The sequence below is a fragment of the Saccopteryx bilineata genome, chromosome 3 (genome assembly GCF_036850765.1).
Source record: "Saccopteryx bilineata isolate mSacBil1 chromosome 3, mSacBil1_pri_phased_curated, whole genome shotgun sequence".
In the NCBI taxonomy this organism is placed as follows: Eukaryota; Metazoa; Chordata; class Mammalia; order Chiroptera; family Emballonuridae; genus Saccopteryx; species Saccopteryx bilineata.
Window position 1 is genome coordinate 147,525,442 of NC_089492.1, and position 143,738 is coordinate 147,669,179.

Consider the following 143,738-nt stretch of genomic DNA (forward strand, 5'->3'; position numbering starts at 1 on the left):
AAAGAATGTAAAAGACCTATATTCTGAAAACTACAAAGCATTATTAAAGGAAATCCAAAAAGACACAATGAAATGAAAAAATATTCCTTGTTCTTGGATAAATATAGTTAAAATGGCCATATTACTCAAAGCAATATACAAATTTAATGCAATTCCCATCAAAATTCTAATGTCATTTTTTAAAGAAATGAAACAAAAAATCATCAGGTTTATATGGAACCATAAAAAATCTTGAATAACCAAAGTAATCCTAAGGAAAAAAAAGTCTTTAAAAAATCTCATAGGGATTTTGATGGGAATTGCATTAAATTTGTATATTGCTTTGGGTAATATGGCCATTTTGATTATATTTATTCTTCCTATCCAAGAACAAGGAATATTTTTCCATCTCATTGTATCTTTTTCGATTTCCCTTAACAATGCTTTGTAATTTTCATTATATAGGTCCTTTACGTTCTTTGTTATGTTTATTCCTAGGTATTTTATTTTTTTTGTTGCAATCGTGAAGGGGATTATTTTTTTGAGTTCGTTTTCTAATATTTCATTGTTGGCATATAGAAAGGCTATGGACTTTTGTATGTTAATTTTGTATCCTGCGACCTTACTGTATTGGTTTATTGTTTCTAATAATATTTTTGTGGAGTCCTTCGGGTTTTCGATGTATAGGATCATATCATCAGCAAAAAGTGATAGCTTTACTTCTTCTTTTCCGATATGGATGCCTTTTATTTCTTTGTCTTGTCTGATTGCTCTGGCCAGAACTTCTAGCACCACGTTGAATAAGAGTGGAGAGAGTGGACAACCCTGTCTTGTTCCTGATTTAAGGTAGAAAGTCCTCAGTTTTATGCCGTTTAATAGGATGTTGGCTGATGGTTTATCATATATGGCCTTTATCATGTTGAGATATTTTCCTTCTATACCCATTTTGTTGAGAGTCTTAAACATAAAATTGTGTTGTATTTTATCAAAAGCCTTTTCTGCACCTATTGATAAGATCATGTGGTTTTTGTTCTTTGTTTTGTTGATATGGTGTATTACGTTAACCGTTTTGCGAATGTTGAACCATCCTTGAGATTCTGGGATGAATCCCACTTGATCATGATGTATTATTTTTTTAATATGTTGTTGTATTCGGTTTGCCAGTATTTTGTTTAGTATTTTAGCATCTGTATTCATTAGAGATATTGGCCTGTAGTTTTCTTTCTTTGTGCCATCCTTGCCAGGTTTTGGTATGAGGGTTATGTTGGCCTCATAAAATGTGTTTGGAAGTATTGCTTCTTCTTCAATTTTTTGGAAGACTTTGAGTAGAATAGGAACCAAGTCTTCTTTGAATGTTTGATAGAATTCACTAGTATAACCGTCTGGGCCTGGACTTTTATTTTTGGGGAGATTTTTAATAGTTTTTTCTATTTCCTCCCTGCTGATTGGTCTGTTTAGGCTTTCTGCTTCTTCATGACTCAGTCTAGGAAGGTTGTATTGTTCTAGGAATTTATCCATTTCTTCTAGGTTGTTGTATTTGGTGGCATATAATTTTTCATAGTATTCTACAATAATTCTTTGTATTTCTATGATGTCTGTGGTGATCTCTCCTCTTTCATTTTGGATTTTATTTATTTGAGTCCTGTGTCTTTTTTCCTTGGTGAGTCTTGCCAAGGGTTTGTCAATTTTGTTGATCTTTTCAAAGAACCAGCTCCTTGTTTTATTGATTTTTTCTATAGTTTTTCTGTTCTCTATTTCATTTATTTCTGCTCTGATTTTTATTATCTCCTTTCTTCGGCTGGTTTTGGGTTGTTTTTGTTCTTCTTTTTCTAGTTCCTTAAGGTGTGAAGTTAAGTGGTTTACTTCGGCTCTCTCTTGTTTGTTCATATAGGCCTGAAGTGATATGAACTTTCCTCTTATTACTGCTTTTGCTGCATCCCAGAGATTCTGATATGTCGTATTTTCATTTTCATTTGTCTGTATATATCTTTTGATTTCTGCACTTATTTCTTCTTTGACCCATTCATTTTTTAGAAGTATGTTGTTTAGTTTCCACATTTTTGTGGGTTTTTCCCCCTCTTTTTTGCAGTTGAATTCTAGTTTCAAGGCTTTATGATCAGAAAATATGCTTGGTACAATTTCAATTTTTCTAAATTTGCTGATATTGTCTTTGTGGCCCAACATATGGTCAATTCTTGAGAATGTTCCATGTACACTAGAGAAAAATGTATACTCTGTCGCTTTGGGATGAAGTGTCCTGTAGATGTCCATCATATCCAGGTGTTCTAGTATTTCGTTTAAGGCCACTATATCTTTATTGATTCTCTGTTTGGATGACCGATCTAGAGCCGTCAGCGGTGTATTGAGGTCTCCAAGTATGATTGTATTTTTGTTAGTTTTTGTTTTAAGGTCAATAAGTAGCTGTCTTATATATTTTGGTGCTCCTTGGTTTGGTGCATATATATTAAGGATTGTTATGTCTTCTTGATTCAACTTCCCCTTAATCATTATGAAATGACCATTTTTGTCTCTGAGTACTTTTTCTGTCTTGTAGTCAGCATTATTAGATATGAGTATTGCTACACCTGCTTTTTTTGGGGTGTTGTTTGCTTGGAGTATTGTTTTCCAGCCTTTCACTTTGAATTTGTTTTTATCCTTGTTGCTTAGATGTGTTTCTTGTAGGCAGCATATAGTTGGATTTTCTTTTTTAATCCATTCTGCTACTCTGTGTCTTTTTATTGGTAAGTTTAATCCATTTACATTTAGTGTAATTATTGACACTTGTGGGTTCCCTACTGCCATTTTATAAATTGCTTTCTGTTAGTTTTGTATCTAGTTTGATTCTTCTCTTTTGTTTTTCTATCATTTGTTTTTGTTTGTTTGTGTTCCATACTTCTTTCCTCTGTTGCTACCTTTTTTAAGTCAAGTGTTTTTGTGGTGGTTTTTTTAAGGGTGGTTACCATTAAGTAATGAAAAGGGTACCTACCATATTCATTGTAGTACCCTATCTTATAAGTATTTCTGCACTTCATCATCCTTTGCTACTGTTAATCTCCATCCTCTCCCCCCTTTTTTTCCTTTGTTGTCACAGTTTAAGTTTGGTTTTATTGTGTTCTTGGTGGAGCTGTTACTTGTGGTGTTGTTTTCTTTTGTTCTTTGAATCTGGTTGGAAAACCCCCCTTAGTATTTCCTGGAGTGGGGGCTTTCTGTTGATAAATTCTCTCATCTTTTCTGTATTTGTGAATGTTTTTATATCTCCTTCATACTTGAAGGATAGCTTTGATGGGTATAGTATTCTTGGCTGAAAGTTCCTCTCTTTCAGGGCTTTAAATATTGGGGTCCACTCTCTTCTAGCTTGTAGAGTTTCTGCTGAGAAATCTGATGATAATCTAATAGGCCTTCCTTTATATGTTGTACTCTTCTTTTCCCTGGCTGCCTTGAGAATTTTTTCTTTGTCATTGGTTTGTGTCATCTTTATTATGATGTGCCTTGGAGTGAAATGGAACAAAAAATCATCAGATTTATATGGAACTATAAAAAACCCCGAATAGCCAAAACAATCCTAAGGAAAAAGAATGAAGCTGGGGGCATTACAATACCTGACTTTAAACTATATTATAGGGCCACGATAATCAAAACAGCATGGTATTGGCAGAAAAATAGACACTCAGACCAATGGAACAGAATAGAAAGCCCAGAAATAAAACCACATATATATGGTCAAATAATCTTTGATAAAGGGGCCAACAACACACAATGGAGAAAAGAAAGCCTCTTCAACAAATGGTGTTGGGAAAACTGGAAAGCCACATGCAAAAGAATGAAACTCGACTACAGCCTGTCCCCGTGTACTAAAATTAATTCAAAATGGATCAAAGACCTAAATATAAGACCTGAAACAATAAAGTACATAGAAGAAGACATAGGTACTAAAATCATGGACCTGGGTTTTAAAGAACATTTTATGAACTTGACTCCAATGGCAAGAGAAGTGAAGGCAAAGATAAATGAATGGGACTACATCAGAATTAAAAGTTTTTGCTCAGCAAGAGAAACTGATATCAAAATAAACAGACAGCCAACTATATGGGAACTGATATTTTCAAACGACAGCTCAGATAAGGGCCTAATATCCAAAATTTACAAAGAACTCATAAAACTCAACAACAAACAAACAAGCAATCCAATAAAAAAATGGGAAGAGGACATGAACAGACACTTCTCCCAGGAAGAGATACAAATGGCCAACAGATATATGAAAAGATGCTCAGCTTCATTAGTTATTAGAGAAATGCAAATCAAAACTACAATGAGATACCACCTCACCCCTGTTAGATTAGCTATTATCAACAAGACGTGTAATAGCAAATGTTGGAGAAGCTGTGGAGAAAAAGGAACCCTCATTCACTGTTGGTGGGACTGTAAAGTAGTACAACCATTATGGAGGAAAGTATGGTGGTTCCTCAAAAACTACAAATAGAACTACCTTATGACCCAGCAATCCCTCTACTGGGTATATACCCCAAAACCTCAGAAACATTGATACGTGAAGACACATGTAGCCCCATGTTCATTGCAGCACTGTTCACAGTGGCCAAGACATGGAAACAACCAAAAAGCCCTTCAATAGAAGACTGGATAAAGAAGATGTGGCACATATACACTATGGAATACTACTCAGCCATAAGAAATGATGACATCAGATCATTTACAGCAAAATGGTGGGATCTTGATAACATTATAAGGAGTGAAATAAGCAAATCAGAAAAAAACAAGAACTACATGATTCCATACATTGGTGGAACATAAAAATGAGACTAAGAGACATGGACAAGAGTGTGGTGGTTACCAAGGGTGGGGGGGGAGGGAGGACATGGGAGGGAGGGAGGGAGAGAGTTAGGGGGAGGGGGAGGGGCACAGAGAACTAGATAGAGGGTGACGGAGGACAATCTGACTTTGGGCGAGGGGTTTGCAACATAATTTGATGACAAAATAACCTAGACATGTTTTCTTTGAATATATGTACCCTGATTTATTAGTGTCATCCCATTACCATTAATAAAAATTTATTAAAAAAAAAAAAAAAAAGGAAAAAAAACGAAGCTGGAGGCATTGCAATACCTGACTTCAAATTATACTACAGAGCCACAATAATTAAAACAGCATTATACTGGCAGAAAAATAGACACACAGACCAATGGAACAGAATTGAGAGCCCAGAAATAAAACCACATATATATGGTCAAATCATATTTGATAAAGGAGTCAACAATACACAATGGAGAAAAAAAGCCTCTTTAATAAATGGTACTGGGAAAATTGGAAAGCCACATGCAAAAGAATGAAACTTGACTGTAGTTTGTCTCCTTGCACAAAAATTAATTCAAAATGGCCCTGGCCGGTTGGCTCAGTGGTAGAGCGTCGGCCTGGCGTGCAGGAGTCCCGGGTTTGTTTCCCAGCCAGGCCACACAGGAGAAGCGTCAACCTGCTTCTCCACCCCTGCCCCTCTCCTTCCTCTCTGTCTCTCTCTTCCCCTCCCACAGCCGAGGCTCCATTGGAGCAAAGTTAGCCCGGGCACTGAGGATGGTTCCATGGCCTCTGCCTCAGGCGCTAGAATGGCTCTGGTTGCAACAGAGCAATGCCCCAGATGGGCAGGGCATCGCCCCCTGGTGGGCATGCCGGGTGGATCCTGGTCGGGTGCATGCGGGAGTCTGTCTGAGTGCCTCCCCATTTCCAACTTCAGAAAAATACAAAAAAAAATTAATTCAAAATGGATCAAAGACCTAAATATAAGATCTGAAACAAAAAAATTACATAAAAAGAAACATAGGCACTAACCTCATGGACCTTGGCAGTAGAGAATATTTTATGAATTTGACCCCAAAGACAAGGGAAGTAAAGGCAAAGATAAATGAATGGGACTGCATCAAACTAAGAAGCTCTGCACAGCAAAGGAAACTGACAACAAAGCAGACAGCCAACTAAATGGGAGATGATATTTTCAAACAACAGCTCAGTTAAGGGGTTAATATGCAAAATATATAAAGAACTCACAAAACTCAGCAACAAACAAGCAAACAATCCAATAAAAAAAATGAGAAAAGGACATGGGAAGACATTTCTCCCAAGAAGAAATACAAATGGCCAATAGATATATGAAAAGATGCTCATCGTCATTAGCTATTAAAGAAATGTGAATCAAAACTACAATGAGAGACTACCTCATACCTGTTAGAGTAGCTATCATCAACAAGACAGGTAATAACAAATGTTGGAGAGGCTGCAGAGAAAAAGGAACCCTCATTCACTGTTGGGACTGTAAATTAGTACAACCACTATTGAAGAAAGTATGGTGTTTCCTCAAAAAATTAATAGAACTACCATACGACCCAGCAATCCCTCTACTGGGTATATACCCCCAAAACTTGAAAACATTGGTACGTAAAGACACATGCACCCCCATGTTCTTCACAGCATTGTTCACAGTGGCCAAGACATGGAAACAATCAAAATGCCCTCCAATAGAAGATTGGATAAAGAAGATGTGGAACATATACACTATGGAATACTACTCAGCCATAGGAAATGATGACATCGGATCATTTACGACAACATGAATGGACCTTGATAACATTATACTGAGTGAAATAAGTAAATCAGAAAAAGCTAAAAACTATATGATTGCATACATAGGTGGGACACAAAACTGAGACTCATGGACATAGATAAGAGTGCAGTGGTTACCAGGAGGAGGGGAAGGGAGGAGAGGAAAGAGGTAGGGGAGGGGGAGGGGCATTAAGAGAAACATATAAGGTGATGGAGGATGATTTGACTTTGGATGATGGGTATACAACATAATCGACTGTCCAAATGATGTGGAGATGTTTTCTCTAAATCTACGTACAGCTAGTTGCTTGACTTACGACCACGATTGGTTCTGACAGACCGGTCGTAACATGATTTGGTCACGTTATATGTACAGTACTGTGAAATGATGCTATAAAAATCTTTAAGTCATATTTTATCATAATTTTCTTTCATTATTGTTATATATTTATATCATAATTTTCTCTGTTCATTTTATGCCATTTGTATCATTTCTACACCATTTTGTTTCTTATTTTTACATTCGTCAGGTTTAAGTAAAACACTGCATTACCAGTATAACTGGTTTAATACTTGCAAAGACAATTTCTCCTTGGAAGACATCTTGGGAGAGGTTTGATGAAAAATATCCAAGACACAAAACACAAATTGCTGAACCGAGTCTGGGATAACAGTTGAAATGGTGCACGCAGAGATGGTAGTGCTGCCGGAAGCTGGTCCGCACTGTTGTATGCCCAGCTGGGCAATGCTTGCGCTGCCAGACGCGGAGCAGTCGTGGCTAGCAATTGTGGTCATAAAGTCGAATGATCGTAAGTTGCATAGGTCGTAAGTTGATCATTATTTGTACTCTGGTTGATCAATGTCACCCTGATAAATTTAATTGTCTAAATAAAAATAAATACATTTTTTTAATGGGGAAATGACCTAAATAGACATTTCTCCAAAAAAGACATACAAATAACCAATAGATATATGAAAAGATGCTCAACATCACTAATCATCAGAGAAATGCAAGTTAAAACTACAGTGAGATAACACTGACACCTGTCAGAATGACTATCATCAATAAATCCACAAACAAGTGCTGGTGAGGGTGTGGAGAAAAGGGAACCCTCATGCATTGTTGTTGGGAATGCAGATTGGTGCAGCCATTTTGGAAAGCAGTATGGAGTTATCAAAAATTAAAAATGAAACTGCTTTATGATCCAGACAGTCATCTTCCGGGCATATATTCAAAGAAATCCAAAACAGTAATTTATAAGAATATACACACCCCTATGTTTATTGGAGCATTATTCATAATAGCCAAGATTTGAAAGCAGCCCAAGTGTCTATCAGCAGGTGAGTGAATTAAAAAGCTGTGGGACATTTATATAATGGAATACCACTTAGCCACAAAAAAAGAAAATTTTACCTTTTTTGATAGTATGGATGGAACCAGGAGAGCATTATGCAAAGTGAACTAAGCCAGTCAGAGAAAGACAAATATCATATGATTTCACTCATATGTGGAATCAAATGAACAAAATGAACTAACAAGCAAAATAGACATTCTCATACAGAGAGAGCAGGCTGACAGCTGTCAGAGGAGAGATGGAGGTGGAGGGATTGAGAAAAAAAAGAGAAAAAACTCACTGACATGAACAACAGTGTGGTGATTGCCAGGGAGGTGAGAGGTGGAGGAGTGTATGGTGGGAAAATGGTGATGGATGGTGACTTGACTTGGGGTGGTGAACCCACAATACAGTGTACAGAGATGTGTTGAAAAATTGTGTATCTGAAATCTGTATATTTTGTTAACCAGCTTCACCCCAATAAATTTAACTTTAAAAATCTGTGAGATAATGAATTTATGTTGCTTCAGGTTCCTAATTTTGTGATAACTTGTTACAATAGCACTAAATATTTGGCTTTCCCCTGCCAATATAGTTATGTTTTCTTCTGTTTCTCCTTTGCTCCTGAGGACAGGGACTGTGAATGTCCTAGTCACTGCTGTATTTCAGCACCGAGAACAGTGCGAACATCTAGTAGGTGGTCAGTACATACTGCTGCATGAAAGAGAGGAATATTTAATGAGACTCTTTCTACTTTAAAGATATGTCTGAAGCAATTATTCACTGCTATCATGCTCCAGGTACTGTGACAGGTGTGGACTATTTTTTTAAAGTTTTTATTTAGAGAGAAAGGGAGGGGGAGAGAGAGAGAAACATCGATTTGTTATTCTATTTATAAATGCATTCATTGATTCTTTTTTTCTTTTTCTTTTTTTTTCTAGGTAAGAAGAGAGAAGATAGTGAGGTAGACTCCCGCATGTGCTCCAACTGGGATCCACCTGACCGCGGCACCTGGGGCCAAGGCCGAAGTACTGAGCTATTTTTAGCACCTGAAGTTGATGTGCTGGTGCCAACCAAGCTATCCTCAGCGCCAGAGGCCACGCTCCAACCAACAGAGCCACTGGCTGTGGAAGGGGAAGAGAGAGAAGGGAAAGAGGGCAAGGGGAGGGGAAATAAGCTGATGGTTGCTTTTCCTGTGTGCCCTGACCGGGAATCAAACCCAGAATGTACATACACCACCAGACCAATGCCCTATCCACTGAGCCACTGGCCAGGGAGCCACTGGTTGTTTCTTGTATGTGCCCAACCAGGGGTCAAACCAGCAACCTTGGCATATCTGGACGACACTCGAACCAACCAGCCACCTGGTCAGGACTTGTGTGGATTATTTCTCATGCCCTGATAGCAGTTCTGTGAGGGAGATTTGGTTAGTACATCTACCTTGAGAGATGACGCACAGGCAGGTTTCAGAATTTAGCCAGACAACTGGTAAGTGGTGGGGTGGGACTCAGATACAGGAAATCTAGCTCTAGTATCTACACTAAGTTTTGGACCGTAAAAATGTAACACTTTTGTTACATGTAAATTGTATTTAACTTTCATTTATAGAGTTCAGTTTTGTTGTTATAACTAGGCCCTTTTCTATTAACCCTGAGATTGAAATTTAATATGGAAATAATTTGCATGCAGGTTTACTAAAAGAACCAGGTGTGATGCACTGAATGGCAGACATGAAAATGGTGTTTAGACAACTTTGAAAATTCTTCTCTCTACAATAGAAACAATCTGTGAAACAGAAATGAATCTAGAAACCTTTTGATGGAACATATAACTGCTTCTTAGTGGGAAACCCAGTCAAATAATTCTGAAATATATGCATATTGAAATTATACCCCGACTAACAGCATATTAGGTAAGTTTGATTTAGGTTTTATCAGTTTATTTTTTACACCTCATTTGACTCCAATAAGGTTCCAGTGACTCTTCTTCTGCAACCGTGTCAGTGTAAAGGGTTCAGTTTCTCTGAGATCATTACCTGTTAGCAATTTGCACAAACTGTTCACTCGCCTGAGCCAGTTCCACTGCGGTCTTCTCCAAAGAGGCAAAGACCTCACTCCCCATGTTGTTCCTCTCCATGGCAATGATCAGATGGCAAAGCTGGACTGTCATTGGTGAGATGAGTCCCTTGATGGCCTCGTTCTGAATCATGGAGCCGATGTCATCGAAGACAAAATGCTCCATCTCTTCCTGTCTGTGAACAGAAGTGTGACAGGGTCACAGTCCATGCTGACTGACACACAAGAGTGTTTCTTTCTGACTTGATGTTCATCTAACTTTACTTCTACAATGGGGAAGAAATCTATGAAATATTAAAAAGGATAAATATGGGTAATTATCAGGACCTTACAAATATAGAGTAGGTTGTGGCTTAGCAGCAACATGTGAAAAGTGTGACTAAGACAATGAGATCAGTTCAGAGAAACAGAATGGAAAATGGACCTACAAACTGAAAATAATTAATTATGAAACCTGACTGAGGTCTCCATTATTTGTAGCACTGCATATGTTGAAGGAATATATTCTGCCCAGCTTTCACTCTGGGAAGCTCCTCAGAATGAGGGATGAAAGCCATGTGGCATCTCACAGCAAAATTCTCAAAGATCCTAGGAGCACTATTAGTGGGATTAATAAACTTCCTTCCCCAGGTGGCTTGCAAAGCTGGGGACAACTCAAGGATATAATATAAAAATCTGAAGCACTGTGTGAGTAGACAGACAGATTTCCAATGCTGATATTCTGTGATGTGTTCAGTGGTATTCTCCCGTTCAAAACTTCCCTCAAATGAGATGAAAACAGGAACCTCAAACCTGCCCTTCTTGTTAGGATAAAATAGATTACAACAGGTCAAATATCCTGCCATCACATCTGGAAAAGTCAGATAAATTATATACATCGTATTCCAGAACAAATGAGATCGCTGTAGAAGCAAGAATCCTGAGATGGACTGAAATTTCAGAGGGGAGACATGAGTCAGTATCAATGACTATTTATCATCTTAGGGGCATTTGTTAATCCTGGGCACAGGTTGAGGAATAGGGCCTGGACTAGTAAGAAGCATTGTGTTGGGGGAAACAACTTTTGAAAACCTTTTATAATAAAATAATCCTACACCTAGAAACACTCATAGTCCAACTGCTGAAAATTGAACACAAAGAGAAAAATCTTAAAGCATCCAGAGAAAAAAAGGTATGCTATCTTTAAAGAAGCTCTATTAAATTATCCACACATTTCTGTGTCAGTACAATCTTATGTCAAAACCTCAGCACAAGCAAAGGGCGAGAGTCTTATCCAGTCACACAAAAATCCCTTTAAAGCAATGTAGGGTGTCCCTCTCAGATCCTTTCAATGAAACAGTAAGTGCTCTGGGAAGCTTAAGAGCTTGTTCCTCAGTCTCTCAGCAGGAATCCAGGATATTTCTTACTCTGAAGGTCCACAGCTCCTAGAATTAGGTCCTGTGCCCAGTCTTCATCTCTGTGGACCCCAGCTTCAGAAGAGAGGGGTCTTCACATCACACAGGAGGCCCTCAGACTCTTACACTTAGCTTTAATTGGGATTTTATTGCTCTGAGACCGTCATTTTTCTCTCTTCAAAGAATCAATGATATTTAATAGCACAAAGAAGTCTACGACCCATTACTTCCCATTTCTCCTGCATCTCTAAAAACCAGGGGTATTGCATGAGGAAGTGCCTCTCCTCTGACTGTATCTTGTTTCAATTCATCACAACTGTAAGTTTTAGAAATCGTTCTGCTAAATTATGACATTTACATTTTTTTATGGTGTTAGTTAGTACTAGACTTGTCAAGGTGATCATTGCGTAAGTTTTATAAATGTCTAATCACTATGTTGTGTACCTGAAATGGACATAATGTTGTATATTGACTGTGATTGAAAAATTAAAACAAATAATCTAAATTATGACACTTTTATCAATACTCCACTTAGAGTGAGGATAGAGTACTCATTGCCAGTGGGCTGGTGAGTGACCCAGGTTCCGAGTCCTGGTCCTGTCCTCAGATCTGTTTCCCAAGACCTTTCTTGGTGATACTTTCTCAAGTTGGACTCCCTGAAAGAGTGTGTCATGATACAGGGGGCTCTGTGACACGATCGCCGAGGGAGTGAAGGAGGGAGTGTTGTGGTCTGCATGTTATGTTCCCTAAAATTCATATGCTGACACCTATCTCTCATGGAATAGTAATTAAAGGTGGGGCATTTGGGAAGTGACTAGGTCATGAGGTTAGGAGCCTTAGTGAATGGGATTTGTCCTTATAAAAGACTCCAGAGAGTTCTCTTGCTTCTTCTTCCCTGTGAGGACATAAGGAGAAAACAGCCTCCTGTGATCCAGGAATTGGGCATTCACCAGACACCAAATCTGCCAATGTCTTGATCTGGGACTTCCAGCCTCTAGAACTGTGAGAAATAAAGCTCTGTTGGTTATCAGCTACCTTGTCTATTGCATTCTGTTAGAGCAGCCTGAAGGGACTAAGACAATAGGGAATGGGGTGGGGATGAGCAGTGTCTTGGCCTGATATATGAGGAGCATGAAACACATTGCAGACTTGCTCCCTCTAAGACAAGGTGCCGGCATTTTGTGCCCCGTCTTCGTTCAAGCTACTATAACAAAATATTGCTGCCTGGGTGCTTAAACAAGACACATGTATTTCTCTTTTTTCCAGAGGCAAGAAATCTGAGGCCAAGGTGGCAGCAGATTTAGTATCTGGTGAGGACTCTCTTCCTGGTTTGCAGATGACTGCCTTCTTGTGTCCTCACGTGGTGGAGAGAGGGGTAGCGTGTCTCTTCTTCCTTTTATAAGGCACTGCCCATCATGAGGGTTCTACCTTCATGACTTAATCTAACCTTAATTATCTCCTAAACTCCCCACCTCCAATACCATTACCCTGGAGACTGAGGCTTCAACATATGGATTTGGTGGGAGACACTCACATTTAAGCCACAGTATTCAGTAGTTAGCCGTTAGCCGTGGGCTGCCTCCCAGTTCCCCTCCCCATGCCCAGGCACAGGCTAGAGGGCATGTCTACACTGTGAACCAGGTGAAGGGATTCCTGTGTTGAGGGAAATTCTTTAGAAAAGGGGTGCACTTGAGATTGGTCTCGCAGCAGCTGGAGGTGGGTGCACTGACTTGATGAAGGGAGCCAGGTAGGGAAGCAGAACCAACCTAGGGCATGGATGTACTGACAGATGAGGTATAACTCATGTGCCTACCATATACCCAGTGCTGGGATTGGCCCCCCCCAACGACACAGACTAAAAGTGGGGGAGGATGATTCTATATAGAAAATCAGGTCCCTGTGGAAGGATACCAAGCAGAAAAAACAACAGATAGCACTACCAAGGAATTGAATACAGTACACATACATATCTGAGGTGATACACAAAAACAAAGTGCTTAACCTACTATCTAAAGTAATTTTACTAAATTTATAACTCTGTAATTATATTAGGCAGAAAAAAATTGATTTAAAAAATTCCTTAATTAAGCAATGTCATCAATGACTTCATGTCTCAGAAGCATCACAAAACAAGGAACCTGTTCTCCAAAAAGGAGGGGAAAACCAGTCTCAGACAGCCCTGGCTGAGGTGAGCACAGACTTAGGGCCACACTTTGATTAAATCTGCACCAAACTGCCAAACGAAGAGCAACCCTCGCAAGGTGAGCTTCCAACCCTACAACTGCAGTCACATCCTCAGCCCAGGGCAATCCCACTTCATGTGGACCATCAACACTCACACATAAGCCCTCTCCTAGGCCATTAATGAGCCACTGTGACAGCACGCTTTTCCATCCTGGTCTGATAACGTGCTAATCAACTGACTCATTTGGCCTTCTTCCACTGGTTAGCCCTGATTTTATATACATGTGATAGAAAATAAATAATTAGCCTGACCAGGCGGTGGCGTAGTGGATAGAACGTCGGACTGGGATGTGGAGGACCCAGGTTCGAGACCCCAAGGTTGCCAGCTTGAGCGCAGGCTCATCTGGCTTGAGCAAAGCTCACCAGCTTGAGCCCAAGGTTGCTGGCTCGAGCAAGGGGACACTCGGTCTGTTGTAGTCCCCTGGTCAAGGTACATATGAGAAATCAATCAATGAACAACTAAGAAGCTGCAATGAAGAATTGATGTTTCTCATCTCTCTCCCTTCCTGTCTGTCTGTTCCTATCTGTCCCTCTCTCTGTCTCTCTCTGTCTCTGCTACAAAAAAGGAAATCATTATGTACTTTATGTATATATATGAACATGTATATGTATAAAATACATAAACTTATACATATATGAAGCAGAGGAATGGCTTCTTAAAAATGCAACCGAAAAAAAATGCAACCGAGATGCCAATCTGGACATAACACCCTACAAATATGAGATACTCTTATTCAAGATGTGGTGCACTCCTTAAATGAATGGCCATTGATTGGTGCTGTTCCACAGGGTAGACTACATTGATAAGAGAATCCCTAGTGGTGGAGGCAGGAGTGGCCTTTCTCACTGTCCCATTGGGTGGATTTGTGCTTCTGTTCCTTGTCAACTCTAGACTCTGAGTCTGGAAGCCTGGTACCCAAAGCAGGGATGCAGCTTTGGACACACAGGAAGGGTCTCACCAAACGGAAGGTAGTGGGTGCTGTGGGACCCAGGCAGACTCCTTCACCAGCCAGTGTACCTGATGCTCTGACTGTGCCCCCTCCCAGGGATTGCTCTGAGTTGGCAGACCTATTTACCTGGTGAGTAATTCCTTCCTCTTGGGTTACGGTAGCCAATGACTGAATAATAGGGGGTATAAACGGCCAGGCCTCGTCTTCAGGGTCATATCCTGTGGGTCAGACCAGGTCAGATTTGATCACATTCTTGCCTCCCTCCCTCTCCAGAGGCTTTTCCTGAAGGGAGAGTCATCCCTCATGTGCCTCCAAGCCATGGAACCAGTTACCACTTCTAGAGGACCTGTACTTAGACTCTTCCCCAGTCTGTCCAGTTAGGCGGAGCCCCAGGCTCTGTGCTTAGAGCTGCTGACAGCTGTCTGCCCCCATGATGAGGGCCTGCCTATGCATATAGCCATCTCAGGGATGGAGACGGTGTGACCAAGTCCTAAAGGTGTTGCTTAAACCCTTGGCTTCAGGCAAAAAGTTATGCTCCAACACACTCATCTTTGTTTTGCTAAAATAATTTTGATTGGGTTTCAGAGGCACAGAGGTACACCTGGGAACCCCCGGAGGGATGGGTCCTTTTAGTCTGTACTACAGGTGGTTGACAATAGTGCTTACAGCTTAACAGAGACAGAGGGAGGAGTTATATAATACTGGCCCACTGTCTAAATTAGCAAAAAAAAAGAAGATAGAAGGAAAGAAAGAAAGAAAGAAAGAAAGAAAGAAAGAAAGAAAGGAAAAGAAAAAAAATGGTTGTTATATCTAGTAATTTTTTTTACTTTAGTGGATCTTCTCATTTTTAAATGGATAACTTACACTATGTATTTAGTGTGAACTCTGTTAACGAAGATGCATTATATTGTGTTATCAAATGAGCCATTTCAGATAAAAAAAAAAGTTTGACACATAAGGAGAAGGGGATGTGATTATCTCGGCTTCTGAATGCGCCAAAAATCAGCCAACACCATCTTAGCTCAAGAGCGTGAATAAATTGACAATCATGAGAGGAGAGCCACCCACGGGAAACCAATAAAGGGGAATGTGACATTTTTGCTTACCTTGATGGGATGACACTTCCACACTTGAAGCCAAAGAGCAGGTGACAGGATTTACTCCTACTGTAAGAAATCCAGTTTGCTTTTTCTAACTAGCAACAGGAGTCTATTTACATCCACACTGTTGGTTAAGACAGTGGCATCCTAAACACCTGTCAGCCGATGCTGCTGCTGACGTCACAGGTGGTGTTGGTAACAAGCGAACTTCATAACTTATGCATGGACCTACCGAAGGTCTGCGGTTTCTGCATCACTGAAAGTCCTTCTTATTTACAGGAATAAGGACTAATTTAGAACGTGAGAAAGAAGCTAAATATTTTAATCCATCAAGTCATAAAAAAACAAAACAAGAGAGAGACTCAACCATGGGTCTTCAAAAAGTTCTGTTGTGGGGAATTGAAAGGAAATTAGGCACTGGGGCTAATGAAGACCAGATGATGATTAACTAAGCAGTTTAATTACCTTAGTTATTCATTCTTTTTAGTCCCTTGTGTGGATTTTCCCAAGAATTTGGTTTGAGTAACTATTTAGGCTGCTATCTTTTGGGAACAATAAAAGAAATGGGTCCTTAAACTGGGTGGAAAACAGACTTTAAGATGGATCAGGAATGAGCTGTGTGCCAGGTTTTCTCCCTACATCATCTCCCTTACTCCATAGAACAATTTAATTAGAAATGAATAGCTTCTCATTACAGTTGAGGAACCAAAGATGCGGTGTTTGAATGGCACCAAAGCTCTGAGAATTATTTCCTCTTCAAATTACAATCCATTCCTTAACTTGTCATAACTTGAGTTGTGTCTGGTCAGGAAGATGGAAGCCACTGAAAGTATTAAAAGCAAAGCAAATTTGATTCAAAGAATTAATGATAAAAGTGTTGGGAGGGCTTGTAATTCAGGCAAGATTGAGTTGAATTGTAGGAGACCCAACTGGTGTCACAAAGAATTGCTCAGTGTCATAAAGAATTTCAGGGGAAAACCTCAACACTTGGTGTCAAAGTGAAGTTTTCTGTGTGAGTAGTAAAGGAGACAGACTCACAAGAGAAAGAAACACAGGGAGGGAAACTGGTTTTTCAACTCAGACCCAAATCCACTTTTGTGGAAGAATGAGCAGCACTAGATGTACAAACTGGGTGGAAAGAGACCGTGGAGAATCCGCATATAAAAAAGACCTGTATTGTTCATAAACATTTATACAGCAGGATATGCAAGAAGAAACTGCTGAAATTGATCTGTCAGAGAAAGGTGGCTGGAGCACTGTCAATTAAGTTCTTCTGCATGAGAACTTTTAACTTCATTTTTTAACTTCATGGTTGTAAAAAAAAACTATCACTGTTCACAATTAGGAACTTATTTTCTAATGTTTCTTGTTAATTTTTTTTTCTTCAGAAAGTTTTACCTATCACGGGACAGGCCTTATGTGAGAGACTGAGCTGACGAAGTCCTTGACCTTGAGCATCAGGAGAAGAGCCATGCAGGCTCTCTGGAGCTAGACGGTATGAGTGGGCACTCTTCCTCAGGGAGGGGCTCAAAGGCTCCATCCATTAAAGGAAGAGGCAGCTCCACCTCCGAAGTGCCAAAGAGCAACCAAAACCTCAGGCTAAAGAAAGAATAAATCTTATTTTATTTGGCATGATTGTGAGACAGAAATTGCTGGCTAACAAAAGGTTTTGATTACTAAGGACTTTATGATTCATCTGGGACATGGTTCATCAGTTTTGGAAGGTTAAAAAAAATTAGCATTAAAACTACACCCGACCGACTTTCATTTGGCCTTGATGATGACCAGGACACTTCTAAGACTTTGGATGGAAGATATGGTCAGTGTGGCAGGAGAGACACAGTGGGAAGAAGACTCAAAAGAAGTCTGTGAATTTGAAACCGAGAACTCTGCTTCAGTGACCATGGCCATTTTGATGTATAGGTAGATGTAATCAATGCTGTGTTTTGAAAAGATTAATTTGGTCATGATATTCATGAAACTAGAGATGTAAAGAGGCTAGAGCAAGAACAACTAGGAGGCATGAATGAGGTGATTGTGATGATGTCAAGGACCATGAGGAAAAGACAGTTTGGGGTTGTTTTGTGTCCAAGCGCAGAACACAAAGACCAGAGAGAGGGGAAACGGGAGTTGAGGATTCTCAAACTAGTTTCTTAGGAGCATGATCCTTAGGCCATGTGAGAGAGGTCCTGGCTTTAGAGGCTTTCAGTCTGGTCTTCCCCTAGCCATGATCCTTCCTATGGATGAGATGTTTGTGATGTCCAGGACATAGGCACCCCTTTCTAGACAGGTATCTGAAAACCAGAACTCACCATCTAAATAGCCCAGCCCATGTCCTGGACCTGTGTACCTGAAACAAACAGAACGAAATATGTCAAGTATATCTCAATTTTAAAAAGTGTATTACTGTATTACTTAAATTTCCAAACAGCTTAATTCCAGTGAGGTCAGAGAAAGTTTGTTTCGATCCTTTGACATTTGCTCAAGTTTGCTTTGTGACCCAGCATATAATGGGTATTGGTAAATTTCTTACATCTTTTGGTTCCACTATTGTTATTGATTGTGTGTCCTGCCTCCAGGAGAGGGAGAAGGCATGCTCAGATTCTAAGGTTCAGACTAGAAAGAGATGCACATCATTTTGTTAGGTTTTGTTATCAAGAACATATATTTCCACATGGCCGGACCTAATGCAAAGGGGATGGTAAGGTGAATTTTTATAGGGTCCTCCCTCTGTAAGATTTCAAGAGAGCTGCAGGGTGTCTCACACGATCCTCCAGGTAGAAAATCAGATTGGCCAGATTTGGATCACTTTTCTATGTTAAACCAATCACAATGGCAAAGAGATGGAGTAGTCCTAATGGGCCTAGCCTGGTTCCCACAGATCCACCCAAGAGCTGAGGAAGCTAGACACTGTCGCCCAACTAATCCCTGCTGGACAGAGGGTTGTGGGACTGGAAGCACGTGAGCCCAGCACTTCTGGGTCGTCCCCATTTCTTCTCCAGCTCGCTTCCCACAGCCAGTGAAGGCTTTGGTGGAGCTGGAGGCCCCTGTGTAAAACCGACACCTTCCCCTAGACACCCCTCTATCTCCGGAACGTAGGTAGAAATGGGAGAGAAGGGTGCCTTCACAATATTCGAGCTCAGGGAATGTGATCAGGAAATGTGACACATGACCAGGGAGCTCAGGACGATGCGGAGAGGTCCCGGTTCTTGCTGTAAAGAAGAACAAATATGTGAGGCGCGTGGCTGATACGGATAATTTATGAGGGAGGGTAGGAAGTTTCTTTGTCCCACAAATGCACCAAAAATTCGAAGGGACTTTAAAGAACCACTTTCCCACTTAGAGGGGAAGTCAAGGTCCGGAGAAGGGAAAGCGATTTCTCAACGCCTGTCAATGGCGAGGTGGGCAACGGTGCCGGGCTCCTGGGGCTTGTAAGCGATCGAGTACTCCAGAGAGACCTAAAGTCACACCCGCCGAGCTCCACCCAGGGGGTCTCAGCAGGTGAAACGAGCCTCGACCCCCACAACTACAGCCGCCGAAACGCTCCGGATTCTCTGTGGACCTAAAGCAGGGGGAAAAAAGGAAGCGTATCTTGGACACAGCTTGGGGCCTCAGAACTTTTGTTTTTATCTTTAAAACGTTCCGTTTAAAATAGTAGATAGAAAAATCCCTCTTCTGCTTGCAGCGCCCTCCGGATTGTGACCCTGAGCTCTGGAGGACGCGCCCCAATCCTCGGTACCTGTCTAGTGTCCCTCCCTACGCCCCTTGCAGCCCCTGCGGCGGACGCACAGCGCCCTACCCTCCCTCCGCAGCGCGGGACGGGTCTCCCTCGGCTACGACCCTGGGCACGTGAGGGGCGGGACGGGATGCGGGGCGGGGACTCTGGGGGCGGGGACGAGCAGAGGCGGGGCACTGTCCGGGCGCGGAGGCCTGTGCTCCAGGCGGGGACGCGGACACTGGCCTGTGCGTCCGGGTCTGGGGAATCGGGCACGCGCGGGCCAGGGAAGCAGGGACGCGCGGAGGCGGGGCGGGGTTGGAGTTCCGTGTCCTGTGGCTGGACGGGGACGCAGGGACCCGGGCCTAGGCACTTCCCTAGCGGGTTCCAAGCGGAGCTGCAGGTCCCCGCGCCCTGCGCTGGCGGCCTCGCCATGTTCACCTTTGTAGTTCGCGACGAGAACAGCAGCGTCTACGCCGAGGTCTCCCGGCTGCTGATCGCCTCCGGCCACTGGAAGAGGCTGCGGCGCGACAACCCCAGGTTCAACCTGATGCTGGGAGAGCGGAACCGGCTGCCCTTCGGGAGACTGGGTGAGCGTCCTGGTTCCCGCCTGCGCCCCCTTCCTTCCGCCCCCCCCCCCCCCCCCCCCCCCCCCCCGCTGCAGCTGGCGCTTTTGTGTTACGGCTGCAGATCTTTCTCCCGTCGCTCCTCGGGCAGATAAGACACGGACCCCTAAAGGTTAAAACCATCGTTCTTAATGTTTCTCGTCTTCGGAATCGGATTCAGACCCTAGTCACCGAGAGGCCACCTGACAATGGACCGTCCTGCAGCCCCCGGGACGTCGGCTGACCGCCCCCACATCCTCCCGGCCTATGTCCCTATGCTTGGGCCGGACGTCCCCCCAAACCCCCGGCCGCGCTTACTTCCATCCCAGGTCCGACGTCCCCAGTCCCGGGGCCGCGCGCCCGTCTCTCCATCTCCGGGCCGACGCCCCCCATTCCCGGCCCGACGCCCTCACCCGGCAGGTCCGCGGGCCGAGCTCGGGGCGGGGAGGCTTCACGGAGCCGGGTCACATCTGGCTGGAGGATTGCTCCCGGCCTGCTGTGGGTGCGGGAGGGGCACTTGTGAGCGGTGGAAAGCCCATGGATTCAGCTCCCTCAAGGCTCAGATAAACTGCCAGGGATTTGGAAAAGACCTGGATTCCAAAAGCAGAAGCTTCAGAAGGGAGCCCACGGAAGGGCGGGGTACGTGTGGTTTCAGACCCTGCTTTGGCTTCATCAAAGAACGTGTGTTCTCGTGGGTTCACAATGGGGCACTGCATGCAGATTTTACACGACGCTGGGTTCAGCCTCTTCCCTGCTTCATTCACATGGTTGGAGCTGGCTTGGTACCACCAAGTGCACGCGGACTTCTATGGGAGGGGGAGGAGGAGCGGACCACTGCACTCCTCTTCTGATGATGTAATCCAGAAGTCGTGCAGGGGCTTCTACTCACATCCCCCTGACCTGTCCAGGCCTCTCCCTGCTGCACAGTTACCAGGAAGTGCAGCCCCTGTCCTGGTAGCCAAGCTGCCTGCCAGAATTCCCTGGGATGGGGCCAAATCATAGGCCAAAGAAAGACCCAAACAGAATAAACAGTGAAGAAAAGCCATCTCTGCCTTGGAGGACAAACAGAGCAGTGTTCTGTGTCCAGGAGAGGAAATGGTTTTAGAAATAGGTGTGGTTAGGGTTAGGGAGGTTAAAAGGGTAGAGACTGAAGACAGGCCATTTGGAACCAACTGCTACTGTGAGCTTAGAGCCTTTGACTGGGGCCATGTGCAATCGTGATGGTTTGGGGAAGGAAGGGTGTGGCAGCACAGCCTGACTGAAATTTTTTCTTTGAAATGTTACCATGAACTGCTTTTTATGGTTATTACAAGTTTATGATGCATGGTGGGTTTGGCTCCAACCCCCAGAAATCTTGGAATGTGGGGAATTTGCCTGGAGATCCCCTTTTGTCAACTGTCTCCTCGGGAAGCCCTCTGCACAGAGAACACCTTCCCTCCAAGAAGAAAACCAGCTTAAAATTGGAAATGTTATTTTCCTCCTTTCTCCATCCACTTCCCAGCTTGCCTGACTTCCTCTCTGCAGAGCTTGGCTATACAAGCTTAGCTGCAATCCTAGCTTTAAAAACAGGGAAATGGTTCTGCCAGGCTGAAGCAGAGAGATGGCATTGCCATGGAGCTCAGGCCTGGGAAGAGGGAGCAGAACCACCCAGCAGGTCCAAATCCTAAACAGGCCCCACAGAGTCAGCAGAGGAATAGTAAACATTTGGTGTTTGCAGGAAAGAAATCAGCATCTCACAACCAAAATGGTTTTATGCCCTCACTGTAGGCGTATTTTCCTTTTGCTTACAGTTCACTGCGTATTTTCCTTTTGCTTACAGTTCACTGCCCAAACCACAAGGAGAAGTCAGGTAAAGGTTCAGGATGCCGGGATCATGGGGTAGAAGGTAGGCAGCCCAGGTGTGAGCCAGGGAGCTGGTGACAACCAGGTAGTGCCTGACACTTTTTATTCAATTATCTACTGTGCTTAGATCAAGTATTCTTACCTCTTGCAACTTCAACTCAAATTCATTTTCTTTGACTTTACTTTGTTTTTGTTGCTGGAAATTCAATGCATTTTGTTAGGATTTTAAGCAAAAATTGAGGCTTTTGTTTCTATTTGTATCCTTTCTGTTCTGATTTTATGAAAGAAGGGGCTTGCCATAAAATCTATTGAACATGACCTCTTCACTGTCTTCCTTCACCTTCTGGTGGCTTTCGTAGAAGCCTGCAGAGGCAGACATTCTGGAGAGCAAGGGGCATCCATTCTGCTGCCTTCCCTGGTGGCTATGGGGAACAAGGCTAGGGAGGTTAGGAGCGTGATGCCGCTGAAGTCTTACTGTATAGAGATAACTCATAAATCAGTATATTAAAGTTTGGGAGAGATGCGGAGGGGATCCGGGAGAAGGGAAATAGGAAGTAAGTACCCCTCTACTCTAAGAACAGCGAAGGCTACGTGGTCTCAGGCAGGTCCATGAGGTTATTATAATATTCACTATGCGGAGACTGAGTGTGCCAGTGGGATGCTGGAGCAAGGGGCAGTACAGGTGCAGGGTAGCAGAATTGTTCCTTTTCTTTCTTTTATTTTTTTATTCAGTGTGAGGAGGAGAGACAGAGACAGATTCCCACCTGCAGCCCGACCAGGATCCACCCATGGAGGAAAATGGCCAGGAATTAGACTGTTGTCCTGAGACAAGTCTTTGGTGCAGACTTTGGAACACCAAGTCCTGCAGGAGCAGAATGCTGCCCTGGCAAGCACTGATGAGATTGTTTTAGGAAACAGCTGATCCCTATAGCCATTTTCCTGCGTACCTGAAAGGTATTAGTTCTGTACCGGAATCCATTCTAGACTAATTTGACCCAGGCTTTGCTAATTTGCTTTATAAGCAAAGACATGAATAAATACAATGAGGCTACAGAGATCTGGGCTCTCAGTCCTAGAGGCTGGGAGTCCCCTGTACCCACCTTTTCTTTATGTTGTGTCTTGTGTGTGTTTTTTTCTTAAGTCCTGCAGCGCCTTCTTTTCGTTCACATCCATTGCTGAGCTGGTCTTGGTACACCCATCGAGCTCACTAGGGGGCGATGTTCTGCCCATCTGGGGCATTGCTCTGTTGCTCAGCAACCAAGCTCTTCTTAGTGCCTGAGGTGGAGGCCATGGACCCATCCTCATCACTGAGGGCCAACTTGCTCCAATCAAGCCATGGCTGCAAGAGAGGAAGAGAGACAGAGAAGAGGAGGGGGAGGGGTGGAGAAGCTGATGGGCGCTTCTCCTGTGTTTCCTGACATGGAATGGAAGAGAGAGACAGAGAAGAGAGAGGGGGATGGGTAGAGAAGCTAATGGCTGCTTCTCCTGTGTTCCCTGACCTGGAATGGAACCCAGGACATCCACATTCTGGGCGGATGCTCTGCCATTGAGCCAACCAGCCAGAGCCAAATTGTTCCTTCTCTAACCACCAGTCTGGAAAGGGAGAGAAAAAGCTGGGTGTGCCATGGCTGTTCACCATTTCTTGCACCTGTCCTGGCCCTTTTCTGACCTCCTTTTCCTCCACAGGTCACGAGCCTGGCCTGGTGCAGCTGGTGAATTACTACAGGGGGGCTGACAAACTGTGCCGCAAAGCATCGTTAGTGAAGTAAGTATTCTCTACAATCTGGTCTTGATTTTGTACATAAATGGTGTTAGCTTTGATCACGAAGCACTTAAGGGAAAATGGGTTATTTTTAAAAGGCAACAATACTTTCATTTTAAAAGCCAACACATATTGGTTCTGGAGCTTCTACTAAGCTACTTTGATTGCTATCCAGAACTCTACCATCTAGCACTCGATGAGGCCTCTCTGTCTCAGAGGTGAGGAGGCTACTAAAAGCAGAGCCGCGGTGGGCTTCTAGTCTAAGTGAGGCACAGGGGATGTATTTTGCACTCTAGCATTTGTCAGATGGGGGGGACATTTCTGGGTCTGGCTGGTCCCTGGAGAAGGGGGTGCACAGGCTCTTGGCTGCCACTCTCACATCAGTGAGGGTTCCCTCAGAAAGGACACTTGGCCAGGCATAATTACATCTGCTACACTGCCCCCCTCTGCAAAGTTGGGTTATGGCAGGTGTCATAAGAACAGTATCCTATGGTAAAGGAAGCAACATTATCTGCTGATCTTGTAATCCCACATCTTCCTCCTGTTAGTTTATTTTTAAAATTAATTTTAATGGGGTAACATTGATAAATTAGGGTACATATGTTCAGAGAAAACATCTCTAGGTTATTTTGACATTTGATTATGCTGCATTCCCATCACCCAAAGTCCAATTGTCTTCCGTCACCTTCTAACTGGTTTTCTTTGTGCCCCTCCCCTCCCCCAACCCTCTCCCTCTCCTCCCCCCAACCCTGTAACCCCCACACTCTTGTCTATGTCTCTGAGTCTCATTTTTATGTCCCACCTATGTATGGAATCATATAGTTCTTAGTTTTTTCTGATTTACTTATTTCACTCAGTATAATATTATCAAGGTCTATCCATGTTGTTGTAAATGATCCGATGTCATCGTTTCTTATGGCTGAGTAGTATTCCATAGTATATATGTACCAAAGCCTTTTAATCCACTTGTCCACTGACGGACACTTGGGCTGTTTCCAGGTCTTTGCTATTGTGAACAATGCTGCCATAAACATGGGGGTGCATTTCTCCTTTTGAAACAGTGCTATGGTGTTCTTGGGGTATATTCCTAAAAGTGGGATAGCTGGGTCAAAAGGCAGTTCGATTTTCAGTTTTTTGAGGAATCTCCATACTGTTTTCCACAGAGGTTGCACCAGTCTGCATTCCCACCAGCAGTGCAGGAGGGTTCCCTTTTCTCCACATCCTCACCAGCACTTATTCTGTGTTGTTTTGTTGATGAGCGCCATACTGACTGGTGTGAGGTGATATCTCATTGTGGTTTTAATTTGCATTTCTCTAATGATTAGTGATGTTGAGCATTTTTTCATATGCCTATTGGCCATCTGTATGTCCTCTTTGGAGAAGTGTCTAGTCATTTCTTTCGCCCATTTTTGATTGGATTGTTTGTCTTCCTGGTATTGAGTTTTACAAGTTCATTATAAATTTTGGTTATTAACCCCTTATCAAACGTATTGTCAAATATATTCTCCCATTGTGTAGTTTGTCTTTTTCTGTTCTTATTGTCTTTAGCTATGCAAAAGTTTTTTAGTTTGATATAGTCCCATTTGTTTATCCTGTCTTTTATTTCACTTATCTGTGGAGATAAATTGGCAAATATATTGCTGCGAGAGATGTCAGAGAGCTTACTGCCTATGTTTTCTTCTAAGATGCTTATAGTTTTACGGCTTACATTTAAGTCTTTTATCCCTTTTGAGTTTATTTTTGTGAATGGTGTAAGTTGGTGGTCTAGTTTCACTTTTTTGCAGGTAGCTGTTCAATTTTCCCAACACCATTTGTTGAAGAGACTGTCTTTACTCCAATGTATGCTCTTACCTCCTTTGTCAAATATCAGTTGTCCATAAAAGTGTGGGTTTATTTCTGGGTTCTCAGTTCTGTTCCATTGATCTATATGCCTGTTCTTATGCCAGTACCAGGCTGTTTTGAGTACAATGGCCTTGTAGTATATAACTTGATATCCAGAAGTGTGATACCTCCCGCTTTATTCTTCCTTTTGAAGATTGCTGATGCTTTTCGTGTTCTCTTTTGGTTCCATATAAATTTTTGGAATATGTGTTCTATATCTTTGAAGTAAGTCATTGGTATTTTAATTGGTATTGCATTGAATTTATAAATTGCTTTGGGTAATATAGACATTTTAATAATGTTTATTCTTCCTAACCATGAGCACGGTATATGTATCTTCCCTGATTTCTTTTATCAATGTTTTATAATTTTCCGAGTATAAATCTTTAATCTCCCTGGTTAAATTTATTCCTAGGTACTTTATTTTTTTGGTTGCAATGGTGAAGGGCCTCCTGTTAGTTTAGACCAGGGGTCTCAAACTCGCGGCCCGCAGACTAATCCACGAAGTTCAAAATATTTTGGATAAAATTAAGTAAGCCTAGGGGCCTACTGGTATTTTTCATTTCTCTAGCATCCTAGCTAGATATTAGCTTAGTTAACAGCAGTTGTGATGCAAACTACAGTTTCTGGTCGTTTTGTGACACTGAGTAAACTGCATGTATGATTGTGCTTGTTGTACTGATTTTTTTTTTTGTTTTCAACTGCAGTGAGAAAAGTGTTGCGTAACAGTTGCCTTTTGTAGACCTAGCGCGGCCCGCCGAACTGCTGTGATCTTGCTCTGCAGCCCACATGTTGAATTGAGTTTGAGACCCCTGGTTTAGACAAATATCCTCATCCCTCTAAGCTCCACGAGATTCCACATAGATGGTTGTAAGAATGGAATAGGTGGTGTGTATAAAGTGTGGGGCACAGGGGTACACAGGGACCATGTGATTCTGTGATTCAGTTTTCTTCTCTATAAAATGTGGATAATAATAGTAACTACCTCCGGGTTGTTGTCAGGTGTAAGGTAATTTATGTAAAGGCTTTGACTAATATCTGCCTCCTAGTTCACAGTGTATAAGTCAAAGATCTTATAGTTATTAAGTATTATGATCATCACTGCTGGTGTTATCATTTCAATAGGAAAGGTAGATATGACCCCTAAAATCAGGGTAATAGCAGGTCTCTGGTCACTTCCATGATGACTAGTGAACATGTATGTGCAGCCAAACAAATCATTTAGGTGAAAAGACATGATTCAGTGCACCTGCTCTTTCCTCACTCACATTTCTTTCTAGACTCTAGACATTTACAAGATGAGTATTCATAGGAATATATCCCCCTTTTTGTTCAGAATCACTGGCACCAGTAACTCTGTATCACTCCTCTCAGTAATGGGTTTTCCTGATTTGCTAGCTGCTTCTAAAGGAGACCAAGGCTTTCCGAAGTCTTCTGCTTACATTTTTATTACATATTAGATGCAAAAGATTCTTTCACTAGAACTGAAAGTGAAACATGATTGCTTATCCAGTTTATTCATTTAGAAATTACTGTAAAATGTTTATTCAATCTTTTTTTTTCTATGATTGTTTCTATAAAGATAGATTTTGATTTTATAAGTAGGAGCAGAGGATACTGTAAAACATTTTCTACATATTTGCATGTTTAGCAGCTAGACTGAGGTGGAGTGAGACGTACAGGACTGGAGTCATGAGTAGGTATCTGATCACCAGAATGCCGGACAGTGCCACACTGATTTCCAGTGTCCCATCTGTGAAATGGGGATGGTGGTGATCATACTGCTCTTTGCCCCTCAGTGACATGTGACACAGTCTGTGATGTCTTGACTTATGCAGGCTGGGCTTGTCCTCATCTTCATAAGTATCCTTTATTCTCTCAGGTATCCTCTGAGGAACTGTAGTAGTTCCAGGAGGTGATGGTTCCCTTTGTCATTTTGTCTCCCATAATTTTGCCTGGCTCAAAAGGGCTTAGGGAGCTTAAAAATGTCATCTTAAATGGCAGCTCACAGAGGACAGCTGGAGTGCCCAGGGCCACAGCAGTTAGTGTAGAGCCAGAATGGTTCTCGTCTGTACACAGGAGACCATGAACAGTGACTATACATCCCCCAGAGGGTTCTAATGGGATCCTCCACTGGACCCTGTGCAGTAGACACCTTCCTGCTATTGCTTCAGAGTGTCAGAAAACCATTGAGGCTCCAAGGCCAGAGGCTCAGAGCCCTGAGGGCTTTCTTCTGGCTCAGGTTGGGGACTCTTTTCCTCTTGTGAGCATTTCTCCCTTGTAGGTTATTTGTAGAAATAAACCTCCACTCACGAATTCTTTCCAAATTGTCTTATGAGGAAATGGGACAAATGCAAGGAGCTTCCTATAGAAACTGGTCTTGTTTTTATACAAGAAATGGCTTCCAAATGCAGGTTACCCTGCAGGCCAGCACTGTCCAGCAGAAATAGAATGCCAACCTCATGTATGATTTAAAATTTCCTAGCAGCCACATTAAAAGCAGTACAAAGAGCGGAGGACCCAGGTTTGAGACCTCGAGGTTGCCAGCTTGAGCGCGGGCTCATCTGGTTTGAGCAAAGCTCACCAGCTTGGACCCAAGGTCGCTGGCTCGAGCAAGGGATCAGTCGGTCTGCTGTATCCCTCCCCCCCCATCAAGGCACATATGAGAAACCAATCAATGAACAACTAAGGTGTCACAATGAAAAACTGATGATTGATGCTTCTCATCTTTCTCCGTTCCTGTCTGTCTGTCCCTATCTATCCTTCTCTCTGACTCTCTCTCTGTCTCTGTAAAAAACAAAACAAAACAAAAAAACAAAAGCAGTACAAAGAAACAAGTGCAATTTATTTTAATAATATATTTTAATCAGATAATTCAATTTATTATTTTGACATGTAATTAATATGAAAAACAATGAATGATATATTTCAGTTTTTTTTTTTCATTCTGAGTCTTCAAAGTCTCATGTATTTTACATTTATAGCACATTTTAATTCAGACGCTAAATTTTCATTGCAGACCCCTCATTCTGTATTTAGATTTTATAAAAATTTATGCTTGGAAAATAGTTACATACCCAATTTGTTCTCATCTATGTAAAAATTTTTCAGTAACTGAATTGAATACCAAAAAACATTTTCCTTTAATAATCACATGCACATTGACAAAATGGGTTCATTTTATTAGAAGAATTGACTTGGCTTTAAAGCAAAAGCAGTCTAACCTTTGGTGGCACAGTGGATAAAGCTTCAACCTGAAATGCTGAGATTGCGAGTTCAAAACTCGTGGGCTTGCCCAGTCAAGGCACATAGAGGAGGCAACTACTATGAGTTGATGCTTTCTTCTCCTCCCCCTTCTTTCTCTCCCTCTCTCCTCTCTCTAAAAATCAGTAAATAAAATTTAAAAAATAAAGCAAAAGCATATCATGTTCAAAACTACATCCAAGTTAAGTAACTTTACCAACTCTTGTGTTAACTCAGTAGAAGTACCCTCAAATTTAAGAGTATTAAATAAAGTAAAAAGAAACTGAATATATTAATATCAAACAAGTGTTCTTCAAATTTTTCCTAACTTTTTATAGCCAATTTTCTGTTATAATTAAAATCTGCATATTAATTGTTAATCTAATAAATTCATGTTATAAAATATGTAAAATTATTATTATTGACTTACATTATAAAGTTGGAACATAAATTCTCATACCTGTCTGGCTAGGTCATAAATAAGGTTTTCTTTTCCCTTCCTCAGAGCTTTAAAATTAGCTTGTTTATAGCAGTGTGAGAATTATGCTACCATTTTTAACCTTTGATTATTGAGTGAAATAATGAATTGTTGAAAATAATGATTTGAAAAGCATTCCTTTAATTGCAAGAAAACATTAATTGAATTAACTATACACTAAATCTTTGCAAAACTCTTCCCTCTGACTATCCTCGGCAAAGAGCACAGCATCATTAAACACTGTCTTCTGTTTCTTGCAACAGTTCTTGCCTGGTGAATCACTGTAGCATTCCCAAGTACTGTATATACTAAACCATCTTTGCCACTGTATCCATGATACTGTCTGTGGCGTGGGCTTCAGAACACTGAATGCAGGTGTTTCCAGGATGTCTCAGACAGTAGAGTGAAGCAATAAAGGAAACAGCTGTCTTTTAAAATCCCACTAAATCTAAATTTTAACCCAACCTAGCTAGAGTACTCTCTGTTGTATTAGAAACTGATTTTTTCACATGTAAGTGAAACTCTTCTTTGACAGATGTAAAAGATTAAAAACTAGCTACACGAGTTTGATATTTTTTAGGCTGCAATTGACAATTTTTTTGCATATATTTGTAAATCCTTTGAGGGAAACATACCCAAAGTATTAATTGCACAATGTTTCTGATGTCACACCATTCATCTAAAGATTAATAAGATGTTCTAAAGTTTCAAGTTTTGAATCAATCTTTAATTTTGTTAGAAACATTTTGTACTCTATAGGCAATTACTTAACTGGCTTCACTAAAAATTGTTCACTTTTTGTAAAAAAATTTTTTAGTCTTTTTCTTAAAATAATTTATTTTACCACATTTCCATCTAAAATTATCTCCCTCCCTCCCTCCCCCCCTCTCTCTTTCTTTCTTTTTCTTTCTTTCTTCCTTTTTTTTGGAGGGGGGAATCCAAATCAGTTTATAGCTGACTAAAGTTACAAGCACAGATCCTATTAAAAATTTGTTTAAATATTTTGGTGAATATTTAATTTGGATTTCAGTCACTTATTTCATTGATTCTTTTTTGATTGTTGAGAAAAAGATGCTTATCGAAATCATTTTGTATTTGCTGAAAATGTCTTCTGTACAAGCAATGCTCATTTTACTCTGCCACAACAAACTACAGTTGTCATTCATTATAAAATTCATGGCATACCTTCTTCTAGGGCTTTCCCCCCCCTAACTGTTCTGGTTGTAGTTCTAGCATCTGCATCCCTATTGAATTTGGCTGCATCTGTAGTATGCCTTTATTTTAAATTTAAAGCTTATCCATACTTTTTTTTAACTAGAAAAATAATTATATTTCACTTTAGTTACCAATTGTGATTTACCTAGTGATCACTGTAAATCATGTTGTCTGCATAATAAACACATTATATTGTTTCATAAGTGCATGAAAAAATCCACACGGACTGAATCAATCCAGTGTCCCTGAGTGGAACAGTGATGTGTTTCTGTGTAATACTAGTAACAACAAATGCAGTTGATGTGCATGCTGCGATACAGCAAATGTTGCAGATCACGCAGTGGTTAGAGCAAAATGTCCTCCTACCAACGCAATGATGTTGTACTTAATGGACAAATAGTTCACAATGCTTTGGCTTTTAAATGAAAACTAAACTAAATTTAAGATTCTGTTCCTGAGTCACACTGGCCACATTTTAAGTGCTCAGAAGTCACATGTGACTGGTGGCCACCCTGTTGAACGATGTGGGTAGAATTGAACATTCAGTGAATTAGAAATATGGGTTTCTTTTAGCTCAAGGAACTCAAATCCTGTCATATAACTTTAAAATAACTTTATTTTAAATTTTAATTTTTCCTCATTATTTTTGCCATTTGCTCATAGACTGGTTTTGCAGGTGAATTTTTCTAAAGGTTTTATTTATTGATTTATTAGAGAGAGGAGACAGAGAGAAAAAGAGGGGAGGGCGGAGCAGGAAGCATCAACTTGTAGTTGCTTCCTATATGTGCCTTGATGGGGCAAGTCTGGGGTTTCAAACCATCCACCTCAGCATTCCAGGTTGACAATTTATCCACTGTGCCGCCACAGGTCAGGCTGCAGGTGAATTTTAACATAAGCTTAACATTAACAGTTTTGTAGAAGAGGGGCCTGGCTTAGGGAAAGCCTGTGCATGTGTTTGGTTGCTCCCCAGCTCTGATTACTGGGGAGCGAGGTCAGTGTAGGGTTAGGACTTGAGGGCTAGGGGACTTGTATTCTGCTGTGTCTTACAACTTGTGTGATGTGGGAAATGTACTTACTTCTCTGTGACCGAAAGCCTGGCCTATGAAATATGATGCTGGTGCCTCCCCCGCAGGGGACCAAGTGGAGAGTAGATGAGGTGGGAAGCCCTTCATGAGCCCTGCTGTTTATTAAGTGCCTTGTCCAGAGCATGACTTTATCTTCTGTTGTGTCATGTTATTTGGGGGGCAAGAGGTATGTGTAGTTATGACCACTGGAGTCTTTTGTGTCCCATTAAAAATGTTCTTCCTTTATTCAGTCTCCAAAGCCAGGAAGGTATTGGCTCAGGATTATTTCAAGTTAAGTTTCCTTAGAGATGCATTTTAAAAGGAGCTGAGGTTCTGGACATTAGGTCCCTTTTGAATCAGCTGACACATGCCTTTGAGGTTGCATGTGTAGCTGTGTGCACCTGATAGTGCATTACAGGTTGGCCCAAGGAGGCCAAGAGCAAAGACTGGGTAGGATAAGGAGAGCAGCCTCTGGCTCCCAGTTACACTCTGCCTCCCTGATGAGCTATAGAGGTAGCACTGGCTTTTCTGAAGAGTGACAGAGTGCTAAAAAGGGAGATTGACTTTCTGTCATCTGCCAGGCTAATCAAGACAAGCCCAGAACTGGTCGAGTCCTGCACATGGTTCCCCGAGTCCTATGTGATTTATCCCACTAATCTCAAGACTCCAGCTGCTCCCACACAGAATGGAATCGACCCACCGATCCATAGCTCAAGGACAGATGAAAGGGAATTCTTCCTGGCTTCTTATAACAAAAAGAAGGAAGATGGAGAGGGCAATGTTTGGATTGCCAAGTCATCTGCCGGTGCCAAAGGTGAGTTGGCATTGCTGGCTCTTCCACCCATTCCTGTAGGCCTCCCATTCCTGTAGGTTCACATTTCTTTGTGAAAATTGTGTGCTAGATTTTAATGATACATTGAGATGAGCGACCCTTCTACTCTGAATCCTTGAGGGTAGATAGGACATCTAGTTACATAGTCTTAAATATTTATCTACATTCTGATGACTTCTACATATACAGCGAGGTCTCTCCCTGTAAGCTCCAGGTCCTTTTGCACACTCTTGGGCATTTGTGCCGTATAAATGAAAACATGTCCACACAAAACTGTATGTGATTGTTCACAGCAGTTTTATTCATAATAGCCCCAAATTGGAAACAACTCAAATTCCTTCAAAAGATGAACGATAAAGGAAACTTTGGTAAATTGATAGCACAGAATACTAGTCCTCAACAGAAGGGAATGAACTGATGCTAAATGCAGCAACTTGGGTGAATCTCCAGGGAATTAGGCTGTGTGAAAAAACCATCCCAAAGATCACATACTATATAATTTTATTTATATAATGTTCTTGAAATGGCAAAACTATAAAAATGGAGACCAAATTAGTGGTTGTCAGGAGGGTGGCATGGGTGGGTGGTGGTGGGGAGATAGGGAGGCATTTGTAGATTTAAAAGAGTAACATGAGGGGTCCATGCAATAATGGAACTGTTTGGGAAATCATATCTCTTATAAGTCACCTGCATCCAGAATGTATAAAGAGCTCTTATAACTCAATAATAAAAAGACAAATAACCCAATTAAGAAGTGAGCAAAGAATCTGAATAGGAATTTCTCCAAAGAAGGCATACAAATAAGACAGCCCATAAGCACACGAAAACGTACTCAACATTATTAGTCATTAGGAAAATGCAAACCAAAACTGCAACAAGATCCCACTTTACACCCACTAAGACAGCCATAATCACGAAGATGGGTAACAGTAAGTGTTGGCAAGAATGTGAAAAAATTGGAACTCTCACATATCAAAGGAATGTAAAATGACGCATCAGTTTTGGAAAGCAGTAAAAAAGTTAAACATAAAGTTACTGTTATTATTCCACTCCCATGTATATTCCCCAAAGAATTGAAAACATATGTCCATATAACACTTCTATGGAAATTTACATACAGCATTTTTTATAAGAGCCAAACAACAGTGGAAACAACCCAGATGTCCATCAACTGGTGCATTGATGAACAAAATGTAATATATACATACAGTGGAATACTATTCCGTCATAGAGAGGAAGGAAGCACGAACACATGCTACAACCTGGGTGGACCTTGAAAATGTGACACTCAATGAAAGAAGGCAGACAAAGCGGCCACATACTGGATGATTCTGTTTGTAGGAAACATCTGGAACAGGCAAATCCATAGTGCATTACTCTTTGTCAGTGGCTAGCATGAGGAAGGAGTGGGGAGTGACTGCTAATGGATACAGTGATTTAGTGGTTTTGAGGGGGGCGAGGTGATGAAAATGTTCTAAAATGATATTGTAGTGATGATTGCTGGAATATACTAAAAAGCATTGAATTGTACTCTTTAAAAAGATGGATTTTATGGCATATAAACTATATCTTGGTGAAACTGCTAAAAAGGATACAGTATCATTTATTTAATGTTGACAGACACTTTGAATGTAGCCAATTTTTTTTTCTGTTACAAAGCAGCAGGGAATTCACTTGTATATTTGTATCTATGCTCTATTCTTCCTGATATTTCCAGAAGATAACAATGTTAGACATGGTCAGTCTTTATCATGGTAGCCAGTGATCAACAGGAGAGCAGCATTTATTCAGGGTGCTTAGATATTTAGAGTGTCTTTTGAAATGAAATTTAGTGGTCAGAGCTCACCAAGACAGTGTTTACAACCCTGTGTAGACAAAACGTTGAATGACCTGGTGCTTCACGGGGTGGAGGGAGAGCCTGAAAGATCAGAAGAGGGAAGAATTGAGGAACAAGAGTGGGCAGGTCAAGAAGAGCCTCCTATCTGTGTTTTCTTGCTGTCAATGTTTCCTTTCTGGCTGTGCAGAAGTGACTCCTCTTGGGGTGAACTACACTAATTTCTGTTTTGATTTTGCCCTGATAGGTGAAGGCATCCTCATCTCCTCCAATGCTGCAGAACTTCTGGATTTCATAGACAACCAGGGCCAGGTACACGTGATCCAGAAATACCTCGAGCGCCCTCTGCTCCTGGAACCAGGTCATCGCAAGTTTGACATTCGGTAATGCACTCCTGTCTGTTTATTTCACTGATCCGAAAAAAAAATGCAGGATCTGTGATGAGGAGGATAACATGGAATGTGAGGGAGTCTTTGACTGTGTTTATATGTTAACAAAATTGAGCACAGCCAAATGGAAATGAGCTTCAGTGCCTAGTCCTCTATTTTTCTTTCAATATTTTTTGTTTCTAGAATATGTTACTAAGATTATGAGTTTTTTCTTTTTCTTTCTTTCTTTACTGGAAATGACTTGTGGATCCCAAGAGAAGGGATAAATGTATGGGCCTCACTTGTGGAAGAAGCAGAGCACATAATTCAGACACAACAGGTCCCGTGATCCTGACAGCTAATATGTCTTGACCTTTTTAGTGACCCACTTTTTAAGGATTTCATGAACACACCTCAGATCTTGGGTCTTGATCTTTCTGGGTGAAGGGCCTGGCAAGGAAAAGAGGGGAGGTGCTTTCTACACCTCGATGGCCCTCAGCACAGCTTGCTCTTGGCCCTGCTGTTGACCTCTCAGAAAGGACTTGGTTTCTGCTGCCTGATGTCAGGTCAGCTCTCCTATGTAGGGTCCACTTCAGGATAAACAATCTTCCTCTTAAAATTACTTAAACTTAACAAACATGGCAGATAGAGGTTTCATAGATTAACCTTTAAAACTGTTGGAATCCATGGGAGTCCGAAAAGACCAGAGTAACAGGCTTTATTGAAAGGAAGAAAAGAACCCTGCCGGGCACTTCTCCGGGGAGAAGGGCACCTGTACAAGCTAGGGGGATGAATTTAATAGGGTAAAAGGAGAGTCTCGAACAAATAGGTGTTGAATCAAAAGTCCTGGTATGTCCAGAATGCTCCTCCTTGGGGCGGCTGACCAGCTTCTTGGAATTCCTCTGCTTCAGGGGCAATAGTCCAGTGAGTAAGGGTGAGGTCTGACAGATAAGCAGAACATCAAGAGGGCAGTTTGGAATTCCTGGTAAATTCATGTATCTATCATTTCTCCACTCTGTGGTATGATAAAAAGGAAAAGAGGTGAGGGGAAGGAAAGGGTATGGGGTTCAGGAAGGAGGTTTGTCTCAGACTGGCTATCTTCTGGAGCTACTTCCTGCTATTATCCCTATTAGGGGCCTCTTTTGTGGACCTCCCCCTGCAGTTGGAGTAGGGGTTGTAAAAGAATTTGATTGTAGGTAATCCTGGAGATTTCTCTCATTCAAGCCTGCAGGAACTTGATAAAGAAAGAGGTAAGCATTAAAATTAGGTACAAAATTAGGATTGGTCCTATAATTGATGCTAGTATCGAGAATAAGGGGTTTTCCCACCATTGTTTGGAATAGGGGTGTTTTTATACAGTTCCAGATTTTTCTGTTTCATGAAGGCAGGTTTCAGGGTTGGTGTGCAGGGTCAGGTAGATTTTCTGATTGGCGAAGGTCTGCATGTGGTTCTGTAAGAAACTAGTGAACAAACGTAAGAGGCAGGGTTCAAAAGTTAGAAAAATAAATAGGAGAGTGTGTGGACCAATGAAAGGCAATAGTCAAGACACCCAGTTTGTGCAAAACCACTGATTCCATGTTTACAAATTTGCTGGGCTTCAGAGAGAGAGAGAGAGAATAAGATAGGGAAGTGGCCAGTCCCCCTGCTCCTAGACCTACTTCTGTAGAGATTCCTAAAGCAACAAGAACAGGGATTACCTGTACAGCTCGTTTGGTCCTTAGATTGACGGCTAGTATACTAGGAATTGGAAGAGGCTCATGGGGTGGGATTAGGTTGATATTTGGGGTGAGATAGATTAGGGTACAGGTTTCTATCCAGTTAGTAGGGAGACATATATAGATGTTGGTCCCACACAAGTAGGAAGCCCCTGATTGGGTGATATAGGATGAGAGTTGGATAGAGAATTGATGGACAAGGGGTCGGTTTTATTTCTCTGTTTCTGAGCTCCAGATGGTCAGGGTGGAGGAAAGAGCTGCCCTAATAAGTGGGGAGAGTAGAGGATTGTTAGCTAGGCGAGTGATTAAACATTCTTTGAAAACCAGTTTTCTGACTGTACAAATTATTTCTTCTCAGTTCAAACTTCTTACAACCTGCACAAACCTTCTACAACTTACATAAACCTTCAACTTTCATAAACTTTCTTATTCAAAAATAACTGGCCTTCATAACAACTTGCTTTTCCTTTTTCTTTAAAAGGTATTTCCATACCTTATACCTTCTATTTTCAAAACCATACAATTCCTTTCTAGTCAGGACTCTTGATTTTAAAAATCTTAACCATTAGTGATAATTAAGTTGGCTTTTGTTTTACCCTAGTTTCCCTTTCCCCAAAGTCTGATTAAAAGAAGTCCTTAGTGAGTTTTTCATACATTCGCCATATGTAGACCAACCAGCTTCAGGTTTGTGGTTGGAGTAAGGCATGCTGTTTTTCTACCTTAGCAACAGTGGGAGTTGTCAGGATCACAGTGTGTGGACCTGTCCACATGAAAGTCTGTCCTTGGGTGATGTAATGCTGGATCTTCTGGACAGTCTTTGAACAATCTGTTGAGTAACCTGTAAATTCTGTAAGTACTTAGGGAAGGTTGATTACATTTCTACACTTTGTAGCTAGAGTTTAAGTCCTAGTGGCCACTGCTTCTAGCTGGAATTAGCAGCAGGTCCCAGCCTATAATAGGTATGGGGCATTGAGACAAGAGGAATAAAGGAGATGCTATACATTAAATAAAGTAACAAAATCAGACTGTCAATACCCACAGTAGAGATCTTTGAGGGATAAATAAAATTCAAATATTCAGGCAAGGCATAGCAGATGGCCCTTGTGTTTATAAGAAATGAGATCAGTTTATCTGCTACTTGGAAGAAATACCTTAGGCTCATGAACGATGTCCTTGGGCCTTCAGTGGCAATTCTCAGCATGCTGGGCAAGGTCAGGTCACAGGTAGTTGGAGCAGGGCTAGAACAGACTGAACCCTCCCTCCATGGAGCAAGGGGGCAGCTTACCTTCTCGTTTCCCTCTTTCCACAACCAAGGTGTGTCCCTTGATGGGGCTGGGAAGCCTGGCAGGCTTCAGTTCAATGACCTTTCTTTCCACTCTGGAGCAGGGCCCTGATGGAATCCTATGAAGCCCTTTAGGGTGTGGGAACCTTTAAGAGCATATGCCAAAAGCTGGCATTTCTTGACTTCTTTTGGGCCTTATTTGCCTTTTTCTGTTACTTCCTTGGCCATTATAGACCTTAAAAGCCATGCTCAGAAGATCTCACTGAGGGGCTTGACTAAGAGAGCAAAATTGGAAATCCAGTGTCTAAAGAAGCCTATTAGACCAAGGAAAGAAAGGATTTGATTTGCAGTGGTAGGTGGTTGGAGACTGTGGAGGGGCTGAGTTTGATCTAGGGTGAGACCTCAGGTGGTGGGGGTTAAGACGATGCCTAGATAGACTATGGACTAAGAGTGAAGTTGAGCTTTAGTAGAGAAGACATGATATCCCTTCATGGTGAGGAAGTTAAGAAGGGTGGACGTGTGTCTCCTTGAGGCAGATAGGGAGGGGCTGCAGAGAAGTAGGCCTTCTACATATTGTAAGAGAGTACTAGTTTTGAGATTGCATGCTGCTAAATCCTGAGTTAGTGCCTGCCCAAATAGGTGTGGGCTGTTTTTGATCCCCTGGGGTAAGACAGTCCACGTAAGTTCCTGGGCTGCATTAGTGTCCAGGTCAGTTTAAATAAAGGTAAACAGAAAGTAAGAGTCAGAGTGTAGAGGAATGGTAAAGAAGGCATTGTTGAGGTCTAGGACCCTGAAGTGAGTGGTGTTTGAGGGAATGTGTGACAATAACTTGTAGAGATTAGGGACTACTAGATGGAGGGGAATTACTGCCTCATTGATCAGGTGTAAGGCTTGTACGAGGCGATAAGCCCCTGAAAGTTTTCAAGCAGGAAGGGTGGGGGTATTGCAGGGAGAGTCCATGGGGATGAGTAAGCCTGGTTTAAGAGGTGGGTAATTATTGATTTAAGACCTTAGAAACAGACACAGTTACACATTAAACAAAGATTTTACATATAAATTATAAATTAAGAAATTTAAATGAGCGCACTTGTTTCAATTAAAATTATACTAGAGGTATTTTCTGACAAAGAGACAGAACAAATTATTTACTCACATAGCTTAATAGACAACTCTGCTATTTTAAGCTTTTCGAGATGGCAAGGAGTTGTCAGCATAGAGGGGAGGAAGAGAGAAAGCAGACGGATGGACAGTGTAAACAGCTGGATGGAAAGAAGGAGGGTCAGAATCTGCAGGAGGAGGAGGAGGTTAAGGTGTTAGTGGTGTCGCCATGAAGAAGGGAGAGGATGAGGGGAGAAGGGCATAGCTGTAGTCTGTGAGGAGGGGGGTTGGGGTGAGGAGAAGAAAGGTAGAGCCTGCATTTTGTAAGGAGGGAGGAGGGGTTTAAGAACACAGTGGAGAAGGGAGGGGCCCCTGGCCAGCAGGGGAGGAGAAAGAGAGACTGGTATTTGCAGGTGAATGAGAAACAGGATCCTGCTAAGGTAGGGGGTTTTCTGGAGGGAAGAGACTCAAATGAAAGAGATTTGCAGAGGGACTAGAAAGGAGTCCTAAGAGAGGGGTGCCCCTGGGGGTCAGGCAGGAGGGGGAGAGAGTTGGGAGTCTGTGGAGAAGGAAAGATTAGGAGCGGAGGTTTTAGGTGAGGTTTCTTTGGCCAAAAACAGCCTGCGTGTAGAATAAGTGGCACAGAAATTAAGGACAGGAGCGAAAGTAGAAGGAAGCCTGCACGTAAGGAATCTCTGAGACCTTCCCAGTCTGGTGGCAGAAATTATCTAGGTCCCTCAGAATATCGTAATTGAATGTCCCGTTTTCAGGCCAATGGGAGTCATTGTCTAATTTGTATTGGGGCCATGCCGTGTGACAGAAGAAAATGAGTTTTTTTGGCTTAAGGTCAGAGAGGCCCAACTTAGTGAGGTTTTTTATGAGACATCTTAGAGGGGTCTGGTCGGAAGGCTTAGACTCTGAAGAGCCGTGGAGACAGGTGAGCAAGAGGGGGCGTCCCCACCTTTTGTCACTGTCCCAAGAGGAGAAAATCTCCGTGTGGGGGAGTCATCCCTGATAGAGGTCGTTACCACCTGTCAGGGAGCTCTGAGAGAGAAAGAGTGGAGAGATTTGGCTAGGCGCCTAGTCTTCCGTGCAGTCTACTGAGAGTCAAACCCCTCAAAAGCTGAGGCGTGTCAGAGAAAACTGTCTGACCAGAGAAAATTTTTATGAAAAAGAGAAGCCAACGGGGAAGGGGAAGGGAGAAAACTTCTTACCTCCTGATCCAGCAGGGGTTCAGGACAGGGACAGATCTCTGGCCAATCAACCTACAATTACATGTCCAAACAGAATCAGGGAGTAAGCCCAGGACGAGCTGCCACTGCCCATTGCTTCCCTGGTTGTAAGTTTGGACGGCAAAGAGGGATCGTCTAGGCAGTTAGTACCCTGTCTCAGGTTTCAGCACCAAATGTTGGAATCCGTGGGAGTCCGAAAAGACCAGAGTAACAGGCTTTATTGAAAGGAAGAAAAGAACCCTGCCGGGCATTTCTCCAGGGAGAAGGGCACCCGTACAAGCTAGGGGGATGAATTTAATAGGGTAAAAGGAGAGTTGAATCAAAAGTCCTGGTATGTCCGGAATGCTCCTCCTTGGAGCGGCTGACCAGCTTCTTGGAATTCCTCTGCTTCAGGGGCGATAGTCCAGTGAGTAAGGGTGAGTTCTGACAGATAAGCAGAACATCAAGAGGGCAGTTTGGAATTCCTGGTAAATTCACATAGCTATCAAAAACAAACCCATCAAATCTCTTCAAAATGCTGTATCTTTTGAATGGATTCAAGTCTCCCTGTGTCCTGAAGTACCGCACCCCAGATTCTGAAAGGCACTGTACCTCATTTCGAGTTCACATAGAGACGCCCAGTCCAGATAAATTTTGAAGAGTTTTATTAGAGGAGATTTATTAAATATGCCGGCCGCATATGGCTGACACGGGGCATCAGACCCAAATCATGCAGTTCCAAAAATAGTTCAGGGGCTGCTTATATACCCTTGATCACACACGGGCGGGGGAGCGCATGACATCATGGCATGGACTGACAACATTTGTTTAGGGGATACACAGAAACATTAAGACTTTCAAGGTAACACAATCAAAGATGTTTACAAATTTTCCAGGGTTCATCTTCCCTCACTAGCCTAGAGGTATTTTACTCTCAAGATTCCAGGGAGGGGGAGGAACTATAGTCAATGCAAGGTGGTATGTAAATTCTGCCTCCTGTTGAAAGAGAAGAAGTTTCTAGGTTAACCTTTATTTTAGATTTAAAACTGAATGACCCATTGTTCTTGCAAGCCAGAAACTTCTACATTCTTCTCCCTCCCCTCCCTAAAGGAGGGACAGGACAGGAAAGCCTGACAAGAAAGCCTGACCTTTCCTCCCAGAATATCAATATCAATTTTCAGCTTTTTGGTACCTTAGAACACCTGTCACTGGTGGTGAAATGTTGTCTTTGATCATTACAGTCATGGTAGTGTACTACTTTTAATTTTCATGCTCTGCCTTGTATAATTTTAGAACCTACCTTCTTCCTCTACTTCCTGCCAAGAACATCAAGGTGTGGGGATGATGTGTATATCTGATATGAAGGAATGTTGGAGGACTTGAGTGAGACTGTTTGTGTTGACTTGCAGAAGCTGGGTCTTGGTGGATCACCAGTACAATATCTACCTCTATCGAGAGGGCGTGCTGCGGACTGCATCAGAACCCTATCATGTCGATAATTTCCAAGACAAAACTTGCCATTTGACCAATCACTGCATTCAAAAAGAATTTTCAAAGAACTATGGGAAATATGAAGAAGGGAATGAAATGTTCTTTGAGGAGTTCAATCAGTACCTGACAAGTGCTTTGAACATTACCCTGGAGAACACTATCTTACTACAAATCAAACATATCATAAGGTAATTTAGTCATATCTTTTTGATCATATGTGTCTCAAGAAGCTTTGGGAGTTTGAGCCTTTCAAGGAATTATTCCATTCACGTTGTCTAATTTAAAGACAAAACTTATTTGTAATATTCCTTTATTATCCTTTTAATATTTGTAGTATCTCTAACGATATCACTGCTGTTATTCCTTACATTGATAATTTATTAATTTTTAGAGAGGAGAGAGAATGAGAGAGAGAGAGAGAGAGAGAGAGAGAGAGAGAGAAGGGGGAGGGAGGAGCAGGAAGCATCAACTCCCATATGTGCCTTGGCCAGGCAAGCCCAGGGTTTTGAACCGGCGACCTCAGCATTCCAGGTCAACGCTTTATCCACTGCGCCACCACAGGTCAGGCACATTGATAATTTATATCTTTTGTTTTTCTTGGATAGATTGGCTAAAAGTTTATCAGTTTCATTAATCTTTTCAAAAAGTCAGCTTTTGGCTTGAATTATTTTCTCTGTTGTTTTTTATTTTTTTGATTTATGCTATTTATTATTTCCTTCCTTCTGCTTTTTTGGGGTGTTTAATTTGTTCTTTTTCTAGTTTCCTTGTGAAAATTAGATCATGGATTTGAGAGATTTCACTTTTTAAAAATCTAAGCATTTAATGCTATCAGTTTTCCCCTAAGTACTCATTGGCTATACCTCCAGATTGTGTTATGTTGTGCTTTTATTTTCATTTTATTAAAACACTTTTTAGTTTCTCTTGTGATTCCATATTTGACTCATGTATTATTAGAAATTTTTGCTTAATTTCCAAATATTAGGGGGCTTTTCCAAATATTTTTCTGTTACTGATTTCTATTTTAATTCCAGAGTACATAGTTTGTATGGTTTTGTGCCTTTAAAATTTGTTATTTTCTTTCATGATCCAGAATGTGGTCCATTTCAGCGAATGTTCCATGTGCACTATACATAACATTTACTCTGCTCTACTGAGGCATAGTGTCCTTTGAATGTGAATTCGGTGAAAGTGGTTGCTATCGTCTTTTATATCCTTGCTGATTTTCTGTTCTACTTGTTTGTTATTGAGAGAAAAAAATACTGAAGTCTTCAAGTATAATTTGGATTTCTCTGTCTCTTTTTAGTTTTATCAGTGTTTGTTTCATATATTTTGCAAATCTGTTGTTAGGTGCATATACATTTAAAATTGTCTTTTTTTTGAGAAATTGACCACTTTATCGTTATGTAATATCTGTCTTTATCTCTGGTAATATTTCTTATTTTGAAGTTTATATGTTTATGTTAATATAGCCACTCCAGCTTTCTTCTGATTAGTGGTATTTTCTTTCCATCCCTTTACTTCTATTCTATTCTATTCCATTCTATTCTATTCCATTCCACTCCACTCCATTCTATTCTAGTGGGCTCTTGTAGACAGCATAGAGTTGGGTTTTGTTTGTTTTGAATCCAATACAATAATCTTTGTCATTTAATTGGTATACTGATACCATTTAAGTTTAATGTAATTATTTGTTTGGTTGGATTTATATCTACCATTTTATTATTATTTGAAAATTTTTAGAGTTCCATTTTAATTTTCTTTTTGAGTGGCAATATCTGTATCATCTATCTATCTATCTATCTATCTATATTTTAGTGAGAATTTTAGGGATTAAAAATATGTACCTAATATTTTAGTCTTCTTACAGTTAATAATTCACTACTTTAAATAAAATGCACTATATTTCACTTGACTCTCCCTTTCTATGTTATAGTTGTCACATGTATTACAGCCACATACATTGAAATCTCTACCACATAATTTTTTAGTATCAACCATTATGTAAATTTTTATGTAGATAGGTTGTATTTTTTTAAATACAATGCCAAACTGTATTCTGTCTACAAGAAATGCATTTAAATATAAAATAAGAAAAATATTTTTTTATTTACCAAGTTTTTTGTTTGTTTGTTTTGCTTTGTTTTTTGCTCCTCCTTTAGTCCTGCAGGTCTAAATTTCTAGATTTCTCTCTGATATCATTTCCCTTCAGATTCTGTCATTTCTTTTAAAGCACTTACTTCTGCTGGTAATAAGTCTCTAAGTTTTTCCATCATCTGAAAATGTCTTTATTTCACCTTATTCCTGAAGGGTGCTTTCCCTGGAGTTGTACAAATATAATATCAAGCAAAAAAAAATAAAATAAAAGCTGCATACAAGATGCATACAAATTGATTCTATTCATATAAGTTGAAAAACAAGCAAACTTAGTGATACATTATTTTGAGGAAGGTACATAAGTAAAAATACTACACTTGATCTTAGCCAAAAGGCCGAGAAGCGATAGGTACATAGGTAAAAATAAAGAGGGAAGCAAAGGAGTGATAAACACAAAATTCAAAGTAGTGGTTATCTCTGGACAGGAAGCAGGCAGGACCCCAGGAGCAGGTCAGAAGACCCTGGGTGTGGATACATGAATGTCATTAATGCTCTATCTTTTTTTTTTTTTTTTTACAGAGACAGAGAGAGAGTCAGAGAGAGGAATAGACGGGGACAGACAGACAGAAACGGAGAGATGAGAAGCATCAATCATTAGTTTTTCATTGCGCGTTGCAACACCTTAATTGTTCATTGATTGCTCTCTCACATGTGCCTTGACTGTGGGCCTTCAGCAGACCGAGCAACGCCTTGCTCAAGCCAGTGACCTTGGGTTCAAGCTAGCGAGCTTTGCTCAAACCAGATGAGCCCTCGCTCAAGCTGGAGACCTTGGGGTCTCAAACCTGGGTCCTCTGCATCCCAGTCTGATGCTCCATCCACTGCGCCACCACCTGGTCAGGCTGCTCCATGTATTTTAAACTCACAGGACATTTTTTTAGTATGTGCAGTTAATATTTGTATTTCCCCATACATTTTAACCTCTCTTGTTGCCTCTGCTTCTGTTTAGGATCATTTTTCTTATTCTAAAAAACTCATTTCTAGTATTTTTTTTAAAGTAGAGTCTAATGATGAGTTATCTCGGTTTTTATTTATCTGATTTTATTTTGTCTTCATTTTTAAAAAGAACACTTGCTCTGGAAACTTTTCTAGATCAGTCATTAATATATTTTTAGCACTTTGAAGGTGATGTACCATTATCCTCTGGCTTCCATCTTTGCTGTGGAAATGTCAGCTGAAATCTTAGTATTGCTCTTAATGATTCTTTTCTTGGTTTTTAAGATTCATTTTTTAAAACTTTATATATTTTACTAGGAGATGTGTGTAGTTTTCTTTGTACACAGTCCTGTATGGTGCTTCTTAAATCTGTGGCTCAATATCTTTTATCTGTTTTAGAATACAGTATTCATGGTTTTTATCTTTTTAATTATAGCTATTATCCCATTTTCCTTTCCTTTTGCATCTCTAATTACAAGGATATTTATCGTTTTCACTGTATCTCATATTTCTCCTATTTTCTTTTGTATCATTTTACCTGTCCATAAACCTGTTTTAAAAGTTTAAAAAGTAAAAAGTTAAAAGCTGCCTGGCCCGTGGTAGCACAGTCGATAAAGCGTCGACCTGGAACACTGAGGTCACCGTTTTGGAACCCCAGGCTTGCCTGGTCAAGGCACATATGGGAGTTGATGCTTCCTGCTCCTTCCCCCTTCTCTCTCTGTCTTTCTCTTTTTCTCTTCCCTCACTAAAATGAACAAATAAAATCTTTTTTAAAAAATATTTTTAAAAAAGTTAAAAGCTGTTAAAACTGCTATCTAACTTAGAATAGATATTGAGTTCTTGATTTGAATTATACTTTCAGCTCTAAAATTTTCCCTTAGCCCTGGCCGGTTGGCTCAGTGGTAGAGCATCGGCCTGACGTGCAGGAGTCCTGGGTTTGATTCCTGGCCAGGGCACACAGGAGAAGCACCCATCTGCTTCTCCACCCCTCCCCCTCTCCTTCCTCTCTGTCTCTCTCTTCCTCTCCCGCAGCTAAGGCTCCATTGGAGCAAAGTTGGCCCAGGCACTGAGGATAGCTCTGTGGCCTCTGCCTCAGGTGCTAGAATGGCTCTGGTTGCAGCAGAGCAACACCCCAGATGGTCAGAGCATTGCCCCCTGGTGGGCATGCTGGGTGGATCCCAGGCGGGCGCATGCGGGAGTCTGTCTGACTGCCTCCCCGTTTCCAACTTCAGAAAAATACGAAAAAAAAAAATTCCCCTTGTCTCTTATTTTTAGATGACAGTTCTCTTTTGAAATTGTCCCACTTTCCTCATATATTTTCTTGAATACACTAATGACAATTATTTAACATCGTTGTCTGACAACTCCAGAATCTGGATTATACCTATGGGCCAAATCTAGCCTGTAGCCTATTTTATATGACTATAAACTAAAAATAGTTTTTAACATTTTAAAAGATTGTAAAATAAAAATAAAAGAATATGCAACAAACTGTATATGTCTTACAAAACCGAAAGTAGTTACTGTCTGGCCTTATGTAAGAAAATTTTGCTAACCCTTGATTAGTAGGTTTGTTACCTATTGTTTGTTTTATCTCTTGGTCGTGTTTCTTAATATGCCTGGAAATATTTTTTTAATGTTATTATTTATTTAGTGCAGCTTGCTAAATCCAATAGGGTTTTTTTTTTAATTGAAGTATGACATGCATACAGTAAAGTTCACAAGTCTTAAATGTACAGCATAATGAAACTTTAATGATGCATATACTCACCTAATCATAACACAAACAGAATATAAAACACTCAGAGCACCTCAGAAGACTCCCTTGAACTGCTTCAAAATATGTACTCCCTGGCAAAGATAGCTACTCCTCTGACTTTTATCACGATAAATTCCTTTGCTTGTTCTTAAACTATATGAAATGGAATAATCCTGTATACTCTGTTTCCTGTTCAGCCTTTTCAATATTGTGTTTATGGGACTCATCCATATTGTTGCACATTGCAGCAGTTTGTCCTTTTGATTGCTGTATAATATTTCATTGTGTGAATATTCTAGTTTTTTCCTTCTGCAGTTAGGGACCTCTGGCTTTTACCTCTTATATTTTATATTTTACCTCTTATATATTTATATCTGTAATGCACCTGCATTGGTATGTGTCAAGTTTCATGTTTTTCATAAGGATTTCTTGTTGACAAGGGGCCACTTGTGCATAAGGCTGTCCTTTCTCCACTACATTTTGGGTGCCTTTGTTACACATCAGGTGACCATTGGTGTGAGGCTGTGATACTGGGCTCTCCCTCTGTTCTGTGGCTCTGTTTATTTGCCTGGCCACTACTACCCTGTTGTGACAGGGCCTTTTCCCTTCCATATTCTTACCCAGAGGCCAGCAGACTAATTACAAGGCTGAGTTCCCTTTCTTCAGGGATTATAAGTGGTTAGGATTCTGATACCAAGTAAATCAAGTATGTTGAAGAAAGAATTCCTGCTTTATGCAAAACACTTGATGATTATTTGATATACGCCCCCCCCTCCGCCCCAGCCTGTTCGGTGCAGTTCAGAGAGCTGCACCACTTAGGTGCTGGGACTGCTCTTTGGCCTCACATGGTACTGTCGCTAGCCACCCACACTGCCCACTCCTGCTGGACCAAGATAGCTGTACAAACTCTCTGATGGGAAAAACCTTCTTTAAAGTCAAACTTGAGCTTCCAGCAGATAAAAAATAATATTTAGCTGTGATTTGGTTCTGGCTCTCAGTTTTTCCTTTACGTGCTGGAATGTAATGTTCCTTTCTCTTTTTTATCCTTCAGTATTATTGGCTCCCTCCCTCCCTCTCTCCCTCCCTTCCTTTCTCCCTTCCTTCCTTCCTTCCTTCCTTCCTTCCTTCCTTCCTTCCTTCCTTCCTTCCTTTTTCTCCCTCCCTTCCTCTCTCCCTTCCCTTCCCTTCCCTTCCCTTCCCTTCCCTTCCCTTCCCTTCCCTTCCCTTCCCTTCCCTTCCCTTCCCTTCCCTTCCCTTCCCTCCCCTCCCCTCCCCTCCCCTCCCCTCTTCCCTCTCTCTCTCTCTCTCTTTCTTTCTTTTTTTCTTTCTTTCTTTCTTTCTTTCTTTCTTTCTTTCTTTCTTTCCTATGAGCATCTATTAAATTAAATGTTTTTTCTTAATTATAATGTTTTAATTAAAACAAAAGTTAAGGGTATTCTCTGTAACACAGAGATAGGGTATAGAAAAGCATGTGATCACTGGCATGCCTGTGCATCTTAAACATGAACGGAAAGAGAAATTCTTATTCCAGTTGGTTCTTAAATGGCTAAGCATCCATTATTTTTAATGGTTTAAGCATATGTATAGAGATAATCTTCTTTTGGGGAAAAAACTAAAAGGAGTTGATACCGGGAGTGACAGAGGAAGCTTGGGAGAGCAGGACAGTAGCCCTGCATTCCCAGAGGCCACAGGTCTTTAAATTCGTGAATTAAAACCAGCTGTGGGGACACATCTTAGAGGTAGTCATATGGAAGCCTGCATGATTTTCCTTCTAACTGTATAGCTGAGTATGACAGCTATCTGGTGATCTTAGAGTTATTGTACCCTATTTTATTACTAAGATAGGTATTTGCCTCAACATTCAGTTAGGGAAAAATCAATGAAGATCTTTATAAAACAGAAATAGCCTAAGTATTCTGGGATGGCTCTACTAGACAACAGTGACTTATTCAAACAAGTTCCTTGTTTGCTTTCTTCGTTGAGCCATCTTGGCACCAGAAGTAGGTATTATTTTATTCCCGACTTTATGGAAATCAAACCTTGGCTCCAGGAGGCTAAAATACTGACCAAGATTCTGGCCTTGACAGCCTTACCTCTGACTTCATTACTTAGTCACCATGTTTCTGAGATTCATTTTCCTTTTTAAAAAAATTAATTTGAGAGAGAGAGAGAGAGAGAGAGAGAGAGGAACATTGAGCTGTTCCTGTATGTGCCTTGACAGGGGATCGAACTTGCAAACCGCCATGCTTTGGGACAATGCCAACTGACCTATCCAGCCAGGGCAAGATTCACTTTCAACTGTTATATTTTGTTTTTTTAATTTTTTATGTTTTAGATGACATTTTCAATTTTTCAGTATTTTTACAATTTTTTCTAACAGTAGTTGATGTTGATAATTATTCTATTTCAATATTTAGTTTTAATATATGTAGCTCTTCAATATTTTAATCTGTAACAATTTGGCAGTAGTACCGGAACAAGCAAAAGAAATGATTATGGCCAATAGTCTTTGTACAAATTCTGCTCCTCACTGAATGGTGGTTCATGGAAGTGTTTTGTCACAAACAAAATGTGGCAGCAGCTGTCCCGTGGGAGGGGCCCACCTCTGCAGGGGGCCACGGTGGCCGCGCTGAGCTAGGAGAGCATGGTTGCAGTCTTCCAACAGGTTGCTTGATACGTAGCATTGTCTTGAAGAATTTATTGGTAATAACTTTAAGAGAGAATTCAGTCAAGCTGATTTGCATCAGCACGTGTGAGGCACACCCATCCAGGCCCATCTCCCTTGCTTCTTCCCCCTGGAACCGCTCTCAGCGAGCTCGCCCCTCTGCCCTGCAGGAGCTGCCTCATGAGCGTGGAGCCCGCCATCAGCACCCGGCACCTCCCTTACCAGAGCTTCCAGCTGTTCGGCTTCGACTTCATGGTGGACGAGGAGCTGAAGGTCTGGCTCATTGAGGTCAACGGTGCCCCTGCCTGTGCTCAGTAAGCCTAACCCCACTGGGTTGTAACAAGTGAAGTTGGTTCTGCAGTTAGAATGACCTGTCTCACAAAGGCAATATACTGCTAAGACCGTTGACCACTTTCATGGAGGAAGTGACATGACAGGAGTCCCTGGGGAGGACCCCATTGGCAGGGGCTTTGTGAGGCATTTCCTTTCCCGTTTCTCCCAGGTGTGCTGAGCAGTTAGACTGCTCAGGTGGGTGGTCTTTGCTGTGAGAGTTTCAAACAAGCCAGGAACTGCTAGTGGAGACCCTCTTGCATGACACAAGTGAGCAGGGTCCTGGAGCGGGGGAGATAGTGATGACCGGGAATGTCGGGGCTCCTGGGGCAGGAAGGGGTGTGAGGAGCATCGGAGCCGCAGTGGAGCTGCAGCTGGGACGTGAGAGGACTATGACATGTGCCCAGAGGAGGAGGGAGAGCCTTCAGAAAGGAGACCTTGCTCATTGCCAGGCTCTGTGAGGAGCACAAATGAGCAGAATTTGCCCTCCCTGGGGGAGCTTGTTCCTCTAGGAGAAATCTGGCTGCAGCTTGGTGTCAGTGTCAGGGAATAAGGGATGATGAAGGGGAATGATGCGTCAGGACTGCACCGCGGAAGGCCTTACCTGTAAGGGAAAGTCGTTTGGACTTGAACCTTAAAGGCTGCTGATTCTTCTGAGATCCACTTTCACCTTTTATCCTTGCCCACATCTTGGAGAAACTGAGGTGACCTTCCAAAGGGTGAGGAGGAGATCACATAAAGATGAGTGTCCTCAAAGAGGCCCCCTGAAGGAGAGAGACAGACACTGCCTGATTAATTACTGTATGAGTCATATTGTTACAAGTCTGTCATAGAAAAAAAATAGATTCTGCTTTTAGGTGATGATTTTGAGAGGGGAGGACTTCTGGACTGGGGTATGGGCACTTACAGTGAGATGGCCTGGAAACTGACAGGGGCCATGGGCCACATGGAGGCGAGAGGCAGGTGATGTGCTAAGTCCCAATTTTAGTAGCCACCTCACTGCCTCACAGGCTTCCTGTCACTGTTCCTTATTAGTGGGAGGTTGAGTGGTTTGGAATATAGAAGCACCAGCCACAGGCTAGTAAAAAAGGATAGGAGAGGTGGGGAGGAGGCGGGGGAGAAGATCCTGTGACGGGGAGAGTGACAGCAGGGATCTGCCATTGCATTGGGAGGGAAGGAACCAGGTTGTGAGGATTTTCTGCCTGGTGGAGACTGGAAAGCAGGACAATAAAGACCTCTGTTTTTCTAGGTCAGGGTGGGCTGGGCACTTGCCCTTGGGTCCAGCCGCCTGAATTCCAAATGTCTCTTGAGCACATCGAGTAGGTGTCTCAGAGCATAATCTCAGATGTGGGATTTCCCTCCGGACCATACATTTCTGGTTTTACCCTACATTAGAGTCAGTCCTGAGGGAGCAGTTCTTGGGTCTCGTGAGCTGCCACATGAAAGGGGCAGAAATCCTACAGGGAATAGTGGCTGTGAGAGATGGAGGGCCTCCCTGCTATTCTGAAGGCACTGAAAGGAAGTTTTCTTCCTTAGTTTTTCTGCTTTGACGCTTCCATTGTCTGGATTAAGCCCAGACTCCTGGATGTAGTGTCAGGGTCCCACGTGGCTGGGCCAGCACCCTGCCCACAGCCTCAGCCTGCATGGATCCACTTTCCTCCACGCTTGTCCTTTCCTGTGCTGCTCTCTTCTCCGCACACAGACTCGCTCCCTCCTTCATTGTCTTAGCTCTCCCTCACCCTCTTTTCTACCCTGCCCGCCATTCCCTGTCTGACTTCATTCATTCCCCTAGTCTTAGCTTAGCTGTCACTCATGGGGAGTCTTTCCTAAAGTTCCCTCAGCCACATGGAGTGGGTGCCTTCCATGAGGAGGGCTGTTACACATCAGAGCAGGAGTTCTCTGTCTTCACCTGTGAGGTCTTCCAGGACGTGTGCTAAGGGGATGCTTTGTCTTCCCACAACGCCTCCTGCAGTGTTTGCACAGACAGTGGAAGCCAGTTGTATAAATGTGGTCATGGGATGGAATTTCTGGGGCAGAGCCTGGTGAAAAAAACTTTGGTTTCTCCCTTGCACTTCGATGAACTTCTTCAATAATATATTTTTAAATATGTTTCAGGAAGCTCTACCCAGAGTTGTGCCAAGGCATCGTGGACATAGCCATATCCAGCATCTTCCCACCTCCTGACACTGAGCAGCAGCAGAACCAGCCTTCTGCGTTCATCAGGCTGTGACAAGGGAGACACATGGGGTCCTGCTCTAGGGGAAGGAGAGACATCAGATTGGTCTACATTAAGCCAAAATGAAAAAGAGCCAGCTCGGAAAGACGTGATGGAGGAGAGAGAGTGAGAGCGAAGGTGACTCCCCAGAGGGCTCCCAGGTGGAGCTCTGTGCACTACTGTTGAGATCTGGAAACTGCAGCAAAGTACCCTGCGGGGAGAGCAAAATAGTCTTTTAAGGGGAAAACTGAGGGATGATTGTTTTCCATTTTTATCCTTTAAAGAATCAGATTTCTCTCCTAAGGCAGTGTTGTAAGCAGTGCCTTTTCTCCCCAGGGACCACTGGACCTTTGCTTGGTGTCTCCATGTGCTGCAGCCTTCGTGCCTTAGTGCTGTGCCCAGCTGCAACCTGTTTGCGGGGACTGGATGCTAGAGCAATTGGGAGGTTGCCCTGTGTCCCTGCTCATCCTCCCGCCCCCGTGACACTCTGCCTGTGAAAATCTGGACAGGCATGCACCTGCAACCCTCGGTGTCCTGCTGTGTGCTGCCTCCAGGGCAGGGCGTTGTCCTCAGCCTGCCCCGATGGCACTGGATCTGTCACTTGTCAGGGTTGGTGTGGGCTGGGCACTAATACAGCAAATGCTGCTATCAGTCTGCTCTGTGCATGTTTAGAAACCGAGCAGCAAGTTTGCCACAAACGCATAAGCATCAAATAAGCATGAGAGAGAAAAAAGTTCATAGTTGGGTGTCTTTGAAATATGATGAATTTGTTATTTTTGTTTTAACCGGCATTCTTCATGCACTTTGGCAAAGTTCCCTGCTGTTCACTATTTTTGTTTGTTTTTACTTGTGAAAACCCCTCTGATGGTCAGGGGAAGGCAGAATTGCCTTTCCATTGGATGGCACTGCTCCTGACACAGGAAGCTCCCGCCATGCCATCTTCACACTTGATCCAGGCACCTTCTGTGGGAGCGGGAGGACAGGCTTTATTCCGGCAAGGAGTCTCTGTCTTGGTGGAAGGCTCTCAATGAATTATGTGTCATCTGAATGGGAGAATCTCTGGAAATAAGAAAGATGCAGTTTTAGAACTTTACACAGCATCTTGTTTGTGGGTCACCAGATGTGTCCTGTTATGTGTGGTTTTCGCTTACTGGATCAACAAGGATTCTGCAGACTTTTCAGGAGACCATGTCACAAGCAGTAGGAAGGACAAGATGCCATTTGTGTTAACTGAGCTGAGTGGACAGGTCCTTCTTAGAAAGTGCTGGGGTCACAGCACACTCATTCACAAGGCTCCTCCTCCTCAGAACATGGTGTGTGCTTCTATCATGTATATGTGTGCTCCATTATTCTACTTGTACAAAAAAACCCAGTTCTGTAGTTGGGGAGATGTTTTTAAAAAGAGAAGAAAAAGCAACAGTCCCAAAATATGATGAGATGTGGGAGTTTACATGTGGGGTATAGGAGAAGGTGTGATGTCCAGTGAAGTGAAAAAAGTCAGCTGGGTTGGCTTGCATGGGGATTTGGAATTATAAAATAAATTCCTGGTGGTTATCCAGAGTACAGACCATGAAGTTTGCATGCAGAGCACAACGAAACTGTCAGTGGTGAACGTTTCTCCCGGACACCCAGCGTAGCTGCTGCGTTGGTGTTTGGGGACTTAGCAGATCATGGCCAAGTACACGCGTATTTAGAAAGTGTAGGGTGCTGAGTCCTTGGGATGTCTATGTGGGCTGGTAATAGGGGAAGCTTAGAGGTTTGTAGGGCTATCCCATGTGAGCTCAGATGGGTAATGATATTCGGACCTAAATTACAGGAACGTTTGTGAGTGTTCCAGCTGCTACAGTGACAGAACTAAGAATTCAGATGTCAGGAAGTCTGTGGATCTTGGGTTTTCTAAAAAGCCTGAATCAATACCATACAAGGTGGAACAGAAGTAGGTTTACAGTTATTCAAATGGAAAATGCTACAATAACAATAATCAAACATCTCTGTGTTTCGCATGATCACAACTGTAGATCAACTTTTGCCCCACTCTGTATAATGAGGGAAGTGAGACCTCATTCCTAACATGTTTTCAAATAAATATCTATTTTATGCATTTATTTGTGATCAGAGGGTTAGTTGGCTCAGAACTGTTCCGTGTCCTTCCGTGCTGTCCCAGCACAGATGGTCCTGTGTTGCTGCCTAATCAGTCTTCCTATGTGTGTCCATGTTCGTGTCGCTAGTTGCTGGAGAGGAGATGTTATTCATTGGAGATGTCGACTCCAGTCTTGGCTCAGTCATTGGCTCAGTGTCAGATGAGTCCTAACCTCTCTGTGCCTTAGTTTCCCGTCTCATGGAAAAGATTGTTGCCTGCCCCGGGACTACCTCACATGCTCAGCGAGGACAAGTGAGATTAGGAAGACTCAAGAACCTTCAGCACCAAGGTTCTCAGTGCTGGCTGTGTGCTGGGGCCACCTGGGGAGCTTCTAACAGTGTCGGTGCCCACACTGTTCCCTTCCCCATCTCTGACGATGGCATCAGAACCTCAGGCCCAGTGTGCTACATGATGCCTTGACCCACTGCTTGAGAAGAAAGGACAAACACATTGTTATTACCTTGGAAGAATCAAAAAAGGGCAAGGACTTTTTAAAAATGCCTTTTGGAAGAACTGGCATTTCTTTAAGAATGACCAAGTATTGATATGTCTATTTATACTACAAACAAGTACTGTCAAAGCAGGTTCTCTCTCTGCTTCTGTCAAACATACCTTCATCTACTTAAAGAATTTGTGAAGCCTTGGCAACAAATGTAACACTCTGCTAAATCTGCATTAAGGTTATCAATTAGTTATTAGAGAAAAGTCCCTTTCCTCACACTTAATTCCTGTGCTATTTAGAAACTCAAATTTACCCAGAACATTCAAGTGCCTCTGTGTCTATATCAGGGGTCCCCAAACTTTTTTCACAGGGGGCCAGTTCACTGTCCCTCAGACCGTTGGAGGGCCAGACTATAAAAAAAACAAAACTATGAACAAATCCCTATGCACACTGCACATATCTTATTTTAAAGTAAAAAAACAAAACGGGAACAAATACAATATTTAAAATAAAGAACAAGTAAATTTAAATCAACAAACTGACCAGTATTTCAATGGGAACTATGCTCCTCTCGCTGACCACCAATGAAAGAGGTTGTGGTGGGGGCCGGATAAATGGTCTCAGGGGGCCGCATGTGGCCCGTGGGCCGTAGTTTGGGGACCCCTGGTCTATATGATAGGGTGGAGCAGGCACTGGCATACTTGCCAGCTGACACGATGTTTCTCTAGCACATTGGATGTTTATCACAGACTTGGAATATGTGGTAGTGCTGGAAGGTATGGGATCCACAGAACTTGCTGGGCAGTGAAGCTACAAAGTGTGTTTAGAAGTTGGGGTTGTGTCAGACAGGGTAGGTCCAGCCCTGCTGTGTGTGTGGTGGGGACTTGCCTAGAAAAGACAAGGCACCAGAGTGCTCCCCACTGCATGTGGGTGCTCTGAAGAAAATTCAGTGGTATTCCTGTCTCTGATCCCAGACACAGTCTCTGTACCTAAAACAAATGACTTATGAAATAAGGTGATTTTATGAATGTTTAAAATGCCTGGAGCATTAAAGTAATAATATTTCAAGTATTTTTGTACCCTTTGGTTTTATCATCTTATTGTTGGTGTTGATTGTCATAGGGTATCACTGGTTGTTTGAATCCCTGATTCTGTTATCCAGGGGTAAGCAGACTTTCTGTACAGTGCCAAGTAGTAAATATTCTAGGCTCTACAAACCCTATAGGGTCTCTGATGTGTTTGCTCTTTGTCTTCTCCCCAACTCTTAGGAAATATACAAAACATTCTTAGCTCAAAGGCCATACAAAAATAAGCCAGATGTGGCTGTCGTTGGCTGACCCAGCATGTTATCCAATACACAGGACAATAGATTGTCCCTTGTAATTCAGATGCACATAGGTTTTGAAAACCTTCAACATAATTCTAAGAATATACACTGCTCACAAAAATTAGGGGATCAGGAAACATGCAGATACTCCAGTACTTTCAGCCTTTTGTACATTTTCACCAATGAAATAAAAGCTGGTTTTGCATCTCATTTGCATAATTGAACAACTTTTTTTTTTTTTTTTTTTTTCATTTTCTCGAAGCTGGAAACGGGGAGGCACTCAGACAGACTCCCGCATGCGCCTGACCGGGATCCACCCGGCTTGCCTACCAGGGGGCGATGCTCTGCCCCTCTGGGGCATCGCTCTGTTGCATCCAGAGCCATTCCAGCACCTGAGGCAGAGGCCACAGAGCCATCCCCAGTGCCCGGGCCATCTTTGCTCCAATAGAGCCTTGGCTGCAGGAGGGGAAGAGAGAGACAGAGGAAGTAGAGGGGGAGGGGTGGAGAAGCAGATGGGCGCTTCTCCTGTGTGCCCTGGCCGGGAATCGAACCCGGGACTCCTGCACGCCAGGCCGACGCTCTATTGCTGAGCCAACCGGCCAGGGCCCGAACAACTTTCTTTGACTTGTTTGCTTTTCTGATGGTTCTTGTTTAATAAAAAACAACAACAAATGCTTCTTTTTTTTATTGTTTCATATTCATTTTGCCATATCCCTTAATTTTTGTGAGCAGTATAGAAAGCCATACACATGTGTGCAGCTGTGTATGTGCCCAGGGTAGATGTGAATTCTCTCAGCTTTCACTTCTGTCTCCACAAGCAAGAAGTGAAGACTAAGGCAGTGCTGTAACACACACACACACACACACACACACACACACACACCCCATCCCTTCACAAAGACTAGGAGAATTACTGGTTCCAGGCATTTAAGGAAATATCTATTCAAACAATTGACCCCTAAGTTAACTGAGCACAGACTTCAGTGACCACACACAACAGAGAATACAGGTTTTACAGGATAGTTCAGGAAAGTCACTAAATAAAGAGCTACTACAATGGAGAAGAGAGAGTGTGTGGTTTCCAAAGTTGCCCATTATATCATTAAAATTTTGCAATTTTAAGCACAAATTATGAGGTATGCAAAGAAAAAAGAAAGTATGGCTCAGCAGTCAATAATAAGTGTAATAAGGCATTGTACTTATTACACAAAGACTTTAACTCAGCCATTTAAAATGTGTTTAAAGAACTAAGTGAGTCTGACCTGTGGTAGCGCAGTGGATAAAGTGTCAACCTGGAACACTGAGGTCGCTGGTTTGAAACCCTGGGCTTGCCCGGTCAAAGTACATGTGGGGTTGATGCTTCCTGCTCCTCCCCCTGCCCTTCTCTTTCTTCCTCTCTCTCCCACCTCTCTAAAATGAATTTTTAAAAAAATAAAAATATTTAAAAAGAACTAAGTGAGACTGATAATGAAGTGTCATCAAACAGAGAAAATCATTAGGGATAGAAATTGGGTTTAAATAGAATGAAGTAGTATTTTAGCATTGAAAAAATAAAAGAATTCAGTCAAAGTATTCAAAAGCAGATTTGAACTGGCAAAAGAAAGAAATCAGTGAATCTGAAGTCAACTGAGATGATCCAGTCTGCAGAAAAAAACAAAACAAAAACAGCCCTGGCCAGGCAGCTTCATTAGTGTTGTCCTGATACACCAGGGTTGCAGGTTCAGTCTCTGGTCATCACGTATAAGAATCAACTGATGAATGCATAAATAAGTAGAACAATGAATTGATGTTTCTCTCAAATTAATAAATTTTAAAAAAAAGAAAGAAAAGTGAACAGTGCTCCAGAGATTTGTCCAGAGACATATATGTATACGAATATATACATAACAGGGGTCCTAGAAAAGAAAACTGTCCCACTAATGAAAAACATTAAAATGTAGGTGACAGCCTGACCTGTGGTGGCGCAGTGGATAAAGCGTCGACCTGGAAATGCTGAGGTCGCCGGTTCAAAACCCTGGGCTTGCCTGGTCAAGGCACATATGGGAATTGATGCTTCCTGCTCCTCCCCCTTCTCTCTCTCTGTCTCTCTCTTGTCTCCCTCTCTCTCTCCTTTCTAAAATGAATAAATAAATAAAATAAATAAATAAAATGTAGGTGACAAATTTAACAAACTTTATGTAGGATAAACTCAAAGAGATCAATACCAATATAAATGAAGCACTAAGAAAATAACTATATAGTAAAAAAGACACAAGAACTAATATGTAACACTAGAAAATAACAAAAGAGAAAGCAGGAATGAAGGAATGAGGGGAGACATATGCAAAAAAATGATAGTCATAAATCCGACCTTATCAATAGTTTAATTCAATGTAAATGGATTAGACACCAATCGAAAGCCACAGATAGCAAAATGGATTGAAAAACCCCCAAAACTACCATGATCCACTTCAATGCAATCTGCTAAAGACAGGTGAAAGTAAAAATATGGCAAAAGATACGCTGCGCAAATAGTAACTCAAAGAGGGCTTGAGTGACCATGCTAATATTAGAATAGGCTTTAAGAAACAAAGTTATTACTACAAGCAAATGACATCTTTTAATAATAAAAAGAATCAATCCATCAGGAAGATATAACAATTATAAACATGTGCCTAGCAACGGCAGAATTGAAGAGAGATAGACAAGTCAACAGTATTAGAATTTTCAATGCTCCATTTTTGATAATGGATAGAACTATTCAGATCAACAAGGAAATAGATAACAATATAAACCAACTAGATCTCACAAATATCTATAGGACTGTCCACCGAACAGCAAAATATACATTTTTCTCAAATGCACATGAAACATTCTCTGGAATAAACCATATGCTAGACCACAAAACAAGGCTCAGTAAATTGGTTTAAGTCATACTACTTATATTTTCTGACCACAATGGAATAAATTAGAAATCATTAACAGAAATTTGGGAAAATCACAAATTTGTGGAAATTAAAAAGTACAATCCTAGCCTGATCGGGTGGTGGCGCAGTGGATAGAGCATTGGACTGGGACGCAGTGGACCCAGGTTTGAGACCCCGAGGTTGCTGGCTTGAGTGAGAGGTCATCTGGTTTGAGCAAGACTCACCAGCTTGAGCCCAAGGTCGCTGGCTTGAGCAAGGGGTCACTCAGTCTGCTGTTGCCCCCTGGTCAAGACACATATAAGAAAGCAGTGAACAACTAAGGTGCCGCAACGAAAAATTGATGCTTCTCATCTCTCTCCCTTCCTGTCTGTCCCTATCTTTCCCTCTCTCTGACTGTCTCTCTCTCACAAACATCCACACAAAAATACAATCCTAAATAATCAATGGATCAAATAAATACATAACAAGGGAGATAAAAAATACTTTGAGATAAATGTAAATGAAAACATACCAAAATTTATGGAATGCAGTTAAAGCTTTGCCTAAAGGGAAATTTATATTTTTAAGTGGCTACATCAAAATAGATCTCAAATTAATAACCATTGGGGTTTTTTCTGCCCTGAGGAACTAGAAAAAGAATAGTAGGAAAATAATAAAGATTAGAGTGGAAATAAATGAAATGAGAACAGAAAAACAATAGAGCAAATCGAGACCAAAAGTTGGTGCTTTGAAAAGATTGCAAAATAGACAATACTTTAACGTAGACTCAATTAAGAAAAAAATAGAGAACTAAAATTAGGAAAGAAAGGGGACATTACTACACAAAGGATTATAGAGGAATCCTATGAACAATTATATGCCAACAAATTAGATAACCTACATGGAATGGGCACATTCCTGGTAAGACACAAAACTTGATGACACTGATTCAAGAAGATAGAGAAAATATGAATAGACTTAATAATTAGAGACTGAATAATAAGGTGACCAACTTTTTTACAATAAAAAGGACAAAAATAAATGGAAGAAAACAATATCGTAAATAAAAGAAACATTTTATTCATTGCAACAATAATACACTATAATATGACAAATGCATAATGAGAACATTTGTAATATTTTTATATTATAATTATGCTTACATGCCTATTAATTTTTAATAATAATTGTAAGAAAAAATGCTCATTTAGATACAAATACGTCACATCACATGCAATGGATTGACTCTGCATCAATCGAATACAGACATTTACAGATAAGTCTTCCAGTATCAAAAAGGAGGATATGTAGGAGGATACTTTTCAAGGGAGGAGGAACTTACAAAAGGACCGTCCTCCCTAAAGGAGGACCATTGGCCACCTTACAAAATCTTCTCAAATGGAAAAGCCCAAGATAGCTTTACTGATGAACTCTACCAGGTGTTTAAAAAGGAATTAACACCAATCCTTCATAAACTCTTACAAAAAATATTAGAGCAGGGAACACTTCCCAAGTTATTCTATGTTAATACACTTGATACAAAACCGGACAAAAACATCACAAAAAAAGCAAACAGGCCAATTTCTCTTAGGAAATAGATGAACTCCACTAGAGGGAGCGGTTCCAAAGAGACAGGAGAACACTTAGGAGTGGCGTTTTAATTCCTTAATTGTGGCAATGGTATCATGAGTGTATATACAGGTCAAAACTTTCCAAAGCGTACAATTTAAATGTGTGTCGTTTATTGTCTGTTGATTTTACCTCATTACCAAATGCAGCTGTTTCAGACACACACACGCACGCGCGCGAGGTTGAGACACCTGCAGGCATTCCCTAATAAATTCCTATTCAGAGATAGTGATTCCTAGGACTCAGACTAAAGGATTTTAAGGCTGGGAGGCACCTTGGACGCTGCCATCCCCCAATCCCCAGTACCCGGCCTACAAAAGAAGGGGAGCGGACAGCGAGGGCAGACAACTATTTGCCCAGCCCAACTTGAATTGGGCAGAGAGAGCAGTAAGCCATAGTTTTCCTCGAAGCCAGGACGCGGCTGGGGTCTGCCCAGGGTCGGAACCAGCAACGATCGGAAAGCAGTCACGGGAAGTGAAGGGGACCTTCGAAGGCTGCTCTCGCGTACCTGGCTGGTGGAGCGAACGAGAGCCAGAAGGCAACGCTGAGTTGGGAGGGCGCACTCTGCCTTGGGACAGTCTCACACCGGCCTCTTCACGCCACGGTTTCGGTTCCAAGTCGGCCCTATAAAATGAACGGGCCTCGATCCAGCGGAAGTAGAGGAGCTGCATTTCTCAGGGTGCTGAGGCTTTTTCCGGCGCTGCGGAGGCTCGCAGGCGTCGCGTGTGCAGGAGCTGTATGGATCCCGGCAGCCGGTGGCGGGGCTTGCCCAACAGGCCCAGCCTCAAGCACTTGACGGATCCCTCTTACGGAGTCCCCCGGGAGCAGCAGAAGCCCGCGCTGCAGGAGCTGACGCAGGCGCACGTTGAGTCCTTCAACTACGCGGTGCGCGACGGGCTCAGCCACGCGGTGCAGGTGAGTGCGGCATCTCCAGGCTGCCCGCAGATCTGCGTTCTCAGGCGCCGCTCGGTCGGTCGGAGGAGAGGGGCCCCGTGGGGCTGGAGGTGGGCGGATGGTGGGAGACTGCCTAAGTGAACACCTAGGAGGCGGACTGAATGGAACACAATCTGGGCACCGGGTCCCAGACTGATGAGATGGCGGGGAAGTCACTATACAGTAATCCCAAATAGTAGTTGTGCTCGATCGTGCCAGGTTCAGTACGGGGTTTGAGGTCTAGTCGACCAGGGGAAGATGTATTTGTAATTCCTGGATTTATATGTAATTGAGAACCGTAGTGTTTTGAAGGATAGTTTCTGTGTGCCGAGAATGAGGGAGAAGCCCGCGTGGGCTTAGCTTTCCCACCATAATAGGTTATTCATAGTTAATATGGAGGAGAACTCAGTGAAACAGCAAAGCTTTCCCCTGGGTATGGTACAAAAATGCAGATGCTGTGGAGGGGGTTGGGGAGACGGCCGTGGGTACCACCTTTCCCTTTGCATGACTACGGCGTCAGTATGAGATCACATGGAATGAAATGTACAAATATCAGCCTGAAGAATATCAGAGTGTCCGATCCTGAATCAGGAGATGCTTCCATATCCTTGCTCTGTTAGCAGCAGTCCCATCAGTCTTGCTATGCATGTAGAAGTACAAGGTAAGAAGAGAGAAAGCAGGTTCATGAATCAGAGGACAGGTTTGTTCTGTACACAGTGATATCCTTAGGGACTATTGCAGACACTAAAATATATGAGTTAATGCCTTACAGTTTTTGGTACATAGTGAGAGGTGTGACTAGACTGGCTGTAGCTTTAAACTGTCTAAAAGATGTGTTACATTAGCATTATAAGCAACAATGTTTGTAGAAAATTCATGGGATTTGGAAGAGCCTTAGTGAAAAAGTACCTTGGACACACAAGCAATTAATAGTGTGAATTGTATTTCAGGCTATACCTCCCTTTGAATTTGCTTTCAAAGATGAGCGTATCTCTCTTACTATTGTGGATGCCGTCATCAGCCCCCCCACGGTTCCCAAAGGGAGCATCTGCAAAGAGCTCAACGTTTATCCTGCAGAATGTCGGGGCCGGAGGAGTACTTACCGGGGAAAGCTGACAGTGAGTGCAAGTGATGGTGTGTGGCTCTCACACTGTACATGTCTGAGAATATTAGTGCCCAATAAAATGTAATCAGAATTCTGCTTTCTTAATACTGTCATCCAAGAGATTCCACTTTTTAAAATCTGAAGCATAAAAGCATCTAATATATGGTCTTCTTCCTCTTTTAAAATACTCATTTGTTCTTGTAGATCCAGAGACTTCTTTCCCATAAGTAATTTTTTCATTTAGGCTGATATCAGCTGGTCGGTGAATGGAATCTCAAAAGGAGTCATTAAGCAATTTCTTGGCTATGTTCCCATCATGGTGAAGTCCAAGCTTTGCAACTTATACGGCCTTCCTCCGAAAGCCCTCATTGAGCACCATGAGGAACCAGAGGTAATTTTAGGGATCCAGGGCCCTAAACGGCCAGGTGATAATAGAAAGGGCCTGAGTGGGAGTGAGAAGAATATGTGCAGCTTGCCTGTGGGAGTCAGTTTTTCTTTCTCGGCCTCCAATTTTGGATAGGTAAAATGAGGCTTATCGTGCATGGCTCATAATGAGTCCCAAATGAGGCAATGAATGAGAAACTGGCTATGTAGTCAGAGGATATTGTTATTATGGGGGAAGAATTGGTAGGTTTGTCCTTAATTTTCTGAAGGGTGTATATTTAGAAACATATTCTTGTTTTTAAAGCAGTATTAAACCACAAAACTTCCTAAAAATAGCTGCTTTACTGGCAGTAAAATTCTGTGAGTGTATTAAATGCTTCATATGCTTTCCCTTTGGCATTTCTTTTTAGCCATGTTTGGTGGCTTTACAGTATTGAGTTGAAGTAATCAAGATTTATAGTCTGCCTATATAGTAAAGAGAGTTATCTGGTTGGAAGAGGGTTTTGGTGTCTGATCTGGGTTTGACACTCGGGTGCTACATTTATCAATTGTATGGCTTTAGGAAGTTGAGTCTCCTAGAGCCTGTTTTTCTCTACTAAAAAATGGGCACAATAGCTATCTTACTCATTATCATGAGGATTAAGTGTTATGTACCATAGAGTATATAGCGTGATATGCCTGCTTCATAGTACCTCTTTATTTATTACAGAGATGTGATATTGACAAAAGCAATTAAAAATATTTTCTATTAATTTGAATTTCTGGTTTCCAGGGCTTTCATATGCTCATCAGCTTTTTGGTTTTTTTGTTTGTTTTAACTTATTTGGGAAACTATACTTAATTGGAAGTAAAATGTTTGCTATTTTCATTTTCAGACTTGTTTGGAATAAGGTGTTTGTTTAAGAGTGAAGTCATTTTAGGGGACAGAAAAGCAAGTTAGATCAAACCTGTCTGGTAGAGAAAGTACTCTGACTTCCTACCATACTTCCCTCCCAGGTTCCTAGACCTTTTTTATACACTTGAGAAGACTTACTTTGCACACTGACACTCCCAGGGATCCGTGGCCCCTTTCCCCGGTGTGTTTCTCCTCTTCTGCCCACTGCGCTGGGTCTGTTAGGAGGGAGGTTAATGTTTGCAGTTAGTCAGTTTCATATTTACAATTAGTTATCTTTGTTTAACAAGTTATAATTCATCTCTTTGGCAGGAAATGGGAGGCTATTTCATAATCAATGGCATTGAGAAGGTCATCCGAATGTTGATTATGCCTCGGAGAAATTTCCCCATTGCAATGACAAGACCAAAGTGGAAAGCCAGAGGGCCTGGCTATACTCAGTATGGTAAGTTGTAGTGATTTGTAGAATGTTCTTTTAGAAAATTTGTAGCCCCGTTTCTTTTTTTAAAAAGGAGATGTATCTATAAATAGAGTCTTTGATATTTTTCCTCATATACAGGAGTGGGTAAAAGTGAGTTTGAAATCATTTGTATGGAAAATAAATAAACTGTTTCACGTACAACTATAAACCTACTTTTGCCTACTCCTGTATATAAATTTTTGTTTTTCTGTTAAGCATTTCTGTGTTAAGATTTCACAGTAGTGAACTCACTTCCTGTTATTTCTGGAAGTGAAAGAACGTGTATTTATGTTACTATGCCTGAGGCTGAACGCTGGCCTGCCTGGGCCAGAGGTGGGTGTGGGCCCAGAGTCTCTGGTTCAGGTACCTTGGTATTTAAATCCTTTGGGGTCTCTGGTTGACAGCCACCTGGCCTCTGTTTGAGGGAGATTTTGAACTCCAGAGGAAATTTGCCAAGGTCTAGAGACATTTTTGGTTGCCATTCTTGTCTAAACTTAGTGATTTGGCTCTAATTATTTCTAAGAGGGTTAAGTAATTCGGAAAAGATGATTGAAGCAGTTATGGTGTTACTGAGTTTCTGACGTTTTGTTCTGTTTCAACAGGAGTGTCAATGCACTGTGTGAGGGAAGAACACTCCGCTGTCAATTTGAACCTTCACTATTTGGAAAATGGCACAGTTACGTTGAACTTTATTTACCAGAAAGAACTGTTTTTTCTTCCTTTGGGATTTGCACTTAAGGTGTGACTTACTATTTTTCTTTTGTTATGAAGGGAGTCATTGGAAGTTGTAGCCTATGCAGAATAAACAGGTTCTCCTTTTCAGAGCTCATGCTGTAGTAGTTACTGATTGCTCTATAGCCTTGGAATTTAGTGGCTTAAAACGCATCAATGAACATCATAGTTTCTGTGATAAGGAACTTGGGTAGTTCTGGCTGGGGTGTCCAGAGGTTGCAGTACAATGTTAGGAGGGGCTGCAGACATTGTGTAGAAGGCTCACCCAGGGCCAGAGAATCTGCTTTCAAGGTGATTCCCTCCTGTTTGGCAAGTTGGTGCAGGCTGTTGGCAGAAGGAGTCAGTTCCTCTCCTTGGAACTAACTCCTTTCAGTAGCCTGCTTGGGCCAGAGAGTTAGCCAAGTGAACGCGGGGAAGCTGCAGAGACCTTTGTGATCTAGCTTTGAGAGTCATGTGTAACTTTTCACCATATTCTCTTGGTCACATGGGCCCTGGTTTGGAGTGGGAGGTGACTGTGCAAGTTTGTACCCTCCAGGAGGCGAGGATCATTGGGGCCATCTTGGTGTCTGTCTTATAAGAACTGCCCTTACTTTGGAGCCTTCACTTCAGTATAACAATAGTGGAGTGCTAATTATTCTTGAGTATTAAAAAGAAGAAGAGACCTGTTACTGAATGAATTGGATGGTTTAGTTATTCGTGACTTTAAAAAAATCTCATTTCTCTTTTAGGCACTTGTCAGCTTTTCCGATTACCAGATTTTTCAGGAGCTCATCAAAGGAAAAGAGGACAACTCTTTCTTTAGGAACTCTGTGTCTCAGATGTTGAGGATTGTGATGGATGAAGGTTGTTCCACACAAAAACAGGTCCTCAACTATCTAGGTGAACGCTTCAGAGTAAAACTCAATCTTCCTGACTGGTATTCAAATGAGCAAGCTGCAGAATTTCTGTTTAAGTATGTGTGCTTTTGCCTGAACTGTTTCCTCGGGGGTGGAGGTACCATGGTTCTTTGTGTTGATGTAGTTGGGCCTGGGAGACATCTGGGAATCAGAATGGACCTGAGGCTAGAATTCTGGTCTAGAGAAGCAGGGGCTAGCTTAGATTCTATGGTCATCTTCACCTTTCTCTCATTTTGTGATAGTATTACTTTATTCTAATATACTTTCTTTTATTTAGAAATAACTTCAAACTGCCAGAATTGCTGCAAAAATAATACATTGAACACTTACGCTGACTGACTTAATACTTTTACTACACTTGCTTCCCTTCTCTACACATAAATAATTGTTTTTCTTTCGGACCATTTGGAAGTTGCAGGCCCTGTGTCCCTTTATTTTCCTAAGGCAAGGCTCTGTCTTTGTGACCTGCTCCAGATCAGGGAGATCCACTACACAGCCATGGGCCATGCTGAGCACTTGAGTGGCCATTGCAACTGAGAAACTGAGTTCTTAATTTTATTCCATTTTATTTCATTTAAATGTAAATAGCCCATGTGGCTTGGCCCTACCATGTTGGCTAGCACAGCCCTAGACCTTGTTTGTGACTATAACCCTGTTCTTTTGCTGATATTCCCTATGAGATAAAAAGGGATTTTCTGAACATGAGTGAGGACTTTAAACATGAATTGGGGGCCTAGTAGTAGCAGCTGAATCATTTTAAGCTTTTTCTTTCTGTTTTGACAGCCAGTGCATCTGTATCCACTTGAAATCTAATACTGAAAAGTTTTATGTACTTTGTCTGATGACCTGGAAGCTGTTTGCTTTGGCCAAAGGAGAGTGCATGGAGGATAATCCTGACAGTTTAGTGAACCAGGAAGTGCTCACCCCGGGGCAGCTCTTCCTCATGTTTCTGAAGGTGGGTGCAGGCTACTTTCCTCCAGGCCTCATTGTACCTCTGCGGATTGGGGTAATGGCACCCCGTGATGTTTTTGTACATGTTTATAATTTATTGTATTGGCAGTTCATGTCTTCTCTTTTTTCTCTTTTTTGTTTGTGTACCTAGCAGTAAGGTACTTAATCAGACGTCTTAGCTTGTACTGGGTTCAGAAATGCCTGATATGTTTATGTAAGCCGAGTAAAGAGAACATCAAATCTTGGTCATATCATGGATGATAAAGTATAAGTGGCCTGTATAAAGTGCACAGTCAGTCCTGTTTACTAATTCACCTGCTCACTGAGATTTACCTGTAACCCCAGTACTGCTACTCAAAGCTTTCATGGTCCTTTGCAGACATGCACAACAGGTAAAAATTGAGATGCCCTGGCCATTTGGTTCAGAGGTAGAGTGTTGACCTAGCATGTGTATGTCCTGGGTTCGTTTCCTGGTCAGGACAAACAAGAGAAGTGATCATCTGTTTCTCCACCCCTCCCTCTCCCATCTTCTTTCTCTCTCTCTTTCTCTCTCCTCCAATTGAGCCATGGCTCAATTGGTTTGAGTGAGTTGGCTTCGGGTGCTGAGGATGGCTCCTTGGCCTCCACCTCAGTTGCTAAAAAGTGGCTCAGTTGCTGAGCAGTGGAGCAAGGGCCCCAGATGGACAGACCAATCACCTCCTAATGGGCTTGCTGGGTGAACCCCTGTTGGGGTGTGTACAGGAATCTGTCTCTCTGCCTCCCCTTCTCTCATTAAAAAAAGAAAAGGAAAAAAATTGGGGTGTCTTGATGCCCACACTCCCAGCCAAGGTCCAGGAGATGATCTGCCTTCTTGTTTCAGCTCTCACGCTGGGAGCAAAGGTCTCTTTATTTAGTACCATGTTTTTCACACTTTTGTGGTTTTTGTTGGTGATTGTATTGTTTAAAATGGCCTGCAAGCATAGTGCTGAAGAGATGTGTGAAGTTCCTAAGCACAAGAAGGCTGGCATGTATCATGAGAATATATGAGCATTGGATGGGCTTTTTTCAGTCACAGTTTCAGTGCTGCTGGCTGTGAGTGTGATGGTAGTGAATCAGCAACATAAAACAAGGTGTCTTTTGGCCCTGGCTGGTTGGCTCAGTGGTAGAGCGTCAACCTGGCGTGCAGGAGTCCCAGGTTCGATTCCCGGCAAGGGCACACAGGAGAAGTGCCCATCTGCTTCTCCACCCCTCCCCCTCTCCTTCTTCTCTGTCTCTCTCTTCCCTTCCCGCAGCCAAGGCTCCATTGGAGCAAAGTTGGCCCAGGCGCTGAGGATGGCTCCATGGCCTCTGCCTCAGGCACTAGACTGGCTCTGGTTGCAACGGAGCAATGCCCCAGATGGGCAGAGCATTGCCCCATGGTGGGCGTGCCGGGTGGACACCAGTCGGGCGCATGCGGGAGTCTGTCTGACTGCCTCCCTGTTTCCAGCTTCTGAAAGATACAAAAAAAAAAAGGGAGGGGGTGTCTTTCAGCAGAAACACCTTAAACGAGCTTATGTATTGGCCAGTTGATGAACATCTTGTGACTTGCAGAAACCTTTACCTGGGAGCAATGGCTTAGTACTTGCTAATTTAGTGTTCACAGCAACATTACAGAGCGTAATTACTGTCAGTAACGTGAGTTTGTGTGTGTGTGTAGTATTGGCACAGCAGAGATAATTCCATAAAGAAGTTGATTTGGTGGTCTTTTATATTTTGAATAGTATCCCTAAAATGATTTAATTTATGAGATAATGGTGGAATGAAAAGTGAAGATGACTGAAGTAAAAATTTTTTAATTCTTTAGCCATTAATTCTCATTTAAATTCTTACTGAAAAGTAAAAACTTTTGTTTCTGTCTGCTCTCTCCATAAAATGCGATTGAAAATTTTCAGCAGCCTAGAATTTCCCTGATGAAAATTGTGTCAGGCAGAAGTTTTCTGTTATTGGCAATTTCAGTAAAACCTTTCAAATAAACATGTAATTTAAATTTTTCATTTCAGGAAAAAATGGAGGCGTGGTTAATATCTGTTAAAATAGGTTTAGATAAGAAAGCTCAGAAGACCAATGTATCTATAAACACTGAAAATTTGATGAAGATTTTAAATCTGGGAACAGACCTCACAAAACCATTTGAATATCTTCTTGCTACTGGGAATCTGCGTTCTAAAACAGGTGAAATTAAGTAGATAGGCTTTGTTTTAGTTATTTTTTAAAATTATTTGTTTAATGTAGATTTATATCACTGTAAGAGGTTCTATTTAACAGCAAACTTTTCACTTTTCTTAAGAGATTTCACATTATAAGTTTTATGTATTAGCCTGAATGCCTTCCAACAAGGTGCCTAAATGACTTAGGTAAGTCCAGTTTTAATGATGAAATACATTTCCTGTTTATCCTTCTAAAAAACCAAAGATAGCTTAGAGATTTGTCTAAGTAAAGGTGTGTGGGGGAAGGTCACCTGGACATGTGGTCTGAGTGGGTTCTTACACTTGTTCATCCCTGAACCACTTGCATTGGAATGGCCTGGAAAACTTAAAGTAGCAATTGAGGGCCCAGAACTTTACATTTGTCAAACAGATGATACTGATGCAGATTCCTTTAGAACTAACAGCTGCTTGTGTATTATCTAGCCAAGTCTGATGAATTTCATTTAATTACTTGCTATTTTGTTATTTATTTAAGGTTTCCTTACAGTGAGGTTGTGGAAGAAATAGGGAACCAGTTGGGGCTGATACAGTTTGTGAAATCTGGAGATTTTTACTACTTTTTGTGAACTATTCCTACTCATCTGAGCTAGTAAACTGTAATAACCTACTCTGTGATTTAGAGTATGCTCTGAGGTTTTGCATAAAGACCTTAAATAAAAAGACTTTTTTTTTTTTTTTAAGTTTTTGAATGACTTTTGTTTTATTAAGGTCTTGGCTTCCTTCAAGATTCTGGACTTAGTGTCGTGGCTGATAAACTGAACTTCATCCGCTATCTCTCCCATTTCCGCTGTGTGCACAGAGGGGCTGCCTTTGCCAAGATGAGGACCACCACAGTGCGCAGGCTGCTGCCAGAGTCTTGGGGTTTCCTGTGTCCCGTGCACACCCCCGATGGGGAGCCCTGTGGACTGATGAACCACTTAACTGCCATTTGCGAGGTCGTCACACAGTTTGTGTACACGGCATTTATTCCAGCTTTGCTCTGCAACCTGGGTATGTGACACGGTGACAATCCGGCTGGATGTATGCGTTTTCACGGGGTAAGACTGTTGAGTTACTCTGCCTTGATGGCTGAGCAGAGCATTCCTGCAGGAATTGTTTTTACTCTTCTGTGCAGGAATTGGGCTGGTTTCTTAGCTTCTTCATAGAAGGTCAGATTCTTAGAAAAGGAATGGAGGAGAACCAGCGGGAAGAGAAGTAGGGGGAGGTTGAAGAGGGTAGAAGGAGGATAAATGGTGATAGAGACTTGACTTGGGTAGGTAAACACACAATACAACATACAGATGATGTATTATAGAACTGTATACCCAAAACCTATATAATTTTATTAACCAATGTCACCCCAATAAATTATTTAAGAAAAAGAAAATGAATTGAGAAATTCATGTTGTTGCCATTTAAAAAAAAAAAAAGATGTGAAAGCATTAGAAACAGCAGCATTTAATATTGGAAATAACGTTTGGATCCTTTCCCTACATCTGTTAGGTTGACTCCTGTGTCTCTAAGCTGGAAACAATGTCAATTTAGGGCAAGACAGTTAAAAAGGCAGTTGTCCAATCTGTACCCTGGGATCCTCAGATCTGTAGCCTTTGTTCCCGGGGTTCTGGCAGCTCCTCTCTGCCTTCGCTGGAAGGCTGTCTTGCGTGCTGGTCTTTGGGTTTACATTCACACATAATGATGCCCTTTCTTTGGGCATTCTTCACTGTTGGTCCTGGGGGTCCCCAGTTGTGATCTGGAGACAGTTTTCTGTGTACTTGCTGGTCTGTGTGTTGGGTCTCCACTGGAATTTGTGTTTATATGCAAAAACTTCCATTTTGCAGGATTCAGGTGGTAGGCATTCTTCAGCATCCACAAAGGCATTGAAGTCATGAGTCAAGAAATTTTTACTAAAAGTGTTTCTGCCAGTTATGCTGTAAGTTTTCAGGGAGGAGCTCCAGGGAAAGTAATTCAGAATTACATGAGATTTAGAAATCATAATCAGTATAATTTGCAAGTTCTCTCTCTACAAGGGAAAGAATCATTTTGTTTGCCACCAGTGATGAAAATGTCAGTGCAAGAAAGGGTAGAAAGGAGTGGGGAGAGGTGGAGAGTATATCCCATTGCAGAAAAAGAGATGGGAAAGGCTCTGGTACTGGGGAAAGATACAGAATGGAAAACGCCTAACATCAAACAGGTAACTTGTGACACTTTTGTCAAACACTTGCTATCTTCAGGTATTTATGATTACAGTTGGTTCTTGGTGTTTGTGGTACTTCTGTTCTATAAAGTCACGACTAACCCTGAATTTAGAGAAATGCCGTTACCCCCAGGGAAAATAAAGATTCAGCACCTGTGAACCTCTTGTCACATTTTTATCAGCCAGTTGATACACAGCCTTGTTTTCTGTGTTCTTTGTTCAGATACCTTATTTAACATTGTGATTCGCTAATATCGAGGTATCGTCCAGTGACACTGAACTTGTCTAACGTGCTTTCTTCTTGAGGTACCCACAGCCTGTGCTCAGTCTCAGTGTCTGCTCTGCACTCGGGGGCTGTTTACAGAGGGAAACCACCAACAGGAAGCAGCAGAATGCAGCACACTGGCAGTGAACAGACTGCTAGGAAGATGCTTGTTTGCAGTCTGAGTTGAGATAGGAACACTTGTTTGATATCAGCTGGGAGTGTGTGTGCAGGCGATGCAGATTTTTCACCAAAAGACCCCAAAAATGCCATTAGTTACTGATACTGAGGTTATAAATCTTATCAAGTGGGCAAATTTGCAGATACGGAATCTGCAAATAATAGCAATCAGAGGTAATCAGTTTTTTGGGAAAAGTTATTAAATGGCTCAGAAATGAAAATAGAAAAGGTGTATAGTCCTTGCACTCCGGTCCCTACTGCTCTCCCCATAGGCCAGAGTCACTAGTTCTTGTGTGTCCTTGCTGAAATGATTAGAAATTTACTTAAGAAACAGAAAAACAGCCTGACCTGTGGTGGCGCAGTGGATAAAGCTTCGACCTGGTACGCTGAGGTCGCTGGTTCAAAACCCTGGGCTTGCCTGGTCAAGGCACATATGGGAGTTGATGCTTTCTGTTCCTCCCTTCTCTCTCTCTCCTCTCTAAAATGAATAAAATAAATAAAGTTAAAAAAAAAAAGAAACAGAAAAACATTCTGGTGTAGAGACAAGATAACTAGATGTCTAAAGTGGTGCTGCAGGGAATCTCTAATGTTGGAAAGGCATCCTAATGCAGTGACCCTGTCTGTTCCTTCCCCAGGGGTTACTCCAGTTGATGGAGCACTACACCGACTGTACTCGGAGTGCTACCCTGTCCTTCTGGATGGTGTCATGGTTGGCTGGGTGGATAAGGAGCTTGCTCCTAGTGTTGCAGCTTCTCTCCGGCGTTTTAAGGTGACCTTGAGTCTTTGTGAATTGTACTGTCCCTTGATCTTAGGTTTCTGTCCTTATCTAGTTGTTGAGGTGGCCCCTGGGCAGTCTGGACTAGAGTGCTCATAGGGTTGGGTGCTCAGAAGCTGACTCTGAAAGTACCTTACATCCCCTGGTGCTGACCTCACAGGTTCCGGTTGGTGATAGATATTTGACCTGTACACCTTTTATTTTTTTGGTAGTTTTACTGAGGCCTTTTGCTAATCTGACAAATTTTAACTTTTCTTCTTTGTAAATACTAGTGACATGTACTGGACCTCAAAATATGAACTTTATATTCCAAGTAATGTTAAAAATATGCAAGATGTAAGTCATACCCTGTTACCTTCTGGGTCTTGAAAATACATGTTTAAAATTTCCAGAAGAATGACATTCTTTGGAATCTCCTCCTAACAAAAGTCTGGGCCATAAGACTTGTTCTTTGGCAGTAGTATGATCTGTAGTTCATGCTGTTTTGTTTTTATTTTTCATGTTTTCTTAGTTTTAAAATTGTCTTACTTTGATATAATTGTACACTTGAAAGATGTTTGGACAACACAGAGAATTCCCGTATACCCATCACCCAAATTTTATCATTTGTATGCTTTTTATAAATATATACATATTTTTTCTAAAAAGAACTTTTTCTCTTCAATAACTGTAGTGCACTTACCAAACTCAGGTAAGGTTGCTGGAATCCAGAGCTGGTACTCAGATTACACCAGTTTTCTCAATACAGTAATGGCCTTTCCCTGTTTTTTTCCTCCTGGTCTGGGACCTACTTCAGAGTCACATGTTACATGTGATTATCATGTCTTTTTATTCTCCTGTAATCTGGAGTAGTTCCTTAGCCTTTCAGGCCAGGTAGTGTGTAGAGTGTCCCTTCACTTATGGTTGTGTTTCGCTTCCTCCTGGTGAGATCCAGTGTCCTTTCAGGAGGCACGTTATGTTGACCTGCCCCAAGACCAGTGTGGTGTTAACATTGATCACTTCTAGGCCATGTTTTTTAGGTTCATCTATACTGTCACAGATTTTCTCTCATTAATAATTTGTGAAAAGATATTTGGAAGGTATAAGACCTTTCTTTTCCACATCAAATTTTCACCTGTTAGTTGATGTAGTGTATTTTCTGCAGGATTATCACTATTCCATTGATGATTCTGTCCACTGAGCCAACTGGCCAGGGCCTAATGTTGTTTTCCAAACCCATCATTTGTTCTGTGTTTGTTAGTTGCCATTCTGTAAGGGTGAGCTTTCTTTTCTCCTCCATTTATTTATTTGCTCATTTATTTACAGCAGCAGAAATTTACAGATGCTGTTTTATTTAGTGAGTATTCTGTTACTTGATGCTCAAGTTATATCAGATTTTATTTGATGCTCAAATTATATCAGATTTGACTCTCTGCTCTGGTCCCTGTAGGTTGGTTTTATTTTGTTTTGTAAATATACATAAAACTTACCATTTTAATCATTTTCAAGTGTCTAGTTCAGTGGCATTAAGTACATTTATATTGTTGTGACCCATCACCCTCTCCAGCCTCTGACATTTTGCATGAGCGACTGAAACAGTAACTGCTGTCTGCCCTTCCCAGCTTCGGGTAACCACATAGACCACATTGTGTTTATCCATCATCCATCAGTGAACCCTTGGGTTGCCTCCAACTTCTGGCTGTTGTGAATCATGCTGCTGTGAACATGGGTGTGCAAATTTCTGTTTGAGTTCTTTTTTTCTTTCTTTCTTTCTTTCTTTCTTTCTTTCTTTCTTTCTTTCTTTCTTTTTATATTCATTTTAGAGAGGAGAGAGAAAGGGAGAGAGAGAGACAGAGAGGGAGAGAGAGACAGAGAGAGACAGGGGGGATAAGCTAGAAGCATCAACTCCCATATGTGCCTTGGCCAGGCAAGCCCAGGGTTTTGAACCGGCGACCACAGCATTTCCAGGTCGACGCTTTATCCACTGTGCCACCACAGGTCAGGCCCCTGCTTTCAATTCTAAGTGTACGCCTATCAGTGGTATTGCTGGATCATACGGAATTCTGTGTTCAGTTTCTTGGCATCTTTGTGGAAAAACTGTAAGATTTTCCCCTTAGACATATTAGATGTATTATATTCATTCCCTAATAATGATCGTTTTCTAATACTAGCGATGAACAATGATTCTTAAAATGTTGGAATAAATTTTACACGGTCATGTTTATTTTCTTCATTTAAGAGATGCTGATACTTTCTTAAATATCAATAATTTATTAAGAATTTTTCAATTGACATTAGTAAGTCAGCACGATATTAAAAGAATGAGGAAGTTTTCCTTAGTTTTCACTGCTCTGGGGCAGTTTGGGGAGCATTGGGCCACCTGGTCACCGGTCTGCAGGAGTTCCTGTGAGACCATCTGGCTCTGGTGCTTTCTTCCAGGGTGCTTTCTTGACACCTTTTTTTCTAATATGGAAATTGATCTTTAAACTCTCTATCTCTATTGAGGTTTCCTTTGGTGACTCCATTTTATTCATTTCATCTTGGTTTGTTAGAGCTATGCAGAGTAGACCCATGATTAATTTCAGGTTTTATCTTTATTTACCTGTACTTTTGGGAGGTTTATATATTTTTTTAGCTTTTGATTTAAGAATTTAATTCATTTGTTTTTGATTCTTTGATTTTTTTGGTAATATGTTTGTGAACCCCCAAAAGTTCTGATATTATAGGTTTGTTACTTTTTTTTTTCAAATTTCTATACTTTTGGTTTGTATGTCTCCTTTCACCCAAGAGTTGACTAATAGAAGTTTTTTTGTGTTTTAATTCTCAGGTGGAAGGGCCTTTTCATTAAGTACATTTCTTTTAAAGATTTTTATTTATTGATTTTAAAGAGGAGAGAGGAGGGATGGAGCAAGAAGTATCAACTCCTAGTTGCTTCACTCTAATTGCTCATTGATTGCTTGTCGTATGTGCCCTGATCTGGCAAGCCCAGGGTCTTGAACTGGTGACCTAAACATTCCTGGTCAACACCCTATCCACAGGCCAAGCTCATTAAATACATTTTAAAATAAAAATAAAAACAGTGCCCTATGTTTCAGACATTAGAGAACAGGATGTCATTTAGTATGTCTGTAAGCACATCCTGGGTCTGCCTTTTGTGCAGTCTCGGTCATTAAGTTATTACCAGTGTGCCTGACAGTAGGGCTGAGCCCCACAGAGCAAGCTTCTGCCAACTCTAGGAATGGGGTGAGTGGCATTCTATGAGGAATGAGACTGGTAGGGCACTATGGTTGTTACTTGCCTAACATGTAAATTCTTGACATACTGCTTTTCATATTTGACCTTCTTCCCCAGTCTGCCTGCTTCCCTGGTGGTAGGGGATAGATGTAAAAAATATCACGTGCTCTGGTTTGAACTCTTGTTTTTGTTGAAAACAGGTGTTGAGAGAAAAAAGAATTCCTCCCTGGATGGAGGTGGCCCTTGTCCCCATGACGGGAAAACCAAGTCTGTACCCAGGACTGTTCCTCTTTACCAGTCCTTGCAGGCTGGTGCGGCCTGTGCAAAACTTGGAATTAGGCAAAGAAGAGCTGATTGGAACTATGGAGCAGGTACGTGGACTGTGTATTTGGTAGGTGTATGTGACTGTGTCAAATATAACTTCCACAGACTTCAACTGTTGCTTTTTAAACATGTTAATAACAATTTGTCGATTGAAAGAAAGCCAAAATTTCGCTGTTTCAGGACCAGCTGGAAGCACTATTCGTGTGTTAGCTAACTCCTCTCACAATCCCCCCCCATGAGAGAGTTGATGTCACCATACCTGCCCTTCCCACCCTGCCCAGCTCCCCAAGCCCCAGCGCACCTGGTTCTGCCTCGGGGCGAGGCTGAACCATTCCCTTAGACTCGCTCAGGGTCTTTGCCTGCATCTTTGCAGTTGCAAACTGTGCTTTGTACTAAAAAATGTTCTTCTATCCCCCTTCATAACTGGCCCAGGGTAGATTTATAATGAAGTATGGAAGACAAGTGGCAGTTCTGATAGGAGGCTCCCTGTGGGTCACTTCAGTGTTTACTGTTCTGGGTGGGGAAGGCTTCCCTCCAAGTCTTTGTGTGCTCACCTCAGAGAAGGAGTTCATGTGTTGGCATTCACCCTCCCCCCCAGCTCTTCATGAACATTGCCATCTTTGAGGATGAGGTTTCTGCTGGAGTGACCACGCACCAGGAGCTCTTCCCTCACAGCTTGCTGAGTGTGATCGCCAACTTCATCCCTTTCTCCGATCACAACCAGAGTCCGAGGAACATGTACCAGTGCCAGATGGGTAAGGTGACATGGGGATGGTGGCAGTCACACTTACAGAAGAAGAGTAGTGCTTGTAACTTTTTTTACTTTCAAATAATTTCAAACTCCGAAAAGTTGTGAGACTGGTACAGAGAACTTCCATAAACCCTTTACCTGCATTTTGTTAATATATATTTTGCCCATTTATACTGTTTTCTATTTGAAGGTAAGTTGCAGGCTTGATGCCCCTTTCCCCTAAATATTTCAATGTGTATTTCCTAATAAGGATGTTCACTTGCATAACCAAGGATAATTATTAAAACCAGAGAATTTAACATTGATATTACCATACTATTTTATAATCCCTATTCAGACTCTGACCAGTTGTAACAAAAAATAGGGTTCATGGCAGGTTTTTCCTGTGTAGCACCTAGTCCAAAATCACATATATTTAATTGTCTTTTCTCTTTAGTTTCCTTTAAGTTAAAACAGACCTTTAGCCTTTCTTTGTCTTTCTTGACATTTTTGAAGAAAAAGGTAATTTTGTAAAATATTCAACGACTTAGGTTTGTCTGAGATCTTGTGATTCCGTTTTTGATGACGACAAACTGTCCACATCATTTTCTTTCCAGTGCTGTTCATTCCTGCCTGATGGCACCATACTGTGTATTTATAGTCCTTATTCAGACTAACTGTATCAGAAATGTGGTTTAGTTTTCCTGGAATATTTTCCTTGGGTCTGACAACTTCCTTAAGCATTTGTTATTGCAGATTGCTGGCTACAATTTCTCTTAGTTTTTATTTCTTTGAAATGACTTTATTTCCTCTTCCCTTGAAGGAACTGGGCATATATGTATAATTCTGATTTGATAGGATTTTTTCAGCACATAAATATAGAGGTGGGCAAAAGTAGGTTTGTTCATCTGGAAATACGGTAATTAACAGATAATACAAGAATAAACTGTTTTACATACAACTGTAAACCTACTTTTGCCCACCCTTGTATATTAGCTGTCTATTCGTGGTCTCTCATTTCTAATTACAGGTTGGCAGTCATAGGTTGTTTCCCTGTATGTGATGTGTTATTTTTCCTCTGTCCTTAAGATGTTCTATTTTTGGTTTGTAGCAGAATGCCCATGGTATGCCTACATATGATGTTCTTTGTGTTTGGCTTGCTTGGAGTTTGCTGGTCTTCTTAAATCTGGTTTTTAAAAAAAAAAAAAAAAAATTGTAAAGTTTACTGCCATTATTGCTAAAAATAATGTTTCTGCCCCTTCCTCTCCTGAGACTGCAGTTATGCATCATCATGTGTGTTAAACTGTGGATGTCCTGTGAGCCATTGGGTTTCATTCTCCTTTTCCCATCTTTTTCTTTCTCTTCAGATTGAATAATTTTTATTGACCTAGTCATCATGTTCAGACTTTTTGTTCTGTTTTAGTTATTTCATTTTCCAGCCTGGAATTTTCATTTGTTTCTTTTTCATTGTTTTAATATTCTGAGATTCTTCATTTTGAACATACTTTCTTTACATCTTGAACATATTTTCCTTTACATCTTTGAGCAGTTATACAATGTGTGTTCTAAAATCACTGTCTGCTAATTCCAGTATCTGGATCATCTCAGGATGTCTCCATTCATTGCATTTTTTTCTTCAGTATGGATAGTGTTTTACTGTGTCTTTTACATCTAGTAATAGTGCATCATATTGTGGACATTGTGAATGAGTGATGTTTTGAAGATCATGGATTCTGTTATGTTCCTCTGAAGAGGATTGGTTTTTCAATTTAACTGGTAGATAGATAACACAGCTAAGCACAGCAGCTGCAGTCATTCTTGAGGGCTGCTTGGAAATGTCCCATACATGCATCACTCAGGATACCACCAAAGATCTGTGATTAGTAGAGTCCTAAGTTAAATTCAGATGCAGAATTTAAGGATTTCCCTGTATAGGACTTCTTTCTGAAATTTCCCCCGTCTTTTCAGTTATTGTAGTGCCCTGAACTGTCTTTCTTGGTTCTTAGCCAGTCAGACGATGTGTTTCTATTTAAGTTGTAGCCACTACATTGACTGGGCCATTAGACTAAAATAATTTTTTTTAAACTGACCTGTGGTGGTGCAGTGCATAGAGCACCAACCTGGAATGCTGAGGTCACTGGTTCAAAACCCTGGACTTACCCTGTCAAGGCACATACGGTAAGCAATCAGTTAACAGCTAAAGTGAAGCACCTACTTCTTGTCCCCCAACCTTCTTCTCTCTATGAAATCAATAAATAGAATCTTAAAAAAAAACAAACCAAAAAACTGACCTGGAAATTCACCTAGTGCAGTTCCTTTTGCCCAAATGTAAATTCCTCTCCGGTTTCTGCTTTTGGTTACTCTTCAGTATTTTCAAGGGTGTGTATCTGTGTGTGTGTTGATTCTGGTGTTTTGGGGGTCTTATTACATGTTGAGGGTGATTGTGTAGAAGGAACCCTCTACTACTGGAAGCTGGAAGTCTCCTGTGTTTTAAAGAATTCCACTATACATGTATATTCAGTTTGTGAAATCATTTGTGTTGAAGTGATTCTCTGTACTATAAAGTGGTACAAAGAATAATCTTACCTACCCCCTGTATGCCAATACCTGAATTAACAAATACTGACATTTTGCTCTGTATGTGTGTATAAGAAAGTGATTATAGATAATAGTTACTGTCCCCCTCCCCCTCTTCTCTCTCCGTACAGTTTGTACGTATCCTTTATATCCCCCTTTTATTACATATGTCCATAAACTAGGTGTAGAATTATTTGGGGTGTACTACAAATGTAGGTAAATAGTATCATGTTAAACACCTTTCTGTCCCTTTTCCCTGTCAGCACTGTTTTCATGGTTGGATCGTGATAACGTGCAGGTCTACTCATTGTCACACTATAAGGATTACCACCATGACAGATTTATTTATTCCCTTACTGTGACTGTTTCGTTGTTCCCAATTATATATATCACCTTTATAATCAAGGGGAAAAACAAAATGCTAAGATGTTTTTCCTTTTGTAGGTAAGCAAACTATGGGTTTCCCACTTTTCACTTATCAAGACCGGTCAGATAACAAGCTGTATCGTCTTCAGACCCCACAAAGTCCCCTAGTGAGGCCGTGCATGTATGATCACTATGACATGGACAACTATCCAATTGGGACTAATGCCATCGTTGCAGTTATTTCTTACACGGGCTACGATATGGAAGATGCCATGGTAGGTTTACCAAGAGTAGTTTCATTCTTTTAATATTTAACTGTTTAGTGTGAGATCACTGCAGGACTGTTTCTGTGTCCTGAATGCAGTGTTTGGCGCATGAGTGTTGTTTTAAAGCAGTCAGTTCCTGGTCTGAGGTAAAAGTGGCAGTCTTGAGGGTTATGCACTAAATAGTCAGATATGCATGTTTTGTGCATCTTTGAGGGTGTAGTTGAGTAGATGTTAAGGGAATATGAAGTTTATGCATGATTAGGTTTTATGCTATTTATAAGAATTATAATTGTCTGGGTTTTAGTAGTTAGTGTGGGTGACTGGGAAAATGTGGATAGTTTTAAATTGAATGCCAGTTATCCTAAACCAGTCTGACCAGTTTTATTTTTGAAAATTCTTATTTTTCTTCACTTCCTTGATTCTTTGACCACACAGATTGTAAGTAAGGCTTCATGGGAACGAGGCTTTGCCCATGGAAGTGTCTACAAGTCTGAGTTCATCGATCTCTCTGAAAAAATTAAACAAGGAGATGATAGTCTGGTGTTTGGAGTTAAGCCTGGTGACCCGCGGACTGTGCAGAAGTTAGATGGGGACGGGCTGCCGTTTATTGGTGCCCAGCTGCAGCATGGGGACCCGTACTACAGTTACGTGAACCTCAGCACTGGCGAGAGCTCAGTGGTGTTCTACAAGTAAGCTGCATTCCCGGGCTTGTTTTAAAGGCCATTTCTCAGCGAAATTGCTGGAGGTCATTGAAAGTGTTCTTTTAATAGGAGAATTTTGGGAGAAAATAGAAGCAGTAGCTCGGTTACTGACTCAGTTGTAACTGAATCAGCATTTATAAAATGAGACAAAGTTGCTATCCATCATACTACTACCTTCACTGTTTTACTTCTCAGTCTCATAATTATTGAGAATTTATGTATATTACTCAGACTGGATCATATCTTTCATGCATGTTGTTAGGAATGTTTCCTAGCTAAACTGTTGAGATTATTATGCCTCTTGTTAAAAATAAAATTTTAACCTTATTTTACATATATAAGAGTGGTTTCAACAGGTCTTCATAATAGTTTCATCATAGTTGTTCAGAGAAACAGAATTCTGTAGTTAACATAACCAGCAGCCCTATACATAGATGGTTTTAGAGATGCCAGCTCTATTCATATGGGAGAAGAGAGGCAAGAATAAGTTTTATAAATACCCTTTATGCAGTACTAATTACATATAAAGCCTATAGACTGCTATAAGTTTAGAAAAATAGGTTGACCTTTTGTATGGTTTAATTTTTCCTAGGAGTAAAGAAAATTGTATTGTGGATAACATCAAAGTGTGTAGTAATGACACTGGAAGTGGGAAATTCAAGTGTGTTTGCATCACGATGAGAATCCCTCGGAACCCAACCATCGGAGACAAGTTTGCCAGCCGGCACGGGCAGAAGGGCATCCTGAGCAGACTGTGGCCAGCTGAGGACATGCCTTTTACGGAGAGTGGGATGGTCCCAGACATTCTGTTCAACCCCCATGGGTTCCCGTCCAGAATGACCATTGGTATGTTAATTGAGAGCATGGCAGGCAAGTCTGCAGCTCTGCATGGTCTCTGCCATGATGCCACACCCTTCATCTTTTCAGAGGAGAACTCAGCCTTGGAATACTTTGGTGAAATGTTAAAGGCAGCTGGCTACAACTTCTATGGCACTGAGAGGCTGTACAGTGGCATCAGTGGGGTAGAACTGGAAGCGGACATTTTCATAGGCGTGGTTTATTACCAACGGTTACGCCACATGGTCTCAGACAAATTCCAGGTCAGGACCACAGGAGCCAGAGACAGAGTCACTAACCAACCCATTGGGGGAAGAAATGTGCAGGGTGGGATCCGCTTTGGGGAAATGGAACGGGATGCTCTTTTAGCTCACGGGACTTCTTTTCTCCTTCACGACCGCCTCTTTAACTGTTCAGACCGGTCGGTAGCCCACGTGTGTGTGAAGTGTGGCAGTTTGCTCTCTCCGCTCTTAGAGAAGCCACCGCCTTCGTGGTCGGCCATGCGCAACAGAAAATACAACTGTACTGTCTGCAATCGCAGTGACACTATCGATACTGTTTCTGTGCCTTATGTTTTTCGGTATTTTGTAGCTGAACTGGCAGCTATGAACATCAAAGTAAAACTGGATGTCATTTAATTTGATGTGGCCTTTTGGGTTCTGTCAGATTAAAACAAAATGTAACTACAGTGAAAATGTTACTGTGTTCTGAAATTTTTTCAAGGTGGTTAGAGCTCTCAACTGACAACTGAGAATTCAAGGTTCTGAGTCTCAGGTGTAATAACGACTGAAATTGCTTTTCACTGTATATATTTGTTCAAAAGTTCCACAAGTATTCTCTTTAAAAGTGTTTTATTGATAAATAGGATATACAGGGAAAAGCTTCTAACCCCCAGTTATTAGTATGCTACTCTCAATAGATGGTGACTATCAAACACACTATCCCTCTGGAGTATAGCCATGACATAGCCCAAGTGTGTGATTTTGTATTTTTTACTGCCTGACCTGTGGTGGCGTAGTGGATAAAGTGTTGACCTGGAATACTGAGGTCGCCAGTTCAAAACCCTGGCTTGCTTGGTTGAGACACATATGGGAGTTGATACTTCCTGCTCCTTCACCCCTTTTCTCTCTCCCCTTTCTCTCTCTAAAAGAAAAAAAAGTTTAAAAAAAGCAGAAATATTTTTAACAGCTTAATTGAAGTGTAATTGTACAAAATACTGCACATCTTCAATGTATACACTTCACCAATCACAGTAATAAACATCACCTCCGAAAGCTTCTTGTGTCCCTTTGGGTTGTTTTTTATTTTATTTGTATATATTCTAGCTTCTGTTATTTGTGAACACTGAACTTGACACCTACCCTCCTAAGGAATTTTTAGGTGAACACTGCAGAACTGTTACAGACACAATGCTACAAACAGATCTCTAGACGCCTATCTTTTATTAGGACTTTATAACCAATGACTAGCAATTCCCGCTTCTGTCTCCTGCCAGCCCCGGTAACCACCATTCTGTGTCTGTGAGTTTGACTATTTTAGATGCCTCACAGGGGTGAGTTCATGCAGCATTCATCCTTCTGTGACTGGCTTGTTTCGCTGAACATAATGTTCTCCCAAGTTCATCCACATTGTGCAGATGGCAGGATTTCCTTTTTAAGGCTGAATTGTGTATATATAGTACATTTTTTAATCTATTCACCTCTTGATGGATATTCAAGCTGTTTCCATAACAGAAATAATGTTTTTGACACCATATTTTATTAAATGTAATATATCCAGCCTGACCAGGCGGTGGCGCAGTGGATAGAGCGTTGGACTGGGATGCAGAGGACCCAGGTTCGAGACCCTGAGGTCACCAGCTTGAGCGTGGGCTCATCTGGTTTGAGCAAAAGCCCACCACCTTGAACCCAAGGTCACTGGCTCCAGCAAGAGGTTACTCGGTCTGCTGAAGGCCCGCGGTCAAGGCACATATGAGAAAGCAATCTATGAACAACTAAGATGTTGCAACACGCAACAAAAAATGAATGATTGGTGCTTCTTATCTCTCTCTGTTCCTGTCTGTCTGTCCCTGTCTATCCCTCTCTCTGACTCACTGTCTCTGTAAAATATAAATAAATAAAGTTTTAAATGTAATATATCCAGAGTGCCATTTCAACATGTAATTAATATTAAAAATGTATTGAGGCCCTGGCCGGTTGGCTCAGCGGTAGAGCGTCGGCCTGGCGTGCGGGGGACCCGGGTTCGATTCCCGGCCAGGGCACATAGGAGAAGCGCCCATTTGCTTCTCCACCCCCCCCTTCCTCTCTGTCTCTCTCTTCCCCTCCCGCAGCCAAGGCTCCATTGGAGCAAAAGATGGCCTGGGCGCTGGGGATGGCTCCTTGGTCTCTGCCCCAGGCGCTAGATTGGCTCTAGTTGCGGCAGAGCGACGCCCCAGAGGGGCAGAGCATCGCCCCCTGGTGGGCAGAGCGTCGGCCCCTGGTGGGCGTGCCGGGTGGATCCCGGTCGGGCGCATGCGGGAGTCTGTCTGACTGTCTCTCCCCGTTTCCAGCTTCAGAAAAATACAAAAAAAAAAAAATCTTAAAAAAAAAAATGTATTGAGATTGTTTACATTTTTTTAATATCAAGTCTTTAAAACCCAGTGGTTGTTTTTTCTTTCTCTGTGTACATTTCATTTCATATCCCCTGTGGATGGATATTTGGGCTGTTCTAATTCTTGGCTATTATAACAGTGTTAGCAGTAGATAGCCTTATATACACTTGTGTAAGTATAAGATGATAAGTAAAACAAACAAACAAAAAAACTTTCCTAAGATTATTCTTTTCTGAGTCTGGCTCTAGGTGTTTGTCACTAATTATGAACAGATAGGGCTAGGCTGAGAACTATCCATCCATTCAAGGTATATCCTGGCTTTGTCTCCTGAAACTGTTGAAAAGAATTAGGAAAAGGGCCTTGAATGTTTTAGCTGATACCTCCCCCTATGTGAGCAGCATCCCGGCTAGATTATCTCACCTCATTCCAGTTTGCCTACGTCACAATCCCACAGCTGATGTCTATTCAAGTCTCTCCCAAGTTTTAGCAGCACTGGTAATTGTAAAAACATTAAAAATTTTTTCTAGCTTTGATTTTATAGATTCACAACTGCAGACTGACACTGAGACAATGTACAGAGCTTAGTCGTTTTTCACGTTTCACATGCACTCATTTGTGCATGATTGTATAGTTCTGTTCACTCGTGTGCAGACTGATGTGAGCACCATAACCGAGACAGAACTGCTCCACCTCCGCACTCTGCCGTGTGCCCTCATATCCCCACCCCCACTTTAACCCTCCATCAAGAATCTGCTCCCCATGTCTAATTTTATCTCAAGAATATTACATAAATAAAATCACAGTTGTGACCTAAGACTGGCCTGCACTCAATGTAGTTGCCTTGAGATGTATTGAAACCATTGCATGTATCAGTCATTCATTCTTTTTTGCCTCTGTTGCTCCGTATGGATATGCCAGTGTGTCAATCTGTAAGAACACATTTTGGTTGTTTCCAGTTTTTGGTGTTTACAAATAAAGCTGCTCTGAACACTCAAAAGGTATACTTTTTGTGTGAACATACATTTTTCTCTGGAACAAATGTCAAAGAATGAAATTGCCAGGTTACTCGGTAATGGCATGTTGTTTTAGGAGAAACTGCCAGATTATTTTCCAAAGTGGCTGAACCATTTTACATTTCTACCAGCAATGAACAAGTGATCCTTTCTTCCACATCCTGACCAGCACTTGATGGTGTTTTTTACTTTAGTCATTTTGATAGGTGTGTAGTGATGTAATGCTGGTGGCCAAGGCCAGGCAGGTCCACATTGGATTTGGGCAGATGGCAGAGAAACTGCAGAGCTGGAAAGGGTAGGACCATTCCATTTAATAAAGTCTCACAATGGCAGACAAGCACACAGGCTGGGGAAACCGCCTATCAGGCAAACAGCAAAAATGGCCCCTCACAGTGGTGGGCAGGCAATCCATCCACCCACAATCCCCCATCTCTCAAGCACAAGCACCCATAGCCATATATAGGCTGTGCACACATACCTCTGCTAGGTGCTCACGCACTAATCAAGCAAAGTGCTTGCAGCTGGCAGACGTGTGAGTAAGCCTAACACAGCTGCCCCACACCCAGTTTATCAATTTTTGTTTTTTGGTGGATCATATATATATTTTTAAAGATTTTATTTATTGATTTTACAGAGAGAGAATAGGGTGGGGATGAGAGCAAGAAGTATAAACTCATAGGTGATTCCATTTATTTGTTCATTGCTTGCTTATTGCTTGTCTGTGCCTTGACCTGGCAAGCCCAGGGTTTCAAACCAGTGACCTCAGTGTTCCAGGTCGATGCTTTATCCACTGCGCCACCACAAGCCAGCCTGGTGGATCGTATTTTTGATGTGTCAGAACTCTTCACCAAGTCCAAAGATTTTCTCATGCTGTCTCCTAAAAGTTTTGTAGTTTTATGCTTTACATTTAATTCTATGATCCATTTATCTGTTTATTGTTGTGTTTTTTTTCATAAGGTATGAGCTTTAGGTCAAGATTCTTTTTATTATTTTTTTTGCCTATGGATAGCCAGATGCTCAGCCAGCTCCTTCACTGAATTACTTTTGCACTTTTGTCAAGAGTCAGTTGGCTATACTTGTGTAGTGCCAGTTTAGTTATTTTTTTATTTTATTTTATCTTCTTTCTTGGCTTACTGACATACTTCTATGTGAGGCAGCTATGTTGGCCTTGCTTGCAGGTTTACCAGCTGCAAGCACTTTGCTTGATTAGTGCATGACCATGTGGCAGAGGCCCGTGTGCACAGCCTAGATAAGGCTATGGGTGCCTGTGCTCAGGGGGATTGCAGATGTGCAGATTGCCTGCCTGCCACTGTGAGGGGCCATTTTTTCTGTTATTTTGCCGGATAGGGATAGGTGGTTTCCCAGCCTGTGTGCTTGTCAGCTTTTGTGAGACTTTATTAGATCCAGCCCTTTTTGGCTCTACACTTTTTCTACTGTCTGCCTGAATTCAATGTGAACCTGCCTGGCCTCAGCCACCAGCATTACATCTGGTGTAGTGGGCAGAGTTCGGAGCAGATGGGTATGGAGCCTCTGATACCCTTGAAAGGTGACTAGAGGAGCGGTCGCTATTCTCCATCATATGGTTCTCCATGGCTGTCCTTTTGGGAGCCGTATGCTGGCTGTTTTTACAGCCCTGTGAGAGGAAACCGAGAGCTCTTTGCAAGAGGCGGCCTGCTGTCGAGAGCTCTGGGTGAGCTGCGGACCTAGTGGCAACGATGGCACAAGCTGGAATGGTCACTGAAGAAAGAGCTGCAGATCCGAGAATTGCAGGTCAGACTGCAGGCTGAGAACCAGTGATGGTGTGAACTGGAGCCAGCACTGGAGAGGGAGTCCGACAGGGGTCGAGAGTTGCAGTGTGAGGTGCAAGCTGAGTGGCAAAGGCGCCTGGAACTGGAACGGTCTGAAGAAGGAATTGTGGGTTTATGAGTTGCAGTTTGCCCTGGAAGCTGAACATTGGCAGCGACAGCTGTTGGAGAAACAACTGCAGGTTCAGGAGCTCGAGAGTCAGCTTCAGGCTGAGAGCCGGCAGCCGCAGGAACTGAAGTGGGCATGGAAGATGGAGCTGCATTCCTGCCGGCAGAGTGGCTGAGTTGGCAGGAGCAGGCGTTTCGATTCCTCCTCTTTTGAGGTGGAGGCTCCCGCTGCAACTGCTGTCCCCAGACTCAGAGCCTGACTGGTGGTTGCCAAGAAGGTAAAATCCCAGCAGCAAAGAGTCCCTCAGGGGCAACCACAGCCTCCTCCCCAGGTAAATGAACACTCTGTGGTCTGACCCTACACCTGGGCAGAGCTGATGGAGTTGGGGGCACAATTCAGGCAGAAACCCATGGAGCCGCTGGTGGTCTGGCTACTGAGGTGTGGACATAGGGGTGGATGGTATCATTCTCTACGGAACAGAGATGGAGAAATTGGCCGTCATTACCACATACTCCTCCTTGAGGCAGCGTCTTCAGAACTGCCATGACAACCCAGGAGACCATATCCTATTAGAATGGGTGATGGCTGCCATTTGTATGGTCTGGCAGGATGCTGGGGACTAGCTGGGGGCAGTGAGTTGGTGGCAGTGCTATAGTGAGTTAGTAAAGGTCCTTCGGGAACTAGGTATGAAGAATGCTGCTTTCCACCCAGGGTCCTGTGGACCAGATGAGGAAGTGTTTGTGCTGAGATGTGGGATCTTATCCACTGCAGTGCCCCATCAGCCCTTTTTGGGTCACTAGTGGCTATTCTAGGCCCTATGTGGGACAGCCTATCAACATGGTTACACAGATGGCAGAAGACTCGAGGGAGCTGGAGGCAGCACAGAATCACAAAACTGAGGGCTGTTGCCCGTGCTGCCCGTCCAACTAGCAAGAGGAATGGGCCTGTGGAAGTTACCCAAACACAGATGTGGGTAGATTTGATTGTGGCATTGGCAGATTGGGAGAAATTGGATGGCAAGCCTAATAAGGTTCTTTTGAAGCTTTAGCAGCAGCTTAAACCAGAGCAGAGATTCCAGCCACTGAGATGAACGGCCCCAGTAGCTACCAATAAAACAGTTGGTGCGCAGGTGGCATGGTTACAAGATTATATGACAGAGACCACTGAAGGAGAGGAGTACCCCCGAGACTCGCTATTCCAGTTTAAACAGGGGGAAGGCTGAGGGAACCATCTAACAGGGGCGGGTGGGGACTGGAGGCCACACATGGAACTGGCTCTCCACTGGTCCCCTTCTAAAGTATGAGTATTGGCCTTGGTGGATACAGGTGCAGAATGTTCCCTTCTTTATGGGAACCCAGAGCGGTTTGCTGGAACCCCAGTGGCCATTGACGGTTATGGGGGCCAAACTGTTCGAGTGAAGCCAATAAATATTCCATTGGGGATAGGAAGACCGCCTCCTAAGCCATATAAGGTGTATGTAACCCCTATTCCTGAATATATTTGGGGGTAGATGACTTACAAGGACTGTGGTTGGAAACTACAGCTGGGGAGTTCCGCCTGTGAGTCTGGGTTGTGAAGGCAGTGTTGCGGGGACATGCATCACATGCCCCCTTTCAATTACCCATTCCCCAGGGTGTGACTAGCATGAAGCAGTACCACCTGTCAGGCGGCTATGAAGAAATCACTGGGACAGTCTTCGAACTAGAAAAGGTGGGGATCATCCGACCAGCACACAGCCCTTACAAATTCCCCAGTGTGGCCTGTGTGCAAACCAGACGGAACCTGGCAAATGACAGTGGATTACAGGGAACTTAATAAAGTTGTTCCCCTTTGCATGTTGCTGTACCCTCAATAGCTAATCTGATAGATTGGAAACCATGAGTTGGGACATACCACTTTGTGGCAGATTTGGCTAATGCCTTTTTCTCTTGACATAGCTGCAGCGAGTCGAGACCAATTTGCCTTCACTTGGGAAGGGCAGCAATGGACCTTTACAGTACTACTACAGGGCTATTTGCATAGCCCCACCTTGTGTAAGGGGCTGGTGGCTGCTGACCTGGCTAAATGGAAACAACCAGTGGCAGTTAGTATGTATCATTATATCGGTGACATTATGCTAACTAGTGACTCTTTTCCAGAAATGGAGCAAGCAGTCCCTACTCTGCTATCCCACATGAAAGCATGTGGCTGGGTGGTCATCAAGGGCAAATTACAAGGATCTGGGATATCTGTTATGTTCTTGGAAGTTGTCTGGTTGGGTAAGACAAAGGTTATCCCTGATGCAGTTATAGATAAGATCCCAGCATACCCTGTGCCCACTATGGTAAAGCAGTTACAGGAATTCCTAGAGGTATTGGTGAGCATTCATACCCCATTTAGCTCAGTTACTGCATCCCTTATCCCATCTTATTCGGAAGGGGGTTCTCTGGGATTGGACTGAGCAGGCATAAGGTGCATTTGCAGCAGCTAAGAGAGCTGTCAAGGTGGCACAAGCCTTGAATATGTTTGAACCTGCCAGGCCCTGTGAGCTTGATGTCTGTGTAACCCGGGAGGGGTTTGGATGGGGCTTGTGGCAACAGGCAGAGCACTATGGCAACTTATTGGGTTTTGGTCCCAGTTGTGGAAAGGTGCTGAAGCCTGTTACTCATTAATGGAGAAACAGCTGGCCACTGTGTATACTCCTGCCAAGACCAGCTTGGCAATGGGTGTTCACAAAAGGAAGGCACTGCTAGACTTAAGAAAAAACACACAAGATACAACTAGAGAAAAGATGGGTACAGGGGACTCCCAGCCTCTAGGACTGAGAGCCCAGATATCTGCAGCCTCATTGTATTTATTCGTGTCTTTGCTCATCAAGCAAATCAGCAGAGCCTGGGTCAAATTAGTCTAGAATGGATTCAGGTACAGAACTAATACCTTTCAGGTATGCAGGAAAATGGCTATAGGGATCAACTGTTTCCTATAAACAATCTTGTTTCCTATAAACGTTTGCCAGGGCAGCGTTCTGCCCCCACAGAACTTGGCGTTCCAAAGTCCACACCAAAGACTTGTTTCAGGGTAGTCTAATCTCTTGCATTTTCCTACATACTGCCCTCTTAGCCACTGAGAGTATTACGACCACAACTCCAGTTACAGTCAAGACCACATACCCTATTGCAGAATGGGTGAGAGATTGGGCAACCAAACTTTGTAGTGGTATAGCCCAAACCTCCACCCTGGTCAAGTGTGGTACATACTTGCAACAACACTCTGCTCTTAGCACCAGTCTGTTGAGGGTAGAACTGCAGCAAGTCTTGGATCCTGTCACATGTGTGACCTTAAGAGTCAGGTGCCGCTGGGACTCAGGAGGCAGAACCTGAAGTCAGTCCCTACCAGGAGGGGCAGACGCCCATCTTCAGGATGCCTGGTATACTGATGGTTTCAGCAAGGGCCAACTGGCCAAGTGGATGGCCATAGCCTTCCATCCGGCCACTGAGACTATTTGGATGGACACAAGTACAGGCCAAAGCAGCCAATGGGTGGAATTAACAGCTGTATGGCTAATTGCCCATAATGAACCTTCACCTCTGGTGAGTTGCACTGACAGCTGGGCTGTCATAGACTGACCCTTTGGATTGCTACTTGGCAGACTAATTAGCGGATGGTAATGCATTGTCCGCTATGGGGACAGGCCATGTGGCAGGACTTATGGGAAACAGAACACTAGAAACAGGCGACAGTATATCATGTCACAGGGCATGCCCCTATAGCCCACCCTGGGAATGAGGAGGCAGACAATTTGGCGAGGGTACAATGGTTAGAGACTGCGCCTGCAGGTGACGTGGCACAGTGGTTCCACTGGTATCTGCTCCATGTGGGACAGAAAACTATGTAGGTTACCATTAATGTATGGAACTTACCTGTGTCCTATGCAGAGGTACTTGAGGCCTGGAGCAATGTGCAGTGTGTTTCAAGGAGCAGCCACAGAGAAAACTGGCATTACCTGGACAGATCCAGAGAGGTCGTGTTCCACTGACACAGTGGCAAATAGACATTATTAGACCCTTACCAAAGTCAGAAGGGTTCCAGTATGCAGTCACCTGGGTAGATACTGCCACCGGTCTGCTTGCTGCTTACCCTGCCCATAACCCACACCAAAGGGCAGTCATACAGGCTCTGGACCATCTGAGTACTGCGTACGGGCAGCCGCTGGTCCTTGAAAGTGACAATGGTACCCATTTCACAGGTTCAATGGTGAGGCAATGAGCTCAAGACCTAAGGGTGGACTGGAAGTACCATGACCCCTACCACTCCCAGGCTGCTGGTATCACTGAGCAGTATAATGGACTCATAAAGCAGGGACTGTGTCAGGAGGGAGCACTAACTCCCTTACTGAATGGACACACCACTTATGGACAGTACTCCGGATTTTGAATGAGAGACCTCAGTGGGGATGCCCAGCTTTAGTGGAGGCGCTCCTGCACTGCACAGCTGCCCCCATCCAATTGCAGATACACACCAAGGATGCTTTACTCAAGCTGGGCTTTGGACGGCAGGGAAACGTGCATTTGCCTGCCCCAACAGCCCTCCTTAAAGGCCAATGGCTTCAATGGACATGGCCCTGGAGTGTATAGGCGCCCCACCTATGATGGGTGACCTGTTGGCTCCATGGGGTAGGGGTCTAGAGGTGGACCTCCAGTTAACTCCCTGGGCATCCAGCACCTGGCTGCCTAAGGTAGAAGTGAATTATCCCTTGAGTGTTCAGGGAGACAGCATTATGAAGGGCACCTTTGTATATAATTTCTTTATGGGCCATAATGAGTTCTCCCATTCTGCTGCACATCAAACCAGCAGATCCTGCTGTACTGGCCAGTAAGGTTTGGTATGTCCGCCCAGGGTGGCCTCTGGTACCTGCGAATGTGCTGTCTGCAGACAGAACTCTGGCCTGTGTTCTGCCAGAGGGAAAAGATTTGCCTCTCTTGGTGCTGCTGACCTGACCACTCTATCATTTCACCCACAGCTGTGTTTGTAATTCTGTCACTGTAGACTCTACTATTTTGGTTTTTGTAATGTACCTCACTCCTTACACAGGGACTATCATGGAAGAAACCTGTCACGTAGATTGTGAGGCAAGCAACTCTAAAGGCTGGAATGTGGGGCAGCTGTGTTAGGCTTGCTTGAGGGTTTACCAGCTGCAAGCACTTTGTTTAATGCATGAGTACATGGCAGAGGCACATGTGCGCAGCCTGTATAAGCTATGGGCGCTTCCCCTGTGCAGCATTCTCCCAGATCCCTCTCTCGCCATCGTGAGGTGTGGTTTCCCTTACTCCCTTGTCCTTACTGCGAAGAGCAGATTTTCCTTTGTTTACTAGCTCTTTCCCTTTTGTCGTGTATTTGCTCTCCTGTCCATGTGAGCCTCCAATAAATGGGTATCGTCTGACACTTTCTGGCTCTGCAGTTCCTCTATTGTCTGCCCGAATCCAGTGTGAACCCGCCTGGCCTCAGCCACCACCATTACACATGGATTGCCTGCCCTCCACTGTGAGGAGCCATTTTGCTGTTTGTTTGCCTAAAAGGCGGGGTTCCCCCTGCCTGTGTGCTTGTCTACTGCTGTGAGATTTCATTAAACGGAATGGCCCAACCCTTTCCAGATTCACAGTTTTCCTACTATCTACCCAAATCCAGTGTGAACCTGCCTGGCCTCGGGCACTGGCATTACATCTGGCATAGTGGGCAGGATTCAGAGCAGACTAGTATGGAGCCACAGACACCCTTGAGGGGTGGGGTAGAGGGCTGGTCATTGTTACGGCTCCCCATGGCTGTCCTTTTGGAGACCATGGGCTGGCTGTTTTTTACAACCCTGTGAGAAGAAACCAGGAGCTCTGTGCAAGCTGAGTGAGGTGGAAAGCTCCAGGATGAGCTGCATATTGAGTACCAAGGACGGTGTAAACTGAAGTGAGCACTGGAGAAGTAGGCTGACTGGGTCTGAGCATTGCAGTGTGAGGTGCAAGCTGAGCACCAACGCTCCTGGAACTAGAGCAGTCTCTGGACAAAGAGTTATGGGTTCGTGAGTTGCAATTTGCCCTCGAAGCTGAACATTGGCAGTATGGCTGTTGGAGAAACAACTGCGAATTCAGGAGCTTAAGAGTCAGCTTCAGGCTGAGAGCCAGCAGACCCAGGATCCAAAGCGGGCACAGAAGATGGAGCTATATTCCTGCCAGCAGAGTGGCTCTGAGTCAGCAGGATCAGACATTTCCAACTCCTCTGAGGGGTAGGCTTGGGCTGCAACTGCCATCTGCAGCCCAGCTGGTGGTCGCCAAGAAGGTAAAGGCCCAGCATCCAAGAGTCTCTCAGGGGCAACCACAGCCTCCTCCCCAGGTAGTGGAGCATTCTGTAGAATGCTATACCCAGCAGAGCTGGTGGAGTTGGGGGTGAAATTCAGGCAGAAGCTCATGAGCCCCTGGCAGCCTGCTTGGTGTGGCTCTGGAACACAGGAGTGGATGGCATCATGCTCTCCAGAACAGAGATAGACAGTAAGGCTGTGAGGGCTGCTGCCCATGCTACCCCCTTCCCCTCCCAATTAACAAGAGAAACAGGCCTCTGAAAGTTACCTGAACACAGATGTGGGTAGATTTGATTGCGGCTGGGGCAAATAGAAAGTAGATGGCAAGCCTAATAGAGTCTTGTTAAAGCTTTGGGACAGCTTAAGTCAGAACAGAAGTTCCAGCCGCTGAAAAAGCAGGGGAAGTGGGTGGCCCTGGCATCTACCAGGAAAATGGCTGGCATTCCGGTTACAGGATCCCCAAGACTTGTCCCAGTATGAATAGTGGGAAGGAGAAAGGACCCATCCAATAGGGCAGGCAGGGGCCAGAGGCCTCATGTGAAATTGGCAACCCAATGGTCCCCTTCTAAAGTGCAGCAGGTATTCACATTAGAAGGTAATAGGTGCTTTTTTTTTTTTTTTTTTTTTTTTTTACAGCAGCAGCAGCAGCTAAGAGAACTGTTAAGGCCTTGAATGTGTTTGACCCTGCCAGGCCCTGTGAGCTTGTTGAAATGTTTGGATGGGGTTTGTGGCAACAGACAGCACACTATGGAAAGGTGCTGAGGTCCGTTAATAAAGAGCTGTGTGGCTAGTTGCCTGTAATGTACCTTTACCTTGGTGATTTGCACAGACAGCTGGGCTGTCTCTCAGGGACTGGCTCTTGGACTGTGACCAGAGGGGGTAACCAGCTCCCTCAATGGATGGACACATGGCTCATGGACAGTACTATGCGAGATCCTGATGTGGGGATCTGTGGCACCTGTGGAGGTCCTCCTGCACTGGTTCTCATCCAGTTGGAGAGGGGCACCAAGGACACTGTACGGTTTCCATGGACACAGCCCTGGACTATACAGGCCCTCCTGCCTACCATGGGGTGGGGAGTTGGAGGTAGGCCTCCAGGTGACACACTGGGCAAAGTGCTCAGGGAGACATTGTGAAGGGCATCTTTGTAATTATTGTGTAACTTTTGCTGTTGCTGTAGTCTCTGTTTCCTGTTATGTAGATTGTGACACAAGCAGTGGAATGTGGGGCAGCTGTGTTAGGCTTGCTCGCTGGTGTACCAGCTGCAAGCGCTTTGCTTGATTAGTGTGTGAGCACCTGGCAGAGTGATGTGTGTATGGCCAATATAAGGCTATTATGGGTATTTGTGCTCAAGAGAGATGGGGGATTGAGGATGCATGGAGTGCCTGCCCGCCACTGTGAGGGACCATTTGCTGTTTGTTTGCGTGAGAGGTGGTTTCCCCTGCCTGTGTACTTTTCACCATTGTGAGACTTTATTAAATAGAATGGCCCAAACCTTTCTGGCTCTGCAGTTTTTCTACTGTCTGCCTGAATCCAATGTGAACCTGCCTGGCCTTGGCCACTGGCATTATACCCCATAATACATTATTATTTTTGATTTAAAGAGTCAATTATCTTTTAAAGAGATTTATAAAATAAGAGTTATTTATTGGCACCACAATTGTCATTTCTAATGATCTTTATATACCAGATTTCTACCTGATCTCATTTTCTTTAACCCCCAGGTCTTACTTCAGTATTGCTTATAGTGTTCTTAAGCTTTCTTAGGTGGGATGAGAGCAGCCAGCAGGCCTGTCACCTGTGCTTCTGACCAACTAGCTATAGACTGAATCCATCTTGGGTTAGAGGTGGGCCTTCAGGTGACACCCTGGGCAGTTTGCTAGAACGGCTCACAAAACACAGAAACATTTTATTCACTAGATCACCAGTTTATTATAAAAGAATATAACTCAGGCCCTGGCCAGTTAGCTCAGTTGGTTAAGAGCAGGGGTCCCCAAACTTTTTACACAGGGGGCCAGTTCACTGTCCCTCAGACCGTTGGAGGGCCGGACCATAAAAAAAAAACTATGAGCAAATCCCTATGCACACTGCACATATCTTATTTTAAAGTAAAAAAAAACAAAATGGGAACAAATACAATATTTAAATTAAAGAACAAGTAAATTTAAATCAACAAACTGACCAGTATTTCAATTGGAACTATGCTCCTCTCACTGACCACCAATGAAAGAGGTGCCCCTTCCAGAAGTGCGGCGAGGGCCGGATAAATGGCCTCAGGGGGCTGCATGCAGCCCGCGGGCTGTAGTTTGGGGACCCCTGGTTAAGAGTGTCATCCTTCAATGACAAGGTTGCAGGTTCGATCCCTGATCAGGGCACACACAAGAAATAACCAAAGAATGCACAGCTGAGTGGGACAATTGAATGATTTCTTCTTCCTCCCCGCTCCCTCTCTCTCTCTAAAAAATCAATAAAAATTAAGCCCTGGCCTGATAATTTGGTTGGTTGGAGTGTCGTTCTGGAGCACGGAGGTTGCCAGTTTGATTCCCGAATCGGGGCACGTGAAAGAGCAGCTCAGTGTTCCTGCCTCTCCCTAGTTCTTTCACTTTTGTTGATTATTTGTTCGCCTGTCTTTGCAAGCCTCTCGTAAACGGGTATGGCCTGACACTTTCCGGCTCCACAGTTGCTCTACCATCTGCCCGAATCCAATGTGAACCTGTCTGGCCTCGGCCACTGGCTTTACAGGTAGTCAACAAATAAAATAATGTCATACTGTGAAACTATTTTACTTTGAATACAAACAAGCGATGGGGGGAAGTAGTTTAGGCTGAGTGGTTATGGATATACTCTTTGGGGACATTTATGTTCAGAGCTGAAAGTGACAGAAAACCAGCCATGTGGAGATGAGGATTGTACTGACTTGCTGGGGCTGCGATAATAAAAATTCCACAGACTAGGTGGCTTAATGTAATGCTGGTGGCCGAGGACAGGCAGGTTCACATTGGATTTGGGCAGAGCATAGAAAAACTACGTAGCCAGAAAAGGTTGAGACATTTCGTTTTAATAAAATCTCACAACGGCAGACAAGCACACAGGCAGGGGAAACCACCTCTCAGGCAAACAAACAGCAAAATGGCCCCTCACAGTGACAGGCAGGCCATCTGCACATCTGTAATCCCCCTGAGTGCAAGTACCCAATGCCTTATATAGGCCGTACACATGTGGCACTGCCATGTGCTCACACACTTATTACACTTACTAGGCAAAGGGCTTGCAGCTGGTAAACCTGTGAGCAAGCCTAACACACTAACTCTCTCTCAAAAAAGGGGGGGTATAACTCAGGAAGAGATGCACAGGGCAAGATCTGGGGACAGAGCTTGGAGCTGCCATGCTCTAAGTGCACCACTCCCCCCACATCACACGCTCACCAACAAGAAGCTCTCCAGACCTCTTCTGGGCTCTTATGGAGGCTTCATTACATAGGCACAGTTTACTGCATCACTGGCCATTGGCTACTGATTCAACTTCCAGCCACTTTCCCCTCCCTGAGGTCAGGGGAATGAGAATCAAAGTCCCAACCTTTTAGTCACATGGCTAGTTCTTCTGGCAACCAGTCCCCATCCTTAGTGGGGTCCAAAAGTCACCTCCATAACAAAAGACACCTATGTTCTCATTACCTATGAAATTCTAAGGACATCAGGAACCCAGGACCACTGGATGAAGACCAGACATGTGTTTATGGTAAATCACATCACACCTCTGGCCACTCTCCCAACGCTTACCATTCCCTACCCAGACTGATCACTCTCTTGAGCATTCATCACTAATTTAGTGTATGTCTTTCTTATTTATTTTGGTAATTGTCCCTCCACTAGGATGTTCAGCTCCGTGATGGTATTTCTTTCTAATGCCAAGGCAGCAAACTGACACTCAGATCACTTGTTTCTCTTTAAATGCTCTGCTTGACCAAAAATACAGTATATCCAGTCAGCCAGTCCCCAAATGCTAAGCTAGCCCTGCTGTCTCCCCCCAGACAAGGTTGACAGTGTGGCCTCAGCAATTAGGCATTTTCCACTTGTGGGGTTATGCTTGCTCATGGGGTTACCAGCTGTGAGCACTTGGCTTGATTAGTGCATAAGCACGTGGCAGAGGCACGTGTGCATAGCTTATATAAGGCTATGGGTACTTGTACTTGAGAGAGATGAGAGATTGAGGATTGTGGATGGCAGGTTGCCCACCTGCAAATGTGAGAGGTCATTTTGCTGTTTGTTCACCTGAAAGGCGGTTTCCCCTGCCTGTGTGCTTGTCCGTTGTTGTGAGACTTGATTAAACAGAATGGGCTACCCCTTTCTGGCTCCGTAGTCTACCGTCTGCTCAAATCCAATGTAAACCTTCTTGGCCCCGGCCACAGGCATTACACAATTTCATCCTATAATTGCTTCCTGCCTTTCACCCATTTACTTATTGAAACACAGACCATCCACTTCTTTTTTTTTTATAATAAATAAATTTTTATTAAATTTAACCATCCACTTCTTGATGTTACATAGTTTTTTGTAGCACCTGAGTTGTCTTCTTTAATCACTTTTTAACAGCATAAATTTTTGTCTGTTTTATTCACTGTTTCCCTAACCATTTAAACAGCTCCTGGTACAATATATGGCACTTAGTAGGTATATGAGGGAATGCCTGGATGTCATCTAATCCTCACAGCAAGCCTCTGGGAATTCAGCTCACTATTCCTCTGCCTGCCCCAGGCTAAGTGGGGACCCACAGTGATCAGGAAACAGATACAAAGCCAATATCTGCTTCACCCTATACCTCGTGTCACCTGGGTCTCCCTCACATGCAATCATCAGACAGCCACAGCCCTAAAGGCAGCCAGAAGTCTGGGGGCTCAGGTGTCATCCTCCCCAAAGGTGGTTCCCTTGCTGGGTGTGGGGCAGCTGTGTTAGGCTTGCTTGCAGGTTTACCGGCTGCAAGCCCTTTGCTTGATTAGTGCATGAGCACGTGGCAGAGGCACATGTGCACAGCCTGTATAAGGCTATGGGCGCTTCCCCTGGGTGACAATTCTCCCAGATCCCTCTCCCACCACCATGAGGTGCAGTTTCCCCTGCTCCCTTGTCCTTACTACAAATAGTAGATTTTCCTTTGTTTATTAGCTCTTTCCCTTTTGTTATTTGCTCGCCTGTCTTTGCAAGCCTCCAATAAACAGGTATGGCCCGATGCTTTCCAGCTTCACAGTTTCTCTACTGTCTGCATGACTCCAGTGCAAACCTGCTTGGCATTGGCCATGAGCATTACACTGGCCTTCAGGTACCTACTACAAGCTTAGCCATGTGCCTTCCCATGGGGACGCAGGTGACCTGGAATTTGAAGTGAGATTCAGGGACAGGTTGGGGACATCTGAGAACTTGGTGCACTTTGAGGTCACGTAAAAGTCATGTGTCCCTCCCCCTCTCACTCTACTGAAAGAACCTGGAAGGTTTTGCAGGAAAGAGAATGCAGAGGGTTTGGGTAAAAGGTTTTCCTTTGGGGCATGTGGCTCCAAACCTATGTCACTGCGGCCAGCTCAGTTGTCAGCTCAGGGGCAACTCCTACCCCAGCCCAGGCTCTGCCCGTGGAAATGCATCACCATCTCACAGACGAGGCTCCGGGTATCACTGACTCATAAGCTGTTATAAAGTATGTTATAAAGTGGTACCTTGAGATATGAGCAGACCAACATACAAATTTTTTTTTTTAAGATATGAGCTGCGACTCAGACTGTATTTTTGATCGAGATCCGAGCGAAATTCTGAGATATGAGTCATGATTCAGAAAGCTGCTGCTAGTTGGCTCGTTGGCTCATGGGTCCAGTATCGGCAGCACAACACCAGCATCTCATTCTTTCTCACGTGTTACCCGCAGAATCAAGTCGAATCTCGTGCGCTGTACTTGTTCTTGCATCATTTTTGCATTTTTTAACTAACTTTTTGTGTGTGCTATCATGGGGTGGAAGAAAGTGATTGTAAAGGACACTGGTGAGAAGAAGAAGAGAATGATGTTGATAGAAGTAAAGCAAGAAATAATAGAAAAACATGAGTGTGGTGTACAAGTGATTGAACTGGCAAGGCTGTACGACTGCAATACATCTACAATTTGTACCATCCTTAAACAAAAGGATGATATCAAAAGCGCAAATTTAGTGAAAGGATCTATAATTCTGTCCCCATTAAGGACAAATATCCATAAAGAAATGGAGAAGCGTCTGCCAGAGTGGGTGAAAGAGAAAGAGCTGGCAGGAGATACAGTGACGGAGACTGTAATATGTGAAAGGCATGTATTATTTATGGCGACTTGAAGAAGAAAGAACCATCAACCTCAAAAGAGGCAGAAGATACGTTTAAGGCAAGTCACGGCTGGTTTGAAAATTTCAAGAAGAGATCTAGCATCCACTCGGTGGTGAGGCATGGTGAAGCTGCGAGTGCTGACGTTAAGGCAGCTGAGGAGTACATTGCATGTTTTGTTGCACTTATCGCAAAGGAAGGCTACATCCCCCAACAAGCGTTCAAAAGTGATAAAACAGGATTGTTTTGAAAAAAAAATTCCCCAGAGGACTTTCATCACCGCAGAGGAGAAGAAGCTGTCAGGCCACAAACCCATGAAGAACCCTCTGACCCTTGCATTGTATGCAAATGCTAGTGGTGACTATAAAGTAAAGCCACTGGCTGCTAGTATAATCATTCCGAAAATCCTTGAGCCTTTAAGACTCACAAGATTCTTTTTTTGTGTGTGTGTTTTTCTGATGTTAGAAATGGGGAGGCAGTCAGACAGACTCCCCCATGCGCCCGACCGGGATCCACTCGGCATGCCCACCAGGGGGTGATGCTCTGTCCATCTGGGGCATTGCTCTGTTGCAACCAGGGCCATTCTAGTGCCTGAGGCAGAGGCCGTGGAGCCATCCTCAGTGCCTGGGCCAACTTTGCTCCAATGGAGCCTTGACTGTGTGAGGGGAAGAGAGAGACAGAGAGGAAGGAGAGGGGGAGAGGTGGAGAAGCAGATGAGCGGTTCTCCTGTGTGCCCTGGCCGTGAATTGAACCCGGGACTCTTGTACGCCAGGCCGACACTCTACCACTGAGCCAACCGGCCAGGGCCAAGACTCACAAGATTCTTAAAGAAAAACTGCAGGTTATGTGGCACGCCAATGCTAGGGCATGAGTTACATGGCAGTTTTTTATTGAATGGGTACATCTCGTCTTTTATCCTGCAGTGAAGAAATATCTTCAAGAAAATAAACTCCGGATGAAAGCATTACTAATCCTTGAAAATGCTCCAGCTCACCCACCTGGTCTTGAAGATGACATTCTGGATGAGTTCAAATTCATGAAAGTCCTCTACCTCCCACCCAATATGACTTCAATCTTGCAACCCATGGGTCAGCTGGTCATTTCCAATTTTAAAAAGCTTTACACAAACTCTTGTTCCACCACTGCTTTGAGGTAACTGAGAATACAAATCTAGCCCTTCAAGAATTTTTGGAAAGATCACTACAACATCATGATATGTTTATGCATTATTGACTTGGCATGGCAAGAGGTTACAAGAAGAACCTTGAACTCGGCATGGAAAAAGTTATGGCCTGATGTTGTTGCCAACAGGGACTTCGAAGGATTCGAACCAGAGACCGAGACTGAGGTAGAAGCATTGGAGGAGATTGTGTCCCTCGGAAAGTCGATGGTTCTGGATGTAGATGAGGGTGATGTAAACAAGCTGATCGAGGAACATGAGGAGGAACTCTCAACTGAGGAGTTGAAAGAGCTACAGATGATGCAACATATGAAGCTTCTGCAAGAGATTAGTAGTGAGGAGGAGGTAGATAGAGTTGGAGGAAGTGGTTTCTATAAGTGAAATTAAAGACATGCTGGCAACGTGGTAGAAGCTTTCAAGTTTCATTGAAAAGAAACACCCAGAAAAAGCTTTAACTGGTCATGCTTCAGCACTTTTTAATGACACTTGTTTGTCACATTTCCGTAACATTTTAAAAGACAGGCAAAAGCAAACCTCTTTGGATAGATTTTTATTCAGAAGTCCTGCAAGTGAAAGTGCTGAAAGTGCAGCCAAAAAGGCAAAAACAGGTGATTATTAAATGAAAAATACGTAATGTTAAGCTTAGGTTAAGTTTAAAGTTAAGAAAGTGCATTTTTTTTTACAATTTTTTTGTGGTTTCATTTTAAGTAAAGAAAGTGAAGTTTTAGTTTTGTTTGAAGTAAAGAAAATGCAGTTTTAGTTTACATTTAGTGTTAAGAAAGTGCAGTTTTAGTTTTACATGTCTACAGTGCCTGCATCCCTTCCACCGTCCCTCCTCCTCCTCCATTCACCTCTGTTAGCCACACTGTCTGTCACCAAGGTAAGAATACAGTACTAAATAACACTTTTTTCTTTTCTTTTATATATTTTGTTATGCATTGGTAAAGTATACATGTGTGTTTCTTAATTAAAAACGTCTTTTTCATAATTTAGGATGCTTTGGGGATGTTTCACAGGGCTGGAATGGATTAAATCTATTTCAGTTATTTTAAATGGGAGAAATTTGTTTGATATACAAGTTGACTAACTTACGAGCGTGGTTACAGAACGAATTAACTCATATCTCAAGGTACCACTGTACTTTAATCCGTAGGTTACATAGAGACACCAAGGCAGGATACAGAAGAAATTTTAGGAGATTTATTAATAAGCCGGCTACATATGACTTACACAGGGTATAACTAACCCAAATCATGCAGCCTTGATTATAGTCCTGAGGTTGGTTATATAGACACGATCACATCCTGGTTGGGGGGAAAAAGAGGGGGAGCATGATACAAAAGTCATTTACTGATAAGCTTACAACATTTATCTATAGCAGTGATAGTCAACCTGGTCCCTACCACCCACTAGTGGATGTTCCAGCTTTCATGGTGGACAGTAGTGGAGCAACCAAAGTATAAATAAAAAGAGATTTAACTATAGTAATTTGTTTTATAAAGATTTATTCTGCCAAACTTAGCAAAAATCCGACATAAAGTACTTGGTAATTATTATTATATGCTTTAAGTTGCTGTCACTCTGCTTTATAAATTTTATAAAGTAAAGTTACTTCCCTACTTTATAAATCACCATTACTGTGGAACCGGTGGGTGGTTAGAAAATTTTACTACTAACAGGGATATAAAAGGGGGCGGTAGATATAAAAAGGTTGACTACCCCTGATCTATAGGATCTATTAAAAGGAAAAACATTCCTACACATTAAGACTACAGGATAACACAGTAGTGATAAATGTTTTATATACCCAACACAGTAGCAGTAAATATCGTTTTACATATCAAAGACATTCCCAAATCTTCAAGGGTTTACACTTATCCTGATGCCACAGTAGTGGGAAATGAAATGTTTAGCTTAGGATAAGGAGAGAAGCTAAATGAAATTACCTTTGCTAAAAGTGTTGGGGCTAGCTTATTAGAAAACCTAATAAGCTAGTCCCTGCTTGTTTAGTTTACAAGTTTTATACATATAAATAATTTCAAAAGGGATGATTATTAGAAAGCACAGAAAATGTTACAAGATGCAGGTTTTTCAAGCAAGGGGAGTGGGCTCGTGATCCCTCTGTCTAGAGGTATACATCACTCTCAGGACCCCAGAGGCAGAGGAAGTTAGAATCAGTGTAAGAATTTTTAATTAAGATATGTAAACATTGTCTCCTAAAGGCTCTTAAGGAAGGGGAATAGGAAGTTTTCAGATCAGTTTTACCTTCTTTGCTCTTCTAGCAAGTGGCCTCAGTCCTTCCAGAGAACTATAGTTAAATTATGATTAGTTACTAACTTTTGTCCCTTTAATCTCTCTCTTTAGGGTTTTTTTCTCTTCAGAAAGGAGGGGTAAGGGGGCCTGACTCTTCCTTTTAAAATACTAATGTTAACAATTTTTGCAGTTGCTTGGCACCTTATCACAAAGCAACCTGCTTCTGAAACGCTGCGACAACTGCACACGTGTTCGTTTGGCCAGAGCTGGGGGGCCTCTGTCGGATCACCGCAGAACCCCCGCATGGCTGGGACCGGATAACCCTCAGGCTCAGCCGCCCACGGGGAGCCGCTGGGTCTAGCCCTCCCGTCCTGGAAGTGTCATCACACCAGGAGGAACAGCAGAGGAGCCAGGATGGGAACTGACGCCCACTGGCTTCGGCAGAGGTTGTTTAGCTGCGGGTACTGCAGGCCAGGGCCTGCTCTGGGTGACGCCCCCTCCCGCGGACTCCGGTCACGCGCACCAGCCGACGTCCCTAGACCCCGAGTGCAGGCGCAAGGCAAACACCCGCGAGCGGCACTTTTTTGTGGGGGGCAGCAAAGGGGAAGCGCGGGCCACTAGCTCCACTCGGGGGTCTGGGAACAGCGTTTGTGGCTGCGGTCCAGTCCCATGGAGACTGGGGCAGTCAAACACCGCCGCCGCCTGGGTGCGGGCGCACAGCCGCACCCCTTACCATCTACTTCCGGTGGGGTCCGGGGGCCTCCAGGGCGAGCCGGAAATAGAAAGGAGCCAGCCCAGCCGAAAGTGGCCAGCGGGCCCCGCCATTGCAGATCAGGGCGGAAGCGAAGATAGGGCGCCGCCATGACGGTTTGGCGCTAAAAGCAATGGGGCCGCTTGGCCGCTGTGCGACCGCAAAAAATGAGGCAGGGAGGGCGCCGCCATGACAGTCTGGCACCGGAAAAGGCGGGGCGCTACTCCTGGACTGATTTCCCCCGCACCAGCCTCGAGATGTGAGTAGCGGGAGCGTGTTCCTTGCGCCTGCTGCGCAGGCCTTCTCCATCCCAGTGACTGGGATGCGGGAGGAGGGGTTGGCTTCTGGTCCTTGGAGCTCCAGCCCTCTGGACTCCGCGCCATCACCCTCGCCCCGCGTATTTAGGCCCCGCCCCCTTCTACTGGGAACGGAGGACTCGGGTCCTCTCTCACACCGAGGCTTCCTGCAGGACCCCAGGCCCGGGCGTGGAGCCCTACCTTCCGCCCCAGTGTCACCCCACCTTCTCTCTTGATCCTTTCGTATCTGCCCCAGACCCTGCACCTCCACGACAGGCACACAGACTCCTTCCCGACACTGGCCCTGTGCTGCCCTCCAGACCTGTCCCTACAGCTCGCCTTCATAGAGGACGATCCAAACTTACCCGGGCCTCAGCCTCACCCGGAGTTTCCAGATTGTGCCCCGAGGACTCTGCGACCCAGCAGGGGCTCCGGTGTTCTTCCAGTGCCCCGTCCTCAGGCCTTCGCTCTAATACTGGTTAGGAGACCGTTTCCCGGACACCAAACCCCCGTACCCACCTGTGGCTCCCAGGCCCTCCTAGAGCACTGGGTCCTACTTCTGAGGATCTGCGAGGGGTTGAATGAACTGTACGATCCCAAGCCCGCCTTAGAGTGATCAGGTCTGTTTAAGGACCCCCGCTCCCTCCACAATCCAGCATCATACGGGCATTGTTCTGGGACCTGCCAGACTTAGGGACCCGCCCCAGATCCCTACTTCCACTGGAACCCTGGTCAGAACCCCCTTACCTGTGTGTCCTGCAGGCAGGCGGCCCTGGAGGTCACTGCCCGCCACTGTGGTCGGGAGCTGGACCGGTATGGCCAATGTGTGGCTGCCAAGCCCGAGTCCTGGCAGCGGGACTGTCACCACCTCAAGATGAGCATAGCTCGGTGCACCTCCAACCAGTGAGTGCTGGACAGTTTAGGGGTAGGCAGTGTGGGGCAAGCAGTAGAGGGAACAATGCTGGAGTGGGCAATGCGAGTGACAATTGGGGGTCAGCGCCGGGGGGAGGGGGGCTGGCGGACAGTGTGAGGGTCATTGCTGGGATGGACAGTGGGGTGGGCAGTGTCGTGGAAGCCTGGACCTCTGAGGTGCCCTCCCTGCAGCCCAGTCATCCGTCAGATCCGCCAGGCCTGCGCAGAGCCCTTTGAAGCCTTTGAGGCCTGTCTTCGTCAGAATGAGGCAACCATGGGCAACTGTGCGGAGCAGGTGCGCCGCTTCCTGCAGTGTGCTGAGGAGGTGCAGCCACGGGACCCACATGCAACTGTGCAGGTAAAGGCCTGGGAGCACCGTCCCAGCATGAACCTTCATGTGCATCCAGAATTTACAACATCCACAGCCCTGCTTTAGTCTAGTCCACCTCCAGGACACCTTCCCCACCATCCTCCTAATCTCCCGGAATCCCCGGGACCTGCCTCCACACAGTGGCCAGAGAGCACTTAAGAACTGAGAACTTGTCACATTATTCTTTTGCTTAATGTTCCTCAACAGCTTCCAGTTGACACCATACAAACCCCAGGTTTGGGCTGGCTCTCTGTCTTCCCCAGGCCAACCTGTCAGTCTCCTCCCTTGCCCTCTCCTGCCTCTCAGCTGTCCTGGCAGGGCATAAAGATGAGGCATAAAGAAAAGGTCTTACTCTTTTTAATGTATTTGGTACGTAAACAGGTTAGTAGATCTATGGTATTAAAAATCATAGATGGGTGCAATTTAAAATAAATGTCTTTAAAAACTCTTTGGGGGACAATATTGAGAAAAGGTTGAGAAACCCTGGTTTAGATGTTTCTGGGTCTGTGAGCTCCAAAGGCAAAGGTCACCTTCAGCAGCTCCTTTGATATGGGCAGAGAATATCTGCCTATCTCTGTCCTTCTACGGTCCATTCTCCCTCCTTCGTCCCAGGGGAGAAGTTTTCTCTCAGGCCGCTGTGCTCCTCTTAGTCCCCCCACCCCGTTCATTCTCTGCAGTGGTGCCCAAGGAAGTTTGACCATGCTCTACTTAAAAACCTTTCCACAGATCAGGTCTCAACTCGGTGGTACCTATTGGCCTTGTTTCCCCCTCGAGCCTTGTGTTCCAGCCCCAGGGAATGGGCACTTACTCCAGCCCATGTCTGTCCTGCTGCCAGGCTTTTATCTAGCTGTTTCTTTCTACCTGGACTGCCCCCTAGTTCTGCTGGATGATTCCTATTCCGGCTTAGATGTCACCTTTCTCGGAAAACCTCCCCCAACGGCCCATGCCCACACAGGGTTCCCTCATTATGGCTTACCACCCATCGCTTGTTTCAGAGTTCTTGCTAAAGATGGGGCAGAAGTCCTGTCACCAGGACCTGCAGTTATTTTTTTGAGGCAGGAATAAGTGAAAGGCTTGCGCCCCAAGAACTATAAGTAGGAAGGACTTGTCATTCTTAGGAAATATTTAGTAACGATCACATACTGTTCATGCTAGTTTCTTAGTTGTTGATGTTTTTGTCAAGTGTTTTGAGCATCTGAATAGTAAACATCCCACCTTCTCACCTTAGGACCAATTTTACCTTCTATCCTGGGATAAGCAACCATCTCATACATCATGCTGTACCAACACCTCATGTTTCACGTAACTAATAATTTAAAGTACCACTAATATCCCCTCCCCGCCTCTCTCTATGCTGACTTCATCTTCTCGGTAGATATTATCAGTTGAAATATTTTTGTTCATTTGTTGTCGGCCCATTCCTACAGTTAGAAATTTGTTCATTGCTGGGTCCCCAGTACCAGTAGCAATGCCAGACACACAGCAGATGCTCAGTACATGCAGCAAAACTGCCTTCCCTGCTCCCGGTGACAGTTCACTGTGTCCCGTGTTCACGGGCCTGGAAGGGCAACCTCTGCTGTGTCTACGCGATCTCCCCATGGCGGTCCCAAGGCTGGCACAGAGGGAGGCTGGTAGATGATGATGTGTTTTTCCCCAGGCACAGCCACTTTCTGCCTCCTGAAGACTCTTTGGACCATATGAAAACTGGACAGGAGTGACTGGCCACTGAATGTCATCAGCCCTGAAGAGTGACCGGATGTTATCATTAGGTCTTTGGATGTGGGCCTAGTCTCTGGACAATAGGACTTGTAATAAATAAAGACTGTACACCAGGCTTTGATTCCTGCCTTCAGCATATGAGGGCCCTGAGAGCTGGCTGGGCAGAAACCCCAGTCCTTTGTGCTCCAGCATCACCGAGTGTGACAAGGAAGGGCCTGTCTCCAGGGCTAAGATCACCCCCTTTCCTTGTTAACTCTGCCACAGCCATTTTTGTCTCCTGCTGTGTGGACATCGGGACAGACCTTTCCACGCTGCCATGCCAGCAGTTGCCAGGTGTTTATCAAATGTTTACTTGAGGCTTAGAAGGCATAAGTAACACATCTCTTTTCCTCCTTAGTTCAGAACCAGGAGAGTCATAGTCTGGGCACCTGGGGCTCAATCCCACTAGGGACTCCTGGGAGACTGCACAGGACATCCCTCAGTTACTCTCCAAGGGGCAACTTATCTGTCACTGAGGACTTTCTGTGGGCACTGACCGTCTGGCACTTGTGCCTCACTGTGGAGTCGAGTGGCTCCTGCCATCAGAAGAGCCCTGAGCAGAGGGAGTCAAGTGAGCAGCGCACAGAGTGAGTGCCAGGTGGACCCGGGCAGTGGCTGCAGCAGATTCTTCCTGTCTCCTGGGGTGGAGGGCAGGTCTGCAGAGAGGGATCGCAGGGTGCTGAGCTCAGTGTGCCCAGAGCTACACCCACATTCACCATTCAGACCAGTTGCTCCCTCTGGAGGTGACTCCAAACCTCCAGAAATTGGAAGTGACTGGCCAGTGCTGATTGTACTTGCCATTTGACCTGAGGCTTGTGCCCTGGCTTGGAACAATGAGCTGGAGTCTGTTTTGGGGATTTGATGTTTAGGTCAAAGGCAGCTGGCAGTTGGCATGGGTGCTAAGGTGGAAATCCAAGTGGTCAGGGTGGAGAGAGCACTGTGATCTCTGAAGAGCTATGGGGACTTGGTGGCTTCTGTTTCCAGCTCCAGATTCCATGGGCTGTCGTTTGAGGCCTCCAATTTCTGTGCATGTTCTTGGCCACCCTCACTTTGCTGGAGTGGGTTGTGCTCCATGTAACTGAAAAGTGTGGTAACAGGTAAGTTGAGACTGAGACTATGTTTCAGAATATCTTCCAGTAGGCTAGAGCAGCTCGGTGGTCTCAGGGCCAAGGGGAGCAGAAGGGAAACCTTAAACCTGTACCACACACTTGGTCAAAGCAAGTCGTGAGACCAACTCAGGCACGGAGGGGGTGGCAGGCACCCCTTGATGGCATTTAGCTGCAAAGAATTTTTACCCGTGTTTAAACGACCATAAAAATTTCATTCTATTCCTATGTGTTGGTAAACTACTTTTCTAAAAATTTTTCACATGACCTGAATTTTTAAATTGCCATAAATTCATTTAGAATATCATAATTATCTTTTCAAGTTCTATAGAATCCAGTGAAGACCCCTTTTTTCTTTTCTTTAAAAAAACTTTTTTTTCTTTGTTGATTTTACTGAGAGAAAGAGAAAGAGGAGGGTGGAGCAAGAAGTTTTATAGTTGCTTCACTGATGGCTTGTTTCTGTGCCTTGACCAGGCAAGCCCAGGGCTTTGAACCAGTGACCTCAGTGTTCCAAGTCAGCACTTTATCCACCACACCACCACAGGCCAGGCCCTTTTTGCTTTCTGCTGTTGGTTATTTGTACCTGTTTTTCATCATCAGTCTTGTCAGGACTATCAATTTTATTAACCTTTTCACAGAATCTCTTTTTGGCTTTGTTGATATCTCTATTTTGTATGTTTGTTTTTAACTTTATTTTCTTTGTTACCTTTTTTTGGATTTAATTCCCTGTTTTTTTGCCTTTTTGACTTGAATGTTTAGCTCACTGATTTTTTGTCTTATTTTCTTTTCTAATTCATGCACTTACATTTCCCACAGAGCATAGCTTTCTATTTTGCTTTTTACATTTATCCCAAATTTAGAAGTTTAAAATTCTACTTCTTTATTTCTAAACATACGGGAATTTTTCTAGTCATCTTGCTTAATTGCATTTGGGATAGTAACAGTTTTATTTTTATTTTTTGAAACATGTTGAGACTTGATGCTGGGCACACAGCCAGTTTTGTGAATGCCATTATGTGTTCAAATCATAATCCTTGGTTTATGGTGTGCTGTCTTCACTTGGGTTCTCCCAGAAACAGACTTAGGTACAGGGTTTGAGAGATGCTCCCAAACCGCATCAGAGGGCAGACACAGGGCAAGGAACTCAGCATCTTGGGCACAATGTCAAGCACTCACCACTGTGGACAACAACAGTAATTCTCTGAGGACAGTTGAGAATTGCCCCTTCCTGCTCAAGGGGCAAAGCTTATGCATTAACCCCCATCAGTCACCTTATTGTTGAGGCTACTTCAGAGGCTCGAGTTTTAATTCCCCGACACTTCCTGGGTTCATGTCAGTGGTGGGCACATTGTGGTCATTTACTTCAGTGGCTACTACCTGTGGCCATTACCTCAGCCTGTCATGGCTGCATCAACAGACGCCATCCATCATCTCAACCACTTGTGCTGTGGCACTGCTGCCGCCCATCACTGCCTATCACAGGCACCAGGCACCATTGGTGGAGGTGTTGCCTTCAAAATACTTGACTTGTTCACAAAATGGCCACACTCATCCAAGGGGGCCACCTAGAAGTGGGGGAACTAGGTGGGGGTGGGGAATAGCTGGCCGTGTTGGGAGTTGTGTGCAGATGCCAAGTGGTTGTGGGAGCTGATGACAGGATTCCTAGGAGGCAGAATATGCAATCAAGGGAATGAGGGGTGGGGTTTGCTGACTGAAAACTGGAGTATCTCCAAGGGTCTCCATTTCACCCTTGATGGTGGAACTGACTTTGCTGACAAGGATAATTGCTATTATGATGAAAGCATTTCAGTCAGCACTTCCTTGCAGTGATGAGCACTAGTTTATGGGGTCCGGACTTCCAGGCAGGATGTGCACAAAGAGGAGTCAGATCATCTAAGGAAGATAGTCATCCTAAAGTAGGCGGGCTCCTTGAAACAGGCCGGATGAGCTGTACAGAGCCTTTGCCTTCACCCATGTTTTTACATAAAGGAAAGGTGTCAGATTCCTAGAATAAGTCTGCCTGTTGTTTCTAAACCATGTTAAACTCATTGTCTTGGCAATATTGCAAGCCCCAAAGAAAGGCTGGAAGTCTACCTTGACCTAATCAAATAGTGCCTTGGTCTGATTGGCCTCATTTGGGGAAGCTGCTCTCTTGTCTCTCATTTTAACTTGACATCCTTATCCAACACTTTCTCTTCATTACCTAGCGGATTTGATAAGGAAAGGAGAAAGATTAATTGCCTAGATCACAAAGCAGAGACAGGCAACTCCTACTTGGCCCTCAACATTTACAGCCTGGGCAAGAGTACACTGGAGACCCTTAAATCAACATGCCCAATACTTTAAAATGTCATGCTAAGGAAATGCTAATTGAATCATGTTCGGTCCTCCTGTCGTGATAAATATTGACAAAATAAAAACCATGTGTAAAGCAGTGGCTCTTGTATGATAAAAGTTGTCAACATATCAAAGTTGACTGCATTTAATATTATTGCTCATGTCTAGGTAATTGGTGATTGTTGGATGAGTAATAAAGATGTAAGTAGCAGAATTATTTCATTAAATTATTTTTTCCTTCATTCAGCAAAATCACTAATTTGTTAAAAGTGGCGATTTCTACTTCTCTTGAGAAGCAAGAAAGTAGGTGTTCAGCACTATTATACAAGGACCTATGGCATATATGATACACATTTTTGGTGGGAATGTAAAATGCAACAACTTTGGAAAGCAGTCTGGCAGTTCCTCAGAAAGTTGAATGTGGAATTACCACATGACTCGGCAATCCCACTCCTGGGCGTTTTTTTCCCAGGAAAGGTGAAAACATGTTCATGTCAAAATTGGTGCAAGAATGTCCATAGCAACATTACTTGTAATAGCCAAAAAGTGTTAACAACTCTGACATTCATCAACTGATAAACAGGTAAACAAAACATGGCTGTCCATACAGTGGAATACTATGAAGCTGTAAGAAAGGGTGAAGTACCGGTCCCTGCTACAACGTGGATGAACCTCAACAGCGTGATGCTAAAGGAGAGAAGGCAGACACGAAGGACCACAGAGTGGATGATGCTATTCACATGAAATCATCAGAATAGGCAAATCCAGAAATAGAAAAGTAGATTTGTGGGTGCCAGGGACTAAGGGGGCAGGGAACGGGGAGTGAATGCTAATGAATAGGAGTTTCTTTCTATGGTCATAAAAATATTCTGAAATTTGTTGTGATGATTGCACAACTTTGTGAATATATTTTAGACCAAATACATAGTATACTTTAAAAGACTGGATATTATGATATATGAATTATATCAAGAAATATTGATATAAAAATTTTAAGCCAGTCCATTCATTCATTCATTCAATCAGTCAGTCAAACATTTATTAAGCATCCACAAAGTTCTAGGCACCGTTTTATGTTTGGGGTTACATATAATAGTGAAAAAAACAGATAAAAGTATCTGCCTCATGAAAATGATAGATTAAAAGTGAATACAGCCTGATCTGTGGTGGCGCAGTGGATAAAGCGTCGACCTGGAAATGCTGAGGTCACCGGTTCGAAACCCTGGGCTTGCCTGGGCAAGGCACATATGGGAGTTGATGCTTCCAGCTCCTCCCCCACTTCTCTCTCTCTGTCTCTCCCTCTCCTCTCTAAAATGAATAAAAAAAAGTGAATACAGCCTTGGCCGGTTGGCTCAGTGGTAGAGCGTCGGCCTGGCGTGCAGAAGTCCTGGGTTCGATTCCCAGCCAGGGCACACAGGAGAAGCGCCCATCTGCTTCTCCACCCCTCCCCCTCTCCTTCCTCTCTGTCTCTCTCTTCCCCTCCCACAGCCGAGGCTCCACTGGAGCAAAGATGGCCCGGGCGCTGGGGATGGCTCCTCGGCCTCTGCCCCAGGCGCTAGAGTGGCTCTGGTCGCAACAGAGCGACGCCCCTGAGGGGCAGAGCATTGCCCCCTGGTGGGCAGAGCGTCGCCCCCTGGTGGGCGTGCTGGGTGGATCCCGGTGGGGCGCATGCGGGAGTCTGTCTGACTGTCTCTCCCCGTTTCCGGCTTCAGAAAAATACAGAAAAAAAAAAAAAAAGTGAATACAAGTAGAAATGCTCAGCTAAAAGTACTATAAAGAGGGTCTTTAAAAAATGAAATGGTTGCAGATGAGTTCATTGCCAAAAATTGGCTGGGAATTATATAATGCAGTCTCTGTTGGGTCCAGGACAAAATACCCTTCTGGGGCTATTGGCAATTATAGCTATGCATTTAGACTTCAAGGGGCATGAGAATCACTGCATGGTCTGAATAAGAACAGAGATTGCCTAAAATTCTGGTTCCTTAGGCCTCTTCACTTGGTTACATTTTTCACTAGGGAGCATTTAAAACAAATGCACCAATGGATTAGAATGGCAAACAGCCATCCAGCCCCAATGACAGCTCTGGAAGCACAGTGGTCTGGCAAACACATGGGTTCCTTGACATTCTATTGACATTTAGACTGGATAATTCCTTGTGGCTATGGGTTGCTGTCCTGGACAATGTATTATGTTTACCAGCAACCCAGGTATATACCCACTAGATATCAGTAGCACTCCAACCCACAGTCCTGATACTCAAAAATGTCTCCAGACATTGTCAAATGTCGTCTGGGAAACAAAAATCACTCTTGGTTAAGAACCATTGCTTTATGACCCTGAGAACCAGCCATGTATTTTTACTGACTTGGACTGTCCGTAGCGGATGAGCCCGTTCCTTGGAAAACTACTGGCAAATGAAAAACACCACACTTTGGTCTGCAAACTGGAAGAGATAACTGTGGCTGATGATTCAACATATTGGGTCCAGGGTGAGGCCCCTTCTTTTGATGTGACTGACAAGAGTCACACTGCTGGTCAAGTCTGTGCTGTCCAGCTTGCCTGTGGGATCTGCCATTGTACTGAATGTGGCACTGTCCACCATCATGCACTGAACACAAGAAAGGACCTTGTTTCTGATCAGAAGACTGCACTGCACACCAGCCTCCTGAGTTTTTCCAGAAATTGTCCCCTTCATCTCTTGGTGAAGGAACCCCATGCAGGGAGCATTGGCCCCACCCGCTCCTGGCAGATTGACAACACTGAACCTTTGCCTCTCTGTGGCTGCCAAGGGTGCTTCTCTCCAAATGACACTTTTTCAGGTTATGGTGGTGCTGTTTCAGTGTGGTTGGCGGACTCTGGGCATCACCATGACCTTTGAAACCAAAGTGTCATGTAGTAGTTGGCTTCTTGGAGTATATCCAGCCTGACAATGTGCACTTTTGGTAACAAAGCCCACAAAGCCACCCGGCAATGGACTGACAGTGATGGTATTCAATGATTCTACTCACTCTCTGTCATCCTGAGCATCTGGTAGTGTGGAGCTTTAAAGTTCTCCCTCAATAATCAGTTCACAAAAACTTGTCTCCCCCTTTCTCACCCTCTCCTCCTCCAAACTTCTTAGTGAGGAGGTTTGGTCACTGGGATGTCTCTGGAATATGTCAACTTGGCTAAACTGAATACACTTTCCTGAATTTCCTTAGTTCTGTATGGGCCCTTGTGATGGATGGCCACCAGGTGTCACAGCCAGAGCAGCCTCTGTGAGGGAAGAACATTCTGTTGAACCCGTGTGGGAATGCCATCATTCCAGCTGTGGTGTCCATCTCATAGATAGCCTATTCTGTGGACACTGTACCACTTATTCATGGGCCCATTGAGCACAGGCATCACCACCTGATTACATTTATGAAAAGCTACCATCTAAATTTTGTTCAGGCCAAACATGTGAGTTAAATGAAGATGTGGTGGGAATCACCAGCTCTTCTGAGTCCTGGAAGGCAGTCCCAGTTGTGGGGACCCTCCTATGGAGGGAGTCACTTTTTGGTTTAGGATCTCAGTAGTAAGTGGACAGGGAGCCACTTCAGGAGCTTCCAGTTGGCCTGGCCCTTCATAAAAGCCCTTGTTCTTTGGATCAGGGGGAAAATGTGAAGATTCTGTCAGTCATGAAGTATGTCTGATGTGCTGGGGAAATAAGATTAGTCCAGGGTTTCACTGGACTCACTGTGAACTGAATTCCAGCCTGAAGTCTGCCTATCTACTTACTGATCAGGGGTACTTTGGCTCCCCAGAGATTAAGGTCAGACACTAACATGCCAGTGTCTACAGCAGGGGTCCCCAAACTACGACCTGCGGGCCTCATGCGCCCCCCTGAGGCCATTTATCTGGCTCCTGCCACACTTCCAGAAGGGGCACCTCTTTCATTGGTGGTCAGTGAGAGGAGCATAGTTCCCATTGAAATACTGGTCAGTTCGTTGATTTAAATTTACTTGTTCTTTATTTTAAATATTGTATTTGTTCCTGTTTTGTTTTTTTACTTTAAAAATATATTTATTTATTTATTCTAGAGAAGAGAGACAGAGAGAGAGATAAGGGAGGAGGAGCAGGAAGCATCAACTCTCATATGTGCCTTGACCAGGCAAGCCCAGGGTTTTGAACTGGCAACCTCAGCATTCCAGGTCAACACTTGATCCACTGTGCCACCACAGGTCAGGCTGTTTTTTTTTTACTTTAAAATAAGATATGTGCAGTGTGCATAAGGATTTGTTCATAGTTTTTTTTATAGTCTGGCCCTCCAACGGTCTGAGGGACAGTGAACTGGCCCCCTGTGTAAAAAGTTTGGGGACCCCTGGCCTACAGTGTAGCTTTCAATGGAATGAGCAGAGGCCTTGAAGGAGACCAAGGTCTGATTCTGTGCTCACTTTTTTCCAGATTTTTTTTTTTTGAGGCAGAGGAGGAACAACGTCTTGGAGCTCTTTGAGCCTGTTTGCTCAGCTAACAATACTCATCTGATTGGTGGGAAGGTTCTGTCAGACTACCCATGCTAAGTGAGGTTTGTGTGTGTGTGTGTGTGTGTGTGTGTGTGTGTGTGTGTGTTTACAGAGACAGAGAGTGAGTCAGAGAGAGGGATAGATAGGGAGAGACAGTCAGGAACAGAGAGAGATGAGAAGCATCAATCATCAGTTTTTTGTTGTGACACCTTAGTTCATTGATTGCTTTCTCATATGTGCCTTGACCGCAGGCCTTCGCAGACCAAGTAACCCCTTGCTTGAGCCAACAACCTTGGTTCCAAGCTGGTGAGCTTTGCTCAAACCAGATGAGCCTGTGCTCAAGCTGGCAACCTCGGGGTCTTGAACCTGGGTCCTCTGCATCCCAGTCCAACGCTCTATCCACTGCGCCACCGCCTGGACAGGCTTTGCTACATGTTTTTAATGTTGCCTGAAATATAGTCTAATGAAATCAATGCCTTTTACATCTTTGGAAAGAAAATACAGACCTCAGTCATTCCTATTCCTTCATCAATATTTTAATAACTTACATTCCACAGTATTTTCTTATAATTTACTTTCAAATGTCTTACATCATTTAATTATTTATAATTTTTCTTGGAAGTAGATTGAACTGATATAAATTTCCCCTTCAGAGTACAGATAGTTTTCCCCTTAATTTCAAATAATTAGCTATATAATTTATTAAACAAATTAAATACTAGTATAGGGGGTACAATTGGTATGTGTACGGATTCCTGAACTGTGGTGAATGGCTTGGCTAGTTGGTCAGGGAGCTAGAAGGAGCAAGACAGGAAAATGTTTTAGAGACAAGGGAGTCTGAGGAAGACACTTCTGAAGGAATCTGTGCATGTGGGCACAAGACGTGAGCACAAAGATTGTGTTTCATGTCAGTGCCCTCCAAGGGTGCCCACCACAGAAGATGTACCCAAGAGTCAAGGCGACAGGGTTACTTACCTGAGTGTAGCACCTGGCTGCCGTCTTTTCCAACTTCAGTGCTTGTTTGGTTAATACATGAGGAAACAAGGCGTGCCGCGGCTCCTCACTCACTCGGAGGCAGGTGCGGTGCCGCCTGTGCGGTCTCGCTCAGTCCCGTCCGCTCCCGACCCGACGGGTACCCAGCTTGTTAGTGGAGAGGTACATTTGGCAGGTCCCTAATGAACCCAGGGAACCCTCCACCATATCCGGGCCCCGGTCTGACGGCCCCGTACCCACCTTATCCACAAGCACCAATGGGGCCTGAGGTGTACTCTCCAGGAAATATGGGAGGACCTTACCCATCTCCTCAGGGGTACCCCTACCAAGGATACCCGCAGTATGGCTGGCAAGGCGGACATCAGGAGCCTCCTAAAACCACAGTGTACGTGGTGGATCAGGCAAGGAAGACGGACGACACTGGCTGTCAGGCAGCCTTGGCTGCATGCTGGGCCGCCCTCTGCTGCTGCTGCCTCCTGGACAACCTTGACTGAGCAGCCAAAACCCAAGTGCTCCCTCCAGGCATGCTGCCTCCTGTAACCGGAATAAACTAGTGCTGCACAATTAAAAAAAAAAAAAAATACATGAGGAAACAGTATGGGCTCCTTCCCCTGATGGCTGATCAGCTCAACATTTATCAGTCACCAACTGAGACCAGCACTGTGCAATAAGGTGCCATCTCTGGGAGAACACCAGCCAGTCGCTTGGTGTCAACTTGGCTACATCAGACATGTTCTATTCTGGAGGGGGCAGTGATTTGGTGTTACAGGTATTGATTGACTTACGACCTATGCAACTTATGACCATTTGACTTTACGACCACAATCACTAGACATGACTGCTCCGCGTCTGGCAGCGCAAGATGTTGCCCAGCTGGGCATAGGACAGTGCTGGCCAATAAAATGTTTCATACATGTGTGTGTGTGTGTGTGTGTGTGTGTGTGTGTGTGTGTGTGTGTGTATATATATATATATATATGTTTTGCAATTGGGAAAATGTTTCCTATGGTATTTTTTACACCTGTATTTTGTATTTTTGTATGCACCTGTATTTTGTAATTTTGTATGTTTTGCAAATATTAAACCAGTTGTACTGGTAATGCAGTGTTTTACTTAAACCTGATGAATGTAAAAATAAGAAACAAAATGGTGTAGAGATGATACAAATGGCAAAAAATGAACAAAGAAAGTTATGATATATAACAATAATGAAAGAAAATTATGATAAAATATGACTTAAAGATTTTTATAACATCATTTCACAGTACTGTACATATAGCTACTCAACTTATGACCAAATTGTGTCATGACTGGTCTGTGGGAACCAATCGTGGTCGTAAGTCGAGCACTAGTTGTACTGACACCTGCCCAACACGTGGTTGTGCTTCTCTGCCAGCGCCACTGTATGAAGGCTCACTACATGCTTGACTACTGCACTAGGGGCTTCCACATCTGTGGATTTATTTTGTCTTTTTTTTACAACTTCCCAAATAGGATACTTGCATGAATCTTTATAGCTTTTATTTTTCTCTAACGTGAGCATTTAAGGCTATAAATACCTAAAGACTGTGACATGGTAGTATTGTCATTTTTCATTTCTGCACACTAAGTGATTTCTACAATGATTTCTTCTTTGACACATGAATTATTTAGAAGTTAGTTTATGAATATCTAAATAGGATATTTTCCTAATTTTCTCTTGGTTAATACTTTATTATTCAATTGTATTGCAGTCAGGGAGTGACTTCAGTCCTTCGAGATTTGTGAAATATGCTCTATGGAATCTTTTACCATAAAAGTTCTATGTGAGATTCAAAACAATGTGTATTTGTTGTTCTATTTCTGCCCCAAAGTTAAGCTTATTGGCTGCAGAGTTTCGTCAATATTGTAGCATCATGATCTAAACATCACAGAGTGATGTAGATAATATTCCATGAATGGTAGCATTGTGCATTTCTCCTTGTAATTCTGTCCATTTTTTATTTAGATACTATACTGTATTTTAAAAATATTTTATTTATTCATTTTAGGGAGGAAAGAGAGAAAAAGAGAAAAATGGGAGGAGTGAGAAGCATCAACTCCCATATGTGCCTTGACTGGGCAAGCTCATGGTTTTGAACAGGTGACCTCAGCGTTTCATGTCGATGCTTTATCCACTGTGCCACCACAGGTCAGGCCCTGTGTTGTATTTTCATGCTGTTTAATTAGTTACTTGTTTTCTGTTCCCAGTGAGTTAAGCCCTTTGTCATAATGCAGTGACCCTTTTTATTTCTGTTGATGCTTTTTTGCCTTAAATTCTCTTTGTCAGATAATAACATGGCTATATACATGTTCCTTTTGTCAATTTGTCCAAATATATCCTTTTGCATTTCTTTACTTTAAATCTTACAGGAAATTAAATATTTCAATGTTTCTTGTCAACAATATTAAAGCTATAATTTTCTAGAATTCATTTTGAAAAATCTGTCTTTTTTAAGTGAAAAATGTCAGTTATCTGTATTACATCTCTTTTATTATGATTTATATGATAATCAGTGATCTGTGGGATTACTTTAGCCATCTTATTTTGTGCTTTATATATGCCTTCTAGTCTATTTTTATTTCTCTAGGGCTTCTTTTGAATTGGTTAAATATTTCTTCTAGTTCCATTTTTTTCTTTGTGTAAGTGTGGGATTTATATTTCTAACCTAATAAGTTTTATCCTGGATATGTTGATGTTCATGATTAGCTTATTGTCATCTGAAACGAATTAACAGCTCCGTGGTCCTTCCAACCGTGCATGGACATTGGAGTGCATTAACCTCACATCCCTTCCTCGTGCTGTTCATCTCATTGTTTTCAGCCCCACAGACACATTTTAGTGTCATACCATCCATGTTCTTCATTCTTTTCTGCATCTCTGATCTTTTTTCTGGACTGCTTTTCTTCTGTTTAGGATACATCCTTTAGGATTTACGGAATCTCTCTCGAGGGCAAACATACTATTTTTTTAAGCTGCAAATGTCTTTGTTTTGTCTCTTTCTTGAAATAGTATTTTGTTGAGTATAGAATTCCAAGTTGACAGTCTGAGCAGAAAAGAGTTAACATAGCAACACTGAAACTGCTGTCCTTGGAAAGGCTTGCTAGCCAGGTTGGCCTCTTTCGGGAGGGTTCCCACCATTCCCTGACAGGTGAGTGGCTCACGAGGCCTACGCTGCTCGTACAATATAGTCTATGCTGGCCATACACTTTCCTGTGAGGAGTATGAATTTTAGTACATGCTAGACAAAGGATACATGCTATGTGACCAGTTCCCAATAAAAACCTAATCTGTGGAGCTTCTAATGAGCTTCCTGGTGGACAGTTCACACATGTATCACAACTCGCTGCTGGAGGAATTGAGTCCTGTGCGACTTTCCTGGAAGGGCATGGTTCCCTCCCAGCGGTGTTCCACACACCTTTCCCTTCATTGATTTTGTGTTCTATCTTTCTATTGTAATAAAGCATAATGGGTCCTGGCCTGTGGTGGATAAAGCATCGCCCTGGAACTTTGAGGTCTCCAATTCAAAACCCTTGGCTTGCCTGGTCAAAGCACATAATAACAAGCTATGAACAACTAAAGTGAAGCAACTATGAGTTGATACTTCTTGCTCTGCGTCCCTTTCTCTCTGTAAGATCTTTAAAAATAAATAAATAAATAAACCATAATGGGGAGTCGTCTAGTGAATTGGGCCTGGAGTGGTCCTGGTGACACCTGACACTGTCTTTATCTCAGAACACTGGATATGCTCCATTAGTCATTTTCTGGTGAAAGATTAGCTATGGGTCTCAGTGTTATTCTTGTGTCCTCAGCATTGGCACAGTAATTAGCATATGGTAGGAATGCAGATGCCTCTCCAAATGATGGAGAGAGGAAATCTACAGAAGAGACCGGCAGTTGTTAAATAACCAGAGACTTTCCTAGTCACCATAATTCGTGACCCAGGGCTGCCTGAAGGACTACTCAGGCTTGAAATTGAGCAAGGTGCTGTCTCCAGGAAGAAAGGTGAGAATATGCTTTTAGAGGAAGGTGGGCTGGACTCACATTAATGCTTCCCAGGAGGTTAAACGGGGGTCATTCAGGCTGGGAGCCTTAGAGGCGGAGGGTCCAGCATCCCTGTGCTGCTGCTGCTGGGGGTAGGGGAGTCCACAGGCCAGCAGTTGGAAGACCAGAAGAGATTGGAAGCCCCTGCTGAGTTTTAAGTGAGAAAAAGCAGGCTTAGGTTTGGAATGGCTGGGATCTGCAGGTGAGATCGGCCCCAGGGAGGGGAGAAAATGTGTCTGGGTTAAAAGGTTCATGGAAGTAACACTTTCATTGTTTTCAAGGTCTCTAACCCAGTCCAACCTGGTGTTGGAGGAGGAGGGTGCAGGCGAGTTCCAGAGATGAATGCAAATTCCTAGACCTTGTGTCCCTAAGAGAGCCCAGTGTCTGAATACATTTCCTGTAAACACTTTAGTGCCATACTCTTGCTGTGACATTGCAAGACTCTTTTTTACCTAATGCAGACGTGCTCTCAGAGTTTCTCATTCTCCCCCAATCTCTCCTTGATCATGACCAGAGTGTGAGAAAGTTACACCCTGGGACAAGACTGTAAATTCCTGGTCGGGATGCCAAGAGCCCTGTGCCAGATCATTGACTGCTACTGTGTCTATGATATTCCCTGTCCCTGCCCTAAGGAAGCAGATGGACGGTCTTAAGGCTATTGTAATGCCTGGGGCTACTCTTTGGTTGCATTTGCATTTGCCCACTATCTTCTTCTAGAATACAGTGGTCCCCCCTTATCTGTGGAGGACACATTCCAAGATCCCCAGTAAACGCCTGAAACCACGGATACTATCAAATCCTATATATACCTACTAATGATAAAAGTTAAGTATAAATTAGGAACTGTAAGAGATTAACAGCAATAATTAATGATAAAACAAAATGATTGTAACGATACAGTGTATACTACAATAAGAGTTATATGAATGTGGTCTCTCTCTTTCAAAATATCTTATTTTCCTGTACACGTAGCGTGGAGATGCTAGACAAAGAAATGACGCAGGTTCCGGGCAGGATGGAGCAGGGCACAGCGGGACAAGGGCAGAGTCCATCACATTCAGACCATTATGCATTTTAAAACTTATGAATTGGTTATTTCTGGAATTATTCCCTTAATGTTTTTGGACCACGGTTGACTGCAAGTAACTGAAATTACAGAAAGTGAAACCCAGACAAGGTGGGTCGGCCGTACATCTGGTTTGTGTGTGAACCAGATGTGAATTCAAAGGGGAATGGCAGGCACCTCTACCTCTGCATCCTCTCATCTTAATTGGGGCACTAATCAGTGCCACACCATCCTCCCCTCAGATATGGTATCATCTTTGGTATATTATTTTGGACTATGAAGCAGTTTCAGAGGCTTCCACTTGACCTTTCCACTCTGATAATTCTTCCTTACAGGCTGAGGGCTATGTCAAGCATGTCCTTTGCACTTATATATTCATGGATGGGGAATGACCATCAGGCAGACCCATGACTGCACTAGTCCTTGGCCTGGCCCAGGATTCCATTTATTACCTGGCCTCTCTAATGGTGATGCTTCAAGTCTCTGGTTTTCAGTGTTAACTCACAACTGCATTTGCCATGATGATATAAGATCCTTCTGCATGCAGTCTGGCCTTTTTTTTAGTCAAAGGTCTGAAAACTAGGCAACAGCTTCTAAGTTATTAGGATGGCTACCTTAAGCCTTCATCATTCACCCAGATTCCTTGTGGTTATACAGATGAAGCTTGGTCTTGCTCCCGGGAGCACTGTGTCTATTACCATCTCGCAATCCTCTATGGAATAGACTCCTTGGGCTGCCTGCATGACCTCTGATTTTGCTGCGTGTTATAGCTACCCCATACACCTCTCCCTGGCAGTGAGTGTTGCCATCTCACCTCTGTCATTTCAGGATCCTGACTCCCCCACCAAGGTCAGAAGCACAGTTCTGTAACAGCATCTCCCACCACTAGCCCGGAGTTTCTCACGGATGCCGGAGCCCCTTTCACCAGCACAGTCCTCACCCCTAGGGTAGAGAGGATGTTCTCTAGGTCCTCCTGTGGACCACTGCTGCCTGGTGGGTGTTCCGTCCTCAGGAGTCTATCTCCTCCACCACGCCCACTTCTCTGAGCCTCTAGCCCAGGGATAGTCAACCTTTTTATACCTACCACCAACTTTTGTATCTCTGTTAGTAGTAAAATTTTCTAACCGCCCATTTATAAAGTAGGGAAGTAACTTTACTTTGTAAAATTTATAAAGTAAAGTTACAGCAAGTTAGAGCATATAATAATAATTACTTACCAAGTACTTTATGTCGGATTTTCACTAAGTTTGGCAGAATAAATCTTTATAAAACAACTTACTATAGTTAAGTCTATCTTTTTATTTATACTTTGGTTGCTCCGCTACTGCCCACCATGAAAGCTGGAATGCCCACTACTGGGCGGTAGGGACCAGGTTGACCACCACTGCTAGCCCTTCATCCGCTATTTGTTACGCAGTTCTGGCAGCTCTGCTTCGCGTCGTGTGGGCCACTGCTTTTTCTAAGTGTGCACGAGCCAACCCAGTAAAGCAGCACCATGTCCAGCTCCTTGCCAGGTGTTAAGTCCTGCATCACATGACAGTGCTCCCAAATCAACCAACTCTTCTTCCCCCAACTTTATGTTTGTCTCACTCAATGCAGCACGAGGAGAAGTCAGTCCCGTGTCTGTCCCCCAGCTGCTGTTTGGACATATTGGCCATGGCCTGAAATTTCTTGGTGTACACTTCCTCTCCCCTTGGCAGACCCAGAACCTTCCTGTCAAGTGGCCAAGCAGGCTCTGAGCAACAAGGTGGTTGCTACAGATGCGAAGGGTTAAGCACAAGGCAGGGAGGGCCTAGTGGGATGTGTTTGGTAAAGAAACAATGAGCCCTTTTCCAGATTAGACAGTTTATTGCTTATGTGGAGAGAGATAGTATGAGTAATCAGAAATGCTAGATCTTTATGGTCCTTGTTCAAGCTGACACCAAAACACAAAAGGCCAATGATAACAACGTGGATGATGATGGCACCCAGGCTGGACTGCAGCCGTGACCTAAGGGGAGGGGATGGATGGCTTGATTGTAGGTGGCCCTGAGACCTCTACCCCTGCTGCACATGCCCTGTGCAGTCCCCTCCTCTTGAGAGTGGGTGCCACCCCTAGACTACAGAGTGGGTGGAGAAGCAAATCCATACCTAGAATGTGCTTGTTAACTTACTGTCATTCCCAGTTCTGTCTGCCTTTTACACTGACCAAACAGGTGATGTGTAGTGTAGAGGATGTGCAAATCACTAGTCCTAAATCTTTCAGATCTTTATGGAACTAATGTTCGCAGTGTCCTCAGGGTCACACGCTTTTAGATGATTATCATGGCTATTGAAGGCCCTTCCAAGGACTCCAACTGGCCATTCTTACCATAAAAGACCTCATTTCTCTGGTCAAAGAAGTAGGACTGCCAAACAGGCACACAGTATGTCTGGGACGCCATCTGACCCTCTGTCCGATGGACTCTGGCCAAGACTCATCTTCCTCCTGAGCTCCCTGAGGCTCCCTCTCCAGGGAATCATAGTGCTCCAGGGCTTAGGCTCAGATCAGCACCAATATCTACAAATGTGGCTTTTAATAAAATGAGTACAGGCTGCTCTTCTCTTTGCTGGGTGTTTATCAGGCAAGATCCTTAAGGCCCAGAGCTTGTTTGCTCATCTGCAAATTAAAACCAAAAATACTCTTCCGGTTGTTTGCACTTACGTGATAAGATTGTATACCAAGTGCTGTATCCACTGCCTAGGATACTAACAGTACCATTTGTTTCTTCTGAAAAGTGTAAAGAGGAATAGAAATATATATATTACTATTTATCAATATCATAACTCACTTTTTGTATTTTCAATTAATCTTTATTCATTTCCAAATTATATAATTTTTTTTTAATTTTTAAAAAATTATTTATATTTATTTATTCATTTTAGAGGAGAGAGAGAGAGAGAGAGAGAGAGAGGAGCAGAAAGCTTCAACTCCCATATGTGCCTTGACCGGGCAAGCCCAGGGTTTTGAACCAGCAACCTCAGCGTTCCAGGTTGACGCTTTATCCACTGCACCACCACAGGTCAGGCCAAATTTTATAATTTTTAATAACACAGAATTTAGGGCTAGGTCAGAAATTTAGGGCTAGGTCAACCACCAGGTTGAATGAATATTCTTGACTGACAAATCGAATAGTCTAAGGCCCAGAGGATCAAATGACTTGATCCTTATTTTCAAATAACTGAGCTATAAGATTTATCATTTACTTCTTATTATATAATCTGTATCCCTAGTCTGTATCCCTAGTCTTATTATATAATCTGTGTTCCTAGTCTAGATTTTCAAAAATTTGTAAGACTAAAATGTTTGTTGTGACCATAGCTGATAGCCATGGGAATTCAGGAAGTGTTTCTGCAGAGCCGATGTTGAGGTCCGTGAAAGTGCAGATTTCTGAGCTCCAACCCTGGAGTTTCTCATCCCACAGGTGTGCATTTCTGTCAGCTTCCAGGTGATGCGACCCTGATGCTGCCGGTTCATAGAGCACACTGAGAACTACTGATGGGAGAGTATTCTGTCAACATTTAATCAAAGCCAGAAAAATATTCACCAATTTCCACCTAGGATAAATGAAGATGAGCAGCCCCCACCCCAACAGCTGCTGTGGCAGCTCCCTGAGGCCGGTTATAGCCTGTACCTGATCACATGGAGCCAGCCACCCAGCATCCAGGAGCGTGGTGTACGTAAGGATCCACAATAAAGAGCAGCAGATTTTCTGGGGGCAAGAAAAATGGGGGAAGGCGTGGGAGTGGGCATAATTTTTCACTGACTCTGTTCAGCCCTTTGACTTTTTCCTACCAATTGTTACCAAAAAGACAATCCACATGAAATGGAGTCTGTGATGCTAACTCCCATGTCACCAAACTAAGACTTAATTTGTTTCAGCTTTCCCCAAAATAGAATCTCAAACCAGTCAAGCAGGAATCTCCTGATCAGCACTAGGTTGGTAACCTGGCTGATAGACCCCTGCCATGACCTGAAGAAAAGTGACCTTGCATGCAGCACTCCACTTTCTGCCTGGTATAACTACCTTGTCCCCCTTCCCTTCTGGCTGTAAGTCTTTTCTTTTGCCCAGCTCCTCGAGCTACTTTCTGTCTGCTAGACGGGAGCCTGCTCATTTAAATCGACTTTTGCTCACACTCTTAAAAATTTAATATGCCTCAATTTATTTTTTAAAACTGTATACTTTATGTAGCAAACCAACCAACCAAACAAACAAACCATTAGATCCCTATTTTTGATTAGCAAAAGCAAGTTGTAAGGAAAATAGCCATAAAAGGAGAAAGCCTAAGGGGGTTAGCTGGATCACAGGCTAGAACTGAGTGAGAGGGGAAACAGACAGCCTTGAAGAAAAGCTGCCCATTGGGCCATTAGGCCAGTGGCCCTGGGCCAGCCTGAGGACCCGCCCAGCGCCAATCTGAGCAGGATCCTGCCCCAGCCTAAACCTGCAGCTACCTCCTGGAAACCAGAAGTTTCTGCCTTTCTTACTGGCCCACGTTATTTACAAGTGTCAAGTAACAACATTTACTTCTAAAGGGTAGGGTGGAAGGATGGGGAAGACAGGCCTATGGCTGCTTCCAGAATGAGAGACTATCTCTAAATCCAGGGAACGAAAGGCCAGATGAGAATCCGGTGTCCTTGAGGGAGACACAGGAAAAGTGCGGAGAGAAACAGAGAGGAAAGGGAGGAACTGTGAACCAGCTCCCAGATTATTTGTAAGCATCTCTTACAGGGGGCTGGGCGGAGGAATCAGAGGCCTCAGCAGAGATGCCTGGGGCAGGGTGGACTGACTGAGCTGGGAGAGCCAGGCAGGCCCTGAGAAAAATTAAGGGAAGAAAGATGATAAATTGTCATCACTGTCCCGAACGAAGCCGCAAGCAAATTCTACGGAGTAACTGCCGACCTACTTAGCTAATAAATATTTACTGAATACATTGTTGTGTCAGGTCCTAAGCCAGAAAAATCATTTTAGTTAAATACAGAAGACTTAGGTGACCTGAAACTGTCTTGCTAGAGACATTAGAAGGCATGATACGGCAAGGAGAGACTAAGTCTTCCAGGGAAGGTGGCGGGAGAACGGATGACCGCCTTGGCCTTCCCCCTCCACACGTGCGGAGTAGCGGGGAGGGGCGTGCTGAGTAGCCGGGAGGGCGTCTCTGCCCCGTTGGGTTTTTTCCGGTGCCTCCGACCCGGCAGCTGCTGTGACTGCCCGGCAGAGGGCGGCCCTCCCACCCGAGCACCGCTTTCCCAGCCACCTGCTTCGGAAACAGGACAGATGGGTACTTAGCCCCTCACCGTCCACTGAAGGTTGGGCACGATGCCAGCTTACTGGTGGCAGCTGCCGTAGAGAAACAAGAGGCACTGGGAGGCTGTGGAAAAAGCTGTTTTGCATTCTTGCTGAGCTGGGTGGGTCCTGCCTGGCAGATGCGAGGCCCTGGCGTCCTGCACTCACCTTTGAGAGGAACCGGAAGGTGGGATCATTTTCTTCCTGTCCTAGTGCAGGCTGCTGGCGCTGTTCCTCCTAACTGTTCAAAATCTGTTCCTTGGTGGTGTAGACTCCTAGAGCCTCTGAGCAGAAGAGACCTGGGAGCTTCTAGTCCAGGAGTCACCATTTTAAATAACTTCCAAGGCAGCAGGGACCTAAAACTGTGAAGCCCACTTAGGGTGAGACACTGAGGACAATGGTGTCTGCAGTGAACTGGAGAGACAAGCCTTGTGCATAAACTCCTAAATGCAACTGTTTCTCTGCCTGTGACTAAAATGGCATACAGCCGTGGACGTGAGTTGGAACGGTGGCTTCAGGTCCCCCTTCATTTTATAGCGAGAAAACTAAGGTCCTGAGAGGGGCAGCTGCTTGCCCAAGGTAGCCCCAAATCCCTCCCTCACCAGACTGGTCATTTTAGTGTTTGTGCCAGGGGCCACGGGGCAAACACCAAGCTACAATCTGTGGGATGACTGGACTTCCAGATCCACCAGCCCTTGGCTGCCCAGGAGCCTTGGATTACTTCATTTCCTTCCTTTGCCTCCGATCCTGTTTGGAGAAAGCATCCTTCCCTAGAACACAAGGCGCTCCTATTCCGTACTGTGAGTCAGCCTCTGAGCTGACTTGTGGGCAGCTTGACTCCAAGACAGAGGCCTTCCGTCCACTGCTTCTTCCAGTGGCCACCTGCAGCTGTGCCTCCACTTCCTCTGCCCACCTCCCTGTGGTCAGGAGCCTTTATTTACTAGGATTTTTCTCCTAAGAATGAAGTTCTACTAAGGAGTACCCAAGAGCCTTTTAGCATCAATTCCTCCAATCTAACCAAGAAATAACAATTAGGAGCATAAAATGCTGTTTTCCTATAATATGTGAATGGCAGGAGGCAGCATGCAGTGGCTTTTTTATTTTTCAATTCCATCTTGCAACCAGGCACTGCCCCCTCTACAGGAGGATCAACCAGCCATGGGGTGGGGGTAGGGGGCAAAGCTTTAGTGTCAGCCTCCTGATTAGCAGGAACTGGACTGTGGCCTCATTACCATTACCTTTGGAACCTGGAGCAAGGGTTTCTGATGGAGCTAGCCATGTGAAGACAGCACCTCACTCTCATAGAGACTAACCTCATTGTAGCTCCGGCTTAAGACACCTCCTGAGCTGTATGTGCAAATGGTCCTGAAAATCTGGTCTCAAGGACATCATTTAAGAGGAAGAAATAAAGACATTTACACCTTTAATCAAGGAAAACAAGACAAAGAAAGAAAAAAGCACAGACAAATGAGATCAGTAACCTGCAGGGCAGGTTGGGAACAAGATGGGGAGGGGAGAGGAACGAGAGTACATTTTCTGAACTATATTTTTGTTCTGACTTGATTTTTTGGAACCATTGTAATGTTTATGTTTCAAAGATAAATAAAACTAAAATAAAGCTCACAAGGATGGGGTAAACCCTAAAATTGAATATACACAGAAATAAGCAAATAAAAAAGAATGCTCTTTGACATTGATCTTGATAGTAAAAATAATTGGCCCCTTACTGAGTAGTAAATATTTTCTTATGGTTTCACTTACCCTCTGTGACATCTCCAAGTGACAGGTACTATTTCTATCCTAGTTTTATGAGGTATAGAGTGCCTCAGTGAGATTAAGGAAGGTGCAGGGACTTTAACTCAGGTTTTGTACCTGATTTGTATTAGATCTCAGTACTGAGATCCACTTATCTATTCAGCTCTGAATCAGGCACAAAAATGTGACTTAGAGTCTCTGAGTTCCAGGAATCTATGATCTCACTGATAAACAATACCAGGAAGCTGAAATTAAGGAAAAGAATAAGTTTCTTATGACTCAGAAAGATTTAAAGGCCACAGAGATTTTAGGAATTCCAAGCATTCCAGTGGGCTGGCTTCCTAGAAGATGTGGTATGTACCTAACCTTGTCGGTGGCATTCAGGTGGATGTGCAAAAGGGCGAAGGAATTCCAGGCTGGAAGCAGAAGTGTGGAGAGGAGGCAGGTGTGCAGGAGCCATGGAGAAGAACAGCCTTCACAGATAGACCGCACCATGGGCACCCGTGTAACCCCCATGGGGACTTTTGGAACTCAAAGTGGGTGACTGCTGGGAGAAAGGTGTCCACGTGTGCCTGGGTGTGCTCTGTGAATCCCCAGCCCCTGACATTGGCCCTTTGCAGCTGCATGTTGATACTTGGTATTTGCTTGCCCCTGCCCAGTGACTGGGGTCAAAGATTACCAAGAATGCCAGACACTATATTCTGGATCTACAGATGAAAACTGTCTCTGTAGAAGGGGAAATAAAATAAAATGGCTCCTTTAGTTGCCTTGCTTTTCTCTTCCATCTCTACTTTCTCAGCAGAGATTTGTATGCAAGCAGAGGCCACTTCTTGTTTGCTGAACTGAGACTAGGCCCTGAAGCTTCTTTCTAAAACCCCCTTGTGACCGCCTCCAGGTGTGTGAAGAGAGGCGTTGGGGGAGTGCCTTCTCCTGTTCTTGTCCCCTCTCCAGCTAGGGGGCTGGTGCTGATGGGACAGTGAGAGGAAATGGAAGAGAAAGCAGGGAGGCTGGGGCTGGGTGCAGACACCAGCACAGGGCCTGGCTGACAACGAGATGGAAGCAAGAAGAAATCAGAATAGGAATATTTGTATCAGACCAATAGTGGATTGCATCCTAAGTTTCATCAGAACCAACATTCAGATAAACCCAAAAAAATCCTTGAACAAATGCAACAGTGGCCCCCAAGGTCATCCCTTTTGAAACGATAGCAAACATCCCATAGGACAAAGCCATCATCTGGCCCCTTATGATCTTCTCATCCCTGTCTGTCACCAATGTCCCTGCACCTTTCTGCAGCACCTACAAGCTTTGTGCTCACACCCAGTGGGACATCATTTCCCTTCCTTCTCCCAGCGACCCTGTAGGACCAGCCATGGACCACCTCCCCAAGAGCACTGGGACCCACTGTCAGGGCGGATTTCATCTCATCAGTGTCATATAGTCTTTTTACTCCCAGATTCAGAACTTCTTACTTAAGTAAGTTTTCCTCTTAGAGCAATGTTTTTCCCCCCTTATATTGAATTTATTGGGGTGATACCGGTTAACAAAATTATACAGGTTTCAGGTGCGCAATTCCACAACATATCATCAGTACACTATATAGTGTGTTCACCACCGCAAGTCGAGTCTCCGTCCCTCACCATTTATCCCCCCTATTCTATACTTTGCCTCTCCCACCCTCCCTGCCCTCGGCAATCACCACACAGTTGTCTGTGTCAATGAGTTTCTCTCTCTCTTTTTTTCTTTTATGCTCAATAGCTCTACCTCCCTCACCCAGCACCCCAACCCTCCCTTGACAGCTGTCAGCCTGATCTCTATCTATGAGTCTGTTTCTGTTTTGCTTGTTAGTCCATTTTGTTCATTAATAAAGTGACCAACTCTTTTACAATGAAAAGGAGGACAAAAATAAAGAAAACAATATTGTAAATAAAAGAAACATTTTATTCATTGCAATAATACTATACTATAATATGATAAATGCATAATAAAAACATTTATAATATTTTATATTGTAATTATGCTTACATGCCTATTAATTTTTAATAATAATTGTGAGAAAATGTACACATTTAGAGTACATTAATTTCCATTGAATGCATATTTTTTGTCAGTGTATCATCTTGTAACAATATATTGGAAATATCTGAACAAGAAATATCCTTCATATTAAATTTTATGGCAAGTGCTGCAGCTAGAGTATCAACATTCAATCTTGATTTCTCACTTGTCCAAAAATCATTAGCAATTGAAAAAACTCTTTCAACTGCTGCATTAGTTCCAGGGCAGCACAATGTAAATTGAACAAGAATAAATAAATTTTCACATGGAGTATGTTCATTTTGAAAGGGCTGAATATTTCCATCCATCTTTTATCTATTTCAATGTGTTCATTTTCCCATTGTATTAATTTTTCAGAATTTAAATATATATTCAGTCTTCTAATTTCTTCAAAGAGACAATTGTCTATTTTGTTTTTCAGAGACAGAGTCAGAGAGAAGGATAGACAGGGACAGACAGACAGGAACGGAGAGATAAGAAGCATCAATCATTAGATTTTGTTGCACGTTGCGACACCTTAGCTGTTCATTGATTTTTTCATATGTACCTTGACCGCTGGCCTTCAGCAGACTGAGTGACCCCTTGCTCGAGCCAGTGACCTTGGGTCCAAGCTGGTGAGCTTTGCTCAAACCAGTTGAGCCCGCGCTCAAGCTGGCGACCTCGGGGTCTCGAACCTGGGTCATCCACATCCCAGTCCGATGCTCTATCCACTGTGCCACCGCATGGACAGGCCAATAGTCTATTTTTATGTCTGGCATTTCTTTAGATAAAAACTCAAGACAAGGCCCTGGCTGGTTGGCTCAGTGGTAGAGCATCAGCCTGGTGTGCAGGAGTCCCGGGTTCGATTCCTGGCCAGGGCACACAGGAGAAGCTTCCATCTGCTTCTCCACCCCTCCCCCTCTCCTTCCTCTCGGTCTCTCTCTTCCCCTCCCTCAGCCAAGGCTCCCTTGGAGCAAAGTTGGCCCAGGCGCTGAGGATGGCTTTGTGGCCTCTGCCTCAGGTGCTAGAATGGCTCTGGTTGCAACAGAGTGATGCCCCAGATGGGCAGAGCATCGTCCCCTGGTGGGCATGCCGGGTGGATCCTGGTCAGGTGAATGCGGGAGTCTGTCTGACTGCCTCCCTGTTTCCAACTTCAGAAAAATACAAAAAAACCCACAAAAACTCAAGACAAGATTCAATATCTGTCCAATATACTTGTGATGAAGTAAAAAAACACCATTGAAAACTATTGTTTCCCATGATGTTTGTTTCAGACCATTCTTCGATATATTCAAAACATGTCTAGTAAAAATTCTGCACTCCTTTCATAAACTTTTCTGTTATGTCTGGATTTGATTCTTCTAAGTCTGACAAATTTCTTTTTGTAGTTAAAGGAAGAAATTTTTCTTCAAAACAAGATTTATATTGAAGAATAAAGTCATTCAAAATAAGACTAACTTCCATAGCTGAAATGTGTTCACCTTCAATCTTTTGAATCATTTTGTGAAAAATAGATGCTTGATTATGTACAAAATACATTAATATCTCAGATTTTTTTTTATTGAAAAACGATTCCAGGATTTTAGGACATTTGTCTAAACTTAAAAAATATGAACGAAGAGGCTTAAATAATTGTAGAACATGCTCTATAGCAACTGTTAGAGCAATCCATCTAACTTCTGAATATCCTGAAAGTTTTTTGTATTCAACATTTGCTTCTTCACAAAATTGTTTTAAAGTAGCAACACGAATGGTAAAACAACTAAAATGCAAATAAATTGTAGTTATTTTTACTTCTACATCCAGTGGCATGACACATGACGTTGTATTGATTGCATTTGACAAAATATGTGCATTACAACCTATTCTTAGTATTTTCTTTTGGAGTAACTCTTGTAATTTTACATATACATTATTTACCCCTTTGCATCTTCACCCACCAAAATTTGTATTTGTATTATCAGCAGTTAGTACAACAATTTTGGATTTCAAATTGTTTTCATTCATTACTCTGTATAGATGGTTTGACCAAATTTCAGAAGTTTCACCCTCAATGGATTCTAAATTTAAAATTTTTACTTAATGCCCTTGGTAACATTAAAATGTCTTACTATTATTGGATACAATTTAATATCATTATGATTTGATGCATCAGATAAAATTGTTACAAATGCTTCAGTTTCCAAGTCCTCTGTAAGTATTTTGTCAGAGTAATTTTTAAATACTGATTTCAAAATACCCTCGCATTTTGCCCTGGCACATGAAAATTTTGCATTGTGAAACTTCTTCAATAATTTGGTTGTACAATCCATACTATGAAAACTTTGTGAATTATGGTATGAAATGCAAATGTTCCCTCCATTGCAGCCAACTGTTTTTCATCTTCAGAATATTTTGAAGTTTTAAAAAAACTTGTTACTTTACAACTGGAAGCTGATGCATCTAATGATTGCTTATGTTTGTTGGTGGTCAAGTGTTTCATTATCACTGCTCTGCCCCAACTGCAATACAAAATTCTCCGCTGCAAATATTTCAGAAAATAATGGTATCTTTCTTTGATATGAGGAATGGCAATTTTTTTTCAATTTATTGTTGAAATGGCATTTTCTCTTTTTTGATTTTTCCATCCCTTAAATAAAATTAAAAATTAAAAATTAAATATAGAGCTACATGAATGATGCAAGCACATCAGGAACTGAAAATGTTACATTATGGTAGGTGAATTATCTGGAAGCCAAATTAACAAAACTAAATATCAAACAAAACCACTAATTTGAAGTGATATTTGGGTGGATTGATTATTTTCTAAGTAAAAAATGTCTGTTTTATGGAACTATTTAATCAAAATGCGTTAATAAATATAGTTTGAGGTTAGATTTCCACTTCAGAACTCAATTTTCAGGAAAATACTTGTAAATAAAATTATATGTATTTGAAAATTATTAAATAGATAATGAATTAATAAAACGTGAATTGTGCTTACCTGTCTATGATTGAATATTCACTGAGAAAGAAATAACTGTGAGTCTACAATGTTGTATGTGCCATGTCATGTTTCAGTAAGAAGCACACAAAGCCATTCGTGCACTCAGTATATTGCGCTCTCTCTCAAGGTCTCCCGTGCAGAGAGCATGCATCTCATAATCGCATCTTGCCACACTGTACTGATCCTTGACGAATCCTCATGTCAAATACAAATACATCACATCGCATGCAATGGATTGACTCTGCATCTATCGAATACGGACATTTACAGATTAGTCTTCTAATATCAAAAAGGAGAACATGTAAGAGGACACTTTTCAAGGGAGAACAGAACTTACAAAAGAAGGACTGTCCTCCCTAAAGGAGGATTATTGGTCACCTTATCATTAGAGTATACATATTGATAGGTAAAATGGCTACTTAGCCACTATCTTTCTTAAGAACAATGCAAGCCTGAAGCAGGAAGAAGAACTTGACTACTCAGTAATCCAGCTCAGACCTTTTGCGCAGCTGGATGCTGATAAGGAATGATTGGATTGGGGTGCAGACAACTACAGGGAACTCTGGCGCCACTCCCAACCACAAACAGAAGAAGCGATTTTGCAGCTGCCTTTGTCCAAGACCCTTTGACGAATCTGTATAAACCCTGCCCCATCCCTCCCTCAGGGCTGACACCCTTTGCTGGTCTCAGCCTGCCTGCACCCAGGTGTTTTTAAAATAAATTTTCCTTTTGGAACACACTAGCCTGTGTTTTTGGATTGGACCACTGTTTCTGCCTTTTACATATGAGTAAAGTCATATGGTTCTTGTCTTTCTCTGACTGGCTTATTTCAGTTAGCATAATGCTCTCCAGGCCCATCCATGCTGTCTCAAAAGGAGAGATTTTCTTCTTTTTTATGGCCACATAGTATTTTATTGTGTAAATGTCCCTAGCTTTTTATCCATTCATCTTCTGATGGGCACTTGGGCTGTTTCCAGATCTTGGATATTGCAAATAACACTGCAATGAACACAGAGGTGCATATATTCTTTTAAATTAGTGTTTCAGATTTCTTTGGATATATTCCCAAAAGTGGAATCACTGGGTCATAGGCAATTAAATTTTTAATTTTTTGAGGTACTTCCATACTGCTTTTCACAGTGGCTGCACCAGTCTGCATTCCCATCAACAGTGCTTGAGGGTTCCCTTTTCTCCACATCCTCACCAGCACTTGTTTGTTGATTTGTTGATGATAGCCATTTTTTTCTGACAGGTATGAAGTGGTATTTTATTGTGGTTTTAATTTGCATTTCTCTGATGATTAGTGACATTGACCATCTTTTATTTTTTAAAAAATTTTAAAAATTGATTTTAGTGAGAAAGTAAAGGAGAGAGAGAAAGACGGGTACATAGAGCTGCTCCTGTATGGGCCCTGACCAGGGATCGAACCGGCAACCTCTGCACTTCGGGATGATGCTCTAACTCAGGGGTAGCCAACCTTTATATACCTACTGCCCACTTTTGTATCTCTATTAGTAGTAAAATTTTCTAACTGCCCACTGGTTCCACAGTAATGGTGATTTATAAAGTAGGAAAGTAACTTTACTTTATAAAATTTATAAAGCAGAGTTACAGCAAGTTAAAGCATATAAAAATAATTACTTACCAAGTACTTTATGTCAGATTTTTGCTGTTTGGCAGAATAAATCTTTATAAAACAACTTACTATAGTTAAATCTATCTTTTTGTTTATACTTTGGTTGCTCTGCTACTGCCCACCATGAAAGCTGGAATGCCCACAAGTGGGTGGTAGGGACCAGGTTGACTACCACCGCTCTAACCAATGGAGCTATCTGGCCAGGGCACTGAGCATCTTTTCATATGCCTATTGACCATCTGTATGTCCTCTTTGGAGAAGTGTCTATTCAGGTCCTTTGCCCATTTTTTAATTAGATTGTTTTGGGGTACTTTTGGTGTTGGGTTTTATAAGTTCTATATAAATTTTGGATATTAACCCTTTGTCAGGTGTATCATTGGCAAATATGTTCTCTCAGTCTGTTGTCTTTTCATTTTGTTGATGATTTCCTTTGTTGTACAAACACTTTTGGTTTGATGTAGTCTCATTTGTTTATTTTTTATTTAGTTTTCCTTGCCTGAGGTGCTATATCAGAAAAAAAGTATTGCTGCAAGAAATGTCCAAGATTTTACTGTGTATGTTTTCTTCTAGGACTTTTATGCTTTGAAGTCTAACATTCAAGTCTTTCCTCTATTTTGAGTTTATTCTTGTGTATGGTTGTTGGGCAGATAAAATATATTATGCTCACTTTGTTAAAGATGGTGCTGTCCACATGGAAGCCTGTCACCCAGGTGATATTAATGTGTGTTGAGGGTTGACTGTGGGCAGGCAGGATCCTTGTAGCCTGGAGCTTGGTTTTAGGACTAAGCCTTTTCCACCCTTTTTGATGTGGAGTGGTACAATCCCACCATGCCTCAGATAAGTGACTTTGTATTAGAGACTTCCCTATTTTGTATATTGGATTAAAGGTTTTGATTTCTACACTTTCAAATGGGGGCAGAACAGGAGCTTGCTCTCTTGGTTCCTGAGATTATCATTAGAGGAGAAAGCAGAGAGGAGAGCAGAGAAAGGCCACGTGGAGGAGGCCAGGAGAAGCAGCCAAGATGGTGGAGTGCTGAGTGAGAAGCCAGTTTGTGCAGAGTTTGTGCAGGGAGAAGGAAGGAGATGGGGAACAGAGGTGAATAAGTCTGGTGAGCTAGAAACCTTTGATTCTAGGAAACTCGGATAAGTCAGTAGCTTTGTGAGCACTGAATGTGAGTGGGTTTTGGAGCCCAGAGTGTGTTATTACTTGCCTGCTGGGTGCAAGCTAGGATTAAAGATGATGGCCCACCAGTTTTTGGCTTCATTGTGTCTTTACCGACTGTCCGAATCCAATGTGAACCTGCATGGGCTGGGCTGCTGTCATGGTGGCCCTGGCTACTGGCTTCACAATGGTGTAAGAAGATGATCTAGTTCTATATTTTCTTTTTGCATGTATCTGTCCAATTTTCTTAACTCTTATTAAATAGACTATCTTTACCCCATTGCTGTTTTTGCCTCCTTTGTCAAATATTAACTGACTATAAAGGCATGGGTTTAGTTCTGGGTTCTTTAATCTGTTCCATTGGTCTATATATCTGTTGTTATGCCAATATCATGCTGTTTTGATTACTATGGCCTTGTAGTATAGTTTAATATCAGGAACCATGATTTCACCAACTTTGTTCTTCTTTCTCATGACTGCTATGTCTATTTGGAATATTTTGTGGTTCCATATACATTTTTGGAATATTTGTTCTAGTTCTGTGAAATACACCATTCATATCTTGACAGGAACTGCATTGAATCTATAGATTGTTAAAACAATATTTCTTAAACATTTTAACCACAACCCTTCTTAAGAAATATCTTTTACATATGACTCAGTTGACATAGACTCACACCTATAATGAAAACAACAGTGTTATGAAATACAATGGTGGGTGCACTCAATTTTCTTTTTTCCTTCCTTCCTTCCTTCCTTCCTTCCTTCCTTCCTTCCTTCCTTCCTTCCTTCCTTCCTTCCTTCCTTCCCCTTTTTTCTTTTTTAAGTGAGAAAAGGAGATGAGATAGATAGATTCCCACATGCGCCCTGATGGGATCCATCCAGCAACCCTTGTCTAAGACTAATGCTCAATCAACCAAGCTATTTTTAGCATCTGTGGTTGGTGCACTCAGACCAACCGAGCTATCCTCAGCACCCAGGGCCATGCTTGAACCATTAAACCAGTGGCTGTCGAGAGGAAGAGGAAGAGAAGGAGGTAAGGGAGGGAGAGAGAAGCAGATGGTTGCTTCTCTTGTGTGCCCTGACCAGGAATTGAACCTGGGACATCCATATGCTGGGCCAACCCACCAGAGCCTTTCTTTCTTTCTTTCTTTCTTTCTTTCTTTCTTTCTTTCTTTCTTTCTTTCTTTCTTTCTTTCATTAAGTGAGAGGCGGGGAGTCAGAAAAACAGATTTTCACATGGGCCCTGATCCAGCTCCACCCAGCAAGCCTCCTACAGGGCAATGCTTTGCCCATCTGGGACCACTGCTCTGTTGCTCAGCGACCAAGCTATTTCAGAGCCTGAGGCAAGGCCATGGAGCCATTCTCAGTGCCCAGGGCCAACTTCCTTGAACCATTCAAGCCTTGGCTGCAAGAGGGGAAGAGATAGAGAGAGAAGGAAGAGGGGGAGGGGTGGAGAAGCAGATGGTCACTTCTACTATGTGTCCTCACCAGGAATTGAACCCAGGACTTCCACATGCCGGGCCAATGCTCAACTTCTGAGTCAACTGGCCAGGGCTGCCTTTTTTCTTCCTTCCTCCCTCCCTCCCTCCCTCCCTCCCTCCCTCCCTCCCTCCCTCCCTCCCTCCTTTCTTTCTTTCTTTCTTTCTTTCTTTCTTTCTTTCTTTTCTCCCTCCTTCCTTCCCTCCCTCCCTCCCTCCCTCCCTTCCTCTCTCTCTCTTCTTTCTTTCTTTCTTTCTTTCTTTCTTTCTTTCTTTCTTTCTTTTTGTTTCCTTCCTTTTTTTTCTTCTTTCTTGTGCTTGTTGGGACTGGAAGGTGGAAAGCCAGGGTCCTAAAGCATGAAGAGAAGCTGTGATTGCCATCATGAGAAGAGTTACCCTTCCAAGTGGGAATGAGATTACATTGCAGCTATAAAGAAGGAAGGGCCCAGCTCTGACGTGGGATGAGTTTGGGCCTTCAGCTGCAGGTGACAATGCCCTTGGCCTGCCCTGAGCAATTTTCCTGTTTAGCCTTTTGTGACTTTCCTTATGCAATCATTCCCATTTCATAAAGCATTCCTCAACTGCTTGCTGTTTGGTTGTGTTCTGTGCTGATCTCTTTGATTGCTCTTATCATACTGGATTACAGTGCAATCCTTTTCATGGCCTGGCTGTTTGGAACAGCCCCTGGAGGGAGCCTGCCCTGGGGAAACTGGCCAACAAGTGTTCGTTGTGTGACTAACAAGACAAATGGCTGCGCTCATAGGGTCTGAACGTGCTTGACTGCTTGTCCGCCTCATCGCTGCCTGGGCAGAGAGAAGCAGTCCAGGGAAACGGTCTTGGAGCTGCCCAGGCAAAGACCAGTGTCTGCTGCGTTCAACAGTAAATTTGAATAACGCAGCCATTTCTTTGTAGAGAAACATCACAATAAAGAAATTAAGACAGTGAACCTGAAATTCAGGGTAAACTTTGGCATTTGTATGTGGCTCTTAGGACTGCAGTTGCTAGGGAACCAATGAGAATGGCACGGCAGGGCACCAAGAACCCAAATGTGACCTGTGTCACTCCCTGCGCTGTCACTAACTGTGGTGCCATCAGAGTCCTTCCCTCTTGCTATTTCTTACCCTGAGCACATGAGTGGAACACTGTGTAGGAGGGTGATCAACAGATCGATATTCTAGGTGGAAAACTCTGTCACTGTAAGAGATGAAACAGATCAGAAGACATGAATTATAACATTACATTGGGACATAAGTTGTGGTTCTATTTGTCCTGTGATGGTGGTAGCCACACATCTTTCACAAAGGAAGAAATAACAACCATCAGGAGCTGCATTTGGTAGGGCCTGCCACCTCAGAAAGGAACCAAGTGAGAACATTCCAGAATGTTCCAGCTGGTTTCTGCCTGTGTGTGGGTCCCACTTACTTTGTGTCCTTGTTCTGTCAACCTCATTGAATGCCTTCCAGGAGGCCAGCATTGTGCTGTCTGCCAAGGGAGAGGACATTTAATTTTTAAAGTGAATTTGAGCAACTCTATAGATTAAAAATAAACAGAAAAACAAATAAATGTTCTTTTGAACTGTTTACTTAGCCTTGCTCTTTGTTATATACACTAGTTGTAACTCATCACAGGCATTGTTGGTCACACAAAATAGAGAACATGGCCCTTGTTCCCAGGCGGTTACTGTTTCCACTTACGAGAGGAGAGTGAGAGGCCTTGCCCAGGGCTGCACAGAGGGTGTGAGCTGCCACTGTGGCTCGGCCCACACAAGCCCTGCGCTCTTGGGCAGTGACTGGCTGCTTCTGAGCCTCGGTTTCTTCTCATCTGTGGAATTAGGATAACTGTACCGCTCCCAGGCTGCGAGGAGGAAATGAGGGGATGTAAACAGGAACAGCTAACATTCCTGAGTAAGTGGCAACTTTCTGAGGTGGCCACATGAGACCACTGGCCTCAGTGCACAGAAGGGAGATGGAAGTGATGAGCCAGGCAGGGCGGAGCCAGTCGTTTCTATGGGAATGAGTGGGAAATAAAGCGGGTGGGCAGAGGAGGCACATCCTAGAAAGTGTCAGTCAGACAGGCTGTCTGGATTTTGCCTTGTAGGCAATGGTAGGAGGAAAGTGATGGTTTAGCAGATGGGGAATGTGGCCACCTGTGAATGCAGTTGCAGCGGAGTGAGGCTGGAGGCTGGGGAATAGCTGGGCAGGCGGGTGAGCGCTGGATTTAGAAGGCTGGGGCAGCCAGGGGAGGGGTCCCAAAAGGACTCAGATTGGGGTCTCCCACTGCCTCCTTCTCTCTGTCTTTGTCTTTTTTCTCCATGTCCTCTGTCCCTGCCTCACCATAGCAACATGTGTCCTTTTAGCACCTGCGTCAGTGTGTCCAGAGGCTCAGCAAATGCTTTAGAGGAGCAGCACTGCCAGCAGGCTGTTGAGGGGCTGACTGCATTGGACTGGCTTTGCTGGAGTCAGTGTGTGTGTGTGTGGGGGGCTTTGAGGGTGTCATGAATCCACTTTTTCTTTAGAATGTGAGTGAGAAAAGCTGCTGTGAAGTTAGACCTCACAGGAAGCTAGAGCCAGTTGGGAGTACCTGACACCAGGAGCAGCACAGCTGCTGGCGAGAAGAGGAGGTGGCACCTCTGGGCCTGCTGAGGCAGTTCCTCCTGCTATTTCAGGCCAAAGAAATCGGGTCACCCTGCCCCCATACACCCTGCCAGGCACTGAGGGACCATTGCTACCTCTGAGGAATGAAACCTGAAGAAGGGTCATGGAACAGCTGCCCGGGCAGGCCCCTGGGAAAGGAGCTCAGCCTGTTCACCCGGCAGGGGGGGGGGGCCTTCCACTCCCACAATGTTACATATCTCCCTAGCCCCCCTCCTACCTCATGCACCTGCCTTCTGTCTTAGCCCTGAACCTGTGACTTTACCAACCCCATCCTTGCAGGGCGTGGAGAAATTCAGAGACACTCCAGGGCCTTCTGACACCTTTCCCTTCTGGGAAAACAGAACAAATACACCCACCAGGAGGGCTGAGCAGCATATTCCAGAGTGCAATTTAGATGAGAGAGCTTCTCCTGGCATGGGCACCATAGGAGGGTGTGTAGAGAGAAATGTAGAATGGGCCTTGCTGGCAGAGCACGGTCAGGAAGAGCTAGTGGAGGGACTCTAATGGGGAAGGTCTACAGAACTGGGTTGCATTCTGACCTCTGAGGTATGTGCTTGGGAGTGAGGGAGAAGGCCCAAAACCAGGAAAGATGATGGGCTTTTGGGAGAAATTTGAAGGCCATCAAAACTCATGCAGTATATAAATTGAAGGATTCAAAGGAAAGGAATCTGGAAGCTTCCGAGTGTTTAGAAACACAGGGAAGTCATGCAAAGGCTGCTTGGGGAGGCAATGCGAGAAGCTGAGAGTCTTTGCTTAAAACGTGTTGTTACATTTGCTGAAATTTATAACTGTAGACCGGGAGGTGGAACTGGAAATCTAGGGCAGCCATGAACTAGGTGAGAATCCAGGGGAGATGTGGAGAGACACTGGGGGAAGGAGCAGCCAGGGCAGGCGGTGGAGTGGAGCTGGACAGGGGCCAGCAGAGAAGGCAACCTTAGGGAAGAGTTCTACCCGCATCTCCTCCTGCAGAGGCTGTGGGAAGGACAGCAGAGCAAAGGCTGGGGTTTGGGGCTGGAGGCGACAGGGGTTTCAGCAGGTGTGGACGGGGGCAACGTATTTCAGGGTCAAGGAGAGCGGATGAAAAAGAAGGTAACGGGTACAGACCATTTTCTCAAGGGGTAGGTAGCTGTGACAGTGGGAACAAAGGAAGCTCGGGATGTTTGAAGGCAGCAGGAAAGCGCGCCTGTGAGAGGGACTGACTGCTGAAAAGACAGGAAAAAGTGAAGAGGAATGGCCAGAGGAGGTGAAGGGGTAGATGGAGATGCTGATCTTGGGTTTCACAACAGGCACAGCCCTTTGCCCCTCAATCTCATGGGCCCGCCACTGTCTGTGTCCTCATTCTCGCAGTTAGGCAGCAGAGGGAAGTCAGGCTGTTGGCCAGACTGGGCACCTTCTGGGGCCCGGAGCAGCAGCATTTATTCCTTTTGCCCTTTGCTGTGGAGTCCTCTCTTCTTTCCCCATCAAAAGGCCCCCTCAGAACTGGTTGCTAGAATCATCCAGAGGGTTGTAAACATCAGTGAGGCCCTCTGATGGCTGCTGTTTTAGGTGCACCAGGAACAGCAGACAGATGGGAAGTGAAAAGCTGGTAACTCCGAGGAAGGGAGGGGAGGACTGGGCTAATCATCAGAGTGCTTTGCAGCAGGTGCTCAGACAGCCTTTGCTGAGATGCTGAGTGACTACAGTTATAGAGTGGTCAGCACCAAAGCCTGTGTCTTTAGGGTCTGGTTACCTGTGCTAGCCCCATAGCAAGCACCATGCCAACAGGCCTGTGGAGGGAGGAACACCAACAGCCAGGTGTCTGTGAGCACCGTATGCTGGGGGGTGAGGGTAGGGGAGGGAGTGTGAAAGCAGGAAGGGGATGGAGGGAGTAAGGAAAGAGGACTTCCTGAAATTGGGATAGATAGCACGAAGGGAGAGGCGGGTTAGTACAGGGAAGACAAGAACAAACGGGAAGGGAAGGGAAAAGCCTTTCCCTCTGAGCGAGAGTGAGGGAGATGCTAAAAGGGAGGTTGGTGTTGATAAAGGAGCTGTAGGCGGGCTGTGAGGCCCGGCCAGGTGGGACCTAAGATCTGAGTATCCTCAGCCTTGAAATTGGCATTTTCTCTTATACACAATGAGGCAATTCCACACCAAATGAACACATTCACAGAGCCCATGAACCAGCCCATAGCACTCATGCTAGAACACACACACACACACACACACACACACTTTATCATGGACTGTTGTGCAGATATTAAGAGACAGGAATCAGGAGCTCTATATGCAGCAACACACAAAGGTTTCTGAAACAAGTTCAAGTGAAAAGAACAAATTGCATGCTGTGAACAGCATGACTTCATTTGATGAATAAAAAGAAAAATGGTATCTATTGTATTACAGAAAAATATAAATATCTTATGTGTTTGTGTGCATCACAGGAATTTAAAACACTACTTTATTGAGGTGTGATTGGCATACAAAAATGTGCACATATTTAATGTATACAACATGATGAGCTTACTGTTAGTAGTTGTTTGGGGTTAGATTAGAAAGCTGGGGTTCTAAGGAGGGGCAGTTTTAACTTACACTCTTCTGGATTGTATAGTTTTTAGCACAAGTACATGTCAGTTAACCTAATAATTTCAGTGACCACATTTTGTGAACTAAATAGGTAAAACACAAGTCTGATAAAAACAAATTCTTATGGGGACAATAGAACAGAATATTTGCAATGTCATCTTAGAAAGTGAAGTACTTCCTCTTTTCCTTCTCTCCCCCTCATCTGGTCGGCAAGCTCCATTCTGTGAGTCACTCTGTGGTTTAAATCCGAAGGCTGCACAGGGTAGAGGGAAGAACACTGGGCTTGGGGTCATTCACTCACTGCATACCTGCCCGGGCCTGCTGTGCCAGAACCCCAAGCCCACTCTGACTGTGTGACCATGGGCTTTCAGCACTCACTTCCCCATAAGACGGGGTAATAACCCTGGCTTTGCCTGCATCACATAATTGTGAAGTTGAGATGCAACAATACGTTGAAGGTACCTGGAATCAAGAGGGTAAGAGCCCTACACACAAATTTAAGGGTTTTATAAATCACCGTCAGAGAGGCATTCTCTGAAGTCACAGTTGTAAAGTTCAATTCCCAGATCTGGCTGAGTAGCTCTGCTGGTTGGAGCACTGTCCCTACATGCTAAGGCTGAAGGTTCCATCCTGGTTGGGGCACATGACAGGAGTCAACAAGTGAGTGCATGGAAGAGTGGGATGGCAGGTCAGTGTTTCCTTCTCTCTCTAAAATCAATAAAAAAAAAATCAAACTTTCATTCCCTGCAGATGGTGGTTATGGAATAAATTAAGTGGCAGTCATGAAATAGATATATTTTTGGATAACATTAAGTTGCCCCAATAATAACATCATTTTTAGAAGATAAAACAGGGAAGGATCTGTACATAGTGGACGAGAGCAACAATTACAGAAACATTTCACCCTGAAAGATGGCAAATATAGTTTATAGAAAACCTGAGGACACCCAAACCCAATTGGTATTCAGATGTCTTGATTGCTTGCTAAACTCCAGGTACAGTACCAAGCACTTCACTTACTTCATCCTTATAACACCCTATTCTCTCCACTTTGCAGGGAGGTTGAGTAATTTGTCCAAGGCCATAGCAGGGAATGTGAGAGCCAGGATTCTAACTGCAGGGAGTCCAACCAGAGGCTGTGTGCCAAGCTATTCCTCAGCTAAAATGGTAGAAGTGCTTGCTCAGGAAAATAGAACTTGATATTGAAAAAGTAGTTTTTTAAGCATCTGACAAAAATGTATTAATATAGTTTCTAAATTTACCAGGTAACAAGAATAGTCTTTTTTTTTTCCTTTTCTTTCTTTCTTTTTCTTTCTTTTTTTTTTTTGACAGAGACAGAGAGTCAGAGAGAGGGACAGATAGGGACAGACAGGAAGGGAAAGAGATGAGAAGCATCAATTCTTCATTACAGCTCCTTAGTTGTTCATTGATTGCTTTCTCATATGTGCCTTGACAGGGAGTGGGGGGCTACAGCAGAGAGAATGACCCCTTGCTCAAGCCAGTGACCTTGGAGTCAAGCTGGCGACCCCACACTGAAACTGGTGAGCCCGCATTCAGGCCAGATGAGCCCGTGCTCAAGCTGGAGACCTTGGGGCTTCGAACCTGGGTCCTCTATGTCCCAGTCTGATGCTCTATCTACTGCGCCACCATC

At 43.3% G+C, this 143,738-nt stretch overlaps 4 protein-coding genes and 1 pseudogene across 6 annotated transcripts; 4 read left to right on the forward strand and 1 right to left on the reverse strand.

Moving 5' to 3' along the window:
• The first annotated feature begins 19,620 nt into the window (after positions 1-19,620).
• On the forward strand, positions 19,621-55,027 carry TTL (tubulin tyrosine ligase). Of its 3 annotated transcripts, none has more exons than XR_010730346.1 (8): positions 19,621-19,987; positions 23,531-23,609; positions 32,069-32,301; positions 34,401-34,536; positions 41,237-41,506; positions 49,000-49,143; positions 51,275-54,305; positions 54,636-55,027. XR_010730346.1 is itself a non-coding variant. In XM_066267681.1 (7 exons), the coding sequence occupies exons 1-7, from the start codon at positions 19,831-19,833 to the stop codon at positions 51,387-51,389; spliced, it is 1,134 nt and encodes a 377-aa protein (XP_066123778.1). In that variant the 5' UTR covers positions 19,621-19,830; the 3' UTR covers positions 51,390-55,027. The 3 variants fall into 3 exon arrangements, 1 of the variants encoding a protein (XP_066123778.1); XR_010730347.1 differs by having other exon boundaries at positions 51,275-51,512; positions 51,711-55,027; XM_066267681.1 differs by having other exon boundaries at positions 51,275-55,027.
• On the reverse strand, positions 43,679-43,819 carry LOC136332542 (U2 spliceosomal RNA; annotated as a pseudogene).
• A 5,493-nt stretch (positions 55,028-60,520) lies between the features above and the next one.
• Positions 60,521-82,053, forward strand: POLR1B (RNA polymerase I subunit B). The gene is made up of 15 exons (XM_066267680.1): positions 60,521-60,712; positions 61,681-61,848; positions 62,080-62,226; positions 63,424-63,556; positions 64,174-64,310; positions 65,032-65,255; positions 65,983-66,154; positions 68,169-68,340; positions 69,084-69,365; positions 71,626-71,759; positions 75,179-75,349; positions 75,901-76,057; positions 79,054-79,250; positions 79,677-79,930; positions 80,535-82,053. Exons 1-15 carry the CDS (start codon positions 60,536-60,538, stop codon positions 81,415-81,417), a joined length of 3,408 nt encoding a protein of 1,135 aa, XP_066123777.1. The 5' UTR covers positions 60,521-60,535; the 3' UTR covers positions 81,418-82,053.
• A 21,101-nt stretch (positions 82,054-103,154) lies between these two features.
• Positions 103,155-106,540, forward strand: CHCHD5 (coiled-coil-helix-coiled-coil-helix domain containing 5). Its single transcript, XM_066267682.1, has 4 exons — positions 103,155-103,387; positions 104,187-104,327; positions 104,529-104,694; positions 106,364-106,540. Exons 1-4 carry the CDS (start codon positions 103,296-103,298, stop codon positions 106,385-106,387), a joined length of 423 nt encoding a protein of 140 aa, XP_066123779.1. The 5' UTR covers positions 103,155-103,295; the 3' UTR covers positions 106,388-106,540.
• An 8,901-nt stretch (positions 106,541-115,441) lies between these two features.
• Positions 115,442-115,940, forward strand: CYSTM1 (cysteine rich transmembrane module containing 1). The gene has a single exon (XM_066264818.1). It carries the CDS (start codon positions 115,568-115,570, stop codon positions 115,877-115,879), a length of 312 nt encoding a protein of 103 aa, XP_066120915.1. The 5' UTR covers positions 115,442-115,567; the 3' UTR covers positions 115,880-115,940.
• Positions 115,941-143,738: the final 27,798 nt, after the last annotated feature.

Coding starts and splice junctions, on each gene's coding strand:
- TTL (XM_066267681.1), top strand. CDS start 19,831: ATGTTCACCTTTGTAGTTCGCGACGAGAACAGCAGCGTCTACGCCGAG. Junction 32,302..34,400: donor GTCATCTGCCGGTGCCAAAG/GTGAGTTGGCAT, acceptor TTGCCCTGATAG/GTGAAGGCATCCTCATCTCC. Junction 49,144..51,274: donor GGTGCCCCTGCCTGTGCTCA/GTAAGCCTAACC, acceptor AATATGTTTCAG/GAAGCTCTACCCAGAGTTGT.
- POLR1B (XM_066267680.1), top strand. CDS start 60,536: ATGGATCCCGGCAGCCGGTGGCGGGGCTTGCCCAACAGGCCCAGCCTC. Junction 63,557..64,173: donor GCCTGGCTATACTCAGTATG/GTAAGTTGTAGT, acceptor CTGTTTCAACAG/GAGTGTCAATGCACTGTGTG. Junction 65,256..65,982: donor GCTGCAGAATTTCTGTTTAA/GTATGTGTGCTT, acceptor CTGTTTTGACAG/CCAGTGCATCTGTATCCACT.
- CHCHD5 (XM_066267682.1), top strand. CDS start 103,296: ATGAGGCAGGGAGGGCGCCGCCATGACAGTCTGGCACCGGAAAAGGCG. Junction 104,328..104,528: donor GCTCGGTGCACCTCCAACCA/GTGAGTGCTGGA, acceptor CCCTCCCTGCAG/CCCAGTCATCCGTCAGATCC. Junction 104,695..106,363: donor ACCCACATGCAACTGTGCAG/GTAAAGGCCTGG, acceptor GTTTTTCCCCAG/GCACAGCCACTTTCTGCCTC.
- CYSTM1 (XM_066264818.1), top strand. CDS start 115,568: ATGAACCCAGGGAACCCTCCACCATATCCGGGCCCCGGTCTGACGGCC.